Genomic DNA, 124,141 nt, shown 5'->3' with positions numbered 1-124,141 from the left:
TGACCCAGCAGCCACTACAGCCAAAATCCTGCTGCCCTACCCGCAGATCTGTGGACCCTGGGACCTCCACCTCCAAAGGGGCACTGCTCCAGCAGCAGTAAGTGCAACTTCCCCCCTCCCCAGTGGCAGAACTCCAGACACCACATTCGAGCGTTTCCAGTGTGCAGGCATCCAGGGCACACTACTCCATAGGCAGCGCCTGGGAGCCACTGGGAGCCCCTGCTGGGTGTGATTTTGCACAGACAAGAGTGTGCTGCCCTGCAGTAGAAACTCTGAATTCCCTCTTCCTGAATAACTGCCCACAGACACCCCAGCTGTGTAACTTCAACGCCAGGGCCCCTCAGAGTGTGTCAGAGCTCTGCACTGGCAAACGCACTACCACAGTCATGCATTTCCAATGGGCAGGCACCCTGAGCCCATCTATCCACAGGGTGCTAATGGGAGCTGCTGTGAGTCCTTGCTGGGTGTGATCTTAGACAAAGAGGGATGCACTCCTCCCAGCAATAGAAATTCTGAATTTACTCACCTGGATACCTGCCCACAGACACTCCAGCTGTGTAACTTTAGTGCCAGGGCCCTTCAGAGTGCATCAGAGCTCTGCTCTGGCAAATGCACCGCCCAGTCACACATTTCCTACGGGCAGGCACCCTGAGCCCATCTATCCACAGGGTGCTCTGGGGAGCTGCTGTGAGCCCCTGCTGGGTGTGATTCTGTACAGACAAGGGCGTGCTGCCCTGCAGTATAAATTCTGAATTCCCTCTTCCTGAATAACTTCCCACAGACGCCCCAGCTGCGTAACTTCAACACCAGGGCCCCTCAGAATGCGTCAGAGCTATGTGCCAGCAAATGCACAGCCACAGTCGTGCATTTCCAACAGGCAGGCACCCTGAGCCCATCTATCCACAGGGTGCTCGTGGGAGCTGCTGTGAGTCTTTGCTGGGTGTGATCTTGGACAAATAGAGACACACTCCCCCCAGCAGTAGAAATTCTGAATTCACTCATCCTGGATACTTGCCCACAGATGCCTCAATTATGCAGCTTAAGTGCCACGGCACTTCAAGTGCTTCAGTGCCCCTCGCTGGCAAATGCACCGTGGTGCCCCTGTGAGCCACCACTGGGAGCGTGAGCCTATCCACCACAGGTGCAGCAGCAAAAGCTGAGTCTGCCCACCCCACAACTACAGAACTCTGGACACCACAGTCATGCCTTTCCAGAGCCCAGACCTCCTGAGCCTCATCACTCCAACAGACAGTTCCTGGGTGCCACTGTGAGTCCCCCGCTGGGCGTGCACAATTTCAATCAAGGGCGCAAGACAGCAAAAATTGGGACACCCCCCCCCCCTCCATGGCTACTGACTTCTAGACACCACAGTTGTACCTTTCCAGCTTGCAGGCCTACATCAAGAGAACCCAAATAGCTCAAGTAGGGAGCTACACTAGATTACCAAGCCCAGGAGACCTGAGATCACACCAGTAACACCATTCCCAAAAGAACCTGGGTAGCAAAGCAATAGGACCTACAATTAAAACATTACAGCAAAACATGGGGAAGACAAACAAGCAATCCCCAAAGGAAAGAAAAAGAGGAATCACCAGAAAGGGAGTTAAATGAAATTGAGGCTAGCAACATATCAGAGAAAGAATTCAGAGTAATGGTTATAAGGATTCTTAAACGATCGGATGACAAATACATACAACTCAATGACAAGTACACACAACTCAATGAGAATTATAAGGAGCTGAATGAGAATGTCACCAACATGAAAAGGAACTAAGAGGAGATGAAGAACGACATAGCTGCAATAAAGAACACAATGGAAGGCTTAAACAGTAGACTAGAAGAGGCTGAGGACTGCATCAGCGAATTAGAAGACAAGGTAGGAAAAAACACAAACACAGCAGCAACTGGAAAGAAGACTTAAAATGCAAGAGGAGAGCCTAAGGGAGCTTTGGGACAACATAAAATGAAACAACATTCGCATAATAGGGGTACCAGAAAGAGAGGAAAAGAAGCAAGGAATAGAAAACATGTTTGAAGAAATAATGACAGAAAACTTCCCTGATATTGGCAAGAAAAAACTATGCAAGTCCAAGAAGTACATAGAGTCCCAAACAAGATGAACCTCAAAAGACCAACACCAAGACACATCATAATTAAATTGGCAAACACCAACGACAAAGTAAGAATCTTAAAGGCTGCCAGAGAGAGACAGAAAGTTACCTACAAGGGATCTCCTATTAGAATATCAACTGATTTCTCAACAGAAACATACCAGGCCAGAAGGGAATGAAATGAAATATACAAAGCGATGCAAAGCAAGGGACTGAATCCAAGAATACTATACCCAGCAAGGCTATCATTTAAAATTGAAGGTGGAATCAGGAGCTTCACAGACAAAAAAGGGCTAAGAAAGTTTATTACTACTAAGCCAGCAATGCAAGAAATGCTAAAGGGACTGCTGAAAAAGAAAAAACAGAAAGGCAAGAAGAAACACAAACAGTAAGAACAAAAATGACAACAAATAAGTACTTATCAATAATCACATTAAACATAAATGGATGAAATGCACCAATCAAAAGACACAGGGTAGCTGAATGGATAAGAAAATATGACCCATATATTTGCTGTCTGCAAGAGACCCATCTCAGAACAAAGGATTCACACAGACTGAGAGTGAAGGGATGGAACAATATTTTAGTTGCAAATGGAAAGGAGAAAAAAGCTGGGGTTGTGATACTTATATCTGATAAAATAGACCTCAAAGTAAAGGCCATAACAAGAGATAATGAAGGCTGCTATATAATACTAAAGGGAGCAATTCAACAAGAAGATATAACTCTGGTAAACATTTATGCACCCAATACAGGAGCACCCAAATACATAAAACAACATCTGGAAAATATCAAGGGAGAGATCAATACAATACAGTCATAGTAGGGGGCTTTAATATCCCACTGACACCACTGGACAAATCCCCTAAACAAAAAATCAGCAAAGAAACAGCAATCCTAAATGACTCACTAGATCAGATGGACTTAATTGACATCTTCAGAACATTTCACCCCAAAACTACAGAATATACATTCTTCTCCAGTGCACATGGAACATTTTCAAAGATAGACCACATATTAAGACACAGGCAAAGTCTCTTCAAATTCAAGAAGATAGAAATCATAACGAGCATCTTCTCAGACCATAATGGCATAAAACTAGAAATCAACTACAATAAAAACAATGAAAAAAAATCAAACACTTGGAGGCTAAATAGCATGCTATTACACAATGATTGGGTTATCAAAGAGATCAAAGAAGAAATTAAAAGCATCCTGGAAACAAATGACAATGAAAACACAACAATCCAAAATCTATGGGACACAATGAAAGCAGTCCTGAGAGGGAAGTTCATAACTCTACAGGCCTACCTCAAAAAACAGGAAAAAATGGTAATAAATTATCTAACCTTTCAACTTAAAGAACCAGAAAGAGCAACAAGAAAAGCCCACAGTAACCAGAAGGAAGGAGAAAATAAAGATCAGAGCAGAAATAAATGACATAGAGACCAAAAAAACAATACATAAGATCAAGGAAACCATATTATGGTTCTTTGAAAGGATAGACAAGATTGATGAGCCTCTAGCCAGGCTCACCAAGAAACAAAGAGAGAGGGCCCAAATAAACAAAATCAGAAATGAAAGAGGTGAAGTAACAACTGATCCCACAGAAATACAAACAATTATAAAAAAATACTACGAAGAACTCCACTCCAACAAACTAGACAACCGTGATGAAATGGACACATTCCTAGAACAATACAACTTCCAAAACTCAATCAGGAAGATTAAAAAAACCTGAATAGGCTGATAACTACTAATGAAATTGAAACAGTAATCAAAAAGCTTCCAGCAAACAAAAGCCCTGGACCAGATGGCGTCACAGGGGAGTTTTACCGAACATTAAAAGAACTAAAACCAATCCTTCTCAGACTACTCCAAAAAACTCTTTCTATGAAGCCAGAATTACCCTAATCCCAAAACTAGATAAAGAAACCACAAAGAAAGAGAATTACAGGCCAATATCCCTGATGAACATAGATGCCAAAATCCTCAACAAAATTCTAGCAAATCGGATCCAACATTCCATTAGAAAGATCATACACCATGACCAAGTGGGATTTATTCCAGGAATGCAAGGCTGGTACAAAATCCGCAAATCAATAAATGTGATAAATCACATAAACAAATTGAGAGACAAAAATCACATAATCATATCAATTGATGCAGAAAAGGCATTTGACAAAATCCAACACCCTTTTCTGATAAAAACACTTAGCAAAGTGGGAATAGAGGGATCATACCTCAACATAATAAAAGCCTTATATGACAAACCTACAGCCAACATCACACTCAATGGGCAAAAACTAAAACCATTTCCACTAAGAACAGGAACAGGACAGGGATGCCCGCTTTCACCACTCCTTTTTGGCATAATACTGGAAGTTCTAGCCACAGCAATCAGACAAGAAGAAGAAATAAAGCGCATCCAAATTGGAAAAGAAGTAAAATTGTCATTATTTACAGATGACATGATATTGTACATAGAAAACACTAAAGACTCCATCAAAACATTATTAGACTTAATAAATGAATTTGGCAACGTAGCAGGATACAAAATTAACACCAAGAAATCTATGACATTTTTATACACCAACAGTGAACTTACAGAAAGAGAGACTTAAAAAGCAATCCCATTTACCATCGCACCAAAAAAATTAAGATACCTAGGAATAAACTTAACTAAAGAGGTAAAAGGCCTCTACTCTGAAAACTACAGGACACTGAAAAAAGAGATAGAGGAAGACATAAATAGATGGAAGAACATACTGTGTTCATGGATTGGTGGAATCAACATCATTAAAATGTCCATACTACTCAAAGCAATCTATAGATTCAATGTACTCCCCATTAAAATACCAATGGCATATTTCACAGACCTTGAATGAACTCACCAAAAATTCATCTGGAATAAAAAAAGACCTCGAATAGCTGCAGCAATCATGAGAAAGAAGAGCAACATAGGAGGGATCTCAATACCAGATATCAAGCTGTATTACAAAGCCAATATTCTCAAAACTGCGTGGTACTGGCATAAGAACAGACATATAGACCAATGGAATAGAATAGAGAACCCAGAAGTCAAACCAAAACACTATGCTCAGTTAATATTTGACAAAGGAGGCAAGAGCATACAATGGAGTCAAGACAGTCTCTTCAATAAATGGTGTTGGGAAAATTGGACAGATACATGCAAAAAAAAAAAAAAAATGAAACTGGACCACCAACTTACACCATACACAAAAACAAATTCAAAATGGATAAAGGACTTAAATGTAAGACGGGAAACCATAAAAATATTAGAGGAATCCACAGGCAGCAAAATCTCGAACATATGCCGAAGCAATTTCTTCACTGATACTGCTCCTAGGGCAATGGAAACTAAAGAGAAAATGAACAAATGGGACTACATCAAAATAAAAAGCTTCTGCACAGCCAAAGAAACCATCAACAAAACAACAAGAAAGCCCACTGTATGGGAGAACATATTTGCCAATGTTATCTCCGATAAGGGTTTAATTTCCAACATTTACAGGGAACTCATACAACTTAACAAAAGGAAGATAAACAACCCAATCAAAAAATGGGCAACGGACCTAAATAGATATTTTTTAAAGAGGACATAAGGAAGGCCAAGAGACATATGAAAACATGCTCAAAGTCACTAATTATCCAAGAGATGCAAATCAAAACAATGAGGTACCATCTCACATCTGTCAGAATGGCTATCATCAACAAATCAACCAACGACGAGTGCTGACGAGGATGCGGAGAAAAAGGAACTCTTTTGCACTGCTGGTGGGAACGCAGACTGGTGTAGCCACTTTGGAGAACAGTATGGAGTTTCCTCTAAAAACTAAAAATGGAACTCCCATTTGACCCAGTGATTCTACTTCTAGGAATATATCCCAAGAAACTAGAAACACCAATCAGAAAGGACATATGCATCCCTATGTTCATAGCATTACAATTTACAATAGCTAAGATTTGGAAACAGCCTAAGTGCCCATCAGCAGATGAGTGGATTAGAAAACTATGGTACATCTACACAATGGAATACTACGGTGCTTTAAAAAAGAAGGAGTTCTTACCATTTGCAGCAGCATGGATGGAACTGGAGAGCATTATGCTAAGCGAAATAAGCCAGTCAGTGAAAGTGAAATACCACATGATCTCATTCATTTATGGATAATAAAGAACATTATAACCTGGTGAACTAAAAGATTGATACAGAGGCAGAGACTGTCAAATTACAGCGGGAAGGCTGGGGAGCGGGGAGGGAGGTAAGAGATCAACCGAAGGACCTGTATGCATGCATATAAGCATAACCAATGGACGCAAGACACTGGGGGGTGAGGGCATGTATGGGAGTGGGGTGGGGGGGGGCAAAAGGGGGATACGGACACATGTAATACCTTAAATAAAAAAATAAAAATAAAACAAGGGAAAAAAAGAATTCAGATGGATTGTTGGAGGGGAAATGTGATTATCTCTACAGAGAAGGTACTGAATCCTTGGAAAAGGGGTTGGGAAGAGACATCTGGGCAGAGGAACAAGAGGTTAATGAGTGAGGTTAAGTTAAGGCATGCAGAAGAGGAGGAGGAGACTATAGGGGAGCACAGTAATCCTGTCTGGGCTACATTCAGAAGGTCTAGGGCTATGCATAAGAAACACCCCTCTGCAGGCCAAAGAGGAAGGAGACTGGCTCAGGGCCACATGGCCTGTCCCAACCCACAGTCGCCACCATCACCAGAGCCCATCATTTGGAGCCCTGGGCTCCACCTCAGGGGAAGTTAGTGACCTGTATCCAGAATGGAACAAGGACTGATTTTCGTGATACCCTGGTTACTGCTGGACAGCAGCACACTCACTGAAACCACATAATGCCTCTGTCTCATGACCACCCAGCCTCAGACACATGGTGTGGATACAAACAAAGGAAGGAGCTTGTTACTGCCATCACATTTCTCATTTTAGTATCTAAGAGTCCCTATTACCATCAGCTGGGTAGCCCTTTCCTCCCAGACTTGACTCCAGCCACGTCTGCACTTCCCTCTATTGGTCGTGCATGGTATTACTACCTCCTTAGAACTGCGTCTGGTTGCCTTTTAGAGAAACCAAAACTAACAATCCCTTATCTCTGAAGATTGTTAGACCACTGGTGGTCCATGAGGTCCAAAGGGGTCACCATGATTAGTAATGGATGAAGGGGGAACATGTTATCTCTGTTCTCTCAAGTTCTAAACCCTCTAAATTAGCAATAGAAGCACCATTATTTCTATCTAAATAAAGATGAGATGACGTATGGATTTGATTTTGAGATAATTTTGATATTTGGCAGTTCATGAGCACAAAAACCAGCTTATGACCTGGACAGAGAAGTCTGGGTTTAAAATTGAGGGGGGTCCTGAAACTGTGGCCCCTCCCACCCCCTCAGAGCCCCTCTGTTTCCCAGAGAGGTTCATTCTGTCCTGAAGCTCCACAGTGACCTTGCCTTCTTCACCTTCCTGGAGACAGAACTACTCAAAACTACTCCTCCTTGGCTTGAGACTGGCATTCCTAGGGTGCACACAAAAGAATCATCCTGACATCCCTCCCAGGCATGTTGATTTTACTAGATGGTGAGCTATGTGGAACAATTAAAATTATTAAACAAGTTAAAAAATGAATGACATAGAGTGAATGATTAAGAGAAAATGTGAGATTTCAAGGAAGTTGTGGGGTTTCATATCTGCCACGCCCCAACCCCTGTCTCCCTGGGGGATTGTCTTTACCTTCCTCCACCATTAGGGTTCTCTGCCTCCTGGAGGATCGGAACCTCAATGTCTTAGCCTCACCCAACTCTTACTGACTCAGATGCCCAAAGGCTTGACTAAAAAATCAGGTTGACTTTTTACAGGGTTCATCACATTTAATCCTGGGAATCCTGGTGGAATCTTGCTGCCTTCACTGGGACCAGGCATTTCCACATCAGACTTGCCTCATAAGAAAAAAGCAAGGCTGTAGGTGTCAGTCCTGCCCTCAGGAAGGGGGGAGGAATGTTTCTTGGGAGTTACCTTGACCTGGGGTCTCCCAGTGAGTCCCGGAGTGTTAGCTGGGCTGGGCACCACAAGAAGCTGGGATGTACCAGCGAAGGAAGCCATTGAATGAACAGTGAAGCCCCACTCCTAATATTTCTGCAAGTTCCTTCTTCTTCCATTACTAATCATGGTGACCCTTTTGGACCTCATGGGCCACCAGTGGTCTACGGACCACCGGTTGATGACCGCTGCTCCAAAGGTTTCTTTAAACCAGCAGTCCCCAACCTTTTGGACCTCACAGACCACCAGTGGTCCACGGACTACCGGTTGGTGAATGTCCTGAATCTTAGGATAGTCAAGTGATGCATATGTAGCAAGAAAAGTCGTGCACTTAGCTCATTCTGATTATCTCCACTCAGCACACAGGAGGTGCCCATTGGGCAGCAGCCTTTGCTTCTTTTGGCTTGTAAGTGGGTGTTTCTGTTGAGTGGAGGATCCATGGATGGGACCTCAGAGTTACTGAACAGAACAGAAGCAGTGGAGGTGGCCCCTGCAGCTTCGTGAAGACTCAGTGGTTGTGAGACAGGAGTGGGATGTCATAAGGAGGCTCTACCATGGGAAAAGGATCAGTTAAACTGTCCCTTCACAGAGAGACTCAGTGGGATACACTCGGAGAAGGATGCACAAAGGACTTCTGCCTAAATTAATGATTCCAGAATAACGATTCTTATTGATTTCAATAAATTTGTTCTCTATCACTTAACAAGTCCTTTTAATTTATTAATTTATTTATTTAAGACTTTAAAAAATATATTTTTATTGATTTCAGAGAGGAAGGGAGAGGGACATAGAGATAGAAACATCAATGATGAGAGAGAATCATTGATTGGCTGCCTACTACACCCCCCCACTAGGGAATGAGCCCCCAACCTAGGCATGTGCCCTGACCAGGAATTGCTGGTTGGGCTGGTTTCTTTTTATAGTTTTTCTTTTTGGTTAAACTTCTCATTTGGTTCATTTTTTTTTAGTTGTCTGTCTATGGGTTCTTATAGTTCACTGAACTTCTTTAAGAGAATTATTCTAAATTTTTTGTCAGACAACTTATATATCCCAATTTCTTTAAGGGTAGTTATTAGAGTTTATTAGGGTTTTTTTTTGTTGTTGTTGTTTTTTTTTTTTTTTTTTTTTTTTTTTTTTTTGTGGTGCAATGTTTACCTGAATATTCATGATCCTTGATTCCTTGTGTTGGTATCAGTGTATATAAGTAAGCAATCTCCTCTCACAGACTTTACAGGTTCACTTCATCAGGAAAATGCCTTCATCAGTCAGCTAAGGTTGGAATACAGTACAGAAGAGCTGATAGCATCCATGGGAAGATGGGGCATGTCATCAGGGTCTCAGCTTGGAAGGCTAGTGACTGTGCTCTGAGGTTGGTGCTTGGATGATGGCTGAGCTCTGGTTTGGTGGGCTTGAAGGTTGGGCTCCCTGATCAGGCACAACTGCTGGCTGTACTCTGGGGCTTGATGGGTCCACTTGATGAGCTTTGCAATCACCACTTTTTATTTTTTTCTTTTTTTTTTTTTTTTTTTTTTTTTTTTTTTGTGGGGTCAAAGGCAATAGTAACAATATTTATTTAATGCTTACTATGTGCTAAACCCTTGGCATGTGTAGCCCATTTAATTCTTTTTTTATTTGTTTTTTTTTTTTCATTTTTTTATTTTTATTTATTTTTTGTTAATCCTCACCTGAGGATATTTTTCCATTGATTTTTTTTTATAAATAAATCTTTATTCAGATTATTACAATTATTTCTCCTTTTTCCCCCCATAGCTCCCCTCCACCCCTTTCCCACCCCACCTTCTGCCCTTACCTCCCCCCCACTGTCCTCATCCATAGGTGTATGATTTTTGTCCATTCTCTTCATGAACCCCCCCATACCCCTTTCCCCCTGAGAATTATCAGCCCACTCCCTTTCTATGCCCCTGATTCTATTATATTCACCAGATTATTCTGCTCCTCAGGTTTTTAATTCACTTGATTTTTAGGTTGGCTTGTTGATAGATATGTATTTGTTGTTCATAATTTTTTCTCTTTACTTTTTTCTTCTTCCTCTTCTTTAAGAATACCTTTCAGCATTTCATATAGTACTGGTTTGGTGGTGATGAACTCCTTCAGCTTTTTCTTATCTGTGAAGCTCTTTATCTGCCCTTCAATTCTGAATGATAGCTTTGCTGGGTAGAGTAATCTTGGTTGTAGGTTCTTGCTATTCATCACATTGAAAATTTCTTGCCACTCCCGTCTGGCCTGCATAGTTTCTGTTGAGAAGTCAGCTGACAGTCGTATGGGTGCTCCCTTGTAGGTAATTAACTGTTTTTCTCTTGCTGCTTTTAATATTCTCTCTTTGTCTTTTGCTCTTGGCATTTTAATTATGATGTGTCTTGGTGTGGTCCTCTTTGGATTCCTTTTGTTTGGGGTTCTGTGGGCTTCCTGGACTTGTAAGTCTATTTCTTTCACCAGGTGGGGGAAGTTTTCGGTCATTATTTCTTCAAATAGGTTTTCAGTATCTTGCTCTCTCTCTTCTTCTGGCACCCCCATAATTCTGATGTTGGTACGCTTGAAGTTGTCCCAGAGTCTTCTTACATTATCTTCAACTTTTTGGATTTTTTTTTTTTGCTTTTTGCTTTTTCGGTTGAGTGTTTTTTGCTTCTTTGTATTTCAATTCTTTGACTTGATTCTTGTGTTCCTCTATTCTGTTTCTGGGTCTCTGTATAATATTTTTTATTTCAGTCAGTGTATGTTTAATTTCTAGTTGGTCCTTTTTCATATCTTCGAGGGTCTCGTTATATTTATCGGCCTTTTCTAGGATATTCTTAAAAAGTCTTATAACCGTGGTTTTGAATTCTATATCCAGTCGTTTGTTTTCCTCCATTTCTTTCGTTTGTGATCTGATTCTTTGACCCCGCATTTTCACTGAATCCCTGAGTTGGTAAGGTAGATATTTGTGCTAGGTTTCCAATATGGCCCAGTGGGTCTGCTTCCCCAGTTAACCTGAGGTGGACACTCTTGGTGCACCCCTTTGTGGACTGTGTGTACAGCCTTGTTGTAATTAAGTCTTTATTGTTGTTGGTATCACTGGGAAGAATTGACCTCTGGGCCAGTTGGCTGTAAGGATCAGCTGTGTCTATGCTGGGAGAAGCCCGGTGCTGGAGACAGCCTTATAGGATTAGACTTGCCAAATTGCAATAGCCTCTGTGCTCAGCTTGGATGGGGTGGAGTCTCAGTCTTGGCTTCCTGTCAGCCCCGCCCCTGCGCGCATGTGCGCTTTCAGTCCTCCGCCTTCCCCAGCTCGAGTCTCCGCCTGAGAGTCCAGACTCCCCCCACAAGAGCGTGGGTCCCCAGGGGCTCGCCTGGAACTGGGGTTCACTGCAGTCAGAACTGGGGCTCGGTGCAGTCAGAATCCTCTGACTCCCCTCCACTAGGGAAAGCCTGTGGCAACCCCCGCAGCCTTTGTGCGCACCGGCGCGGCGCGTGTGCGCACTTTCAGTCCTCCGCCTTCCCCGGCTCCTGAGTCTCCGCCCGAGAGTCCAGACTCCCCCCACAAGAGCGTGGGTCCCCAGGGGCTCGCCTGGAACCGGGGTTCACTGCAGTCAGAACTGGGGCTCAGTCAGGATCCTCTGACTCCCTTTCACTAGGGAAAGCCTATGGCTACCTCCGCAGCCTTTGTGCGCACTGGCCCGTGTGCGCCTTCAGACTTCTGCCTTTCCCAGCTCGCGGTCCGAGGCTTCCTTCCCCCTTCCGCCAGAGGAAGTCAGCCAAGCTCTCAGCCGCCCTTCCTCTCTGCGCGCACAAAGCCCCTTTGCCGTACCTCCAATTCTCTGTGAGCTTTTCTCCTTCCTTCTAGTTGTAGAATTTTCACTCAGCCTGCTTTCCTGTGGTTCTGGATGGTGTCCGTTCTGTCTTTTAGTTGTAGTTTTGAAATTGTTGTGCGAGGCAGCAGTTTAGGTGTTTACCTATGCCGCCATCTTGGTTTCTCTCCTCTGCAATCACCACTTTTGAGTGAGGGTTTCAGGCTGTGTTTTGTGGTATGGTGGTGCCACTTGTTGGACTCTAATTTGTCAGGGTTACAGGCTGGGCTCTGCAATAGCTCCTGGTTGGGTAGAGTTTCAAGCTGTGTTCCCTAGCCTGATGGTGTCTCTGGCTAGACTTAATGCTCAGTTGGGGCTACTGTAAGGGCTTCACACCCATACTGGGCCTTAGATTGTGATCTGAGATCTGGTGATGCCAATGGTTGTTCCCTGAAGTTGGCTGTGCTACAGGGTGGGCTTCACAATAAGTTAACTTTCTGGCTGTTCTCTGATGTTGGACATGGTTATTGACCAAATTTTCTGATTGAGAGTTGCCTCCAGTGGCATTACATTAGATGGGAATAGAGACTGTTCCATGTTGGGTAGAGTCACCTCCAGGCTCCCTCATTGGGTGGAGCTACAGGCTATGCTTCATGATTGTGTGGGCTCACTGGCTAGGCTACCTGAATGGGTGAGGGCATAGGCTGTATTAGTCAATTGGATAGGGCCATTGGCGCTACAGATACCATTACAGATCTGTTTCCATGGATCACCTGAACTATAGGCTTGTTACCATGGCTATCTGGGTTCTCTGGATGAGCTTTCTTAAAGGAGCAGGACTGGCTAACCAGCATGGGTCAGTGGTTGTGTGTGGGAGTAAATCCTGGAAAAACTATGTTATAATATAAAATAGGGATGGGGATGCCTATTTCAACCATCTGATCATCTATTTATAATCTCTTTTGATGACATATTCTTGCCCATTACACAAATTACTCATCTTGCTGTGACAGTACACGTTGGCCAGACCTGAAGTTCTGTTGGAGTAAACTATCTCTTCAGCTAGCAGGCTCATCTAGATTATCCCTAGCTTGGTCATGCTGAGAGAACTCTGCATAATCTTAGTTCAGGCAAAATGAGGGGCGGCGGGGAGGGTAGGGAAGTGGTCTGTCTACCAATAGGGACAGGGGTCTCTTTTGCAGGACAGTGGGTTCAGAAGGATCTAGAGTTCAGAGTTTTCAGGTGCATCTACTTAGAAAGCTCCATTCTGAGTTTCAGGGCTTGATGTTTTCTTTATCAGGGATTGGGCACATGAGGCCAACCTGAACTTAGAATTCAGTCTTCTCTGAAGTTCCATCATTCTTTTTTTTTTTTTTTTAAATATATAATCCTCACACAAGCACATGCTTAGACAGAGGAAGGGGGAGAGAGGGTCAGAGAGAGAAACATAGATATGAGAGAGAAACATCTATCAGTTGCCTCTCGTACACGTCCTGACCCAGGACCGAACACATAACCCAGGTATGTGCCATGAGGCAAACCTTTCTCTGCACAGGAGGATGCTCAACCAACTGAGATATTCTGGCTGGGCAAAAGTCTGTCATCCTTAAAATTAGGACCTGCACCAGGCCTTCCATATTTTGTACCTTCCAGATGCAGGTGGTAATTGATTATATATATATATATATATATTTGTCATGTACTCTTTTTAACACTTTAAATGAGCTTAGAAGTAGCCACCTAGCCAGGCTGGTGTGGCTCTGGTTGAGCATGGAGCAATGGTTCAATTCCTGTTCAGGGCATATGCCTGGGTTACAGGCTCAATCCCCAGTAGGAGGTTTGTAGGAGGCAGTCAATCTATGATTCTCTCTCATCTTTGATGTTTCTATCTCTCTCTTCCTCTCCCTTCCTCTCTCTGAAACTAATAAAAGCATATGTAAAATAGTTTTAAAAACAGAAATAGCCATCTGCTCACACAGTTCTTATAGTTTCTATTTCTTTGTAAATGTTAGACAATTGCCTCAGTACTGCTTCCCCTGTATCTTATTTATACAGGTGAATGTGTTTTGCAACTGCACTGTTTTAGTACCTCATGGACTATCAGTATTCCACCTCTTGCCAGCTGGCTAGACAGTGATCCAGCTCAGAATTCCAAGCTTAGGTCTGGCTTGCTAGATCATAATGTGAAGTTGGGTTCCCTGAAAGCAAAGCCCAAGACAAAGTTTCTTTAGTCAGTGATTTATTGTGAGAATTTTCTCAGGAGGAGGAGGGATAAGGGAAGCAGGACACTGTGCTGGGAAATGCTAAGCAAGGATGTGGTCATAGATGGAGACTAGCTCAGCTATGGGGAGCACAGGAACATGAATCACTCCACATGGTTGGTTCAACCTTGATGGTGGGAACCAACCCCCAGCACTAAGAGATTTAACCTTTGAGTGAATCTGTCTCCATTTGCCCATAGTGATACACTGGGGAGTGATGGCATAAGCAGCCAATGCTCATAGCAGCTGGGGGATGAGAAATCTGCCTGAAAGAGGGATTTTCCAGGGTATCAACAGCATCCACTACCAGTGAACTGTTCTGATTTGTTTACTGAATAGCAAAGACATCTTTGAAATACTTCTTAAATTCCTCTTCTGTTAGAACTGAGTCATTATGCTGGGGAAAAAAACACACAGACAAAAATAATGACAACATCAATGTCATTAGACAATGTGCAATGGAAAATGATCAGAACTCTTATTTTAAACACCTAAGTTACATTAAGTAGGTTAAGTTTAAAAACTCAAGCAGCTAAGCCCGGCCAGTATGGCTCTGTGGTTGAGCACCCACCTATGAACCATGAGGTCATGGTTTATTTCTGGTCAGGGCACATGCCCGGGTTGTGGGCTTTATCCCCAGTGTGGGGCATGAAGGAGGCAGCTGATCAATGATTCTTTCTCATCATTGATGTTTCTATCTCTCTCTCCCTCTCTCTTTCTCTTTGAAATCAATAAAAATATATTTAAAAACAAACAAACAAACAAAAAAACACAACAAAACCAAACCAAACCAAAACAAAAAAATCTTAAGCATCTAAGAGTATCTTTTGTTTCCTAAAGCATGATTAAGCCTTGTTGTCTAGACAGAAATGGGAAATCATTACTACACGGATGATTCTTAGTCATTGGCTTTGGTTTGTTTCTTTTAGTGAAAGTTAGAAAAGTAATCGAAGGCCTTAGTGATAATCAAATATTACAGATGTACAATCTTCCTTTTACATTGTCAATTCTATTCCCCTCTGGTGAAATGTTATATGGTTCATTTACATGCAAAGAAATCTGCAGTTTGGGGCCTCTGAGAGGTCTGATTGAGTATATTTGGGGAGAAATAAAAAGGATAACATGACTTTAGGAAGCAATTTTCTCCTTAGGTTTGGAACAGGGAGGGCACCACTGTTCTCAATGGACACCTGTCACCTTTGAGGAGAGGAATGAGCTCTCAGGGGCCTGGAGTCTGGTTGCAGGGACAACTCCTTATTCACTGTTGCTCTCTCTGGTGAGCTTAAATCCTCAATGAAAAAACCCAGCCACTTCCTGAATCCTTGCTTGTATAAGCTTGTCATAGGATGAAGGAAACTCTAAAATCTCCCAGTACCAGGAAATGCAGGCAGAGTGACTCAATGTGTAGAAAATGAAATGGATGTAGGGAGAGCAACTTACCTTAGGATCCTGAAAGATTTTTTTCATGCCAAGCACAAACCCCTTCACTTTGGGGTAATGATCTTTAATTAGACTCTTCTTAATTTTGTCCAATGTACTAAGTTTCTCGAGGCATTGAGAAGCTTTTTGAACCTGGGGGAAATTATATCAATAGGAGCATTATTGACACAGTTCAATGCCTGCCTTCTGTGGATTCCATTAAAATCCAGGTAAATGAAAAGACAGCTCACATGCTCTCCCTCCCTTGGACTTCATATCATAGATCCCACAGTGACCATGTCAAGGTGGGGTAACATTACAGAAGCTTGTAATCATAGTTTGTTGTTGTTACTCACATAATGTTCATGTGGAATATTCCGAAAAATGTTGCTCTCTAAATGATAATAGACCTTTAGGAGGAGGAACACACATTTCTGCAAAAGAAGGAGATTGTGAATGAAAAGCAGCGTGGTGAGAATGAGCCCATATGCATGCCCAGACAGATGCATGATCACAGTAGACTTCTGAAAGTTTCCCCTAACAGGGATTGCTCTTGGACAGTAACATGTAATAGCTGAAGTTTTTTTTTTCTCTTTTTCTTTCTGCAAACAGGTTCTGGTGAATTTTCAGTGTGGTTGAGGCATGGTCAGAAGAGCAGGCACCCTTTGAAACCCTTGCCCTCACCCATGACTGTTTGACTTCTCATGTGAGCAGAAAGGAGATGTTTTGGGTCAAATCCAACTCACCGACTTCTCCTCGGGCCCCATCCGTCTCGCTAGGACCTCAGAATAGCTGGCATGCTGCTGACTTCGTGAAGACACGTCTGTTGTGCAGTAGGTACATATCCAATCCTTCCTGAGATATCAGATATAAGTGAGCAAGGCAAGCCTAGAAACACCTCCGTTCCCACAGCTGCCACTGCTCTCCTTTCAGGAATGGCTGATGGGCACAGCCAGGGAATGAAGGATCACCTCGCAGAATCTCCAGGACTCTCATGTATAACCTTGGTCCCTAAAGTAACAGCAGGGGTCTATTGGGTGGAATATGGTGTCTGGGTGAATGAAGGGCTCCCCTTTCCCTTTCTGAGATGCTGGGAGCCCTTCATTCACCCAGACACCAAGCTTGAGTGTCAGAGAGTGGGCCTTAACCTCTGGGGGCCTTGTGTCTCTATTAGCCTGTTGAGAACATGGTTAAATGAGGAAAAATGTCTTTGTTTGTTGCCTTTTCTGAATAAGCACAGAACACAAATAACTGGCACTTGCACTCCTGTGTACAGGAGTCTAAGGTGGGAAAGTTCTGGAAAGGACAGTAGTGGTATGTAGACAAAGGACCCAGCCACCAGTCTCAACCTCCCAGGGGACAGAGGGGAACATTACCCTCCTGTTGACAGTATCTTTAAACAGCTCCCTGCATCATATCATTGGACACTGTACCTCTGACCCTGCTCTTTCCCCATCAGGACACAAAAAGAGACTTTGCATTTGGGAGTGTGCATGGTAGGAGGAAGGTCATAGAAGGAGAAGGGTGTGCATCTTACAAACCTCTCAGGTTCCGCAGGTGGGATGTGACAGTTCTCATGAAAGAAGATGAGACAAAAACTGCATTTGAAGAGCTTTCCTTCATCCCCACAGATCTTGCATTTCTCTGCGTTTTCTGGCTAAAAGGTAAAACAATGTCTGTATCCCCAGTGAGACCATGAAGACCGCGCTGTGGGAATCTGCAACTCATTGCCTTTGTGGGAACCTGCATGGACAGTTATGTGCTTCCCCTTGAGCTGTGAACCAACTGCATGGAGTGGAGGTTTCAGAAAAAGAATTCTTAGTTATGGTGAAGTTCAGGAGGAATGGCCTGTGTGTCCAGAAAAGGTTTTCCTATAAAACCAGAGTCTCTCTGCCCTAACCGGGCTCAGTGGATAGAGTATCAGCCTGCGGACTGAAGGGTCCCACGTTCAATTCCAGTCAAGGGCATGTACCTTGGTTGCGGGCACATCCCCAGTAGGAGGTGTGCAGGAGGCAGCTGATCAATGTTTCTAACTTTTTATCCCTCTCCCTTCCTCTCTGTAAAACATCAATAAAATATATTTTTAAAACAAACAAACAAACAAAAACACCCAAAGAAACCAGAGTCTCTAACACAGAAAGGCTAGCTACAAAAGAAGAGCATGATTTTTATAGAAATGTGAACCATTGTATTACTTTGCAAATAAAACAAGGTCCTGGAACAAAATGATTTGCCTAAACCACAATGACTAAAATGACGTAAGGAAAGGTGGTTTATTGAGAAACTGATAATACAGAACAAACTTCTAAGACAGTATTACATCCTGTTTTCTTGACTGAAGGCTCCCCATGAGTAGAAGGGCCTGATAAGGGTTCCTGGACTGTGGGTTCTGTACCTGGAGGGCCCCTGGACCTGTGACAGTGTCTTTGAATGGGAAAGCCCACAGGCACAGATGACCAGGTCGTGCCAGGGAGGATAGAGCTCTTTGGCACTAGAACCCTGGGAAGATGCCCCATGACTCAGCGTGGCATGTAAGGTGTGGAGGCTCCATCACTGAATAGCCAGAGAGAGTGGCAATTGCTTTGTTCTATAAACAGAATATGGAGGGACCCTTTTAAACAACTGATACTAGATTTCTCACCAGTCTCAATATGTGGCCTTTAACCATGTTTAATTTCATTTGAAGAAGATAAAATTCAACAGTATTTCCATCCAAATCTTGTGGCGTAACTTCTACTCATTGAACCCAACCAAATTTATAGAGCAGATATGAAGATACACTGTGTTATGTACAAACATGTATTCATGAGAAATAGCTGGCCTGTGACTGAGCCCTTTCCTAATCAAGAAAATGCAGTGTAAGGACTAACATTAAAGTTCAATATTATGAGCTGCTGTGACATTTGGTAAAATTGAGAAGGCCTTGTACAACCTATCTGAAAGTTCCCCTCCCAAATCTGCTCTCCTGGATAAGGTCCCACAGCTAAACAACGCTCCTTGTCAAGGAGCCACATGTAACCCTGCTCAGCCTGGAATAACAGGTTTCAGTTCTCTGTCAGCCATGGAATTATTTAAACAAGCATGCCATAACCTCCCAGGGAAATCAGGGGTTACCCCACCCTCCACAGCCCCTGGTTGTTCCCTCTGTTCCTGAGGGAAACCTTGGTGAGGCCTGCATGGCTGGCACTGCCCTCCTTCTTTGGTTTAGGAGTATATGTGACTAATAAACATCTGTCAATCTATCTGTCCAGTGACAGATGCCATTACTTGCTGTCCCCCAAACTATGTGGTAGACATATCCTCCCTCATCAATGGGGTGAAAAGGAGGTGATTAAAACAGAAAACCACTTTATTTTTTCTTTTAAATGAGAATCAGCATTTACATATGAATCAGGAACTATCAGGAACTATATTTGCTCCTGGTTTCTTTCCTGGTTCTGCCTTCTGAGAGAATACTGAAGATTCTGGGTTGTTCTATAGATAGAAACATCCTGTCTATCCCATTGTCTATTGGAGAAATTCCTACCTTCTTGTGACCATCTCAGGTGACACAAATGAAACTGGCTTGGGGACTGGCCCACCCATTGATGAGTGCTGGGTGGAGGGAAAATGATTCATTGAGGAGCAGGAGGAGGCAGAGATGACAGCATCCACCTTTCTTTGCCATGACCATTTCTCCTTTCTCCAAACACATGGGGTCGGTGCCATCATTCTCCTGGGTTTAGTCAATTAGCCTCCTTGCTGTATCTGTTTCCTTTTTTGTCCTCTCCTCTCCTAACATTTAGACAGAATCCCTTAGGTTTTGATCTTTGGCCATTCAATTGGCCCCAGATGATCCAATCACTCTCAAAGGTGCAGTTACATTGCCATGTCCCAGCTCCCAAATGTCCAGCCTGTCTTCTGCATTTGTGCACATCCCTATGCTCATCCAGCATCTCTTCTTGGGCCCTTAAAGCACACCCAAACTCATCCAGGCAAAACAATGTATTATCCTGTCCCCACACCCACTACTTGTTCTTTCCTGGTGCTTCCATTTCATAAAACATTCACCTTTGACCACAAACCTGAGACTCCATTCTGGGTCTATACTTTCACTCATATTCCAAATCCTACTATGCTCACTCCTTTTCACAGTAAATGTTAAGCTTCTTTTGTTAGTTCCATTGTCTCTGTACAGAGATACTGAGACTCTAATGAATGGTTCCACCTTAATACATGGAGAAAAGTGGTCTGTTTCTCAAAGTCTGTATTATATCTCGGTTAGCAACACACAAAGATCACAAATGTCCATCTTTGGGCACAGTAATGTGCAACATAGCTATGTTGTTTCTCTTCATGCAGAAAGTAATAAAAGATGAAAAGTCACTCTGGCTTTAGGGTGAAAATTCTTATCTGGGGAGAATCAGGAGTCTGGTCATTTCTTTTGCTTTTAAAAATGGCCATATATGAGAAAGTGCAAAGCTCAAGGAACATCTTGCCAACAGCTCCCATTCAGTGTTCCAGACAATCCTGAATCACATCCTTAATGGAGACTGAGACCAGTTCTAAGATGGAGGCCTGGGGCTATTTTCCTTCTCCTCACTGTAGGGGCTCACAGATTACTATCATCATTCTCCAGAAATTGGTGACCCTCTTCCCAGAAGAACAAGGAAATAACAAATGTAACCAGTGCACAAGAATCTTGCATCCCTATCTGTAATCAAGTCTAGGGCCTTTTCCCTTTGGCTCTTTGTGTCTTAGCTTGGCTGCACATTTGAGTTGTCCGAAGAGAGTATATAAAACACTAAATTCCTGGTCCCAACATCATAGATGCTGAATCAATTGGTCTGGTTTGAGGCACAGGTATTGGTATTATCCTTAAGTCATAGAATGAGTAACTTGTGTGTCAAAATCATCTGGAGACATTTTAACAATTCTAAGGTCCAAGTCATAACTCAGAATGACTAAATCAAAATTTTATCTATAGTGGGATCAGACAATGTTATTTTTCAAAGATCTTCAGGTGATTCTAGAGTGCAAAGTGTGGAACCTGAGTTGAGATTTAGTTTCACACATGTGGTTATTAATGCATGAGGATATTATAAGCCAATGCTGAATTGGCCTGTAATATCTATCCTAGGAAAGATTATTAAGAAGAGTGAGGGTACTCTTGTTAGAACAATTGCCTTTTCCTCCCCATGGAGTCTTGATCATGGGTAGTGTGACATGAACTCCACCACCTCCAGCAACTCTTCTAGGGCACCACTCTAAAGTTAAGATGATTCTAAGCTCCTCTGTACTCCAATTCAACTTCCAGAAGTTCATCCTCATTTCCCTTTCATTCAAATCCCAAGATGGCACCTGGCTAACTTTTCAGAGGAAACTCACTACTGGGTACAACACTTACATTGCTCTTATTTACCCAATAGAATGACTTGGCCTCATTACCTTCAGGCAGCCTCAGCTTTTTTTTTTTTTTTTTTTTTTTTTGAATTCTTATAATACCTTTATTAACTGCATTCTTGTTGCTGCCAAAGAAGAGGATAAATAGATATTAGCTGGTTTCTACATTTCTTTTTTTTTTTTTTTTTGCTTTCTGATTCATTTTTTAAATTTTATTATTATTATTATTATTATTTTAAATAAATCTTTATTGTTCAGATTATTACAGGTGTTCCTCTTTTTTTCCCCCTAGCTACCTCCACCTGATTCCCCACCCCACCCCATGCCCTTACCCCCTGCCACTGTCTTCATCCATAGGTGTAAGCTTTTTGTCCAGTCTCTTCCCACACCCCTCACACCCCCTCCCCCCTGAGAATTGTCAGTCCACTCCCTTTCTATGTCCCTGATTCTATTATATTCACCAGTCCATTCTGTTCTTCAGATTTTTTATTCACTTGATTTTTACATTCACTTGTTGGTAGGTATATATTTGATGTCATTTTGTTGTTCATAATTTTTATCTTTACCTTTTTCTTCTTCTTCCTCTTCTTAAAGAACACCCTTCAGCATTTCATGTAATCCTGGTTTGGTGGTGATGAACTCCTTTAGCTTTTTCTTGTCTGTGAAGCTCTTTATCTGACCTTCAACTCTGAATGATAGCTTTGCTGGGTAGAGTAATCTTGGTTGTAGGTTCTTGCTGTTCATCACTTTGAATATTTCTTGCCACTCCCTTCTGGCCTGCATAGTTTCTGCCGAGAAATCAGCTGACAGTCGTATTGGTGCTCCCTTGTAGGTAACTAACCGTTTTTCTCTTGCTGCTTTCAAGATTCTCTCTTTGTCTTTTGCCCTTGGCATTTTAATTATGATGTGTCTTGGTGTGGTCCTCTTTGGATTCCTCTTGTATGGGGTTCTGTGTGCTTCCTGAACTTGTAAGTCTATTTCTTTCACCAGGTAGGGAAAGTTTTCTGTCATTATTTCTTCTAATAGGTTTTCAATATTTTGCTCTTTCTCTTCTTCTGGCACCCCAAAAATTCGGATGTTGGTACGCTTAAAGTTGTCCCAGAGGCTCCTTACACTATCTTCATATTTTTGGATTTTTTCTTTTTGTTTTTCTGGTTGGGTGTTTTTTGTTTCCTCATATTTCAGATCTTTGGTTTGATTCTTGGGGTACGTTGATCTACAGTTGAGTTTCTGTATATTCTTTATTTCAGACAGTGTATGCTTAATTTCTGACTGGTCCTTTTCCATTTTTTTGGCATTCTCATTAAGGTCCTTGAAGGTCTCACTAAGCTCCTCGGAGGTCTCATCAAGTTTCTCGGCGGTTTTTAGAAGATTCTTGAGTAACCTTATAAATGTGGTTCTGAACTCTATGTCGTCCATTAATTTGCTTTCCTCCATTTCTCTCATTCGTGACATGTTTCTTTGTCTCCGCATTTTGTTGCTTCCTTATCTTGATGGAGTGGCTTTGTGTGGTAGATGACCTATAGGGGCCAGTAGCTCAGCCTCCCCAATCAACTGATGTGGACGCCTTTGGTACACCCCTTTGTGGGCTGAGTGCAAAGTCTTGGTGTAGTTAAGCCTTGATTGCTGTTGGTACACTGGGAGGAATTGACCTCCAGGCCAATTGGCTGTGAGGACCCACTGTGTCTATAATGGAAGAACTGCTGCGCTGGAGACACGCTTATGGTGCAGGACTTGTTTCAGTGAGGCTTTGGTGCTCACTGAGTCTGCCTCTTGAATGTATCACTTATGGATGTGAGGAGTTAAAATCTGGTGTCTCACACTGACCACTAGGTACACTGGCTTCTGGATCTCCAATGGGGTGCAGGTCAGCTACTGTCTGAGGCCACCCAGCAGGAGCTACAGCAAGAACTACAGTTTTCTCCTCTTTGCTTGGAGTTTGGAGGTTTTGGAGCTGTCTGACCTGGGCTGCAAGTTTGCTAGGTTAAGCTGCAATAGGGTAGGCCATTCATATGCTAAAGCCGCTGCTTGGAGCTTGGGTGGGTTCGTAGATTGTGCAGGGCGGGGTCTCAGGGCGTGACTAGGCTAGGGCGTGGCAAACAGCGATGGCTGCCAGTAAGCCAGCTCTGCAGCTCTGCGTCTCCGACCGTGTCCCCGCGGCCCACGCCCCAGCACAATAAACAATTGTTCCTGCGCGCAGCCCTGCAAGCAAGCCTCCCTCACTTTCCGACCCCACGGCAGACAGTCCAGCTTCTCCCCGTAGGAGTTTGGGTCCCCTGCGTCTCCCCAGAAATGAGTTCGGAGTAATCGGGAGCTTATCTCCCTTCGGGTTGAAAACAGCAGCGCTTTCAGTCACCCGTCGCCAGCCCGATTCGCGTCTCCGTACCTCAGCTTTTCAGTGCTTGTGCACCCCTCAATGCTGTTTGCTCTTTCCTTCTAGTTGTAGAACTTTCACTCAGCCAGCTTTCCCATGGTTCTGGGTGATAGACGTTCTGTCTTTTAGTTGTAGTTTTGAAATTGTTGTGCGAGGCAGCAGTTTAGGTGCTTACCTATGCCGCCATCTTGGTTTCTCCTCCAGCCTCAGCTTTTATCTCCACCCAGGTCAGAGAGGTCATAGACAAGGGTGATCCACTGAAAAATGACCCGAGAAATGGTCATGTCACTGCCTGCCTCTCTGAAGAGCCTGGAATACCCTGCTCCCCATTAATTATTTCTCCATGGTAAACAATGAAGTTGAAACAATTCTTGAGGTCAGGGATATTATTTCAATCTTCTGTAATGAACATTTGGCATTTTTTAATGCATTAAATAATTGCATATTGAATGAGTAAATAAATGAGTATTATTTCACTTAGGAAAAGAGATTACCTGCTATCTCTTTAGCAAATACTAGCGTAAAACCAATAATAGTTCTGGCTGAGTATTTCAGATAATTTGACAAGACAGTAGCTGTCACCAGAAAGGATAAGTGGCCCTCATCAAGAGACAGGAAGCTGTCATGTGGTGCCAAGTGTGACACTAAAGTTTTGAGAAACCAGGACTCCATCAGCAAGAAGTTCTGGGAGGCACAGAGAATCCACTGAGGTAGTAATGAGTCCCGAGATCTGACATTTTGGGTCACTTCAATTCTTCATCAAGGAGACACAAAATATAAGGGCAACTGAACCTTGCTGCTGCAAAGGGCTGTGGGTTGGAAGTTGCTAGCTCTTTTAGGTACTCAAAATTGAGTAACTCTAGACACATAGAGAATGGTAGAGACACTACTGTTTAAAGTAGTCACTGAATAAGTAAAAGAATAATTTATCTTCAGTAAACCCAATGGGTATAATGTGCCAAGGACTGGTAGGTCAAAAGTCCTAGAACATCAGATAATCTAAAGGCCTAGACAGCTATCTGTAACCTAATGTACATTCTATGAAAGTCTTAAATGGCCATTTCTACCTGAAGTATATGAGAATGGCATTTTTCACCTCCCCCTTCTTCTTAAGTTCTCATTCATACTCAATCTTGAAAAAAACTATCACTTTGTCCTGAAGCTACACCTCACATTATGTATTTTGTTTGTTGCCTCCATGGTCTTTGTCCATAGAGGGAGAAGTCACTTTCATAGATACTCAGGAGGCCTGCACAGTCCCTGAGGTGGAGCCAAAGGGTTGGTATCAAAGTAAGGATTTTTCCTGGTCAGCCCCTCATGTAAGACACAAAAACTCCCTCCTAACAGCACCATCCTTAGGAAATATTTGCCAATAATTTCTGCCTGAGAGAGAATTCTGTATGTCTGTGTGTATATTTTATAGAAGAATGGAAGATGATGTAAAACAAAAGCAGAAAAGAAATATGCTTTTAGTTGCCTATCTCATGAAATAGTGTATGGTTTCATATATGTCCCAAGATGGACTCAGTACTAAACCTGGTTCATCTGGATGATGGTGATAAAATTTTGCTTTATCAGATTTTATTAAAGTTATTAAAAAAATCTGGTCTGAGGTAAAGATGAGCCTGTGACATTATTAAAAAATATTTTTATATATTCCATAATTATGTCTGCTTTTATAAATTGGACACCCTGACAATTTCTGCATCTATAGCTAAAATTCAGCTTTGTGATTCATTTTGATGGCTCTTTATTATCCTCATCTCAAATGGTTTTCCATTCAAAGATGACCTTGCATTTAACCTAATATTCAATGGAACAAATCTGAAGGCACATACAAAATAAATAAATTAATTAAATAAAATTAAGGGAGGAGCTAGAGGAAGAGGCAATAATGTTAATTATACAACTGAGAAACCATAAAAAAGATGACATACCATTCTATATAATAAAGAGGTAGTATGCAAATTGACCATCACTCCAACACACAAGATGGTTGCCCCCATGTGGACACAAGATGGCCACCACAAGATGGCCGGCAGGGGAGGGCAGTTGTGGGCGATCAGGCCTGCAGAGGAAAGCAGTTAGGGGTGAGCGAGTCAGCAGGGGATGGCAGTTAGGGGTGACCAGAATGGCAAGGGTGGGCAGTTAGGGGCAACTGGGCAGATGGGGGGGGGCAGGCCTGCAGGGGAGGGCAGCTAAGGATGACCAGAACAGCAAAGGAGGGAAGTTAGGGGTGACTGGGCCAGAAGGGAAGGGCAGTTGGGGGCAATCAGGCCTGCAGGGGAGGGCAGTTAGGGGTGACTGGGCCAACAGGGGAGGGCAGTTAGGGGTGACTGGGCCAACAGGGGAAGACAGTTGGGGGTGACCGGACTGGCAGGGGAGGGCAGTTGGGATTGACCAGGCCTTCAGGGGAGAGCAATTAGGAGTGACCAGGCCTGCATGGGAGGGCAGTTGGGGGGTCCAGGCCTGCAGGGGAGGGCAGTTAGGGGTGACCAGAATGGTAAGGGAGGGCAGTTAGGGGTGACCAGGCCAGCAGGGAAGGGCAGTTGGGGGCGACTGGGCTGGCAGGGGAGGGCAGTTTGGGGAGACCAGGCTTTCAGAGAAGGGCAGCTGGGGGGGACCAGGCCTGCAGAGGAGGGCAGTTGGGGGTGACCAGGCCAGCAGAAGAGGGCAGTTAGGGGCAACTGAGCTAGCAGGGGAGGGCAGTTGGGGGCGACTGGGCCTGCAGGGGAGGGAATTTGGAGGCGACCAGGCCTGCATGGAAGGACAGTTGGGGAGGATCAGGCCTGCAGGGGAGGGAGGTTTGGGTTGACCAGGCATGAAGGGGAGGACAGTTAGGGGCAACCAAGCCAGCAGGGGAGGGCAGTTAGTGGTGACCAGGCCAGCAGTGAAGGGCAGTTAGGGGCAATCGGGCCAGCAGGGGAGCAGTTAGGCATCAATCAGGCTGGCAGGGGAGTGGTTAGGGTTTGATCAGGCTGTCAGGCAGAAGCAATTAGGGACAATCAGGCAGGTAGGCAGGCTGGCAAGCGGTTGGGAGCTAGTAGTCCTGGATTGTGAGAGGGATGTCCGACTGCCCCTTCAGGCCCGATCCCACTGGGATCATGCCTAAATGGGCAGTCAGACATCCCTCGAGGTGTCCCAGATTGGAGAGGCTGGGCTGAGGGACACACATCCCCCCTCCTCCGTGCGCAAATTTCGTGCACTGGGCCTCTGGTATATATTTAGTTATGTAATAAGAACTTGTATATTTTATCCTCAGTTTTCATTGTCCTAGGACAGTGGTTGGCAAACTCATTAGTCAAAAGAGCCAAATATCAACAGTACAACGATTGAAATTTCTTTTGAGAGCTGAAAACCAACTTCTGTGCATGGGCCACGAAGTTTCAATTGTACTGTATGTGCGTGCCCGCATGTGGTATTTTGTGGAAGAGCCACACTCAAGAGGCCAAAGAGCTGCATGTGGCTCGCGAGCCACAGTTTGCCGACCACTGCCCTAGGAGATGTGTCGGTAAACATATTGCTATGAGAGATGTCTGAAGTTTTGTTGCTAATTGTTTCTTCTAAGACTTTTATGGTTTTACGTCTTACATTTAAGTCTTTTACCCATTTTGAATTTATTCTTGTGTATTGTGTAAGTTGGTGGTTTAGTTTCATTTTTTTGCATATACCTGTCCAATTTCCCCAACAACATTTATTGAAGAAACTGTTTCTGCTCCATTGTATGCTCTTGCTTCCTTTGTCAAATATTACTGAGCATAGTGGCTTGGGTTGATTTTTGATCTATTCTATTGATCTACATTAAAATAAAAAGCTTCAGTACTACAAAAGAAACCATCAACAAAATAACACTACATGGGAGAACACATTTGCAAATGATACATCCAATAAGGGGTTAATCTCCAAAATATATAGAGAACTCATACAACTTAACAAAAGGAAGCCAAACAATCCAATTAAAAATGTCAAATGACCTAAATAGACACTTCTCCAAAGTGGACATATAGAAAAATGCTCAAAGTCACTAATCATCTAAGAGATGCAAATCAAAATGACAATGAGATATCACCTCACACCTGTCAGCATGGCTATCTTGAATAAATCAACAAACGACAAGTATTGGCAAGGTTGTGGAGCAAAGGGAACCCTAGTACACTGCTGGTGGGAATGAAGACTGGTGCAGCCATTATGGAAAACAGTATGGAGTTTCTTCAAAAAATTAAAAATGGAACTTCCATTGGACCTAGTGATCCCACTTTTAGGAATATATACTAAGAAACATGAAGCACTCATCAGAAAGAATACACACATCCCTGTGTTCATAGCAGCACAATTCACAATAGCTAAGATTTGGAAACAGCCTAAGTGCCCATCGCAGATGAGTGGATTCAAAAACTGTGCTACATCTACACAATAGAATACTATTCTGCCATAAAAAAGAAGGAAATTTTACCATTTGCAACAGCATGGATGGAACTGGAGAGTGTTATGTTAAGCAAAATAAGCCAGTCGGAGAAAGATGAGTATCACATAATCTCACTCATATGTGGAATATAATGATCAGCATAAACTTATGAACATAAATAGATCCAGAGACAAGGTAGCACTGAACAGACCATCCAACCTCAGAGAAAAGGCAGGGGAGGGGGATTTAGAGATCAACCAAAGGACTTGTATGCCTGCATATTAGCATAACCAATGGACATAGACACTGGGGCGGTGGGGGCTTGCCCTCGGGGGTGAGTATGGAGCGGGGGTCAATCAGGGAAAAAGGAGACATATGTAATACTTTAAACAAATAAAAAATTCACATATGAAATTATCACATAAAAATAAAGATTTGGAAACAACCTAAGTGCCCATCAGCAGATGAGTGAATAAAAAATGGTGGTACATTTACACAAAGGAATACTACGTGGCAATAAAAAAGAAAGAACTCTTACTATTTGCAACAACATGGATAGACCTGGAGAATATTATGCTCAGAGAAATAAGCCAGTCAGAGAAAGATAAGTATCACATGCTCTCACTTATATGTGAAATCTAATGAACCAAATAAACTGATGAACAAAAATAGACCCCCAAGACATAGAAACATGAACAGACTGTTGAACTTTAGAGGGAAGGCAGGGGAGGATGGGTGGGAAGAGATCAACCAATGGACTTGTATGCATATACAATTGTCCATGGAAACAGACAATTGGGTGGTGAGAGCCTGGGGGTGGGTGGGGTTGGGGGATGGGAGCAGGCTAGAAGAGGTTAATGGGGGGCAAAAGGAGGCCTATATAATACTTTCAACAATAAAGATTAAAGAAAAGAACTTGTATAAAGTAATAACCACCTTTCTCTTCCTGTCATGTGGAGGTTGAGGTAGATATTCACGCTGAAAGAGTAAAAGATACAAGGGTATGGTTAGCCTGTGTTTATGTTTTGTGCATTTCAACCTCCTCCCAAATATTTCTACTTGGATGTTCTACTGTCAGCTCAAACCAAGATGTCTAAATGAGAAACCATTTCCTCTCCTCAGTTGTTCTTCTAGAATTCATCAATAGTAGCTGGAAAATCCTCCTTAGAATTTTTCCCTTTTCTTTTGTGTTCTTATTTACTTAAGTTTTCATTTCCTTCACAATCTTTTTGACAGCTTTCACTTCCTTTTCATTCCCACTGGTGCCACTTAAGTTACTTCCTCACACCAGGGCTGATCAACTGACACACACATGTCCCACAGCTATGGGGTGTCAGGTACTCTGCACAATGTTGGGCTCACAAAGATGTATAAATCCCAGAGGGATCTAGGAGAGCAAGGGGTTGCATGGAAGGATAAGTATAAAACTGTGAGAAGGGCCTTAATAGTGTGGTCAGGGGGTCAGAGAATATTCAGAGAGGGGCATTGTAGGTTCACTATAAGTGTCTAGGGCTGAAAGACAGTGAAGTAATTTCTGGGCCCCATGTTGTCTGAGATACTGTTTTAAATATGTCATTTCACACCTCAGGAGACTTCCCTGGTTTTGCATTGTCTATGATATGAGTTTAAAATCTTTAGCCTGGCATTAAATTTCTCCAAAAAAATCCCAATTGATGGATTATGCCTTATCACATGCAATCCATCTACCTCAACCCATGGAGCCATGCTAGTCATGGTTCTGGTTTTCACACCATTCTTTCTCTGGAGTGCCTTCTGACCACCTGTTTGACTGTAGACGGTCTCCTTTCTTTCAGTAGCTAAAGTTGTCTGCAAACACCTGAGTCAGAATGACCTTTCCCTCCTCCAGGCTCCTGCACCTACCCCAACCGAGCCCCTTTGACATTAATGTGCTGCTTTGTGTGATTTAAGAGTGTGGGGCACCTCCCTCCAGGACAAGGATAAAGTCAGGGGACCTCAGGGATCAAGCCATGACTCAAAATATATTTGGTGAGAAAATAGTGACCTTTTCTTCAAGTACAAGGAAAGTCATATCTCCTGCCCCGTCATTGGAATACCTCTATCAGCCATTTTAGGGGTCTCCCACCGCAGCACACACTGTTCTTCCAGTTACTTGATTTTTCATAGCCTCCTTCAACTTCAAATTCCTTTGGGGTGAACCAATTTCCATCCTCTGTCCTTATACACTTCACCGTGGCTCCTGTAAGACCGGGATAAGTTGATTCTGAAACCTCCTTGTCCTCAGAGCTCAGATACTGGATCTGCAGCCACCCAATTTGGGGTCAAGATCACTAGCAGAAGAGTCTGGCCTCACCTTTCATACTTGAGAATCCCCAAACCCAGCCTGTAAGTCTCTTGTAAGGAGATCTCCTACTTTGGAGTGAAATCTCAAGTGCGGGCCCTGCCCTGCTGCTCACAATGACATTAAGACAACATCTATGCCCTGTATTACAATAATTTTCTTCCAGTTCAATGGCATTATTGAGCTGATGTTTTTCTTATGTGAAATCATGGATAACTGACTTTAAAATAATTGTGAAATATTATTCAGTGGAAAATATTACTTATATATAGACTAGAGGCCCAGTGCACAAAATTTGTGCATGGGGGGGTGTCCTTCAGCCTGGCTGGCACCTTCTCTAATCTGGGACCCCTTGGGGGATGTCCGACTGTCGGTTTAGGCCTGATCCCTATGGGCAGTTCGACATCCCTCTCATAATCCTGGACTGCTGGCTCCTAACTGATTGCCAGCCTGCCTGCCTGATTGCCCTTAACCACTTCTGCCTGCCAGCCTGATCACCCCCTAACCGCTCCCCTGCCAGCCTGATCGCCCCCAACTGCCCTCCCCTGCCAGCCTGGTTGCACCCAACTGCCCTCCCCTGCAGGCCTGGTTGTACCCAACTGCCATCCCCCGCAGGCCTGGTCACCCCCAACTGTCCTCCCCTGCCAGCCATCTTGTGGTGGCCATCTTGTTGTGGCATCTTGTGACAATGTGAGGGCACCCATCTTGTGGTGGCCGTCTTGTGATGATGTCACATGTGACACCACTTAGGCTTTTATTATGTAGGATAAAATATAGACATATACTTAACAACATTATTCATTAGAGAAAAGGAAATAAAAACCTTATTGAGATACCACATCATGTCCTCTAGAATAGCCATAATGAAAAAGACAGGCAATAACAACTGTTGGTGAGGATGCAGAGAAATGAGAGCCCTCAGATTTTACTGGTGGGAATATAAACTGGTGCCATACTGTGGAGAATAGTTTTGATTTTTTTTCAATAAGTTCAACATAGAATTGCCATATAATCCTGCAATTCTACTCCACAGTATATAGTGAAAAGAATTAAAAAACTAGGTTCACTAAAATCTTTATTCAAAACAGCATTATTCATAATAGTGAAAGGGTGAGAAAACCCAAACTGATAGATAAATGCATTACTGTGTCTCCACACCATGGACTATTATATTATTTGACAATAAAAAAGAATAAAGTATAATGCATGATATATATGTATGAACCTGGAAAACATCATGCTGAGTGAAAACCAGTCACAGAAAGGCACATGTTATATGAAACAATTGATATGAAATATTTAGAATAGGCCAGTTTATAAATCATAAAATAGATGAGTGGTTGCATAGGGCTGGATGGTAGGGTGAGGTGGGAGTGGGTATCGACTACTGAGAGATATGGTGTTTCTTTTAGTGGAGGACAAAACTGTTCTAAAATTAGATTATAATGATGGTTTTATAATCTTGTGATTAAACAAAACAGAAACAAAAAGCTCAACAGTAAATTCTATACTTTAAATGGTGATTTATATATGTGAGTTAAATCCCAGTAAAGTTGTTTAAAATTAGTTTTGATGAAACATTTATATTATTTTTTCACATACTCAAATTAAGACTAATCTGATATGAAGTTCATCATAATAGACAATTATTGGAAAGCTTTATAATGTTCAAATCACAAAATATTTTGCAGTCATTATGTACATTGTCTCAAAGTCACAACAGGGGACAGGTTTTTAATTATTATCCATTTATTATATGAGAAGTTTCAGGCTCAGAAAAGCCCCATTCTTTACTCAGTCACTCTTGGCAGAGCTGAGGCTGGGGCTCAGGTTTTCTGATTCTAAATTTTGTGAACTTCTCACTATAACAAACACCCTGTCTTGTTGATGATTTCCAGAAGGGGTAAAGGATATGAAGGTGGAGGCTGATTAAAAGTAAAGTATGCAATATTTTCCACCCACAGACTGATGTTTCTGAACTTCTCTTTGGTTCCTTAGGCATCCTCATGAATACATCCATGTGGAAGTGAGCACTTAATATGCACCATTTCTTAAAGTGTAAAAATATCATCTTAGGGATCCCTACCTCTTCTCAAGACAAAACTGGGGCCCCAATTCCTTAAACAATGGGTAATTTACATGGGTAATTCCATTACTTTTTGTGATTCCTTCATGGAAGGATTATAGGTGAAAGTAGACCTTGAAACTTACCTCGTTCTAATTTTCTCTTAATTAACATGCCCTCCATCTCCCCACAGGTCACAGGAAGTATTTCAGCATTAAAATTCACAGTCTCATCTATGTGCATTTTTGTCCCTGAAAGAGAAGATTCTTCATTGTGTTTCATTTTACAACTGCACAAGTACAACTTCCTCCCATGTTGAGGTTGTTTCTATAAAGACATAGGAGTACTTAGGAAACTTTATCCCACAAATCTCCAGAGTTTCAAAGTCTTTCTGTCAGTGGCATTTTTGATGCACAACAACAGAATGCCTACCTTCATCTCACTTCTCAAATCTCACACAATCAGAATGCCTGAGCAGAGACATCAGCCTTCTATAAAACTATAGTAACTCTCAATGCAGTCATCCCCTCCCCTGATTCTTCCATGACAATGAAACATACAGTTGCTGTCATGTTCTGAAGGAAGATCTCCATCTATGCTCTTCCAGTGCAGTTAGGTAGCTGGAGACAAAACCAGAGACTATACTTGTATCTCCCTGTTTGAGCTCTGACTCAGGGTGAGGATAATGATGAGTTAACCCTGAAGATAGTGTCTACCTGTTATTTGTGTTCTCTACTTTGCCTCATTTGTCACCCACATCAACTTTCTCAAAGCTAAAAGAGGAGCTGAGGAAGCTCAAGAACAATCTGCAAATTGCATGACTGGTTGGACCATTACAGTCTGACAATGGTTGTGCCCTTTATAAAAAGCTACACCCAATGCTCTGATCACCTAACTCTATGACCTCATCTCCTCCTGTCCACACACTTCTCTATTATGGGTCTTTTGTCACTGAAGGAAGCTATCCCCAGTCTAAGCAGAAAGGGATAGCTCCTTCCTGCATTGTGATCAGGACACAAGTGGTGGGGAATTAATGGCATTATATAGACCAACTGTGAAAATCTGGATTCTGTTTTGACCATTGCTGGTGAGGATGCATTATTCTTCCCCACTCTTCAGAAGCCTAGAGATTTTGGATATAATTTTGGTTATATTTTTTGGAAATGTCTTTGCCCTGCTTGTATCTGACCCTTCTGGATAAAAATGTGAGTGACAATAGGAGATTATTGGAATGAAAGATGAAGAGATGAAGTTACAGCCAATGGAATGGTACATAATATATTTTTTCTTTTTTCCCCCACAATATTTTTGGTAGTGAAGGGAGAGCAAAAGACCCAGGCACCTGAAGAGAAAATACCTAGGAGGTGTGGGAGGTGGAAGAGCATTAACCATATTTGTCTTTCAAGACTGTCCTGAAGGAAATCACTCTTGTCTAGCTCTTTCACCACATATGTAGATGCTGAGTCTGCCATTCCCCATCAGATGTGATGAATCAGGGGCTGCTGCCAGCATCAGCATCTCCCAGGCAGAACATTTCTGGACATGGTCCCCTCACTGATTCTCAGTCATTGGATGAAGGGTTGCAGGAGACATCATGGAGAAATAGAACAGTTTGGATGGACTGTCTTGCCCCCATCTCCTTCAAAAACCCATCAACAATGAACAGAGCTGAAAACTTTAAGGTTACAGGTTATCAGGGACCTAACCCTACCCATGGCTGATATATTCCCCTTAGGAATCTGAACAATTTATAAATGCCTCTTTTTCAGGATCACCATGTGTGCCCTCAGGATTGTATTTCTTGTGTGAAAGCCAGGCATTCACTTGCCTCCCTCATGCAACCATGGTGACTTGCACCATAGAGGTGGTCGTAGGAGACCTAAAAATGTGGTTTAGAAAATTTGTTAAATTCTGAAGGAAACAATTTGAATGAATATGCTACTAGACTCCAGGGGTCAGGTTCATCTTGGCTGGTGGAGTGGTGTCCTCACAGGGAAACAGCCATATGTGCTTTGAGAGGTGAATTTGTTGGGACACAATTCTTTATGGAATTCCACATGCCCCAGAGTATCTTTTCAAGGATGTGTGAATAGCAAAGAGTTTTGGAAGCTAGAGTTAATGTAGCTCCCCAAGTCAGAGGGCAAATTTATTTTCAGACCAGTATAAAATAGAAAGCATCTCCCTCTTAATTATCCCGGGATAGTAAAGTGTCCTCCACAGAGGAGAGCTGTTTAAGTTCTAGGGTGATGGTCATATTCTGTCTCTTGATAACGATTAGGACTTTATAGGAGAACATTTTAATCAGAATCCATAGAATGATGTATTTAGTATTTATAAATCTCATTGTAAATATTACCTCAGAAGAAAAAAAAATACAAACAACTATTGAATCTAGTTAATGATATGTATGCTAAAGTGTTTTGGGGGAAGTGTATTATTGTCTGCAACTTTAGAATGTTTTAAAGCTGAGGACGGTTAGTGGATGAATAGGGAAATGGATAGATGGACAGAAGTGAGATAAAGCAAGCACAATACATGCTAATTGTGAGTCTATTTTTTCTGTAAAATTATTCAAGTTTTCAGTAGCCTTAAAGTTTTCATAACTCAAAAGTTGGAAAAGGATATTTTGGCAAGAAAAATAGCTTATTAACCAAAAAATGACAGTTAAAATACAAGAAGAATATTCATCAGCAACAAAATAGAGTCTAGAAGACAATGCAGTAATCATCTATACCAGTGGTCGGCAAACTGCGGCTCGTGAGCCACATGTGGCTCTTTGGCCTCTTGAGTGTGGCTCTTCCACAAGATACCATGTGCGGGCGTGCACGTACAGTGCGATTGAAACTTCGCAGCATATGCGCAAAAGTCGGTTTTCGGCTCTCAAAAGAAATTTCATTTGTTGTACTGTTGATATTTGGCTCTGTTGACTAATGAGTTTGCTGACCACTGATCTATACTAATAAAAGGGTAATATGCTAATTAGACCAGGGGGCCTTCTGGACATCATTCCGGACAAAGCCATGGTGGCGGGGCTGAGGCAAAGGCGGTGAGGGGTGATCACGCCAGCTGGGGGAGGGGGGACATTTGGGGGAGATCAGGATACCAAGTGGAGCAGTTGGGGGTGATCAGGCTGGCGGAGGGGGGGGCAGTTGGGGATGAGCAGACCAGTGGGGGTGGGGCAGTTGGGGGCGATCAGGTTGGCAGGGCGGGCAGTTGGGGGTGATCAGGCTGGCAGGGGAGGGCAATTGGGGGTCATCGGGCCAGCAGGGGGGGCAGTTGGGGGTGAGCAGGTCGGCAGTGGGGGGAGTTGGGGGTGAGCAGGCTGGTGGGGGCAGTTGGGGGCGATTGGACCAGCAGGGGGGCAATCAGGCAGGCAGTGGGGGCAGTTGGGGGCAATCAGGCAGGCAGGGGAGGGCAGTTGGGGGTGATTGGGCCTGCAGTGGGGGCAGTTGGGGGTGAGCAGGCCAACACAGGGGCAGTTGGGGGCAAGCAGGCCGGCAGGGGGCCAGTTGGGGGCGAGCAGGCTCATAGGGGGCAGTTAGGGATGATCAGGCTGGAAGTGGGGACAGTTGGGGGCAATGAGGCTGGCAGGCAGAGTGGTTAGGGGTGATCAGGCAGGCAGGCAGGTGAGCGGTTAGAAGCCAGTGGTCCTGGATTGCAAGAGGGATGTCCAACTGCCAGTTTAGGCCCGATCCTTGTGGGATCCCTGTGGGCTTAAACTGGCAGTTGGACATTGCCCGAGGGGTCCCAGATAGGAGAGGGTGCAGGCCACTAATTAGCATCCTGAAGGGTCCCCCTCCTCCCATGCACGAATTTCATGCACCGGGCCTCTAGTATTAGTATATGGAAGAGAACTAAACATTGACCTAGAATTTTTAATCTTGGCAAAAAAATTCTTTCTGTACAGTGTGGCTCAGCTGGTTGGAGTGCTGTCCCTTGCACAGAAAAGCTGTGTGTTTGATTCCTCGTCAGGGCACATAACTACGTTGCTGATTTGATCCCTGGTCAGTTGGAGCCCATACAAGAGGCAAATGATCAATATTTTGATGTTTCTCTTCCACATGAATTTCTATCTGTCATCTATCTATCTATCTAGCATCTATCTAGCATCTATCTATCTATCTATCTATCTATCTATCTATCTATCTATCATCTATCTATCATCTATCTATCTATCTATCTATCATCTATCTACCTATCTATCTATCATCTGTCTATCTATCATCTATCTATCTATCTATCTATCTATCTATCTATCTATCTATCTGTCATCTACATCTATCTATCTTCTATCTTCCTCTCTATATAGAAAAATCAATAAAAAATTCTTTCAAAATAAAGGCAAATTTGCACATATAACACTTAGATATCCTCACTAAAAGAACCAAGAATTTATTCAGCTAGACCAAAGTTGAAACCAAAGAAAGAAACAATGGTGAGTGCATAAAATGATGAAAAATTTAAGTAAATGATTATGTTTCAAAATTTATAATGAGAAGAAAATTAGTAACAAAATATTAATATACAATAGCTAAATGATAGAGATGGGATGTTGAATTTGAGGGAATCCATGATCAGGTTTTTGTCATCTGTTGAGATTAAGGCATGGTTAAAGAAATTATAGAAAATTTACCTCCAGTTTCCAAACCAGTGGAGAAAAAAGGTAGAATATAGAATTCTATCTCAATCATTCAGAAAGTAGAAAAGGGACACAGAAACACACAAAAATAATGGTTAGCAATAATATAGATGTATAAGTCTACGTATATCAGGGATCACAATGAAAGTACCGAATAAAACATAACTATTAAAAGGTGAGGATTATCTGAGAAAATTAAAAAAACTGTGTCTTTACAAGAGACATAAAACAAAACTGCATGCGGGGGGGGGGGGGGCTTTGAAAGGGGTAAAAACTATAGAATTTAATGTAGCAATATTAGCATCCTGAAAAAATATTTGAAGGCAAAAAGCATTAATAAGGATAAAGGGGAACTATAAAATAAGAAGATATCTAAGTTAGAACAATCATAAATGGTGTCAAAATTTTAATGTAAAACAACAGAACATGGAGGAGTTGGCAAATACAATCAGTTGGAAAACTCATTACATCTCTATACAACATGATGGAACAAATACAACCTAATTTACCATTGATCCAGTAAATTTAAACAGTGTGCTTGATAAAGAGCACATATAAAGGGAGAAGCCAGAACCCAGCAAGGAGTTCAAATGTACATATTTTAAAGTGACCTAGAACATTTACAAATATTGGTCACACAGGTTCCAAAGGGACTTTTGACACATTTTAAAGAGTTACTGAAATAAATTCTTCAAGTCATGTTCCAGATACCCATTTTAATTCTTAATTTACTAACAGAATATCTGCATTCTCAGAGATGTCAGAGTCCAGACAAAACACTGTAGTTCATAACTTTCTTAATAGTTGGCAGGACCACCAGCTTAAGATTTGTTCAGTAAGATGAGAGCAAACTATTGTTGTGGGACAAGGGAAACTCTAGGAAAGCTTCACACAAAATGGAGAGCATTCTGCAGGAAGATATATTTTGCTTTTCTCCATTTATCTTTTGGCTGGCCTAGAACATAGCCACATGGTGGAGCTCAGCTTGGAAAGTGATGTGATCTTAAAAGTGGCTAAATGGCCATAGCCAGTTTGGCTCAGTGGATAGAGCATTGGCCTGCGAACTGAAGGGTCCCAGGTTCAATTTCAGTCAAGGGCATGTGCCTGGGTTGTGGGCTCCATCCCCAGTAGGGGGTGTGCAGGAGGCAGCCGATCAGTGATTCTCTCTCATCATTGATGTTTCTGTCTCTCTCTCCCTCTCCCTTCCTGTCTGAAACTAATTTTTAAAAAGTGACTAAAATTAAAGATAGAAGAAGCTTCCAAATGCACAGGGCCTAAGAGATCTAAAAGCATTTTGAAAAAGAGAAACCAATTGTAGGCCTTACTACCTGACTTTAGGACTCATTATAAAGTTACAGTCATCAAGATCCTGACATAATAGTAGACATATAGGTAAATGGAACAGAAAAAGAATTTCAGAAATACACTCAAAGTCATAGAGCTAATTCATTTTCAAATGGATGTGAAAGCAAACTAATTCAATGTAGAAAGGACAGTCTTTTCAAAAAATGCTGCAGAGACAATTGAATATCCCTATGCCAGAAAAAAAAATGTTCTTAGCTAACATCATATGCAAAAATTAACTTAAACTGGATCATAAAGCTAAATGTAAACACTAAACCATAAAACTTCTTGAAGAAAACAGGATCTCAAATTAGGTAAAGATTTCTTAAATAGAACCCCAAATCACAGATAATAAAAGGAAAAAATTGTTAAATTGGACTTCATCAAACATTAAAAAATTTGTTCTTCAAAATATAGTGCCAAGTAAATGAAAAGGTCAGCTTTTTCAGTCTATAAGACATAACCAACAAAGGATTTGAATCCAGGACATATAAATAACTCTTTCACCTAAAAAAAAAAAAAAAAAAAAAAAAAGAAAAAGAAAAGAAAAAAAAAGAAAGAAAGAAAAGAAAAAAGAGATGGCTCAATTAAATAAGGGTAAAAGATTTCAATAGATAGTTCACCAAATAGGATCTATGGATAATGGCAAATTAAAAGATGCTCAGTACCATTAATTATTAGGGAAATGCAGATTAGAATTACAAGAAAAATCATTATATGCCTACTAAGAATAGCTACAATTAAAAAACCAAAACTAACAATACCTAGTACTGGTGAGTATGCAGAGAAACTGGAACTTTCAAACATTTCTAGTGGATATATGAAAGGGTATAACCACTTTGAAAAACACTGACAGATTCACAAAGCATCGAACATGCACTTATGCTCAATTAATATGAATTAGTAGTAATTCTTTTAGGTATTTATCCAAGAAAACTTAAAAATTAAAAATATGTCCACCCAAATATTTGTATGAACATGCTCCTCATCATTTTTTTTTCAAACTGGAAATAGCTCAATGCCTATGAACAGATGAATAGATAAATCAACTTCTCATTCGTACAAGGGATACTTCTCAGCAATAGAAATGGAGTAACTGCTGATACACACAGTAATATCAATATGTCTCAACAGCATTATGCTTAGTGAAAAAAGAACAGACATAAATAAACTATATATTGTATAAATTCATGTATATGAAATTCCAGGGAGAAAAATACAGTGATAAAAACAGATCCATTATTTCAAGATCAGGGGGTGCAAAGAGGGACACAAGTGGATATTTGTGGATGATGGAAATGTTCTATGTCATGATCATGGTGGTTTATATGACTATCCACATGTGTTAAAACATATTCCATTAAACCTTTAAAGTGATGAAATCTATTGTATATAAATTATATCTCAGCAAATCTGACAGGAAAATTAAAAACATGCACAATCTATAGAAAGAAAACTATCAAATTTTGTTGAAGAACAAAAAAGGTGACGAATAAATGCATAGGTCATTCTCCTTTAAAAATGTTTTAATTCTACCTGAAATAATCTTTAAATTCATTGTACTTTCAAATTCCCAAAGGAATTAGGAGGTTTTAGGGGAAAATCTTGATTAGATTCTAAACACAGAGGTTCAACATCACTGGACTTCTGAAATCTTTGTCTTTTCTATTTCTCCTCAATGTATCTTTTTTTTTTTTTCAACAGAAACTATAGTGGGTAGGAAAAGCAAACTTTACTTTAAACCTTTGTAATTAAGCCAGTTTTGTACTGAATTATAAACAGACTAGTTTTTCAGAGTAGAATTCTATTCACAGGTCCATGTGTACAGGGAAAGTCACATGAAAGGGCATTTCAATTCATGAAAAAAAAAGTGTTGAGGTAATTTCTTATAATTACTACCTCACATCATACACAAGGAGGTGAATGCTGTGTGAATTACAAATTCTTAAGATCACCCACATTTTCTATTCCCTTCCTCCATCTTTAAAAAAAAATCTTTTATTGATTTCAGAGAGGAAGGGAGAGGGTGAGAGAGATAGAAACATCAATGATGAGAGAGAATCATTGATGGGATGCCTCTTGCACACCCCCCACTGGGGATCAAGCCCATAACCTGGGCATGTGCCTTTGACTGGAATTGAACTGGGGCCCTTAATCTGCAAGCTGACGCTTTATCCACTGAGCTAAACCAGCTAGGGCCCTTCTTCTATCTTCAGAGCCACAATATTGTGTCTCTCTGACCCTTCTTCTTCCTCTTTCCACACCAAAGAAAGATTCTCCATTTTTTTAAGGACTAGGGGAGTATATTGGGGCCACCCTGGTAATCCAGGATAATCTCCCCCATTTTAAGTCCCAGTTTAATTAAATCTGCAAAGTCCACTTGCCATGTAAGAGAACAGATTACAGGTTTCAAGAATTAAGACATGGACATCTTTGAGGAGCCATTGTTCTACCTACCACAATATTGTAAATAACAATAAAGATAATGAAATACTGGCATTATAAAATTATTTCTCACATCAAAAGCAAATAAAATCTTATTCTTACTTCTTCTCTTCTTGGCTTTTCCTGAAATGGAGTTGTTTCCAAAATCCACAGTACCTACAACAAACAGGTGGTGGTGAGAAAATGGAAATGATTAAACAAAATTTACAAATTTGCCCTTGCCGTGGTTAAGGCATCAACCCCCGAACAAAGGATCACTGGTTCAATTCTTGGTCAAGAGCATGTACCTCGGTTGCAGGTTCCATCCCAGACCCCAGTTGAGGCAAGTGGGGGAGGCAACTAGTTGACGGCACTGTTTCTTTTCTCTCTCTCTCTCTCTCCCCCATCATTACCTTTCACTCTCTCTAAAGATCAATGAAAGAAATATCTTCCAGTGAGGATTAAAAAAAAGTTACAAATTTTAGGATGGTTCATACTGCAGAAGGCTTGAGTTTATAAAGGTGTTTGATTTATTGTTTCTTTCTCCTAAAGTAACCACAAACCTACTACCTTGAGAAGTAGGACTTCAGAATTGGCCCTGGGTCTTCCTTTATTTCTCAATAACATTTTGAAAAATACTCTTAAACACCTTTGTACTCAGAGGTAGGACCAGGTCTCATATCCTTAAGGTTTTTATGAGGAGGTTTGTGCAAAAGTTTGTATGCCATCACTGTATAAACCTGTGACATGCTAGAGCACAGACACACATAAAAAGTATGTGCTGGGTTGCCTGGCAGGTGTGGCTTAATGTTTGAGTGTTGACATATGTAATAGTTCAATTGTAGGTCAGGTTGCATGCTTGGGTTGCAGGCTGATCCCCAGTAAGGGGTGTGCAGGAGGCAGCCAATCCATGATTCTCTCTCATCATTGATGCTTCTATCTCTCTCTCCCTTCCTTTCTGAAATCAGTAAAAAATATATATTTTTAAAATGTGCTGGGTTAAGAATAGTTGATTTGATGTTTTTCCTAACAGTATAGTGGTAGAGTCAGTTGTCTTTTGAGGCCTAGCTAAGATTGTGACAAAACGACACTATTATTGAGAAGCAAAAGAATACTTGGCTTTCATGGGTTCCACAGAAGATGGGTGTGTTAGGGATGGATATCACTGCACAAAATCAAGACTTTATTAATTTTTATTACTACGGTGATTATTATTAATAATTAATTCAGTGATGTAGTAAGCTAGATACTTCTATTTTAGGAGTGTATTTATACTACATCTTCCGCGACAATCAACAGGGCCATGTTAATCATGACTCTATAATGATGTCTTGCTTTCCTGCTAGTCCCAAAAGAATCAGGCCAAGCAAAAAGAATGGGATTCTGCCATGAACTGGACTCATTGTTTGTCAGTGTGCTCAGAGTCAAGTGCAACAGAAAACGGAGCTCTCATTTCAGACTTCTGACATTCTGCTGCCCCAGTCCTGTGACTCTCACCTTCATAACTGACCCACTCCCAGCTGGTGAGCTGCCTGATATTCTTGATTCTTGATCACCCATCACTGGCATACCAATCATCTATGGTAACTGCTAAATCGCCTCCACCCCAAGACCTGGGTTAGCTTTGCCCATTATGTCAGATGCTTGGCTACTTTCAGTTCCTGCCTCTTGGCCTCTTGGCACACCTTATGATGAACAAATGATGCAGAAACACTTATTTCCAGGTATTTCTAAATGTCATGTACAGACAGTTATTCTTTGATTCTGATAATTTTACAAAAATGTTTCCTACAACCCAGTCAGCTTGGCTCAGTGGTTAAGAGTAGACCTATAAACCAGGAGGTCGATTCCTGGCTGGGGCACATGCCTGGATTGTGGGCTTGATCTCCAGTGTGGGGCATGCAGCAGGCAGCCGATCAATGACTCTCTCTCATCATTGATGCTTCTATCTCTCTCTCTCCTTCTTCATTTCTCTTTAGAATCAACAAAAATATTTTTAAAAAATATTTTCTACAAAGATGCTTCAACTTAAAAAAATATTCATTTAAAAAAAGGCTCATTTCAACAGTTCAGTACTTACCTGGACTGTTGAACCAACAGAAGAATTAAATTTAAAATTGCTAGAAAGTAAAGCAGATGACATCTATTGTGGACAACTAACCCAATATTCTGGGCCAGGTCTGTATAGTCTTACACCCTCATATTTCCTTTTTTCCTTATTTAGTTCCTTCTTACCTCACAAATAATATAAGAGGCCAAGCACTCACAATAACAGTTAATGTTTCCTTTTATCCTTAATTTCTGTCTGGAAAGATAACATTGGGCATCATCTTTAAACCTACTTCATAGGTCAAAACATAAAACTGGTTACACATATAGTCAAGTATGTTGAATGCCTGGTGATATCAGACCAAATAAAGATTTGAAAGAATACTTTTTCCCCTTGGGTAGGAATTGCAATGACCACCCCAACAACAGACAACCAGAAAAATGTTTAAATTTCCTTGCATGCATTACATTAGACAATAGAATTGCTCTTGACCAAATCTTTCCTGAACAAGGTGGAATTTTCTCTATTGCTAATACCTCCTATTATACTTGGATGAAACATAAAATAAAAATTAAACTAGATAAAATGTAGGTATAAGCAAAATAATTGCATACAATGCCCACTGATACCACATGGTTGTTTAATATTTTCATGTAACTGCCTATGGCTCAGTGTTATAAAGATGCTACTCTAATAGTGGTGGCTCAACATTTTTAAAATGGTCACTAAGGCCTTTGAGACTTCATATGAGAAACCTCAAGGGACTACAGATGTTTTCCCTTAAAGAAACATGACAGGAAAGCCTTCTCTTCTCTGTAGAAATCTCTCTATAAATAAATTCACTACTTCGCTAGCCTATTACTACTATATAATCAATAGATGGGTCCATAGGTTGATTAATAGGACATATGAATTAATAGTCCTCATGTTTAAAAAATATAAATAATGATTTCTTATTATCTTGCACATCCCAAAAGGTCAAGTAAAATAAACACAGAGAATGGGATTTCAGGATAAACTGGGTCCATGGCATAGGATGAACTCAGAATTGATGCCTTAGGAAACAGTGCCTCTTAATTGAGGTTCCTGCACCCGAAGCCCTGAGCTCCTACCTCCTTACCTGGCTCTCTTTTCAATGCTGAGGTGGAAGCTTCAGGGGGCTCACCTCCATCACTGGATTCTTTGGAGTCCTCACTGTTAATCACTGCGCACAGGAGAAAAACCCCTAGTGTCTCAGGGTGGAGTCATGACGAACACTGAGTGGAAACCTCTTCATGGGAGCTAAGTTAATTCAGGTCCCCCGGGTCTGTGCCTGATGTGTGTGACCTGCAGTTTGCTTCAGGTCCTATCCAGAAGGTGGTGAAATTCATGCACAGAGGGCAGGTTTGTCCATCCTGCAGCACTTTTCTTACCCCCACACTCACTCTATCTCCTACCTCCAACCTCAGTCTTCTTCCAATCCACAATCTACTCTCTACCTGCCCCACTCTCTACCTCTTCTTTCATTCTCATTTTATTTCTTCATTTTTCTATTGGCTCAAATAATTTTCACTAATTATGCCTGGTGATGGTATCACTTTATAACTCTCATTCTCTGCATTATTTATTTTTCTCTCCTCTAATGAATATCTTGGCTTTTCATTTTTCTTTTTTTTTCTTTCTTTTTTTTTTAAAATATATTTTATTGATATTTTACAGAGAGGAAGGGAGAGGGATAGAGAGCTAGAAACATCGATGAGAGAGAAACATCGATCAGCTGCCTCCTGCACACCTCCCACCGGGGATGTGCCCGCAACCAATGTACATGCCCTTGACCGGAATCGAACCCGGGACCCCTCAGTCCGCAGGCCGACGCTCTATCCACTGAGCCAAACCAGTTTCGGCCATTTTTCTTTCTTTTCTTTGACTCCTACACCCATCACTTTCCTCTCTTGCATAGAAATAGTCTATCTCACATCAATGCTTAAACCAACCATTTCTGTGTTTGTGTATTTTTCCAGTTACTGGGGGCATTTTTCTGCTGAACACACTGCTTAAGGCACTTGTTCCCTCCCCTTTCTACCTCTAATGAAGGCCACCAGGACTGTCTGCATGGGCCCTGATGACACGTTCCAGATCCTTGCCAGGGACTGGGATTCACATCACACATTCATTCAGGCAATCTTGCCTATTATGTCAGACGCCTGGTTACAGTCATTCCTTACTTGGGCTTCCCATCCAACTCCTGAATTAATAAATGGCTTTTCCTTCTTTGTATTCACCAGGTGTACAGAGCAGATATTGATTTGGTTTCCATGGTGGGGTAGCTGCTCAACTCTGTCCTTTCTTTGTGTCTCTTTTAACTGTGGGTTTTTATTTGCACTTTCCTGGGGAGAGGCCTATATTTATCTGACTGGGTTCCAGAGCCATTTTTATTCTGTGGACACCTTACCTTCTCAATGGGGTTAGGAACACTCTGGTCAGATTCTCATACAAACAGCCCTCCCTGCCTTCTCCATGCTCCCCAACAGGTCTTCCCTGATTCCCAAACTTCCATTCTCCTTTCCTCTTAGCAGAAGAGAGTAAGTTTTTATCTGTTTGCAATCACCTTGTTCCAGGCTTAGTTGGTCATTAGGCCTCTCCTCATTTTCTTCTCCATCACTTTCTAGGAAGGATTTTATGTCTGGTATCTCTGAAGAGAGGACAAGAGAAGAAGACAATTAGAGATCTTCATGGAATGGGAGCCATCTGAAATTACATGTTTAGGAATTTCCACTCCTTGGACCACTCAGTGCTCAGTGGGTCCCAATCCTTTAGATAATGTTCCCCCTTCATTCCTGGGCCAGAAAAAAGAACAACCAACAAAGGAGCTCTTATACTTCCCACACAGAAAGGAGTCACTTGAATTTCAAGATAAAGGAGGTGTGGCAGCATCGTGAGCTTGTTACTCATGTGAAAAATTTCAGCTGGCCAGAAAAGCATATATCAAAATAAAAAATAGTTTGCTGAGCTCTTCTAACTATAAGGAAAAACAGAGGGATTTCCTTGGGAGGAAAACAAAGACCCTATAGAGATTTACGTGAATAAAAGAGGGTAAAATTTCAAATCTTTTAAAATGAGGCTGGACAAGAGAAATTTTTGGCTTAATTGAGTCAGGGAGGATAACTGCTTCCCAAATAAACAAGTCAGAGAACATGGGAACACCTGGACATACTTCCCAGGGGTACCCAGATCCCAGGATAAAGAGGAATACTCTTTGAAGCTGCAAGCAGGACATGAATATTGTGGCAATGATGGAGGACCCAAGATGCCTGGACCAAGATCTTCGAAGGCTGCCAAAGAAGGGAGAACACAGTACTAGCCCAGGGCCCCTGCATGTAGGTTACTCAGCTAACATATGAAGGAATACTTGGTGTAGGTCTCTGCAAGGAGTCCGGGAGGAGACTGAGGGAAACAGAGAGTGCATATAACTCAGGGGTGATAGCAAGGGTACCTCCTGGGGCAATAAACCTGTACTTATAAACCTGTACTATCTCTTTACTGTGTGGTATATAACATTAAATTACTTAACTTTAGAAGCCAGACCTCCCCAAATCCTTTTTTTATAGTTATTCTCTTTGAATAAACTCACACAATCTGCTTCTCACTCTGAGATTAATCTAATTTGTTCTTGTTCTGCAGACACAGGACCCTTTAATGCTCTATGCTTGCTCCTGGAGTATCTGAATTTCTCAGTGCATGAAATTTTTCTTTTAAATTCTCCAGAATTATTTGGAGAACTTTTTGAAACCAAAAGTATATAGAATAAAAAAAATTTCTAGGCAAGGTAAAAGTTATTGGAGGACAGTTTCTTTACTGAGAACCTATTTAAAAAATATAAAATTATGGCTCTCAGGGAAAAAGTAGAGAATCAAACCAGTAGTATTGTATAGTACTAAAAAATATCTCTGGCAGAGCAATTGGTGTTGTGATTATTTGATTGTTGATCACACCTGTTGTGGAGAATGAGTTAATAAAAACATTGCAACTTCTTCAAGAGCAAATTTCAACTTGAGTTAATTTTCTTGCTCACTACTCTGGAAACTTGATGAAGGTGGCCTTTCTTCTATGTTAGTAGGCCAACACTAAGCTTAGAGTTAAAAATGACCAGTGACTGTAGGTGGGTAAATTTCAAGTGGCCTAGGAGGGACTAGATGTGAACTATAAGCCACTTTTTGCCTTCTTTCAGTGTGGTAACTCTTGTACCTCAACTATCCCTTGTGTGGTCTCTGAAAGTTATGACTACAGAGTTGTTACACGAGAAATTGACTCGCCTGGGTATGGTGTAGCTACATCAGGGTGGATCCCGCACCCATAGCTATGCCAATACTTGAGGAGGGTTGTAGTCAACTTGGTGGACTGCTGTGTGGACCCCTGCAAAGGGTTCCATAGAAGAGGAACAACTAATACCATCCTTTTGGAATTTGGGGTTTCCTCTCATTTGTCCTTCTAAGTAAATATGATGTCCCTATGGCTCTGGTAGTCTTGTGACTCTAAATGACTAGTTAAGCAGACCTGCAGGTGGGTGTCTGTACTCTAGCCATTATATTGTAAGCTTTGAGAAACTCATGATTTGTCTCTTTTCTTAACTGCTACATCCCCACTGCCAAGAACTGTCTGTGGCACATGGTAAACAGTCAATATATACCTGTGGGAATAAATTGGCTCTGGACATCAAAATGTAGGTAATAAACCTAATTACCTTTGTTGAATATTTTGTAAATGCGATATAAATCAGGGTATTTCTTCATGATGATCTTGCTGAACAGTGCTCGCAGAACAGACATGTCAAATTTCTTCTCCAGTTCACTGAGAACATCATATATGACTTCATGTACAGAAAACCGTTTTTTAAAAGATTCTTGATATTTCTTAAAAATAGAGAATGGGGAAAATATAAATACAGACTTCCAAGTTACAGAAGATCTCTAGAAAGTGATTTTATTGTTAATGCATAATAATTTCCCAACATAGGTATCTTCTCACATACAGTTTTAGAATCCTATTTAATAAAGATGGACTAGGCAAATTGATGCAACAAGGCGAGAGGTGGAAGGTGGCTCTGGCTGGAGCAAAGGCGGAAAGACGGCTCCAGGCTAGAGTGAAGGCGGTGCTGACAGCCAGGGGAAGGAAGGCCTATTCGTGCACAAATCTTCGTACATCAGGCCTCTAGTTTCTCTATATTTGTGTGGCTACTAAGTGGAACAACTAAATCCTTCCTCCTAGAAAGCACCCATTTGTGAATCTGAGCTCCTCACCCTCATTTACATGAGATGGAATAAGGAGCCATTAGGAAGAACAAAATAGTTTCAAGTGAAGTAATATGTAGCCCTTTCAGAGCCTGGCTAAATGTTTTAGGAATAGACTTAGTGGGTGTGAGATGCTATTCTATTGATTGGACAACCCCAGGACTGACTTGGCCTGGAAGCTTCTGTGAACTTTGCCATAAAGAAGGCCTATACACAGAGAAAGTGAAGATATGCATCTCTATATCTCCATCTACATCTTTTGCTAAAATTAACCTAAATTCTAAGACTCCAGAAATACCAAAAGAAAAGGGAAAAAAACAGAAAGGAAACTGAAAACTGTTGTTGAAAGAATAGCAAGCATCTACTGCCAAATTTGTCCTAACAAGACATTAATTCTCTGTGAATTTTAACGTTCTCAGGTCTAAGTGTTTAAACTGATGCTCATTGAAATGAAATGTTGTGTCAATTATTATTTCATTAAGTGAGGTCATTCAAGTTATTCACCCATTCATTAAAATTATGTTTAATTCTGAGTTTATACTGTATTTTATATATAACTAGAGGCCCAGTGCACGAATTTGTGCACAGATGGGGTCCGGCCGGCCTGGCCCCAATCAGGGTGGATCGGGGCTGGACCTGTCAGGAGGAGATAGCGGGAGGTTGACTGACTGGCCTGCCCAGATTGGGGCCCAATCAGGGGCCCCAATCAGGACCAGGCCAGCTGGGGGAAGAGGCCATTGGTGATTGGCTGGTGGGCTCTGCCCCCGATTGGAGTTGGGGGGCCAGCCATGGGAAGGGGCTGTGGGTGGTGGACTTGCTGGCCCCGCCCCCGAATGGGGTGGGTGGGGGATGCCGATCAGGGGCCAGTGGTCTGGGGGAGGGGCCATGGGTAGTTGGCCGGCTGGCCCTGCCCCTTATTAGGGTAGAGGGGTGATCAGGGGTAGAGCTGGCCAGGGGAAGGGGCTGCGGGCCAATCAGGGTGGTGGGGGCCCATTTGGGGCATGGTTGGCCAGGGCAGGGGCTGCAGGAGGTTGGCCAGACAGTCCTGCCCTCTATTAAGGTGGGGTGTATGATCAGGGGCAGGCCGGCCAGGGGGAGGGTTGTGGGCCTATTGTGGTGGGGCGGGATGATTGGGGGCGTGGCTGGCTGGCAGGCCCCGCTCTTGATTGGGGTGGGAGGGTCCGATCAGGAGCAGGCCAACAGAGGGGAGGGGCTGCCGGCTCCACCCCCTGATTGGGCTTATTTGCTGGCCACAGTGGGCGTCCTAGTGACTGGTTGTTTGGTCATTTTGGTCGTGACATCTCTTGGCCTTTTATTATTAGGATTTCTAGAAGGTAATGTACACCCACTTCAGATCCAGCCTATCTCCAGAGCTATTCACCCAACTCTAGGGGGCATGACAGAGCCCAATCCTTCAGTTAGGAGCAGGACTATTTCCAGCAATGTCTACTTCTCTTCTCTTTTGACTTTATAGAAATACTTAGCAGTACTTGAGAAGGTCCCCACTCATAAGTGACTCCTCAGTAGCCCAGTTGTGCTCTGAGTTTTAATTCTAGGATATGAAAAAGTATAACTTAGTTTGGGGTTGTTTTATCAGATTATGACATAATAAACTTCACTTACTTCATACATTTCCCTGGTGATGAATCCATAGTCCCGGATAAGTTCAAGGAAAGGAAATGTTGTTGTTATTGCGCCTGAAATCTCCACCTTATATTTTTTGAAGTATGTGAGTGCAATGTTATTGATATACCTGTTCTCTATGTTCTCATCTTCTGCAGACATCCTAAGGAGAAGGAATACCATGATAAAATGGCCATCAAGGTTTTGATATGCTGTAACATTTTATACGTATATGAAGGATAGATTGGCTGTGAAGAACCAACATAAATTAAGTGGTCCTGAGTAGTGATTAGGACAAGTAGAATTGAAGCAATAGACAAAACTATAATAAAATGAAGCATGGTGGATTAGAAAGACATAAGAGTATTGAAAAATACTGGTCTGTCATGATCACAGCCATTGTAAAATTATTTTGTCCCAAACATATCTGGAATTTTTATGAAAACATTTTAATTTGTACAAAAGTGAGATGGAGCAAACAGATCATCCACAAAAGAATATGAAACAATGGTATAACAATAGAATATAAGCTTAAAAATGTATCTTAATTAACAACCAAGAGAAAATAAATCTCAAAAAGATAAAAACATGGTGCTCCCTCCTTGTCCTACAGCAGTTAAGAAATACCATCCTGAATTATAAAACTAGTTCATAAATGGTAAGATGTGGTTTAGTAATCATATGATAAGGCATAAACTAAAATTTTACAAGAATATCAATAATTTTCCTGGAACTTATCTTTTGTATTATTATACATCTGTCTATGCTATCTAAATATAGTACTAGTGGCCCGGTGCATGAAATTCATGCACAGGGTGGGTGTGTGTGTCCCTCAGCCTGGCCTGCACCCTCTCCAATCTGGGACCCCTCAAAGGATGTCCTACTGCTGGTTTACAGGGAATGGGCTTAAACCGGCAGTCGGACATCCCTCTCACAATCCGGGACTGCTGGCTCCTAACCACTCACCTGCCTGCCTGCCTGATTGTCCCTAACCACTCTGCCTGCCGGCCTGCTCACCCCCAATTTCCCCCCCCCACCAGTCTGCTTGCCCCCTAATGCCCCCCCCACCAGCCTTATCACCCCCAACTGCCCCCCGTGCCAGTGTGCTTGCCCCCAACTGCTCCCCCTGCCAGCCTGCTCACCCCCACCCTCTCTCCCCACTGGCCTGCTTGCCCCCAACTGCCCCCCTACTGGCCTGCTCACTCCAAATTGCCCCTCCCCACTGTCCTGATCACCCCCAACTGACCCCCACTGATGGCCTGCTTGTGCCCAACTGCCCCCATGCTGGTCTGCTCACCCCCAACTGCCCCCCCCGCCAGCCTGATCACCCCCAATGGCCCTCCCCACCAGCCTGATCACCCACAACTGCCATACCATCCTGGCCTGATCACCCATAATTGCCCTCCCCTCTTGGCCTCTAATCGCCTCTACCTCAGCCCCACCACCATGGCTTTGTCCAAAAGAATGTCCAGAAGGTCTCCTGGAAGGTCTCCCAGTCTAATTAGCATATTACCCTTTTATTAGTATAGATAGAGGCCTGGTGCACAGGTGGGGGCCGGCTGGTTTGCCCTGAAGCATGTCCTGGATCAGGGTGGGGGTTCCCTTGGGGTGTGGGGAGGCCTGGGCGAGGGGCTTGTGGTGGTTTGCAGGCCAGCCACGTCCCCATGGGGTGAGGGTCCTGGCAGGGGGGGGGGCAGCCTGGGTGAGGGGCTGAGGGCTGTTTTCAGGCTGGCCACACCCCCTTCAGGGGTGGGGGTCCCCGCTGGGGTGCCTGGCCAGCCTGGGTGAGGGGCTGATGGCTGTTTGCAGGCTGGCCAGGCTCCCCAACAGGGACTCTTACTCCATGGGGGCGTGGCCAGCCTGGGTGAGGGGCTGAGGGCTGTTTTCAGGCTGGCCACACCCCCTTCAGGGTGGGGATCCCTGCTGGGGTGCCTGGCCAGCCTGGGTAAGGGGCTGAGGGCTGTTTTCAGGCTGGCCATGCCCCTCAGCAACCCAGGTTCCCAGCCCCTCCTTTTTTTTTTCTCCAGCCCCTCCTTGAGCGGCGGCCAGGGCAGGCGGGAAGCTTGGCTTCCTCTGTTGCTGGGGGCAACCCAAGCTTCCTTGCTGGCTCCAGCTCCGTGGCTGCCACCGTCTTTGTTGAGTTAATTTGCATACTCACTCCTGATTGGCTGGTGGGCATAGCGGAGGGATGGTCAACTTGCATGTTTCTCTTTTATTAGTGTAGATACTGTATAAAAGCCTAAGCGACCATTACGACGGTCGCTATGATGCACACTGACCACCAGGAGGCAGATTCTCAATGCAAGAGCTGTCCCCTGGTGGTCAGTGTGCTCCCACAGCTAACTTCCTGTGGCTGGCCAACCTCCTATGGTCCCTCCACCCACCCAGCCCCCCCACCCCCTGGCTGCCCTGATTGCTGGTCAGGCTGTGGGACAACCCCCCCACCGCACAAATTCATGCACCAGGCCTCTAGTTGCTGTGTAAAATGAATCTTTTTAGACACCTTAATTTCAGAAGTGCTGCTGCTTTTTTTGTGAAAGTAATTATAAAGTCGAGTCTATAATTCTGCTTCTTAGTTGAATATTTTATTTCTCTGATAATGTTTTGTTTTTTAAAATATATTTTTAATAATTTCAGAGAGGAAGGGAGAGGGAGAAAGAGATAGAAACATCAATGATAAGAGAGAATCATTAATTGGCTGCCTCCTGCATGGCCCCTACTGGGTACTGAGTCTGCAACCCCAGCATGTGCCTTGACCTGGAATTGAACCTTGACTTCCTGTTTTATAGGTCAACACTCAACCACCGAGCCACACTGGCCAGTCTGATAATAATGTTTTAATAGATATTTTGTTTTCCTTAAGTCATGAAGACTCATAAGCTCCTCTTTGGAACTAGAAGAAAATTATTGGCTCTTTCTGGTGCCCAATATGCATCCGGGAATAATTATGTCACATTATTTTGTCAAACTCTATAAAAACAACAAGTTTCTGTTTAAAGATAGGAGATTGAAGAGAACCATTTGTGTTTCTCTCTTATTAAAATGCCACTAAATGATAATTAACAAATTGGTTTCATAATGACAAAGAGAATAGCAGGAGGCAATGAGCAAATGAGAGATTTCAACAACAACAACAACAACAAAAAATGGTCAGAAGAGTATACTAGTAATTGCTACTGAAAGCAAAGGTTGCTCCCTACAGTCATGAAGGCAACCAGTGTGCCCTGTGGTTATGATATCAATTCTCAGCAAATTTTAGCTGAGAGTATTTATAGTTTTCAGTGTAGATACCATGGAATCTTGAAGGTGGTAGAGATTGAAAGGGAGATACGGTGTGAACACTGCCATTTGGATAATGAAGAACAGTACAATGTACCCTTCATCCCTCAACTTGCATTCTGACCACCTGGAGCCAAGTAACCTCTCTGTTGCAAACATTGCTCTCCTTTCTAGCACCATATATTCCTGTTGCCGGTGACTGAATTTCATAGGTGGAATAAAACATCATGTATACTTATATGTCTGAGTTCTTTTGCTCATCACTCATGTTGTTAGGTGATTAGAAGTTTGTGCCTCTTATTGTTCAGTGTGTATACTACCATCTGTTTAGTCATTTCCTGTTGATGGACATTTGGATTGATTCCTGTTTAGGACTCATTTAAATAAAGCTGCTATTCTTGTATAAACCGTTTGGTATTATGTTTTTGTTTCCCTTGGGTAAATACCTAGGAATGAAATTACTGGGTTGCATGCTTAACTGTTTCAAAAATGTCAAATTGTTTTTCAAAGTCTATTAGAAATAGCCTTTCTAACTTAACTATTCCAATGTATGATGTGGTATCTAATATAGTTTTTTTTTATATTTATTTGATTACTGATGATGTTGGACACAATTTCATATGCTTATTGGGAATTTATATTCTTTTTTTTTGTAGTGAATTTATTTTATTTATTTATTTTTTAAATAAATCTTTATTCAGATTATTACAATTATTTCTCCCTTTTTCCCCCATAGCTCCCCTCCACCCATTTCCCACCCCACCTTCTGCCCTTACCTACCCCCCCACTGTCCTCCTCCATAGGTGTATGATTTTTGTCCAGTCTCTTCATGAACCCCCCATACCCCTTTCCCCCTGAGAATTATCAGTCCACTCCCTTTCTATGCCCCTGATTCTATTATATTCACCAGATTATTCTGTTCCTCAGGTTTTTAATTCACTTGATTTTTAGGTTCACTTGTTGATAGATATGTATTTGTTGTTCATAATTTTTATCTTTCCTTTTTTCTTCTTCCTCTTCTTTAAGAATACCTTTCAGCATTTCATATAATACTGGTTTGGTGGTGATGAACTCCTTTAGCTTTTTCTTGTCTGTGAAACTCTTTATCTGCCCTTCAATTCTGAATGATAGCTTTGCTGGGTAGAGTAATCTTGGTTGTAGGTTCTTGCTATTCATCACATTGAAAATTTCTTGCCACTCCCGTCTGGCCTGCATAGTTTCTGTTGAAAAGTCAGCTGACAGTCGTATGGGTGCTCCCTTGTAGGTAACTAACTGTTTTTCTCTTGCTGCTTTTAATATTCTCTCTTTGTCTTTTGCTCTTGGCATTTTAATTATGATGTGTCTTGGTGTAGTCCTCTTTGGATTCCTTTTGTTTGGGGTTCTGTGCGCTTCCTGGACTTGTAAGTCTATTTCTTTCACCAGGTGGGGGAAGTTTTCGGTCATTATTTCTTCAAATAGGTTTTCAGTATCTTGCTCTCTCTCTTCTTCTGGCACCCCCATAATTCTGATGTTGGTACACTTGAAGTTGTCCCAGAGTCTTCTTACATTATCTTCAACTTTTTGGATTTTTTTTTTTGCTTTTTGCTTTTTCGGTTGAGTGTTTTTTGCTTCTTTGTATTTCAATTCTTTGACTTGATTTTTGTGTTCCTCTTGTCTGTTTTTGGGTCTCTGTATAATATTTTTTATTTCAGTCAGTGTATGTTTAATTTCTAGTTGGTCCTTTTTCATCTCTTCGAGGGTCTCGTTATATTTATTGGCCTTTTCTAGGATATTCTTAAAAAGCCTTATAACCGTGGTTTTGAATTCTATATCCAGTCGTTTGTTTTCCTCCATTTCTTTCGTTTGTGATCTGATTCTTAGACGCCGCATTTTCACTGCTTCCCTGAGTTGGTAGATTTGTGTGCTAGGTTTCCAATTTGGCCCAGTGGGTCTGCCTCCCCAGTTAACCTGAGGTGGACACTCTTGGTGCACACCTTTGTGGACTGTGTGTACAGCCTTGTTGTAATTAAGTCTTTATTGTTGTTGGTATCACTGGGAAGAATTGACCTCCAGGCCAGTTGGCTATAAGGATCAGCTGTGTCTATGCTGGGAGAAGTCCGGTGCTGGAGACAGCCTTATAGGATTAGACTTGCCAAATTGCAATAGCCTCTGTGCTCAGCTTGGATGGGGTGGAGTCTCAGTCTTGGCTTCCCGTCAGCCTTGCCCTTGCGCGCACGTGTGTGCCTTCAGTCCTCTGCCTTCCCGGCTCCCGAGTCTCCGCCTGAGAGTCCAGACTCCCCCTACAAGAGCGTGGGTCCCCAGGGGCTCGCCTGGAACTGGGGTTCAGTGCAGTCAGAACTGGGGCTCAGTGCCATCAGGAGCCTCTGACTCCCTTCCACTAGGGAAAGCCTGTGGCAACCTCCGCAGCCTTTGTGCGCACTGGCGCGCGCGGACTTTCAGTCCTCCGCCTTCCCCGGCTCCCTAGTCTCCGCCTGAGAGTCCAGACTCCCCCCACAAGAGCGTGGGTCCCCAGGGGCTTGCCCGGAACAGGGGTTCAGTGCAGTCAGAACTGGGGTTCAGTGCGGTCGGGGGCTCCCTTCCCCCTTCCGCCAGAGAAAGTCAGCCAGGCTCTCAGCCGCCCTTCCTCTCTGCGCACACAAAGACCCTTTGCCGTACCTCCAATTCTCTGTGAGCTTTTCTCTATCCTTCTAGTTGTAGAATTTTCACTCAGTCAGCTTTCCTGCGTTTCTGGATGGTGTCCGTTCTGTCTTTTAGTTGTAGTTTTGAAATTGTTGTGTGAGGCAGCAGTTTAGGTGTTTACCTATGCCGCCATCTTGGTTTCTCTCCGGGAATTTATATTCTTTCTTTTGTGAAGTGTTTGTTCAGGTCTATGGCCCATTTATGTTATTGTGTTGTCTTTTATTTAGAGACTAGTGACCCAGTGCACAAAATTCATGCACATTAAAAGGAAATTAATTAGAGAAAATATTTTAATATTTCTATTTGCCCTTTCTCTATTATAGAAGTGTCAGAGATGAAAGAAAATTAGTAAAATGTATATGAAAATCTTCCTCCTGTCAGAGACTGGGGTGTGCCACAGGAACCAGAGTTAAGTCCCCACTCACCCACATGTGCCTCGAAATCATGTGAGACCCAGACATGGCCAGCCCCACCCCCATTGGGCTAGATTCAGACCCGGCCGGCCCCACCCCCATCAAGCCCCGCCAGGTGAGGGGCACAGCCTCAGGTCGCCTGGGATCCCCTGGCCCAGGCCAGAGGCCATGCATTGAGGTCTCCTGGCCTGGGTCAGGGGGCATGACCTGAGGTCCTCCGTTAAGCCCTGCCAGGTGCAGGGCACAGTCTCAGGTCCCCCGGCCCAAGCTGGGGCAGGAGGTACGCCTTGAGGTCCCTATCAAGCCCTGCCAAGCGGGAGGCATGACCTCAGGTCACCCGTCAAGCCCTGCATGGCAGAGGATGTGGCCTCAGGTTCCCGGCCTGGTGCCTGGGCGGGGGGCATGGCCTGAGGTCCCCTGGCCCGGCACTGGAGTGGGGGGCACAGCCTGAGGTCCCCTGTCCAGCCCCACCAGGCAGGGGGCACAGCCTCAGGTCTCCTGCCCCGACCCAGTGCCACATAGCCTTAGGTACCTGCTGATTGCTTGTTAAGGTTCATTATGGGAACTTGGCCTCCACTGTGGGTGCAGCCATCTTGTTATGGCGTGATGGTCAATTTGCATATTCCCTCTTTATTAGATAGGATGTGTAGGAGTTTGTTTTATATTATAGATACAAGCATTTTATTTAAAACTAGAGGCCCAGTGCACAAAATTTGTGCACTGGGTTTTTTTTTCCCTCAGCCCAGCCTGCACCCTCTCCAATCTGGGACCCCTTGGGGGATGTCTGACTGCTGGTTTAGGCCTGATCCCACAGGGCAGTTGGACATCCCTCTCACAATTCAGGACTGCTGGACTGCTGGCTCCCAACTGCTCACCTGTCTTCCTGCCTGATTACCCCTAATTGCTTCTGCCTGCCAACATGATCACCCCCTAAACACTCCTCTGCCAACCTGATGGATGCCTAACTGCTCCCTTGCCGGCCTGATTGCCCGCAACTGCCCTCTCCTGCCATCCTGGTCACCCCTAACTACCCTCCCCTGCCGCCTGGTTGCCCCTAACTGCCTTCCCCTGTAGGCCCGGTCCCCCCCACAACTACCTTCTCCTGCTGGCCTGATCACCCACAACTGCCCTCCTTTGCCGGCCATCTTGTGGTGGCCATCTTGTGGTGGCTGTTTTGTGACGATGTGGGGGTGGCCATCTTGTGATTACATGGAGGCAGCCATCTTGTGACGACATGGGGGTAACCATCTTGTTATGAAGTGAGGTTGAGACTCCACCTAGGCTTTTATTAGTATAGATAGATGTGGTGAACATTTTTCCCAATCTGTGGTTTGTCTTTCATTTTCATAAATCTGTCTTTGATGGGGATACATTTTAATTTTAGTGAAGTCCCATCTATCCTTTTTCTTTTGTGATTAGTAACTTCAATATGCTATCTAAGAAATCTTTGCCTACCCCAAGTTTATAAAAAACATACAAAAGCTAACATGTATAAATCTGGATTTTCTCTCTGTACCATTGATCTATTTGTCTACCCTTATGCCAAAAGCACATTGGCTTATAGAATTCTTGAATTCAATAGGAAAACTATTGTCTTGACTTTTCTAGATCTTTTGATTTTCTACACATCTTTACTAATAGAATAAAGTTGTTGGGTTAGTTTAATGCAGGAGGCAGGCAGCTTAGTGAAGGCTTCTCCTGAAGTGTGACTTACATGAGAAGCTCCTGTATAGAAATGGCTGGTGGGATATTAAAAATGGTGGCAGAGTAGGTGGATGCTGCACAGACATGCTCCCAAGAACAAGCTGGAATTACAACTGAAATACAGAAAGGCTTCCTGAATAATGAACAGAAAACTCACAGGAGAGAACCCTGATACCTGAGGACTGAAGGCAGAGATTGCATAGAAACTGGTAGGAGGGACAGAAGTGAGAAAGGGCTGGCTGAGAGCCCACAGACAGAAACTGAAGTCCTGGAGAGATATCTCAGCTATTGGGGGAGGGGGTGCCACTGAGAACTCTGGAATCTAATCCCCAAGCTTGGCTCCCCATCAGAGAGCACCAAATCTGAGGAGGGTACCCACATAACATCTGGCTATAAAAAGCAGTGGGGTGCTGTCTGCCAGGGAGTAACAGCTGAAAATTCAGGCACCCTCTTGAAGGGTCAACACACAAAAATTCCCTTTGTGCTCTGGCAGAGGGAGGGAGGGAGGGTGAAGTGGACTGGAGCTGTGAGAGCAGAACCCAGGACTGGGACTCAGAGGGATAAAGCTCAGAAGGCAGACACCACAAGTTGCCTGGGCTGAGTCATTCCTTCACACAGTGGAGGACATCTTTCCCACACAGACATTTGCCTTGCCTGGGGGGAAGACAGTCGACACACCCTATTGGAAAACACCTTGCCCTGAGACACTTAAGAGATTAAAAGTAACAATTAGCCTCCAAGAAGGGCAACTGCCCCACTCTGTTGAAAAAACTCTTGCTATACCTGAGGATGATTGCCTGGGGGCAATTCAAGTCAGAAGCCTATTAGTCTGTAGAAAGAGGCAGTCTCTGAAGGCTTTGAGTTTTTCTGATCCAATTAGTCAGAAACAGCCTTTAGCACTGTCCTGCTCTGGAGATTGAGAGGTGTAGAGGATCTACATAAAACATAGTCACAAACCCAAACAGACAACCAAAATGAGGAGACAAAGAAACAACCCCCAAATGAAAGAACCAGAGAATTCTCCAGAAGAAGAGATTAATGAAGCAGAAATAAGAAATTTATCTAAAACAGAGTTCAGAGTTATGATGATAAAAATGCTCAACAGTATGAAAAAAGATATAGTAACTATGAAAAAAGAGCAGTCTGAGATAAAGAATGACATAACACAAATAAAGAACACATTAGAAAGAATACACAGCAGATTAGGGGAAGCTGAGAATCAAATCAGTGAATTAGAAGACAGAGTTGAAAATATCAGTCAATCAGAGAACCAAAAAGAAAATACAATTAAAAAACAGAAGGACAGTTGAAGGGAGCTGTGGGACAATGTAAAATGTAACAATAATAGAATAGAAAGGATATTTATTGGGTTTTCCTTTAATCTATAGATAAATTTTGCTGAGAATTGATATCATAACAATATTGAGCTCCAATTTGTTAACATTGTATTACTCTAAATTTACACTGAGTGGCCAGATTATTATGATCTCTGAATGCATAATAATCTGGCCACTCAGTGTATGTATGTATATTTTAGAGGCCTGGTGCATGAATTCGTGCATGGGTGGGGTCCAGCCAGCCTGGCCAGGGGGAGGGGACATGGGCGGTTGGCTGGCCTGCCTGCTGGTTGAACTCCTGGTCAAGGGGACAATTTGCATATTAGTCTTTTATTATAAAGGATATACACTGAGTGGCCAGATTATTATGTGTTCAGTGATCATAAGAATATGGCCACTCAGTGTATGTAGTTTAAAAATTTTTTAGCTGAGAATATTTATAGTTTTCATTGTAGATGCCATGGACTTCTATGTTCATGCAGCATTATTTAGAAGAGCTAAGATCTGGAAACGATCCAAGTGCCCATCAGTAAATGAGTGGATAAAAAAGCTGTGTTACATTTACACAATGGAATACTATGCAGTTATAAACAAGAAGGATTTCTTACCCTTTGAAACAACATGGATGGACCTGGAGAGTATAATGCTGAGTGAAATAAGCCAGTCAGAGAGAGACAAATATCACATGAGCACACATATAAGTGGCATCTAATGAACACAATAAACTAACAAACAAAATAGGCCCTAGAGATATGGAGGCATGGAGAAGACTGACATATCTCAGAGGGGAGGGAAGGAGATAGGAAGAGATTAGCCAAATAACTTATATACATATTAGAGGCCCAGTGCACAAAATTTGTGCATGGAGGGGGGGGTTCCCTCGGCCCAGCCTGCACCCTCTCCAATTGGGGACCCCTTGAGGGATGTCCAACTGCCGGTTTTGGCCCAATGTGGGATCGGGCCTAAACCGGCAGTCGGACATCCCTCTCGAAATCTGGGACCGCTGGCTCCTAACTGCTCACCTGCCTGCCTGCCCGATTGCCCCTAACTGCCTCTGCCTGCCTGCCTGATCACCCGTAACTGTCCTCCCCTGCTGGCCTGGTTGCCCCTAACTGCCTCTTCCTGCCTGCCTGATCACCCCTAACTGCTCTTCCCTGCCGTCCTGGTTGCCCACAACTGTCCTCCCCTGCCAGCCTGATCTTGCCCCCAACTGCCCTCCTCTGATGGCCAATTTGGTTCTGATTGGTCGGTTTCTATGCCAGTCAGCATCAAAAGCTCCATCTCCTAGGCAGCCATTGGCTCCCCACAGCATCCAGATTTAGTTCTGATTTGTTCAATTCTATGTCAGTCAGCATCAAAAGCTCCACCTCCTAGGCAGCCATTGGCTCCCCACAGCACCCAGATTTGGTTCTAATTGGTTGGTTTCTATGCCAGTCAGTGTCAGAAGCTCTGTCATGGCAACCCAGCACTGACTGCAGGACTGACTTCCGGTTTGTCGTGCCTCAGTCGTTACTGGTCGTTACGACCCAGGGTTTTTATATATTAGGATATGCATAATCAATGGGTACAGAGGATAGTGTGGTTAAGGCTTGGGGTGGGCAGTGCTAAGAGAAGGGGGGTAAAGTGGGAGAAAATTGGGGGATATCTGTAATTCTGTCAACAATAAAATAAAAAATAAAGTAAATGGGAAAAGAAAAAAAGTAAAAAAATCTATACCAGTAAAAGGGTAATATGCTAATTAGACCAGACATCATCCAGACATCTTCTGGATGTCCTCTGGACAAAGCCATGGTGGCAGAGGCAGAGGCAGAGGCAGTTAGGGGCAATTAGGCCAGCAGGGAAGAGCAGTTAGGGGGTGATCAGGTGGGCAGGAGAGGGCAGGTAGGAGGCGATCAGGGAGGCAAGGGAGGGCAGTTAGGGGTGATCAGGCTGCAGGGGAGCAGTTAAGGGGTGATCAGGTCAGCAGGCAGAGGCAGTCAGGGGCGATCAGGCTGGCAGGGGAGCAGTTAGGGACATCAGGCCAGCAGTCAGAGGTGGTTAGGGGTGATCAGGCAGGCAGGTGAGCAGTTAGGAGCCAGCGGTTCCGAATTGTGAAAGGGATGTCCGACTGCAGGATCCCTGCGGGATCGGGCCTAACCTGGTAGTCAGACATCCCCCATGGGGTCTAGGATTGGAGAGGGTGCAAGCTGGGCTGAGGGGGACCCCCGCCGCACAAATTTTGTGCACCGGGACTCTAGTAAAATATAAAGAAAACAGCTTGCATTTTAAGACAAAAAACAATAAGAAGTATAAAAATTGAAACAGGATAAAAAAATATGAAAAACATTTAAAACACTAAATGTAAATAAAACCATGGTGCTATTGGGAGGCACAGGATCAAAAATGGAATTCAACAAGAGACACAAGGAAGACAAAGTGTCACAAAAGTTATTAAAATAAAAAATAGGCAAGTTACAGCATGCAGATGTCAACAACAAAACAAAAATGGTCTTGCAGTTAGAGGCTATTTTGAAAAAGGGGAAGAAAAGAAAAAGGGAAATATAGTCAAATCTCAGTTCCTGAAAATCTCCCATCTCAAACTTTGAAAAATAGACACAGGTCCACAAACCCCTCAAAAGACCTCATTAACCAACCTGGCCTTTAAGGTCTTTAATAATAGAGATGAGGAGACCCAAATCTAAAAACAAAGGTGAGATCAAGCCAAGGCTGAGGCCCAGATGGAGGCCTTCCAGCTCCTAGCTACCACTCTCATGAACCCCAAACAAAGTGCTGGTCCTCCAACCAAGGGGAAGTCAGGAGCTAAGCCTCCTCTGGGATCATGCTTCAAATGCAACAAGGAAGGACAGTGGAACAAGTCCTGCTCAAACCCAAGACCTCCACCTGTGCCTTGCCCAAGGGATGGAAGGGAAGGTCACTGAAAATCAGACTGTAATCTGGTCCCTTCAGGTTGGACCTCAGCAAGGCCACCCTCTGAATCTGGTTTGGAGCTCCCAGACCTCTTAGGACTGGCCACCAAAGACTGAAGTTGCCCAGGCAATGATAGGGCCCCACAGACTTACACCAACAGGACAGAACCTTGGGTAATGATTGTGGTGGCAAGTAAGCTGATCTCCTTTTTAATTGACACAGGTACCACATATTCTGCCCTTCCAAAATTTGCTGGGACCCTTTTTCCCCTCCTCAGTCTTAATCTCACAGCCATTAGCCACCTCACCTCTATACTGCATCTTACTAGACACCCCCTTTATCCACTCTTTTTTTGTCTATGGTGGTGCCCAACCGGAGTTACTGTGCATGCCCTCATAAAGCCCAATTGTCCTAAACCACAGTCAACTACCTCAGCTTCACTCTCTCAGCCCACAAGGCCAAGCCATTCCTTGGATTGTAAAAGCCTTATCTCCTAATCTCCTCCATGACTGTCCTCTCCTCTGGACAAGAAATGGTCTCCTTTCTTGGGCTCGCTGAGTACTTTTGCCTCTGAGTTCCAAACTTTAGTCTTCTCACAAAGCCTCTCTAGGACATGGTGAGGGGACCCTCACTGAGCCTTTAGGTCCCAAGGCCAGCATTCTCACCCCCTTTAATGCTTTAAAAACTGCTCTCACCTCAGCACTTTCTTACCCTCTCCCCTCCCAAAGAACAGTTTCTTTACTAAAACTGCAAATGCTTACTTAACAGTGCAGCTACTATGAGAAGCTGAACTCATTATCACTCAAACCTTAGCATGTTATCTCTAAGGAAAAAATGTGGCAGTATTAAATCCAAGTGGTTGGATGTCTGGAAACTGAAGTCCTAGAACAGGCTGTAGGGCCTGCTCCCTTCCCCCTCAGCCTTTTCTCGAGCCTCATATGCCTATACATAATTTTCCAAAGTCTTCTTTGGCAACTTAAAAGCTTTGGAGCATTGCTGGGTTAAATGATAAACATCTGAATATTTTTAATAAGTTTTAAGTTCACTTGATTTTAGCTTTTGTTACAGAAAATCTATAAAGTAGATTTAGAACTGTTAATGTACTGTCTTGTGATTTGTTAAAGGTATGTTTCTTGAAAGTGAGAATGTTCCTAAATGTCAGTCTAAGACAGTGGTCGGCAAACTCATTAGTCAACAGAGCCAAATATCAACAGTACAACGATTGAAATTTATTTTGAGAGCCGAAAAATGACTTCTGCGCCTGGGCCACAAAGTTTCAATCGCACTGTATGTGCGCACCCGCACGTGGTATTTTGTGGAAGAGCCACATTCAAGGGGCCAAAGAGCCGCATGTGGCTCACAAGTCACAGTTTGCTGACCACTGGTCTAAGAAATGCTGGCTGGAGGGGATCCAAGATGGCAGCTGACAGGACAGCAGTGAGGGAGATGGTGTGAGTGAGTGAGAGAGTGGACATGCAGGGAGTGTGTGTATGTGTGAGCGAGGGACAGTTATATTCCACAGAACTGTTGGGGACTGGCAGACCAGGCTCCCCTGGCTGGACAGCCTCTGCTACAGCTGAAATCCTTCCCAGGGAAGCTGGCTCTGCCACAGAGACTGCACCATCTTGAAGGGGAGAGCGGCTGTGATCAGAAGCCCAGCCTTACTTTCAACCAGGGAGACCTCGTATACCACCCAGGACCCTACAACCACAATGCCCAGGGACCAGTTGCCTCAGCTGTGAACTTATGAGCACTGAGACTCCAGCCTCCTTGGCTGCAGGCACCTAAAAAGTTTGTCCAGGGGGAGACAAGGTGGCAGCCTTATAGGCGAACAGGTCCTGCGCCTTCTCACAGAGCAGATAGAAGAAACAGCTGAATCGAATAACATCCACTTGGAATTGGTGAATTAAACACAGCTGGTGAGGAAATCCGTGGATGGAAAGATCAGAGATCGCCTGGAGAGAGGTTGGATCAAGGATCTGGGCTCGAGGGAGAAATGTGCACAGCTGGGACTAGAGTCTCAGAGGGAGACTGTGCTGCACCAAATCCCCATCCCTTGGAGTCAGTGTAGCCCTCAAATGTGAAAGGGGGTCCACAGGGCTGCTGGCAGTGGGGAACTCTAAATTTAATTCCACAGTCATGGGAGGCTGTACCCAGAAAGGCAGCCTGAAGTTCTACACTGGTCACACAGTGCCCGGGAGAGAAAGACACGAGGCGGTGCAGTTGCTCTGTCTTTATAATTTTCTTGCTTTCACTTGCTAAACCCAGTACATAGGTTCTTTCAATTAAAAACACTCACTGAGTCTGCAGGGGAAGGTGGTTTTTGTGGAAACTGGGGAGCAGAACAGGGAGAGATGATCAGGGACAGTCCATCCCTCCAACCCTGAATAGACATTTTTCTCCTGAAAACCAGGCTCCTCCTAGCAGTACAGCCGCACCCAGTCTTGAGCACAGCAGGAAAAGGAAGATTCTAAATACCCCCAGGGAGACCTGGGGGACTGGGTTGAGGGGCCATTTGGTCCCGAAAACTAATACAGAAACACCACCACCCAGGGGCCATGTCAGAAATAGACGCTTGTGTAAATACGACTGAAAGCAGGCAGAGAAGCAAAGTGGGCAGATTGATCCCGCCTGCTTGAAACCAAGGTTGTGACATATGATACAGAGGAGCAGTGGATCTCTGGGAACTTCAACACTGTGCTGACTACCTGACAGGAAATAGATGTGGCAGGCAGAACAGTAGAGAGGGGTCTTAAACCAGCACCCATGGGACATTAAAGTTCCACTGAAGTGAATGAACTTCACTACTTCACTTTTTTATCTTTTACTTAAGAAACTAAAAAAATTTTTCACTTTATTTTATTTATTATTATTTTTTTTCACCTTTCTTTTTTTAAATTTTTATTTTTTAGGTTAGTGTTCTACATTCTATTTTTATTTTTTATCATTATTTTACTCTATCTCATTTTTTTTCTTTATGCCAACAGTTTCTTCCTCACTTTTCCCTTTCTCATCTTGTTTTTCTTCTCCTTATCCTGCTTTAGTTTTTCTCTATCCTTTCTTTTTACTCCTTGTTAAAAATGGATCTTCTTTATCTGCTTTATTGACACGTTACTATTAAAGTAGTCTCTTTTGGCCTACTCATATAATCTAATTTCCTCTTCCCTACTCCAAGTCCATGCACACTTCTCTTTTCTCTTTCTTCACTAGCCAAATTTCTTTTCTTTTCTTTCTTTCTACTTGTTGTTTGTTTGTTAGTCTGTTTTTTTATTTTATGCTTTTGTTTTTCCTCTCCTCACTTATCTTCTACTAATAGCTTAATTAATTCAGTCACCAACTCAGGCTTATCTGCTCTCTATTCTCCTTTTCCAAAAACAGATGAATACATAAATAGATAGATTAAAGAAAGGGAAATATATATATATATGTGTGTATATATATATATATATATATATATATATATATATATACTAATTTTCTTTATATATATATTTTAATATATATTTTAATAATTTTTTTTCAATTATTATTTTCTATTTTTTTTGAGTATTTTGTTTTTTACTTTTCTTCTTATACACCAATCTACCTCCTCTATACGGAATTGTGGCCACTTCCCCATTCATTCAATTCCTGTACCTTACCTTCTGGAAATAAGCTCTGCTTCTTCATATTGAGCTTCCCTCCTTCTTTTCTGGGTGTTTGTTGCTTGCATTTTTTGGATTAGTTGTTGGTTTTTTGGAGTTTTCTCCCCATATAATATATTTTTCCCATATTTTTCCTTCTTTTGCTTTTCTCTCTTACCTTTTATCCTTTTTTCAATATCATTTTTGTGCTTTTTCCTCTCCCCTAATTCTCCTTTCTCTGGTGGTCACCTTTATTTAGGGTTATTGGTATCATGAATACATTTGTGTTTTGTGCCCTCTGTGTTGTATCTTGTCGAGTTGTATTTTGTGCCTTTAAGTCATGGTAGAAAGTGAGCCACATAACCAGATACCCTGAGAGGAGTGAAAATGGGAAGACAAAGAAATAGCCCCCATATGAAAGAAAAGAAGGAATCGCCAGAAACAAAATAGAGGCAAGCAATTTGTCAGAGAAAGAATTCAGAGCAATGGTCATAAAGACACTGAAAAGGATGAAAGACAAATTCAACAACATGTGTAAGAACCAAGAGGAAATGAAGAACCAAGAAGAAATGAAGAATGACATAGTTGCAATAAAGAACACAATAGAAAGCATCAACAGTAGACTAGAAGAAATGGAGGACTGCATCAGCGAGCTGCAGGAAAAAACACCCAAGCAGAGCAGCAACTGGAAAAAAAAAAAAAAAATCCTTAAAAAACAGGAGGAAATTACAGGGAACTCATACAACTTAATAAAAGGAAGATAAACGATCCAATAAAAAAGTGGGCAACGTACCTAAATAAATACTTTTCGAAAGAAGACAGAAGGAAGGCCAAGAGACACATGAAAACATGCTCAAAGTCACTAATTATCTGAATGATGCAAATCAAAACAACAATGAGGTACCATCTCACACCTGTCAGAATGGCTACCATCAACAAATCAACAAACGACAAGTGCTGGCAAGGATGCGGAGAAAAAGGAACCCTCGTGCACTGCTGGTGGGAATGCAGACTGGTGCAGCCGCTGTGGAGAACAGTATGGTATTTCCTCAAAAAACTAAAAATGGAACTCCCATTTGAGCCAGTAATCCCACTTCTAGGAATATATCCCAAGAAACTAGAAACACCAGTCACAAAGGATATATACACCCCTATGTTCATAGCAGCACAATTCACCATAGCTAAGATTTGGAAACAGCCTAAATGCCCATCAGCAGAGGAGTGAATTAGAAAACTGTGGTACATCTACACAATGCAATACTACGCTGCTATAAAAAAGAAGAAATTCTTACCATTTGCAGCAGCATGGATGGAAATGGAGAGCATTATGCTAAGTGAAATAAGCCAGGCAATGAAAGAAAAATACCACATGATCTCACTCATTTATGGAAAATAAAGAACATTATAATCTGATGAACAAAAAGATAGATACAGAGGCAGTAAAGCATCAAGTAGACTGTCAAATTACAGCAGGAAGGCTGGGGAGTGTTGGGGAGAGGGGGAAAGAGATCAACTGAAGGACTTGTATGCATGCATATAAGCACAACCAATGGGCACAAGACACTAGGGGAGTGGGATGAGGGCATGCGACAGGGGGTAGGGGAGGCTGGGGGAAGGTCAATGGGGGAAAAAAGGAGATATATGTACTACTATGTGTAATACTTTAAACAATAAAATTAAAACAAACAAACAAACAAACAAACAAAAAAACAGGAGGAAAGCCTAAGGCAAGCCTAAGGCAGCCGTGGGCAAACTACGGCCTGCAGGCCGGATCCGGCCCATTCGGCTGTTCTATCCGGCCCGCGGAGCCGAAAGAACGGAGGGTTCTCTTGCTCTCCCCTCCGCTCCTTTACTTTGAATTTATATTAGTTTATACAAACACTCCATCCATGCTTTTGTTCCGGTCCTCCGGTCCAGTTTAAGAACCCATTGTGGCCCTCGAGTCAAAAAGTTTGCCCACCCCTGGCCTAAGGGAGCTTTGGAAATGAAACAACATTCGCATAATAGTGGTGCCAGAAGAAGGGTAGAAAACCTATTTGAAGAAATAATGACAGAAAACTTCCCTGATATTGGCAAGAAAAAACTCACACAACTCCAAGAAGCTCACAGATTCGCAAACAAGATGAACCCAAAAAGACCAACACCAAGACACATTATAATTAAATTGGCAAACACCAACGACAAAGTAAGAATATTAAAGGCTACCAGAGAGAGACAGAAAGTTACCTATAAGGGATCGCCCATCAGACTATCTCCTGATTTATAAACGGAAACACATCAAGCCAGAAGGGAATGGAATGAAATTTACAAAGTGATGCAAAACAAGGGTCTGAATCCAAGAATACCATATCCAGTAAGGCTATCATTCAAAATTGAAGGTGAAATAAGGAGCTTCACAGACAAAAAAGGACTAAGGGAGTTTATTACCACCAAATCAGCAATGCAAGAAATGCTAATGGGACTGCTGTAAAAAGAAATATGAAGGGAAGAAGGAACACAGGCATAAAGAATTAAAATGGTGACAAAGAAGCACCTATGAATAACTTTAAATGTAAATGGATTAAATGCCCAATGGATAGTTGAATGGATAAGAAAACATGACCCATATATCTGCTGTCTATAGGAGACCCACCTCAGAACAAAGGATTCACACAGACTGATAGTGAAGGGATGGAAAATTTTTTTTCAGGTATATGGAAATGAAAAAAAAAAAAGCTGGGGTAGAAGTCCTTATATCTGACAAATTAGACTTCTAAGTGAATGCCATAACAAGAGATAAAGAAGGCCACTTCATAATACTAAAGGGAGCAATTAAACAAGAGGATATAACTCTGGTAAACATATATACACCCAATGCAGGAGCACCCAAGTACATAAGAAAACTTGTAGAAGATATCAAGGGAGAGATTGAAGCAATAAACTCATTATAGGGTACTTTAATACACCACTAACACCACTGGATGAATCCTCTAAACAAAAAATCAACAAAGAAACATCAATCCTAAATGACTCACAAGGTCAGATGGAATTAATTGGTATCTTCAGAACATTTCACCTCAAAGCCACAGAATATACATTCTTCTCAAGTGCACATGGGCCATTTTCAAAGATAGACCACATATTGGGACACAGGCAAAGTCTCTTCAAATTCAAGAAGATAGAAATCATACCAAGCATCTTCTCAGATCACAATGGCATAACATTAGAAATCAACTACAATAAAAACAATGAAAAAAAATCAAACACCTGAAGGCTAAATAGCATGCTACTAAACAATGATTGGGTTACCAAAGAGATCAAAGAAGAAATAAAAAGCATCCTAGTAACAAACTACAATGAAAACACAACAATCCAAAATCTATGGGACACAGTGAAAGCAGTCTTGAGAAGGAAGTTCATATCTCTATAGGCCTATCTCAAAAAACAAGAAAAATTGGTAATAAATTATCTAACCGTACAACTCAAAGAATTAGAAAGAGAGCAACAAGAAAAGCCCAGAGTAAGCAGAAGGAAGGAAATAATAAAGATTAGAGCAGAAGTAAATTACATAGAGACCAAACAAACAACAACAACAACAACAACAACAACAAAAACAATACAAAAGATCAACAAAACCAAAATTGGGTCTTTGAAAGGATAAATAAAATTGATGAACCTCTAGCCAGGCTCATCAAGAAGAAAAGAGAGAGAACCCAAATAAACAAAATCAAAAATGAAAGCGGTGAAGTAACAACTGATCCCACAGAAATACAAACGATTATGAAAAAATACTATGAACAACTATATTCCAACAAAATGGACAACCTAGATGAAATGGACATATTCTTAGAAAAATACAAGCTCCCAAAACTCAGTCAGGAAGAATAAAAGAACCTGAATAGGCTAATAACTACCAAAGAAGTTGAAGCAGTAATCAAAAATCGTCCAGCAAACAAAAGCCCTGGTTCAAAAGGCTTTACAGGGGAGTTCTACCAACCATTCAAAGAACTAAAACCTATCCTCCTCAGACTATTCCAAAAAATTCAAGAGGAAGGCACACTTTCAAGTTCTTTCTATGAAGCCAGCATTACCCTAATTCCAAAACCAGATAAAGACATCACAAAAAAAAGACATCACAGGCCAATATCCTTGATAAATATAGATGCTAAAATTTTAAACAAAATTCTAGCAAAACGGATCCAGCATTATATTAGAAAGATCATACATCATGACCAAATGGGATTTATTCCAGGGATGAAAGGATGGTACAATATCTGCAAATCAATAAATGTGATATATCACATAAACAAATTGAGAAAAAAATTACATAATTATATCAATTGATGCAGAAAAGCATTTGACAAAATCCAACACCAATTCTTGATTAAAAACTCTCAGCAAAGTGGGAATAGAGAGATTATATCTCAACATAATTAAAGCCTTATATGACAAACCTACAGCCAAAATCATACTCAATGGGCAAAAACTAAATCCATTTCCCCTAAGAACAGGAACAAGACAGCTCACTTTCACCACTCCTTTTCGATATAGTACCGGAAGTGCTAGCCATAGCGATCAGACAAGAAGAAGAAATAAAAGGCATCCAAATTGGAAAAGAAGAAGTAAAACTGTCCTTATTCACAGATGACATGATATTGTACATAGAAAACCCCAAAGACTCCATAAAAAAACTACATGAATTCAGCAATGTAGCAGGATACAAAATTAACACCTAGAAATCTATGGCCTTTTTATACACCTATAATGAACTCACAGAAAGAGAAATGAAAAAAAGACAACCCCATTTACCACTGCAACAAAAAAATTAAGATACCTAGGAATAAAATTAACTAAGGAGGTAAAAGACCTGTACGGAAAAAGTATAGGACATTGAAAAAAGAGATAAAGGAAGGCATAAACAAATGGAAGAACATATCATGTTCATGGATTGGTAGAATCAACATCATTAAAATGTCCATACTACCCAAAGCAATCTACAGATTCAATGCAATCCTCATTAAAATACCAAGAGCATATTTCAATGACCTAGAACAAACTCTCTAAAAATTCATCTGGAATAAAAAAAGACCCCAAATAGCCACAGAAATCCTGAGAGGGATCACGATACCAGATATCAAGCTATATTACCAAGCCAAGGCTCTCAAAACTGTCTGGTACTGGCACAAGAACAGATATATAGACCAATGGAACAGAACAGAGAACCCAGAAATTGACCCAAGCCATTATACTCAATTAATATTTGACAAAGGAGGCAAGAGCATACAATGGAATCAAGACAGTCTCTTCAATAAATGGTGCTGGGAAATTTGGTCAGATACATGCAAAAAAATGAAACTAGATCACCAGCTTACATCATATACAAAAACAAACTCAAAATGGCTAAAGGACTTAAAAGTAAGATGGGAAACCATAAAAATCTTAGAAGAATTCATAGCAGCAAAATATCAGACATATGTCATAGTAATATCTTTCCCTATACAGCTCCCAAGGCAATGGAAACAAAGGAGAAAATAAACAAATGGGAGTACATCAAAATAAAAAGCTTTTGCACAGCAAAAGAAACCATCAACAAAACAATAAGAAAGCCCACTACATGGGAGAACATATTTGCCAATGCTATTTCAGATAAGGGTTTAATCTCCAAAATTTGCAGAGAACTCATACAACTTAACAAAAGGAAGATAATCCAATCAAAACATGGGAAAGGACCTAGATAGACACTTTTTAAAAGAAGACATACAGAAGGCCCAGAGACATATGAAAACATGCTCAAAGTCACTAATTATCCGAGAGATGCAAATCAAAACAACAATGCGGTACCATCTCACACCTGTCAGAATGGCAACCATCAACAAATCAACAAACGACAAGTGTTGGCGAGGATGAGGAGAAAAAGGAACCCTCGTGCACTGCTGGTGGGAATGCAGACTGGTGCAGCCACTGTGGAGAACAGTATAGAGTTTCCTCAAAAAACTGAAAATGGAACTCCCATTTGACCCAGTAATCCCACTCCTAGGAATATATCCTAAGAAACTAGAAACACCAATCAGAAAGGATATATGCACCCCTATGTTCAAAGCAGCACAATTTACAATAGCTAAGATTTGGAAACAGCCTAGGTGCCCGTCAGCAGATGACTGGATCAGAAAACTATGGTACATCTACACAATGGAATACTATGCTGCCATAAAAAGAAAGAATTCTTACCATTTGTAGCAACCTGGATGGAATTGGAGAACATTATGCTAAGTGAAATAAGCCAGGCAATGAAAGAAAAATACCACATGATCTCACTCATTTGTGGGTAATAAAAAACATTATAAACTGATGAACAAAAAGATAGATACAGAGGCAGTAAAGCATCAATCAGACTGTCAAATTACAGTGGGAAGGTTAGGGAGAGGTGGGGGAAATCAGAGATCAACCGAAGGACTTATATGCATGCATATAAGAATAACCAATGGATGCAAAACATTGGCGGGTGAGGGCATGTGTGGGAGTGGGGTGGGGGGGGCAATGGTAAGATATGTACACATATAATACCTTAATTATAAATAAATAAATAAATAAATAAATAAAAATAAAATAAATAAATCTTTATTGTTCAGATTAAAAAAATAATAATAAAATAAAATTATAAAACAAGTTGTCTCCACCAGGTTACAAGCCCTACTTGTACTCAGGAAATACCACCCCTAGTCTCCATCACAACCTCCTTTTGTGTCCAGGCCTCATCATCCTTCTGACCCCCAAGGCAAAGAATATGGGCCAGGTACAGGTGTAGAAACTCACCAGGGCAGAAATCTCCAGATGCCTAGCAAGGGAGTAAAACTGGAAAAATAAGAACCTTGCCCCTAGAGTAAATTATCCTCCCCTAGCAAATAACTAGTCAGGCAAATAAGACCTCTGATTTTTTCCTCCCTAAGAAAATATCTAGGCCTCAGTTGTATTTCAGCTCCAGGCCCAGAAAACAGCAAAACCAGACAAGTGACACTGTGACAGCTTCAGGACCAGCTTATACCTCCCAAGTCACTCAGCAGGACCGCTTTCAAGCTCTCACAAACCAGTCTTTTGGGGAAATCATGCTGCTTTGACTTCTCGTCCAGCTGACTACTATCAAAGTCCATCCCTCTGTGATCTTGATGTCACCCTCAGCAGGAAGTAAATGACCTTTGTCCCTACTCCATAAAACAAAAAAGCTGGAATGTTAGGTTTGATTGAGCAATTGAATCCATACCTCTCCCCTGGGAACTGACTTTGTACACCGGTCCTCTAGTCTATAATAATAAATGTGTAATATGCTAAATAGACTGGACAGCTGAATGACCTTCTGGAAATCATTCCAAACATCCTTCCAGATGAAGCCGCCACGGTGGGGGCCGAGGCAGAGGTGGTTAGAGGTGATGAGGCAGGCAGGCAGAGGCAGTTAGGGGCAATCTGGCAGGCAGGTGAGTGGTTAGGGGTGATCAGGCAGGCAGGCAGATGAGCGGTTAGGAGCCAGCAGTCCTGGATTGAGAGGGATGTCCAACCGGCAGTTGGACATCCCCTGTGGGGTCCTGGATTGCGAGAGGGTGCAGGCTGGGTTGAGGGACCCCCTCAGTGTGCATGAATTTCATGCACTGGGCCTCTAGTCCTATATAATAAAAGGCAATATGCAAACAGACTGAACGGCAGAACAACTGAACAAGCAAACAACTGGTTACTATGATGTGAACTGACCACCAGGGGGTGTGCGTGGAACATGGTGGGCATTGGCAGCAGGTGGCAGAGTGCAGAACATGGTGGGCATTTGCCACAGCGAGATGGTAGAGCAGGTGAGCAGGGGCACCAGACCAAGGTGGGGCACTGGTCACTGTCATTGGGGCAAGCCTCTGGTGGTTACTGAAAATTCTTTGCTCCCACATGTTGCGGTCCTCCCGGCACTCACACCTGCTGCTGGCATGGGTCCTTTCAAGGTGCATGAATTCATGCACTGGGCCTCTAGTTTGTAATAATGAGGGTGCATCTATCTTATAAAATCAGTACTATAATAATTTTTTGCTCTAAATTTGAAAGCTTTAATAAGATATAAGCCACCATAAAACAGTTAAAAGACAAGGAAGTATATTTATAAAGTTCAGACTACATAGCAAACTCTCTCTTATCATTAAAGAAAGAACATTCACCTCACCTGATTACATTGGCCCAAAATAAAGCAGCAATTGACAGACCAGGCAATTTACTGTAAATGGCCAATAGGCACAAAAACCTGTTCAATTACCCATGTAATCTGAGAATGCAAATGAATAGGATGCATCCCTTATCCAGCACCTCTGTGAAGTCTGGGTGTGGAGAGTTGGCTCATGGCTAGTGGTAGCAGAATATAGTGGTTCAGCCACTAGGAAGGAAATTTGGTAGGATCTATAAACAATTAAATATTAGTATCCCTTACCTCAACAATTTTACCTTTTGGTTTTTGACATAGGACAAACACTTGTACATATGCAAAAACAAAGAAATGTATAATTGTTATTTATTGTGATTTGTTGGTAAGAGTAAACAACTGAAAAGAACATAAATGGTTTAAATGAAACATAATTTAAAAATTTTGGTATATCAGTTGCATGGTGTAATATGTAGCTGTTAAGAATGAGGTAGATCCATATATTTATTAACGTGAAAAGACCTCTAATAATTTTAATATTAAAAATTTTTAAATGTGAAATGCAGAATGATATATACAAAATAATCTTATTCAACAAAAAACGAGGCACATATTATTTTTTAGAAAAATAAGTTACATGTGTAAATGTGGAGAGAAAGACATAAAACGCTATGCCCACAATATTCAACAGGACCAGGATTGGAAGCTGCAGTGGGGTCGGTGGTGAAATAGAACTTCCCCTTCTACATACATCCATGTCATTTGAAATTTTATGACCACGATTGTGTAATGTGTTTCTTTTGTATCAAAAAGATATCCAATCAAACATATTAAGTAATGTTATTTCTGACCCATTACTAGAGAAAAAGAATTTCTAGCCTTTGCCTTGTCAGAGATATAACCCATTACAAAGCAGAAATTCAAAGTACAGATGAAACTACTCAGCCTGCATTATTCTTTCCCATCTTGTCTTTCCTCTTCCTTTTACTCCCTTAGATCAAGATCCCTGGGGGAAGAACCCAGCCCCCTAGCCAGAGACGGGAATAAGCCCAGGCTGGTCCCTCCACAGTTCAGGTAGGAGATCAAGGCATCCAGAATTTTATATTTTCTAAAGTATCCACTTAGGAACAGCCTAGGTTAAGGCAGTGGGGGCCTGAGGGAAATGAGAGAATTCAGACGTCATGAGAAAATAACAAATCACTGTCTCAAAGCATCAGAAACGACAAGAGTCCTGTGAGTTGTGGCAGCTACACTTACACCAGCAGCTGTCCCTTTGCAGTTTAAAGATCTGATTCCTTCACTAGTATTCCTGCATTTCATTACATTGCACATGAGTGTTCTTGTAAAGCAGGATGAGGTCAAGGTTTAGACAAGGGTCTAATGACACTCACTAAAGCAGCAGCACACCCAGACAGAAAGTTAAAGGAAGGGAGACAGAGACTGACCTGGTGCTGAGGTCGCTGCCCCCACTGGCCATCGTCTTGCCCTGGGCCTTTCTGGGCCTGGAGCCCTCCTGTGTCCCCAGCCTCTGTCTAGTGTAGCTGCCCAGCCCTGAGCAGGAAGTGTGTACGATCACCCAGGGAGAGCTCCTCCCAAACGGGGAAATTAGAAGTGAAACTAACTTTTTGAGTGTTTTCAGACATGTCTCCCTCCTTCTGCAGCCCCACAGTAGTTCTCAGCCATCAGGACATGTGGCAGCACTAATGGAGGACAAGGAGGGACAGGAGGGACAGGAGGGACCAGGGGAGGAGCAAGACCAAACCCCAGGAGTCCCCTTGCTTGTGCAAAAACATGAAAAACACCTGTGAATCCTACTGTCCTCACCTGATGCAACTTTCTAAGAGGGTGCAGAGACCTGATGCTTTAGGTTGCAATGTTCAGAAACAGGACTGGAGAAGCAACATTCTCGAGAGCAATGGTTTCCACATTTGTTTCCCTGAGCCCGACTTCATCTGGCTATAAATAAGGGTTCTCGCCCTATTTCATTTAAGATACAGGGGAAGGTTCTACCATCTCTCCATGTACATTTTTTCTTTTCTCCCAAAGGAGCAAACATCAAATCTGGACAGATTCCATACACTGATGAGAACATTATTATTATTTTTTTTTTAAGCAAGAGCACAAGGTCTCAGTGTGTCCCAAGTTCTGCACACATGGGGGATCTCTCTCCCTTCCCTGCCTCCTCTCTCACTTGGGGGGTAGAAGGACCAGTAAGCTGAGCCTCTGCTGAGCACAGCTGTCCTCTGCTCCCGACCTTCATGGTGCTTTGGGACCAGACAGAATTTGACACCAATGACACCAGCCTTTTCTAGTGCCCCTCTCTCCTCATCCCTGAGCAATAGGCTGACTAGGCCACCACCATGCTGAGTGTTGGCAGCAGCAACAGTAGCTATTGGCCCAGGGGATGAGACCTGGCACCTCTACGGATGCAGAAATGGAGAGGAGGGGCACCTGGGACCCAAGTGGGAGCACTCAGGCCCCACACCAATGTGCCCTTCTAGGAGGTGGCCCATCAGTCAGCAGGACTCCTGGACCCTCTGCCCTCCCTTCTTCCTGGGGAGACTCTGAGGCTGGGAGTTCTGTGAAGGTGAGTCTGCTCCTTGGTGCATCTCCCTGAGCTCATCCTGCTGGAGGGGACAGGGCTCTGTGCTCTCTGAGCTCCAGAGGGACAATGGCCTGGGATGTGGGCTATATGTGTGGTTGACTGGAGCAACCTGAGACCTTGAGGCTAAGCCCTGTTCTGGGATTCAGTCTTAGGAATTCTTTTTTGGCACCCATCTAAACCATGTCCCCTGATCCAGCTTTTATCAGGAAGAAAGATGGTATTTTGATCCCCATTGTCTCACCTTCTGCCTGGCAATTGTTTTAGAACTCATGTCAAGATACTTGCGGAGAGTTTATACACAGAATTTGAGGCTCCTCTGGTGACTTTGGACCTTCTGAGATTTCTCCCTTCATTCCCAGTGAGCATGGTTGCCCTGGCTTCTTCCCTGACTCTGCTGACCAGAAAAAAAGAGAACTTTCTACCAAAGTTTGAGCCAGCCACCCAAGCCTGGCTGCTCTCAGAGTCAGGCAATACTAAGCAGAAAACATCTGTTAGCTGCTTGTGAGGTTCACTCTACTTCCAGATTCACCCAGTTTTTGTTCTCTGCAAGCAATGGGTTGGGTAGGAGCTCACTCCGCAGATCAGAAACAGAACTCTCCATCCCCACTAGATGCAGACCAACCCTGCCCACTCCCAAGCCCAGCCTGCTTCTGGCTTCTTAGATGGCAGTGGTTGCTGTGCCCCCGAGCCCCTGCCCACCAAGGAAGAGACATGCCTCTGTGCCATGCATCAGAGGCACACCTGTTAGGAGATACACAAGCCGGGCTAGGTACATTTTGCACTTCTATGATCACAAGAGCACACACACACCTACTTAGAGTGGGCTTGTTTCATAAACAAAATAACAGAACAAGTAATATGCCTAGAAAAGACATGGTTTATTCTAGAATTTCAGTTGGAGTTAATACTTAAAAACCATTTATACATATGAGACATAAAACTTGTAGCCAAAAAGCTTAAGAGTATATTTTTCTTTGTTAAAGAAGGAGGTTGAGTTATGGTTTTTGAATCTGGTATTTTGTTTCAAGACATGTTTAGGCAGCCATCTCTTCCCAAGGGATTTGGGCCACAGCCTTCCTTCTGCCTCCTACCTGCTCTAAATTCCCAGTGCCTGTAACAAAGGAAGAAAGGGCACCCAACTGTGCATAGTTGAGAGTTCAGGTCATGTTTTTACAATGTTAATTACTTTCCTTTTATTTTAGCTTGAAAAACATCCTTTAGCACTTCTTATAAAACAGTTCTAGTGGTCTTGAACTTTCTCAAGTTCCCTTTGATGGTTCTATTTCTCCTTTAATTCTATAGGACAGCTTTGCTGAGTACTAATCTTCCTTAACAATTATTTTCTTTCAATATTTTCAATATATCATCCACTCTCTCTTGATCTGCAAAATGTCTGTTGAGTAATTTTCTGATAGTCTTGTGGGGGCTCCGTTGTATGTGACATAGTTTCTTCTTCTTTGTTGAACTTCTAATTTTGTTTTCTAATTTAATTTTGTTGTATGTCCTTGTTCTGTTTCCTGAACAGCAAACACTTGCTTGAAATTCAGCTCAAATTGCTCCTCCAGTCTCATTCCCCAGCAAAAGTTATTGCCCTGAAAAAAAAAAAAAGACAAAAATAATGACATTTATTATTAGTGTCATTAGATACCTTGCAATTTGAGTAGGATCAGAACTCTTGCCTAAAACCCTAAATTACATTAACCAGGTTAAGATTAAAAACTCATGTAGCTAAGAGTAATTTCTTTCTCCTAAGTGCAGGATTATTTACTACTAGAAGTCTGGTGCATGAAATTCGTGCACAGGAAGGTGGTGTTTGTGTGTCCCTCAGCCCAGCCTGCACCCTCTCCAATCTGAGATCCCTCTCACAATCCAGGACTGCTGGCTCCCAACTGCTTGCCTGCTTGCCTGCCTGATTGCCCCTAACCGCTTCTTCCTGCCAGCCTGACCACCTCCTAACCACTCCCCTGCCAGCCTGATCAATGCCTAACTGCTCCCCTGACTGCCTGATTGCCCTTAACTGCCCTCCCCCACAGGCCTGATCACCCCCAACTCCCTACCATGCTGGCCCGGTCACCCCTAACTGCCCTACCTTGCCAGCCTGGTCGCACCTAACTGCCCTCCCCTGCAGGCCTGGTCCCCCCAACTGCCCTCCCCTGCATGCCTGGCCACCTCTAACTGCCCTCCCCTGCAGGCCTGGTTCCCCCCAACTGCCTCCCCTGCAGGCCTGGTCGCTCCCAACTGCCATCCCCTGCAGGCCTGGTTGCCTCTAACTGCCCTTCCCTGCCAGCCTGGTCGCCCCTAACTGCTCTCCCCTGATGGCCTGGTTGCCCACAACTGCCCTCCCCTGCTGGACTGATCCCCCACAACTGCCTCCCCTGCAGGCCTGGTCACTCCCAACTGCCCTCCTCTGCAGGCCCGGTTGCCCCTAAGTGACTTTCCCTGCCAGCCTGGTCACCCCTAACTGCCCTCCTCTGCCAGGCTGGTCACCCCAAACTGCTCTCCCCTGATGGCCTGGTTACCCCCAACTGCCCTACCCTGCAGGCCTGGTCCCCCACCCCACTGCCATCCGCTGCAGGCCTGGTCCCCCCCAACTGCCCTCCACTGCTGGCCTGATCGCCCACAACTGCCCTCCCCTACTGGCAATCTTGTGTCCACATGGGGGCAGCCATCTTTGACCACGTGGGGGCTGCCATCTTGTGTGTTGGAGTGATGGTCAATTTGCATATTACCTTTTCATTATATTGGATTATCTAGGCAAAAATGAAAAATCATTACCATACTTGGGGACTCTTACTCATTTGGTTTGGGTTGTTTACTTTAGTGATAATTGAGAAAGTAATCTAAGGTCTGTGTAACTATCAAATATTACAGATGTCTAAGTATAATCAGTTATCTTCCTTTCACATTGTCACTTCTATTCCTGTCTATTAACTATATATTCATTTACATGCAAAGGAACCTGGAGTTTGAAATTTCTGAGAAGTTTGATTGAGAATGTTTGGAGAGAGATAAGAAGCACAATATAACTTTAGGATGCAATTCTCTTATCGGTTTGTTTGAAGCAGGGAGGACACAGTGTTCTCAATGGGCACCTCTTGCCTTTGAGGAGAGGAATGAGCTCTCAGGGGCCTGTGATGCTCTATCTTGAATTGTAAAAGTCACTCACTTTTGGATCCCTTGCTTGTATGGGTTTATGATAGGATGAGATAAACTATAAAATTTCCCTACTCTAAAAAGTGAGGGCAAAGCGACTCAATGGAAAGAAAATGAAATAGAAACAGGGAAAGCCACTTACCTTTTTAGATGCTCTGTGTTCCCGAAAGATGCGGCACACGTCCTGCATAAACCCCATCATGCTGAGGTAACCTCGCTCACTTAGATTTCATTCAGCATCAAATAATCTGCCATGCTTTGAAAATTCTCTATTCTCTGATGAAAAAAAAAATAATATCATTGAGAGAATTTCTGGTACAGTACAATGTTTGCCTTCTGTGGATTCCTATAAAATCCAGTTGAAATACATAGTAAGAAAAACAGCATCTCGTGTTCTCACTCCCATGGCTTTCAGATCACCAATCCCACAAGAACCCGTGTCAAGCTCAGATAACATTATGGAAGCCTGAAATAATGTTTTGTTGTTGTTACTCACATAGTTATCATGTTGACTATTCTGAAAAACATTGCTCTCTGAATGGCAATCAAGCATCAAGAGGAGGAACTCACATTTCTAGAAAAGAAGAAGGATTTGAATGAAAAGCAGCTTAGAGAGCATGAGCCCATATGCATTCACAGCAGAGGCACGGCCAGACTAGTTTTCCAGAAGTTTCCTCAACAGGTATAGCTCTAGGAAATAGACATGTAATGGCTGACTTTTTTTCTTTTCTGCAAACAGGTTCTGGTGAGTGTTCAGCATGTTGAGATATGGTCAGAAGAGCAGACTCCCTTTGGTGCCCTCCTCCCACCCTATGACTGTTGACTTCTCACATGCAAGCAGAAAGGAGTGATCTTGGGGTTTGAATTTGACTCACCAGCTGCTCCTCAGGCCCCATCTGCCTCGCCAGGACCTCAGATTCCCTGGCAGATTGCTGATTTCCTGAAGACTCCTTCACCCTGCACAAGGTGCAACTCCACGGGCTCCTGAGAGATTCGGCATAGGTGAGCAAGGCAAATCCCCAGAAACAGTCACTGTCCCTATGGCTGCCACTGTTTTCCTTTCAGGATTGGCCAATGGGCACAACCTGAGAATGAAGGGGATACTCCCCAGATTCCCCAAGACCTACATGTGGGGTCTGAGCCAATGACCCTCCTCCCATCAAGGGTAGCAGCAGGAGTTGAGGGCATAGAGGTTGGTGTCAGAGTGAGTGGTGGGCTCTCCTTTCCCTGTCTGAGCTGCTGGGAGCACAAGGAGCCTTGCCCACCAGGCCTGAGTGCCAGAGACTGGGCCTTAACCCTTGGGCTCCTGGGCTTCAGTAAACCAGTTGAGAACATGGCAAAAAGTCCATGTTTCCTGCCATTACTGAATAAGTACAGAACATAAACCACTGTCATTTCCATTCCTGTGAACAGGAATCTGTGCTGAGAAAGTTTTGGAAAGGACAGTAGTGGTATGTAGGCAAAGACCCAGCTACCGGCCTCAGCCTTCCAGAGGAAAGAGGAAAACATTACCCTCCAGCTCACAGGTCTTTAAACAGATCCCAGGATCATACCATTGGACCCCACACCTTCAACCCTGCTTCTTCCTCATCTGGACACAAGAAGGAACTCTGCAGGGGGAGTGTGCATGACAGGAGGAAAAGTCCCTAAAGGGAGCCAGGACTACATCTCACAAACCTCTCAGTTTCCACAGGTGGGAGGTGGCAGTCCCCATGAAAGAAGCTCAAACAAGTAATACAGCAGAAGAGATTTCCTTCATGGCAGCAGACCTTATATATGTCTGAACTTCTCAGCTTGAAGGCAAAACAATGTATTCCCAGTGAGACCTCAGAAGGCCACCACTATGAGAATCTAGAATGCTCAACCTTTTGTGAACCTGGAAAAACACATATGAATCAGGAAGTATCAGAAATTACTTGAAAAAACTAAAATAAAAGTTAAAAAAAATAAACTATATTTGACCATGGTTTCTTTTCTGCCTTCTGAGAGACTCCAGACATCTTGAAAACATCCTGAGGGTAGTTCTATTCTACATAGAACTACCCCCTCATTCTGACACCATCCTGTCTACTCCATGGTCTATTGGAGAAATTCCTACCTTCTTGTGACCATCCAAAGTGACACAAATGAGACTAGTTTGAGGACTGGCCCACCCACTGATGAGTGCTGGGTGGAGGGAAAGTGGTCCATTGAGGAGCAGGAGGAGGCAGGGATGACAGCATCCAGCTTTTTCTGCTATGACTGTTTCTCTTTTCTCCAAAGATGTATGGCCCATGCCATCCCTCCATCATCCTCACTGCTGTATCTTTCATTTCAGCCCCACAGTGATTCTCAGCCATCATGACATGTGGCAGCAGGAATGGAGGGCAAAAACAGTCAGGACCTGGAGGCCAAGGAAAGAGGACCCCTGGGGAGGAACAGGGCCACCCACAGGAATCCACTTGTTTGTATATAGACACCAAAAACAGGGTAGTAGCTGGAGCTATAGGGCCTGGAACCCTGGAATTCTGGAGAGGCAGTGACAGAGGAGGGACACAGAACAAAGGGCATAGCAAAGAAAGGGGTTTCAGAAGCCTCAGCAGGAGCAGCTTCCATTCAGATGTCACTGACAGTCTTATGGGGACTTTCTTGCATGTGATGAGTCACTTTTTTCTTGCTGCTTTTAAAATTCTCTCTTTGGCTTTGACTTTTGGCACTTTAATTATAAAGTGTGTCTGTGTAGTCCTTTTCACATTCTACCCATTGGGCCCATTGGGCTTCATGAAGCTGAAAGCCCATTTTGCTCCACAAACATGGGAAGTTTTTATTATTTATTTATTTATTTATTTATTTATTTATTTATTTATTTATTTATTTTAAAGTATTTAGATTTTATTAAAAATTTAAACCACAGAAACAGAAATTAAATGTACAAACAACAAGAAAATGGGGAAATGATTAGGTAGGAGAAAAATGATTAACACAGCAAGGGTAAGCTGTATAAGCAGTGGTCCTCATTAGCATATCAACCCCTCTGACCCTTTCTCCAGCAGGAAACCAAGCTGTGTCATCACAGCGGGTAGAGGGGTTGGGGCATTTTCCTACCCACACGATTTCTCCACTCATAGAAGCCTATCCACTCACATTGTTTTAAATAGACTTTCTGTCCATTTCTTAACTTTTGTCCTTTGAAATTCCCATGAGTATATGATTTTCTTAATAATGTCTCATAAATCCTGTAGACATTCTTCACTCTTCTTTCCTTCTCTGAATAAATACTTTTAAATAACCTATCTTCTAGTTCACTGATTTTTTTTCCTTCTATTTGACTGGATCTGCTGTTAAAGCTCTCTATTAAATTCTTCAGTTCAGTTATTGTATTCTTTAGCTCGAGCACACTTTTATAGTTTCTTTGTCTTTTTGGTGAACTTCTTATTTTTCCTCCCCCCCTCCCCCAATTTTATTGATTTTTCTGTCTATAGTGTCTTGTAGTTCACTGAACTTCTTTCAGAGGATTATTCTGAAGTGTTTTTCAGATAATTTATATATCCACATTTCTTTAGGGGTTAAGTTATTAGAGTACAGTCATTTTTGCTTTTTTTAGTGTACTGTTCACCTGACTCTTCATGATCCTTGATTCCTTGTGTTGGTATGAGTGCATATAAGTCAGCAATATCTTCTTCCAGACTTTACAGGTCTATAAACCCCACCTGTGCGTAAGTTTCTAGTAGTTATCTAGTAGCCAGAAATCATCTAGATTTTTCCTAAGCCAGACTGGTGAATCATATGGAGATATAAAGGGGATTATAACCCTTTCATCCTTCAACCTTTGCAGGTGGCACCAACCTCTGTCATTCCCTGCTTCCTCAGAAATATAATACTGCTTTTAACCTACTGTGTTCACCATGGAAAAGTTCTGTTTTAGAGCTTTCCATTTGGTTTCTCCCAGGAGAGTCATTGTAATTTCATAGGTTAAGGAATGAATGGTTAAAAAAAAACTGTTTGTGTGTCTTGATTATATATTTAGGAGCTTGGGAAATTTGTATATTGAGTGGATTCACCATTAGATAGACATTACCTTACCTCCATACACTCCAACAGGGGCCATTATGGTGTCTTGGGTCCCCAAGGTATCAACTCATACACTGTATCAATAACCCTTAAAATTTCTGTGAGTTTTCTTTGTTTTGCATATATATTACTTGAATTAATGGCCATATGTGCCTGTGGTGAAAAATTCAGGGAATTACTATGGTATACATTTGCATAGTCCTTTCTTATAAGAACTGCCATCAACAGCTTCTGAGTTAAGAATTGGCTAAGGTCTGGAACGTGTGCAAGGAATGTTGACTCTTCATTGAAGTAACATTTCAACCATCTGATCATCTATTTATAATCTCTTTTGATGACATATATAAATAAACTACTCATGTGTCTTGCCTGTAAGAACAGTATCTTCTAGTAGCTAATTTCTTAGACATTTATGGGCCAGGGTCCCTGGTTGTGATTCTAAGCTTGTTGTCCATTACACAAATTACTCATCTTGCTGTGACAGTTAATGTTGCCTCTTAACTTCAGTTATTCTGGAGTCCTATCGTTTCATATGTTAGGGAATCCAGCTCTGTAAATCATTCCTGCATTACTCCAACCTACTTAGGACAGTCTGGACTGAGCATTTCAAGGATGCAGCTGCCATCTCAACAGTACATCCTTTATTGCCTTGTTAAGATGGTGTCTCTGAGGCATCAGAGGACACAGTAACCCCATGGATGGAATTTCCAGTTGTACAGAGTGAAGCCATGACATCTTTCTAAGTTTTTTGGATCTCTTTTATAATTGTTGGCCTGGCAGACTTCCTTTTTAAAAAAATATATTTTTATTGATTTCAGACAGGAAGAGAGAATAATAGAGAGATAGAAACATCAATGATGAGAGAGCATCATTGATCGGCTACCTCCTACATGCCCCCTACTGGGGATGGAACCCACAACCCGGGCATGTGCCCTTGGCCAAAACTGAAACAGGCACCCTTCAAGTCCGTAGGCCAACGCTCTACCCACTGAGCAAAACCGGCTAGGGCAAGTCTGATATTTCTTATTCTACTTCATCTAGTGTGTACTGTGTTATAACAAGCCTCTAAGAGCCACCCAGGAGCATATTAGAATCATTGCCCTTGGACCTTGCCAGGCTAATTAAACTCTGAGGCCCAGGAGAGTGTGCCTATATCAGCATCCCCCCATCACTGTTTCACATTCTAACATTGTTTTTCCAGGATCCACTCCCACACACAATCTCCTGGCACCTCTTAGTACATGTTGGCCACACCTGCAGCTCTGTTGGAGTAAACCAACTCTTCAGCTAGCAGGCTCATCTAGAATATTCCTAGTTTGGTCTTGCTGAGAGAACTCTGCATAATCTTCATTCAGACAAGATGGTGGGTAGAGCAAAGGTTTGTCTACAAACAGGGACAGGGGTCTCTTTTGCAGGACAGTGGGTTCAGAAGGATCTAGAGTTCAGAGTTCTTAGGTGCATCTACTTAGAAAGCCCCACTCTGAGTTTCAGGTTTTCATGCATTCTTTATCAGGGATTTGACTTTGGCACAAGAGGCCACCATGAGCTTAGAATTCAGTCTTCTCTGAATTTCTATCACTTTTAAAAAATATAATCCTCACCTGAGCACATGCTTAGACAGAGAAAGAGATAAAGATAGAGATATAGATAGAGATAGAGATAGAGACATTGATCAGTTTCCTCCCATATACATCCTGATCTGGGATCGAACCCATAACCCAGGTATGTGCCCTGACAGGGAATGGAACTGGCAAAACTTTCTCTCCACAGGACAATGTTTAACCAGCTGAGACATTCTGGCTGGGCAGAAGTTGTGTCATTCTTAAAATTAGTGCCTGCACCAGGCCTTCCACTGTTTACCTTACAGTTGCAGGTGGTAATTAATATATGTAAGCCTGTCATGCACTTTTAAAAATACTTTAATGGAGCTTAGAAATAGCCACCTAGCCAGGCCGGTGTCATTCCTCATTGAGCATCAACCCATGAACCAGAAGGTCAGGGTTTGATTCCTGGTCACAGCACACGCCAAGGTTGAGCGCTTGATCCCCAATAGAGGGTGTGCAGAAGGCAGAAGATCAATTATTCCTTATTATCATTGATTTTTCTATGTCTCTTTCCCTCTCCCCTCCTCTCTCTGAAATCAATAAAAGCAAATTTAAAATAGTTTTTAAAAAAGCAATAGCCATCTAACCATACAGTTCTTATAGTTACTATTTCTTTCTTTTTAAATGCTAGACAATTGCATCAGTACCTCTTCCACTACAGGTGAATGTTTATGCAACTGCACTATTTTAGTACCCCAGGACCTATCAATATTCTACTTGTTACCATATGGCTAGACAGTGATCCAACTCAGAACTCCATGCTTAGGGATAGCTTGCTAAGATGATTATGTGAAGCTGGGTTCCATAAAAGCAAAGCCTGAGATAAAGTCTCTTCATTAAGTGATTTATTGTGAGAATTCTCTCATGAGGAGGAGGGATAAGGGAAGCAGGATACCATGGAGGGAAATGCTAAGCAAGGATGTGGTCATAGCTGGGGAGCACAGGAACATGAATCACTTCACATGGTTAGTTCAGACTTGGTGCTGAGAACGAACCCCCAACACAAAGAGATGTAACCTTCAAGTGACTCTGGCTCCATTTGGCCCAAAGCAATACATTGGGAAGTGGTGGCATCAGCAGCCAACATTCATAACAGCGGGAGGATGAGAAATCTGCCTGAAAGTGGGATATTCCAGGGTATCAACAGCATCTACTACACCAGTGAACTGTTCTGATTTGTTTTCTGAATAGCAAAGACTTCTTTGAAATTCTTCTTAAATTCCTCCTTTATTAGGTCTGAGTCATTGTGCTGGAAAAAAAACAAACACAGACAAACATAATGATGCTCAATATCATGTCATTAGACAAGTTACAATCGAAAATGATCAGGCCTGTTGTCTTAACCACATAAGTTACATTAACCAGGTTAAGTTTAGAAACTCAAGCATCTTAGAGTATCTTTTGTTTCCTAAGAGCATGATTAAGCCTTGTTGTCTAGACAGAAATGGGAAATCATTACTACACGGATGATTCTTAGTCATTGGCTTTGGTTTGTTTCTTTTAGTAAAAGTTAGAAAAGTAATCTAAGGCCTTGGTGATAATCAAATATTACAGATGTACAATCAATGATTTCCTTTTACATTGTCAATTCTATTCCCCTCTGGTGATATGTTATAAGGTTCATTTACATCGGTTCAGTTACAGCGGTTCTCAACCTGTGGGTCGCGATCCCTTTGAGGGTTGAAAGACCCTTTCACAGGGGTCGCCTAAGACATCCTGCATATCAGATATTTACATTACGATTCATAACAGTAGCAAAATTACAGTTATGAAGTAGCAACGAAAATAATTTTATGGTTGGGGGTCACCACAACATGAGGAACTGTTTTAAAGGGTTGCGGCATTAGGAAGGTTGAGAACCACTGATTTACATGCAAAGAAATCTGTAGTTTGGGGCCTCTGAGAGGTCTGATTGAGTATATCTGGGGGAGAGATAAGAAGGATAATATGACTTTAGGAAGCAATTTTCTCCTTAGGTTCAGAACAGGGAGGACACCACTGTTCTCAATGGGCACCTGTCACCTTTGAGGAGAGGAATGAACTCTCAGGGGCCTGGAGTCTGGTTGCAGGGACAACTCCTTATTCATTGTTGCTCTCTCTGGTGAGCTTAAATCCTCAAAGAAAAAACCCAGCCACTTCTTGAATCCTTGCTTGTATAGGCTTGTCATAGGATGAGGGAAACTCTAAAATCTCCCAGTACCAGGAAATGCAGGCAGAGTGACTCAATGAGTAGAAAATGAAATGGAAGCAGGGAGAGCCACTTACCTTAGGATCCTGAAAGATGTTGTTCATGTCAAGCACAAACCCCTCCACTTGGGAATAACATATTTTCTTTAGATTATTCTTGATTTCATCCAATGTTCTAAGTGTCTCTAGGCATTGAGAAGCCTCTTGAAACTGGTGAAAAATATACCAATAGGAGCATTACTGACAAAGTTCCATGTCTACATTCTATGGATTTTCATAAAATATAGAGGAAATACAAGGTAAAGGTAAAGGTAGCTCAAGCTCTCCCTCCCATGGGCCTTAAATCACAGATCCCACAGTATCTGTGTCAAGGTTGGGTAACATTATGGGGCCTATACATGGTTTGTTGTTACTCACATAATTTTGATGTGGAATATTTGGAAAAACGTTGGTCTCGAAATGGCAATAGGCCTTTAGGAGTAGGAATCCACATTTCTGCAAAAGAAGAAGACTGTGAATGAAAAGCAGCTTGGCAAGAGTGAGCCCATATGCATGTCTAGGCAGATGCATGAACACAGTAGTCTTCTGGAAGTTTCCCCAAACAGCGATTGTTCTTGGACACTAACATGTAATAGCTGAGTTGTTTTTTTGTTTTGTTTTGTTTTCTGTAAGCAGGTTCTGGTGAGTTTTCAGTGTGGTTGAGGCATGGTCAGAAGAGTAGGTACCCTTTGACACCCTTCCCCTCACCCGTGACTATTTGACTTCTCATGTGAGCAGCAGGGAGATGTCTTGGGTCAAATACAACTCACCAACTTCTCGTCAGACTCCATCTGTCTCGCTAGGACCTCAGATTCACTGTAACACTGCTGACTTCGTGAAGACACTCTTATTGTGCAGAAGGTACATTTCCAAGGTTTCCTGAGATGTTAGATATAAGTGAGCAAGGCAAGCCTAGAAACACCTCCATTCCCACAGCTGCCAATATTCTTCTTTCAGGAATGGCTGATGGGCACAGCCAGGGAACGAGGGGACACCTCCCAGATTCTCCAGGACTCTCATGTGGTAACTCTGGTCCCTAGAGTAGCAGCAGGGGTTTATTGGTTGGAAGATGGTGTCCAGGTGAGTGCTGGGCTCCCCTTTCCCGGTTTGAGCTGCTGGGAGCACAAAGAGCCCTGCCTTCATGCCTGAATGTCAGAGAGTGGGCCTTAACCCCTGAAGGCCTTGTGCCTCCATTAACCTGTTGAGAACATGGCAAAATAAGGGAAACTGTCTTTATTTACTGTCTTTTCTGAATAAGCACAGAACACAAACAACTGGCATTTGCACTCCTGTGAACAGGAGTCTGTGGTGGATAGTTCTGGAAAGGACAGTAGTGATATGTAGGCGAAGCACCCAGCTACAGACTTCAGCCTCCTAGAGGTGAGAAGAGAACAGTAACTTACTACTGATCCCATTTTTAAACAGCTCCCCGCATCATACCGCTGGACCCTTTACCCCTGACCCTGCTCTTTCCCCATCAGAACACAAGGAGAAACTGTATTGGGAGTGTACATGCATGGCAGGAGGAAGGTCCTTGTAGGAGAAGGGGCTACATCTCACAAACCTCTCAGGTTCCATAGGTGGGATGTGACAGTCCCCATGAAAGAAGCTGAAACACGAGCTGCAGTTGAAGAGCATTCCTTCATCCCCACAGATCTTGCATTTGTCTGCGTTTTCCAGCTAGAAGGTAAAACAATGTCTGTATTCCCAGTGAGACCCTGAAGACCAGCGCTGTGGGAATCTGGAACTCATTGCTTTTGTGGAAACCTGCATGGACAGTTATGTGCTTCTCCCTGAGCTGTGAACCAACTGCATGGTGTGGAGGTTTCAGAAAAAGAATTCTTGGTCTGTGGTGAAGTTCAGGAGGAGTGACCTTTGTGACCAGAAAAGGTTTTCCTACAAAACCAGAGCTTCTTTGGCTGACAGGGCAGTGAAACCTGATATTCCAGGATGGGCAGGGTTACCCACGGTCCCCTGGCAAGGAGCATTATTTAGCTGTCAGACCTTTCCAGGGAAGCTTGTTGTATAACCCTGCTCATCCTGGAATAACAGGTTTCAGTGTCCCTGCCACCCATCAGACAAGCCAGCCACAACCTTCCAGGGAAACCAGGGCACACCTCACCCTCCACAGCCCCTGGTTGCTCCCTCTGAGGCCTGCCTGGCTGGCCCTGTCCTCCTTTCTCAGTCTGGGAGTATATGTGACTAATAAACACCTGTCAATTCCTCTGTCAGGTAACAGATGCTGTTATTTGCCATCCCCCAAACTGTCGGGTGGATATGCATCCCTCATTAATGGGGTGAAGAGGATGTGATTAAAACAGAAAACAACTTTTTTTCCCTCTTTTTAAAAATAAAAAGCACCATTTACATATGAATCAGTAACTATGTTTGCTCCTGGTTGCTTTCCTGGTTCTGCCTTCTGAGAGAATCCAGACAGTTTGAAAATAACTTGGTGATTATTCCATCACAGATAGAAACATCCTGTGTACTCCATGGTCTATTGGAGAAATTCCTACCTTCTTGTGACCATCTGAAGTGACACAAATGAGACTGGTTTGAGGACTGGCCCACCCACTGATGAGTGCTGGGTGGAGGGAAAGCGGTTCATTGAGGAGCAGGAGGAGGCAGGGATGACAGCATCCAGCTTTCTCTGCCATGACTGTTTCTCTTTTCTCCAAAGATGTGTGGCCCATGCCATCCCTCCATCAGCCTCACTGCTGTATCTCTTTCATTTCTCATCCTTCTCTTCCTCCAACATTTAGACAGAATCCCTCAGGTTTCCATGAAATCACTCTCAAAGCTGCAGTTACATCGCTATGTCTCCAGCTCCCAGATGTCCATCCTCTCTTCTGCATTTGTGCACATCCCTTTGCTCCCCCAGCATCTCCTCCTGGGCCCTTAAAGCACACCCCAAACTCATCCAGGCAAAACAATGTAGTATCCTGACCCACACCCACTACATTCTCTTTCCTGGTGCTTCCATTTCATGAAACGTTCACCTTCTGCCACAAACCTGAGAATCCTTTCTCACTCTATACGCCCACTAGTATCCAAAATTCTATCTATACACAATCCTCCTCACAGTAATTGCTAAGCTTACTTTGTTAGTTCTGTCATCCCTCTAAGGTTCACTGAACACAGGTCTGCTGAGACCCTGAAAAATGGTTCCAATCCTAATACATAACGAAAAGTGGTATGTTTCTCAGTCTGTATTATATCTCGGTTAACAACACACAAATATCAGAAATGTCCTTTTAGCAAATGGACACAGTAATTTGGAACACAGCTATGTTATTTCTCTTTGTGCAGATAGTAATAACAGATGAAAAGTTGCTAAAAGTTATTTTGAGTCTTGTTCCGGACTTTTGGATGGAAATTTTTATCTTGGGGAAACAAGATTCTGGTCATTTCTTTTGCTTTTAAAAGTGGCCATATTTGAGCTTGGCTGGTGTGGCTCTGTGGTTGTGTCAACCTAGGAACCAGGTGGTCACAGTTCGATTCTTGGTCAGGGCACATGCCCAGGTTGCAGGCTCAATCCCTAGTCTGGCGAGTGCAGGAGGCAGCCTATCAATGATTCTCTTTCACCATTGATGTTTCTATCTCTGTACTTCTCTCTTCCTCTCTGAAATCAATAATACATACATACATATGTATTATTCTCATATATGGCCAATATATTAAAATTTTAATGCATATATATATATATATATATATATATATATATATATATATTTTAATGGCCATATATGAGAAAGTGCAAGGCTCAAGGAGCATCTTGCCAACATGAATCACATTCCCAAAGAAGTATGAGACTGAATCACATTCCCAAAGAAGTATGAGACTGCTCTAGCATGGAGACCTGGGGCCATTTTCCTTCTCCTCTCTGTAGGGATTCACAGATTACCAACACCATTCTTCAGAAAGTGCTGACTCTCTCTTCAGAACAAAGAAGTAACAAATATAAGCAGTGCATAAGAATTTTGCATCCATAATCTTTAATCAAGTTTAGAACCCTTTTCTCTGAGGCTCCTTGTTTCTTAGCCCGGCTGCACATTTGAATTGTCAAAGCAGAGTATATAAAATACTAAATTCCTGGTCCCAACATCAGAGATTCTGAATCAATTTTTTCTGGTTTGAGGCACAGGCATTAGTATTCTCCCTAAGTTATAGAATGAGTAACTTGTGTATCAAAATTATCTGAAGACATTTTAACAATTCTAATGTCCAAATCATAACTCAGAATGATTTAAATGAGATTTTTGTCTAGAGTGGGATTCAGGCAATGTTATTTTTCAAAGGTCTTCAGGTGATTCCAGTGAGATTTAACCTGAACAAGTGTGGGTTTTAATACCTGAGGATATAATAAGACAATGACGAATTGGCTTGTAATATTTTTCCTAGGAAAGACTGTTAACAACTGTCTCATGCTGGGACAGTTGCTTTCTACCTACAGACTCTTCACCATGGGTAGTATGACATGACCATCTATCATTCAGGGTTCTGGGAACCATAAAGTACCACATAGATAACTCTACCACCTCCTGTAGCTCTTCTGGGACACCACCCAAAAGTTACAATGAATTCAATGCCCTTGATACTACAATTCCTCTTCCAGAAGGCTATCTTCAACTCCCTGTGATCAAAATCCCAAGATGGCACCTGACTGACTTTTCACAGAAAGCTGACTACCAGGTTCTACACGAACATTGCTTTAGTGTAAGCCTAAAATCCCCTTCCTCCAGTAGTTAATCTTCCATGGTAGACAATGAAGTTAAACAATCCTTAAGGTCAGGGATATTATTTTAATGTTCTTCAATGAAAATTGGGCATTTTTATGCACTCAATATTTATATGTTGAATGAGTAAATAAATGAGTATTGTTTCACTTAGGAAAAGAGATTACATGCTATCTCTTTAGTAAATATTAACGTAAGATAAATGATTGTTTGGTGGAGTATATCAGGTTATTTGACAACACAGAAGCTGTCACCAGAAAGTACAGGTGGTCCTCATCAGGAGACAGGAAGCTGTTGAGTGGTGCCATGAGTGACACTTAAATTTCCAGAAACCAGGAGGCTTTATCAACAAGACAAGTTCTGGGAGGCAAAGAGGATCTACAGAGGTGGTAATGGGTCCTGAGATCTGTCACTTTGGGTCATTTCTGTTCTTGATCAAGGAGACATAAAATATAGGGGCAATTGAACTTTGTTGCTGCAAAGTATTGCACCCATGAATAAGGATAGAACCTGTGCATTGGAAGTTGAGAACTAGCTCTTTTATGTACTCCATGTTGAGTAACTTTGGATACATGGAGAATGGTGGAGATACTGCTGTTTAAAGTAGTCACTGAATAGGTCAAACAACAATTTATCTTCAATAAACCCAGTGTGTAAACTGTCCCAAGGACTGGTAGTTCAAAAGAACCAGAATTTCAGTTAATATAAAGGCCTGGACTTCACATTTCTGGAAGATAAAGTCTCAGTAGCCAGCTATGTGCAACCTGTTCTAGAATTTTCACCTTTCCCTCCTTTTCAAGTTCTCATTCATGCCCAATATTAGAGAAACCATCACTTTGTCTTGAATCTACACTGCACATTATGCATTTTGTTTGTTGCCTTAATAGCCTTCTTCTATAGAGGGAGAAATCACTTTCATGGATAGACAGGTGGCCTGCACAGCCCCTGAGTAGAGCCAAAGGGGTGGTATTAAAGTAAACAATTTTCCAGGTCAGACCCTCATGTAAGACATATCAATCTCCCAAAAGCTCCCTCTCCAACAACACCATCCTCATGAAAATTGCCAGTAATTTCTGCTTGAGAAAGAATTTGGTATGTCTGTGTGTATGTTTTATAGAAGGATGGAAGATGATGTAAAAAAATCAGAAGAGAAATATGCTTTGAGTTTCCCATCTTATGAAATAGTACATAGTTTTGTATATGACCCAATATAGACTCTGTACTAGACCAGGTTCTTCTGGATGATGGTGGGCAAACTTTTGCTCCAATCAGATTTCATTAAAGTTAGAATATAATAACCTTTATGAAAAAAATCTGGGTTGAGTTAAAGATGAGCCTGTGACATCATTAAAAATGTCTTTATGTATTCCATATGTATGTTTGCTTTTACAACTTGGAGTCCCTGACAACATCTGCAACTATAGCTAAAACTTAGCTTTGAGATGGCTCCTTGTTATTCTCATCTCAAATGGTTTACCATTCAAAATTGACCTTGCATACAACCTAATGTTCAATGGAACAAATCTGAAGGCACTTGCAAAATAAATAACTTAATTAAATGAAATAAAGGCAGGGGAGAGGAGAAGAGGAAGCAATGTTAAATACACAACTGAGAAACCATAAAAAGATGCTGTACATATAATATTAATTATGTAATAAGCACTTGTATAAAGTAATAATCACCTTTTTTATCTTGCCATATATTCTTGGAGGTTTAGGTAGAAGTTCTTCCTGAAAGATAAAAGATCCAAGCATATAGTTAGCCTGTGTTTATGTTTTGTGAGTCTGGCATTGCAACCTTCTCCCAAATATTTCTACTTGATGTCCCACTGTCAGCTCAAACCAAGGCATCTAAATGAGACACCATCTCACTCTACTCACCTGTTCTTCTTCTAGAAAGAAGATTAACTACTGGAAGAAGGGGATTCTAGGCTTACACAATCAATGGTACCCAGAAAATCATCTTCAGAATCCTTTTCCTTGCTCTTGTGCTTTCCCCCTAAGTTTTAAGAGCTTTTTATTCATAATCTCTTTGACACCTCTCACCTCCTTTCTATTTCCACGAGTGCCACTCAAGCTTAAGTCCTCACACCAGCGCTATTCAGTCATTACACATGTATTCCATACTTACAGGGTATAAGACACTCTGAACAATGTTGGTCCCACAAAGATGTATAAAACTAGAGGGATCTAGGAGAATAAGGGATTGCATGGAAGGATAAGTATAAAACTGTGATAAGGGCCTTAATAGTGGGGTCAGGGGGCCCAGAGAAGGGATGACAAGGCAGGTCAGTCAGGGAATATTCAGAGAGGGTAACATTGGAGCTGAGCATTGTAGTTTGACTATAGGTTTCTTGGGCTGAAAGACAGTGAAATCATTTCTAGGCCCCATGTTGTCTGAGATACTATTTTAAACATGTCACTTCCCACCTCAGGAGACCTTCCTGGTACTGCATTGTTTATGCTATACATTTAAACTCCTTAGACTTCCATTAAATCCTTCCACAAACAACCCCTATTGATGGATTATGCTGTATCACACACAATCTATCTACCTCAATCCACAGAGCCACATTAGTCATGGTTCTGGTTTTCACACCATTCTTTCTCTGGAGTGCCTTCTGACCACTTGTTTGGCCATAGACTGTCTCCTTTCTTTCAGTGCCTAAAGTTGTCCGCAAGCACCTGAGTCAGAATGACCTTTCCCTCCTCCAGGATCCTGCATCTACCTCAACAGAGCCTCTTTGACAAATCAATGTGCTGTCATGTACTATGTTATGAGTGTGGGACAAGCATAATGTCAGGGCTTGGGGCGTTAGCTGTCAGTCAACATATATTTGCCAGGCAAAGAAGTGACCTATCTTAGAGTGCAACCAGGAAAATCACTTCCAAGTTCCTGTCACTAGAATACCTCCATCAGCCATTTTAGGGTTCTTCCATTGCAGTGCACGCAGTTTTTCCAGTTACGGGTTTTGTAGCCTCCTTTAAGTTCAAATTCATGTAGAGTGAACCAATTTCCATCCTGGCTTCTTATACACTTCACCGTGGATCCTGTAAGACCAGGGTAAGTTGAATCTGAAACCTCTTTGTCCTCAGAGCTCAGACACTGGCTTCCCACTACATTGCATCTGAAGCCACCCAATTTGGGTTCAAGATCACTAGCAGAAAAGTCTGGCCTCACTTTTCATACTTGAGAATCCCCAAACCCAGCCTGCGAGTCCCTTCCCAGGGGATTTCTTGCTTTGGATTGAAATCTCAAGTCCTGGTCCTGTTGCTCACAATGGCTTCAAAGCAACATCTGTGTCCTGTATTACAGCAATTTTCTTCCAGTTCATTGGCTTTATTGAGCAAATTCTTTTCTATCCCTGAAATCATGGGTAGCTGACTTTAAAATAATATGAAATATTTTTCAGTGGAAAATTTAACTTATATATAAAAGATAGTGTTACACTTAACAACAGTATTCATTAGAGAAAAGGAAGTCAAAACCTCATTGAGATATTACATCACACCCACTTGGATGGTGGTAATGAAAAAGACCGACAATAGGAAGTATTGGTGAGAATGCAGAGAAATTGGAGCCCTCAGATTTCACTGGTGAGAATATAAACTGGTGTATTACTGTGGAAAATAGTTTGTTTTTTCCTCAACAAGTTCAACATGGAATTGCCATGTATCCTGCAATCCCATTCCAGAGTATATAGCAAAAATAATTAAAAATAAATGTTCACCAAAAACTTGACACAAAACAGCATTATTAATGATAGCTAAAGAGTGAGAAAACCCAAACTTTAGATAAACGCAATATTGTATATACATACCATGGACTATTATAGTATTTGACAATAAAAAAATTAAATATACTACATGTGGTACTATATGTATGAACCTTGAATACATCATGCTGTGTGAAAGAACAGTCACAGAAAAGCACATGTCACATGAGTCTATTCATATGAAATGCTTAGAATAGGCCAGTTTATAGATCATAAAACAGATTAGTGGTTGCTCAGGGCTGGGTAGTGGGGTGAGGCAGAATGGGTATTGACTACTGAGAGACATGGTGTTTCCTTTAGTGGGGAACAAAAAGGTTCTAAAATTAGATTGTGATGATGGTTTTATAATCTTGTGAATAAGCCAAACAAACAAAAAACTCAACAGTGAATTCTATACTCTAAGCGGTGAATTATATGATATGTGACTTATAGCTCAGTAAAGCTATTTAAAAATAGTTATGATGCAAACATTTATTTATATTAATTGTTCACAAAGGACTATTAATAATAATCTGATATGAAGTTTGTCATAATAGACAATTATTGGAAAGCTTTATGTTAAAAATCACAACACATTTTATAGTCAATATGTAAATTAACTCTCAAAGTCACACCACAAGGTGGTTTTTTAATTATTATCCTTTTCTTAGATGAGAAGTTTCAGGCTCAGAGAGGTCCCATTCTTTACTCAGTCACTCTTTGCAGAGTTGAAGCTGGGACTCACATTTTTCTGATTCTAAATTTTGTGAACTTCTCACTACATTAAACACCTATCCTGATGATGATTTCCAGAAGGGGTATAGGATATAAAGGTGGAGACTGATTCAAAGTAAAATATGCAATATTTTCCATCCACAGACTGACATTTCTGCACTACTCTTTGGTTCCTTGGGCATCCTCATGGACACTTCCATGTGGATGTGAGAACTTATGCACCATTTCTTAAAGTGTAAAAATATCATCTTGGGGATCCCACCTCTTCTCAAGACAAAACTGGGGTCCAAATTCCTAGAATGATCAGGGTATTCCATTAGTTTTTGTGATTCCCTCACATAGCGGTTGCAGATTAAAGTAAACCTTGAAACCTACCTCGTTCAAATTTTCTCTTAATTAACATGCCCTTCATCTCCCTACAGGTCACAGGAAGTATTTCAGCATCAAAATCCACAGTTCCATCTATGTGCTTTCTTATCCCTGAAAGAGAAGTTTCTTCATTGTGTCTCATTTTAAAATTACACACATAAAACGTCCTCCCATGCTGAGGTTGTTTCTATAAAAACAGAGGTTCTTAGGACATTTTATTTCACAAATCCCCAGAGTTTCTAAGTTTTTCTTTCAATGGTATTTTTGTTGCATAATGAAAGATGTCCATCTTCATCTCACTTCTCAAACCTCATACAATTAGAATGCTTAAGCAGAGATAGGCTTCAATAAAACTGTCTTAACTCCCAATTCAGTCAGCCCCCTTGATTCTTACATGACAATGAAACATACAGCTGCTGTCATGTTCTGCTGGAAGCTCTCCAGCTATGCTATTCACTGCAGTTAGGTAGTTGGAGACAAAGTCAAAGACTGTACATGCTGCTCCTGTTTGAGCTCTGACTCGGTGGCAGAGAGGATAATGATGGGTAACCTAATGGAGATGATGTCTACTTGGTATTTGTGTTCTCTTGCTTTACCTCATTTTTTCTCCTCATCAGCTTTCTCCAAAGCTGAAAGAGGAACTCAGGAAACTCTAGAACAATCTTCAAATTGCATGGCTAACTGGACTATTGCTGTCTGACAATGGTGTGCCCTTTATCAAAAGCTACTTCCAATGCTCTGATCATCTAACTCAGCCGTGGGCAAACTACAGCCCTCGGGCTGGATCTGGCCTGTTCGGCTGTTCTATCCGGCCCGTGGAGCCGAAAGAGCGGAGGGTTCCCTTGCTCTCCCCTCCGCTCCTTCACCAGCAGCAGTGTTAACATGGCAACGTCGGGGAAACAGCCGCAGCTCCTTCTTCTGAAATCCGCCCATTCAGTAGAAGGAACAACCTCTCAATCTTCCAGAGGCTCCTTGTAATGCCCGCGGACGCGTCCCCCGACATCACCCTGGGAATGCGTAGACACGTTATTGTGGTGATGTAGGGAGACACGCCCCTGGAGAGCACAGTATCAGAGCATTAGCTAAAAAGGAGACCAACAACACTGTTCCCACTGAAGTTGTTGTTTTAAAGACCAAAAACCTTTCAACCCAGTCTACATTGCCATCTACATCTACGTCCCGGGCATAATTTGGAAGTTGCACTAAAGAAAATGTTTAATTTACTGTTTACACATTTTGTTCTTTTCTATTTGTTTTAGTTTTAAAGTATTTTATTATATTTAAGTTTAATTTGAAAGGCTTTTGTACCTTTCCTTTGTTAGGCAATTTTATTTTGCCTTTGCCATCTTCAATATAAGGTATGTTATTGTGCTATGATTCCTCCATTTTTTGAAGTTTCAAATTATAATAATTAGTGTTTACATTCTTCTTGTTAAAATGTTTGAAATGAATAAAACTATTGAAATAAAAAAAAAAGACCGTACCCTTTTATGTAATGATGTTTACTTTGAATTTATATTAGTTCACACAAACACTCTATCCATGCTTTTGTTCCGGCCCTCTGGTCCAGTTTAAGAACCCATTGTGGCCCTCGAGTCAAAAAGTTTGCCCACCCCTGATCTAACTCTATGACCTCATATCCTCCTGTCCACACACTTCTCTATTATGGCTCTTTGGTCACTGAAGGCTGTTGTCTCCAAGGAAGGCAGAAAGGGATCAGCTCCTTCTTGCATTGTGATTAGGACAAAAGTGATTGGGGATTAATGGCATTGTATTAGATCAATTCTGAAAATCTGAGTTCTGTTCTGTTGGTAAGGATGCTTCATTCTTTCCCATGCTTCGAAGTGCCTAGAGGATTTGTTTATATTGTTTGGAAATGCCTTTGCCCTGCGTGTATCTGACCCTTTTCTGCATGAAAAGTCTGAGTGACAAATGATTATTAGAGAGAAAGATGAAGTTGCAGACAGTGGAATGGTACACACAGAGTTTTTAGCAGTGAAGGAAGAGCAAAGATCCAGGCACCTGAGGAGGAAACACGTAGGAAGTATGGGAGATAGAGAGGCATAATTATATCTGGGTTTCACAACTGCCCTGAGTCTTCCTTCCAGAAGGAAATCACCCTAATCTAGCTCTTCAGTGTAGAGTGCAGACACAGATCCACGAATACAGGAAAAGGCATATAAAGGGCATTTCAACTTATGAAGAAAAAGGTGGTTAAATGGATTAACCATTTTACCTACTTTCAAATATTCTAGAACCAAATATAAAGTCTTTAAAACCTTTAGGTGGAAAATATTTGTATAAATTTTATATAAAGCCATAAAGGAAAACCCTGACATATTTAGCTATCTAAAATTTTCAAACTTCTCTAGGAAAAAATATACAATTAAAAACCTAAAAAATTAACATTAAATGAGACAAAATATTAACATTATACATTTGCAAAATTTAACATGTAATATATTAATATACCTATTCTTGGACAGTATGACGAACATAACAGCAACACTGGTAAGACAGATACCAGGCATTTCTAGAAGAGCAACAAATGACCAATAACCAGTGAAAAGTGCTCAAAAACTTGTAGTAATGCAAATTAAAACAGGAATGAGATAAAAGTATTTACAGTAAAATTGGCAAAATGTGTGCTTGATATACTGATTAAAATAAGGGAAATGTGACCAAGTAGGATTTATCCCGGGGATGCAAGGATGGTACAATATCCGCAAATCAATAAATGTGATACATCATATAAACAAATTGAGAGATAAAAATCACATAGTCATATCAATTGATGCAGAAAAAGCATTTGACAAAATCCAACACCCTTTCTTGATAAAAACTCTCAGCAAGGTGGGAATAGAAGGATCATATCCTAACATAATAAAAGCCATATATGACAAACCCACAGCCAACATCATACTCAATGGACAAAAACTAAAACCATTTTCCCTAAGAACAGGAACAAGACAGGGATGCCCACTCTCACCACTTCTGTTTGACATCGTACTGGAAGTACTAGCCATTGCTATCAGACAAGAAGAAGAAATTAAAGGCATCCAAATTGGAAAAGAAGAAGTAAAACTGTCCTTATTCACAGATGACATGATATTGTACATAGAAAACCCTAAAGACTCCATCCAAAAATTATTAGTCTTAATAAATGAATTCGTCAATGTAGCAGTATACAAAATTAATGCCAAGAAATCTATGGCATTTCTTTACACCAATAGTGAATTTATAGAAAGAGAGACTAAAAAAGCAATCCCATTTACCATTGCACCAAAAAAATTAAGATACCTAGGAATAAACTTAACTAAGGACGTAAAAGACCTATATGCAAAAAACTACAGGACACTGAAAAAAGAGATAGAGGAAGACATAAATAGATGGAAGAACATACCGAGTTCATGGATTGGTAGAATCAACATCATCAAAATGTCCATACTATCCAAAGAAATCTATAGATTCAATGCAATCCCCATTAAAATACCAATGGCATATTTCACAGACCTAGAAAGAACTCTCCAAAAATTCATCTGGAATAAAAAAAGATCCCGAATAGCCGCAGCAATCCTGAGAAAGAACAAAGTAGGTGGGATCTCAATACCAGATATCAAGCTGTATTACAAAGCCACTGTTCTTAAAACAGCCTGGTACTGGCATAAGAACAGATATATAGATCAATGGAATAGAATAGAGAACCCAGAAATTGACCTAAACCACTATGCCCAATTAATATTTGACAAAGGAGGCATGAACATAAAATGGAGTAAAGACAGTCTCTTCAACAAATGGTGTTGGGAAAATTGGACAGATACATGCAAAAAAAATGAAACTAGACCACCAACTTACACCATACATAAAAATAAACTCAAAATGGATAAAGGACTTAAACATAAGACGGGAAACCATAAAAATATTAGAGGAATCCATAGGCAGCGAAATCTCAGCCATATGCCAAAGCAATTTCTTCACTGATACTGCTCCTAGGGCAATGGAAACTAAAGAGAAAATAAACAAATGGGACTACATCAAAATAAAAAGCTTTTGCACAGCAAAAGAAACCATCAACAAAACAACAAGAAAGCCCACTGTATGGGAGAACATATTTGCCAATGTCACCACCAATAAGGGTTTAATCTCCAACATTTACAGGAAACTCATACAACTTAATGAAAGGAAGATAAACAATCCAATCAAAAAATGGGCAACGGACCTAAATAGATACTTTTTGAAGGAGGACAGAAGGAAGGCCAAGAGACATATGAATACATGCTCAAAGTCACTAATCATCAGAGTTGCAAATCAAAACGACAATGCAGTATCATCTCACACCTGTCAGAATGGCTATCATCAATAAATCAACAAACAACAAGTGTTGGCGAGGATGCGGAGAAAAAGAAACTCTTTTGCACTGCTGGTGGGAATGTAGACTGGTGCAGCCACTGTAGAGAACAGTATGGAGTTTCCTCAAAAAACAAAAAATGGAACTCCCATTTAACCTTGCGATCCCACTTCTAGGAATATACCTCAAGAAGCTAGAAACATCAATCAGAAAGGATATATGCACCCCTATGTTCATAGCAGCACAATTCACTATAGCTAAGATTTGTAAACAGCCTAAGGGCCCATCAGCAGATGAGTGGATTAAAAAAACTGTGGTACATCTGCACAATGGAATACTATGCTGTGGTAAAAAAGAAGGAATTCTTACCATTTGCAAAAGCATGGATGGAACTGGAGAGCATTATACTAAGTGAAATAGGCCAGTCAGAGAAAGATAAATACCATATGATCTCACTCATTTATGGAATATAATGAACAACATAAACTGATGAACAGGGAGAGATCCAGAGACAGAGAAGCTTCGATCAGACTGTCAAAGCTCAGAGGGAAGGTAGGGGAGGGTGGGGGCAAGGAGGAGAGATCAACCAAAGGACTTGTATGCATGCATATAAGCCTAAACAATGGACACAAACACCAGGGGGGTGAGGGGATGATTGGTGGGGAGTTGATGGAGGGATGAGGACACATATGTAATACCTTAATGAATAAATTAAAAAATAAGGGAAATGTAACAGTATGAATAGATTAACTCAGATAAGTAATATAATTCTAAATATGTTAATACATGGGAAGGAAAAATCTGGAAAGATACCCAACAAAGTCTATAAAATTCATAGATTTTAAAATTAAAAAGCAACAAAAACATGAGCATTAAAAAATATATAAATTGCTGATTCGAAAGATGTAAAGTAATCATATAAAGGTAAAATATTCTTTCTCTTTTTTTTTAATCCTATGAAAGGTGGTAGTTCTCTGTTGTGGTTGTAATAAATTCCCCAAAACTTTGTAACCTAAAGCAACACAGGTTTTTATCTTATAATTCTAAAGGTCTGAATTTCTGAATTAAGTTTCACTGGCCTCACATCAAGGTGCCCACAGGGCTTTGTTCTTTTCTGGAGGCTATAGTAAGAAAGAATCCTTTTTTTTTTTTTTTTTAGCTTTTCCAGCTCTAAGTGCTGCACACATTTCTTGACTCATTGCCTTCTGCTTTCATCTTCAAACACAGCCACATTACATCTCTGATTATTATTCCATAGACACAAATCTGCACAGCAGGAGAGTTTTTCTGATTTTAAGCATCTACATGATTTGTCTGGGGCCACCCAGATTATCCAGATAATGGCACCATTTCATTACCTTAATCACATTTTCAAACTCTCTTTCACCATGTAAAGAGACAGATTAGAGGCTCCAGGGACTAGACATGGACATCTCTGTTTCTGTTGGTATAAAATTCTCAAGAACCTTATAGGTCTCCCATGTATGTCATGGGGATTTGCTCCATTAGACAAGAGGCTCCTCCACAGATGTTTCCAATATAATCACATATCTATATTTTAGTTCAGCTGAGATGGCTGAGGAGATCTATGAGTTACATGCTTAGTCTCATCAAAGAACCTTTCTGTGACTAAATATTCTGATCTTTCGCTGCTTCCGAGGCTCTAGCAAAAAGTTGTCCAGCCACACTCTTGGTCATTCTACAGAGCACACTTAACCTGACAGAGAATCTCAATTTTAGCATCTTTTGGTAGTCTGTGTAAGATAAGACAATCCAAATCATCAAGTCCTGATTTCTTTTTGTTGAGCAGTTCTCCTCTCCTCAGTTTATTTTGTTCTCACATTTTACTTTAAGCAGCAAAAAAGAAACCAGCTTCATCTTCATCACCTAGAAACCTCCTTAGTGTATATCCAGAAAGTTCTGCTTTCCATATATCTGCAGGACAGGATTTTGCTCCACTTTCTGTCACTATATAATAAGACTCCTCTTCCTCACGTTTCCAAAAACATATTCTTTATTCCCTTCTGCGCCCTCACCAGTCACACCTTTAACCTCCATGTTTGTACATACTTGTGCTGTTCAGGATGACTTATGAATTCTCTGAGACAACATAGATGTTCTCCTCCATGTCTTTTTTCCTTCAGAGTCCTCCCTGGGTCTTCAGTATCCACATTTCTACAAACTGCTCAAGGCTAGGCTTTTTTTTATTTTAATCATTCTACTTAAAATTCTTCTAGCCTCTACCCACTGCCCAAAGCCATTGCCACATTTTTAGAAATGTTTTATAGCCACAACCCACTTTTAATAACCAAAGTCTATATTATTTTCATATTGCTGCCATAACAATTTACTATAAATAGTGGGCTTAAACAACACAAATTCATATCTTACAATTAATGTCCATTAGAATTATGACATGGCCTCACTGGGCTAAAATCCAGTTTGTAACAGGCTTTCATTCCTTTCTGGAGGCTGTAGGGGCCAATCTGTTTCCTTGATTTTTCTGCTTCTTAAGGTCACCCACATATCCTATTCCCTTCTTCGATCTTCAGAGCCAGCAATATTGCATCTCTCTGACCATTCTTCCATAGTCACTATCCTCTCTCCATAGCCAAGAAAGGTTCTCCACATTTTAAGGATTAGGAGAATATATTGAGGTGACCCAGAGAATCCAGGATAATCTCTCTCATTTTAAGGTCCCTAAGTTAAATTAAATCTGCAAGGTCCACTTGCCATGTAAGATAACAGATTGCAGGTTCCAGGGATTAGGGCATGGACATCCTAGAGACGCCATCGTTCTACCTACCACAATATTATAAATCATAATAATGATGAAACCCTGGTACATCAAACGCAAGCAAAATCTTATTCACTCTTACTTTTTTTCTTCTCGGCTTTTTCTAAAGTAGATTTGTTTCCAAGATCCACAGTAACTAAAAAGAAGAAGAAGAAAAAGGTAGTAATGAGAAAATAAAATAAATAAATAAAATTTGCAGATCTTAGCATGATTTATAGTGCAGAAGGCTTGAGTTTATAAGGATGTTTCATTTCTTGATTCTCTTTTTCTTCTAAAGAAACTAAAAACCTTCTGAATTGAGAAGGAGGGATCCAGGAGTGTCTTCCTTTATTTCTCAATAGGACTTTGAAAAACACCTTAGTATTTCAGTTTATGAGGGATAGGAACAGACCTGGTCTTAAGATCCTGTCCAGGTCTTAAGATTTTTATGAATGTCAGAGTCCTCTCATCTGGGTCCTCAAAGAACAGTGGGACTATTTTATCCTTTTATTGGCATAAAAATGCACTTGCATTGCTCTTGTGCCATTGACCTTTTATACCAATTAGCTCAGCCCACGAAATGCAAAATGTTTACTGTGTGTCACTAAAATCTCAACACATTATCTTATTATTTTAAAGAAAAAACAAAAATATTTGAACAAAGCTTGTGTAACAAAGAAAGATACTTGTTACCTTTGCTTGTAGGTCTTTTCAGGTTGCCTCCACTAAATAGATTTGTTTTCAATGTCCACAGGATTTGGGAGTAAAGGAAAACACAGCCTTAACTAAAAGAGTTGTGAATCTTCTACAGTTATCTGGCCTAACATTTTGGTTGTTGTAAACATAAATAGATACCTTTTTTTCAAAAATGTTTAAATATCACTATATATGCCAATGTTATGTTGGGGGTCATCTGTCAAAGACTATAAATGGATTTAATAATAATAGCCAGAAGCTTTTCCTTCTATCAATAATTAGAGAATAATTAAAGTCTATGGAATTCTGAACAGGTTTGTGACAAATTTGATCAATAGCCGACTCTCCCACTTTCTCTGCTCTGTACAGAATAGGTGGTGAGTAGGTGGACATCCCCATGTGATCCAGCACTTTGGGGGATTTCATGTCTAAGAACATGGAGTAAGACACACTGCCATTCACTAAAGCCATCTTGTTAAGCCTCAATTTATAGTGATTTCTTTCTTTGTAGTTTTATTTATTTTATTTTTATTGAATTTATTGAGGTACCATTAGTGAAATTATACAGGTCTCAGGTGTACAGGGTTACTGCGCATCATCTGTATATTGTGTGTTCACCACCCCAAATCAAGTCTCCTTCCTTCACCATTCCCTCCCCCTTAACCCTCTTGTACCTCCCCTACTCCATCTTCCTGCTGTTAGTCACCATACTGCTGTCTGTGTCTAGGTATGAGAGGCTTTTTTCTTTGCTTAATTTCTTTACCCTTATCACTCAGTTCCTCAACCCCAACTTCCATCTGACTGCTCTATGTCTGTTCTCCAAATCTATGAGTCAGTTTTTATTTTGTTTGTTAGTTTATTTTGTTCTTTGCAGTTTTCATTTGGGCGCATGAGGGGTCCTGCCTGGGTCTCCATTTTACTTTCCAAGTGAATTTATAAATGACCCTAAAACATTATCTCCAGTTTCCTCCACTGTTAATGCTGGGATAAGCTAGTTACCCTATCTCCCTGTGAAATTTTTGTGTGAAAACAAAATGAACTTGTATTCACAAAAGCCCTGTGAAAAATAAAAATGTAAGTCAATAGTTTAAGTATCACTTAAGTTTGAGAGTAGTTGGTCTAAACCATTTTTTCCATTAGTAATTAATGTTAGCACAAATTATTCTTTGAAGATGATCTAAGTTTTGCAGTAATGACAATATTATCAACAGATAGTGAAATACTGTGCTCACTCACTATGCTCTGTAGAATATGAACACTTTAGCATTAATAGATATGACAGTGCATAGTAAAAATGGCTGTTACTTACTAGTGTATTATTGCTACATTTTCAATGTTAATTGAATATGTTTATACAATCAAACAACCACTTATAATGCCTCTTGCTTCCTTATAATTTTCCAATAGGATTGAAAAAGTTAAATGCTTAAAATTGTATCCAAGAAGTAATGAATCAATGCATATAGAGAACTTCAGAAAAAATATTCATCCTGAAAACAGAGCTCTGGATTTAGACTCTGGATATTTGTCCAGAAATATAATCTTATCTGATACAATCTAGAGTTATGAACAGGTGGCTTCTTGGGTCTCGCCTCCTTTGCTTGATTCTAAGTGTTCTAGTTTATTGATCATTGAACAAGGAATAGGATTTTTTAGGTGTCTCAGTATGAGGCCAAGGAATCGATGGAGCATGGAATTCCCTAATCCAACTTGAAAAATCATTAAAACCCATGTATATCATGGCCTGCACACAGGCCACCTGGTCCATCCCTTTAAGTCACCTGCCTTGTAGGTTAGTGATGCTCCCATTCCCTATTCCCAGAGCAGAAAGTCACTGGCAAAGAGCACCTGTGCTCTATTTGAATCTTACCTTCTTTCACTTCTCTCTCTTCTACCTCTTACCCCTTCTATTGTCATTTCACACTTCCTTCACCTGCTGTTTCTTTGTGGGGAGACCTTGGAAATCTTGTGTTAAGAAGCATGTTGGTAGAGAGCCACTTCTACCCCCTGGTGCTCCTTGAAATAATCTTCTCTTGTGTTTGAGCGGTAGACCTATTTTGGGACCACCTTTCAGAACACTTTGCCTACACTAAGCCACAAGTCAGAATGTACACTCTCTAAAAACGAAAGGAAACTTATATTTTACATTAATAAATATAGAAAACGTTTAGAACAAAAATATTATTTACAATAGTGTTCTGTTGTAACATCAAGACAAGGTAATATCTTTTTTTTTGGGGGGGGGGGTCATTTCCTAGTGGGTTTTCCTAAATAGACATGTTTCTAATATACTCTGAGAAAGAAGGAAGGGAAAATCAATCACCACTTTGTGCACTAAAGAGCTGCAGAGCTGATGACCACTCATGCTACACATAGGATTGAGGAAACAACATTTTGATAACCATGTTGAGCTCCAGCTTTACAAAGGAAATAACACGGAATCCAGGAAACTGGTCTTTTCTTTTCCCTTTATCTTCATGAGACTTTGTGGAAGACCTTGAAACATTTATGTGATTTTGTTTTCTCATTTAGAAACAAGAGTAACAATGGCCATCCTGCTCATTCCTCAGGGCTGTTGTAGAGGAAAAAGTAAGACACTATTTGCAAAGGTATTTTGAAAAGTCATCCTATATGTCATGACCTGCTGGAGAACTCTCTAAAAATCAACACTTTGGGTTTCAAAACACCTTATCCATTTCTGCTAACACAGGAGAGCTGGAGGAAGTGACCCTTGACACTGTTCAAAGTTTGTTATCAGATGGCAATATGACCTTCCAATAAAGAAATATGTAGCTTTCTCTTCTCTATAGAAGTCACTGTATAAATCCAATACTTTATAGTCATAGAATTAGTTTTAAAATAAATTCACTACTTTGCTAGCCTATTTCTACTATATAATCAATAGATGGGTGGATAGGTTGATTAACAAGACCTATGAATTGATAGTCCTCATGTTTAAAAAATATAAATATAATGATTTCTTATTAACTTGCACATCCCAAAAGTCAAGTAAAATAAACACAGAGAATGGGATTCCAAGATAAACTAGATCTGTGGTATAGGATGAACTCAGAATTGATGCTTCAGGAAACAGTAGCTCTTAATTGAGGTTCCTTCACCCCAAGCCTTGAGCTCCCACCTCCTTACCAATTTTCCTTTTCAATGCAGAGGTGGAAGCTTCGGAGGGTCCATCTCCATCAGTAAATTCAGTGAAGTCCTGACTGTTGATCACTGCACAAAGGAAAAACAACTTCTAATGTCCCAGGGTGGGGCCATGAGTCCACTGAGTGGAAAGCCCTACATGAGATCACTAGGAAGACCTAGAAGCTAAGTTAACTCAGATCCCTCTGGTCTGTGCCCGATGTGCATGACCTGCAGGTTGCTTCAGGACCTACCAAAAAGGTGGTGAAGTTCATGCACAGAGGGCAGCTTTGTATAACCTGAAGCACTTTTCTTACCCCCACTCTTGTTCTGCCTGCTATTCCAACCCCCATTCTACCTCAACTCCCATCTTCACTCTATCTCTTACCTCCACTCTTTATACCTATTATCTCCACCCTCATTCTACCTCCTTTTTTCATTCTTTCTTTGTATCATTTCAAACATGTCTGAATATTTATTGGCTAGAAAGATGGATCAGAGAGAAGTATACATACATAAAGCCTAAATTTTAAAAATGGTATCAAATTATATATTTTTAACATTTTTATTTATTAATTAATTTTATTTTTAATTTAACTTATTGGGGTGATACTGGTTCACAAAACCGTATAGGTTTCAAGTGTACAACTCAATAAAACACCATTTTCACACTGTGTCAATCATCCATCACCCCAAGTAAAGTCTTTTGGTTCAGCTCATTTTTGCTAATTATGCTGGTTTCTAAGGTATCTCTTTATACCTCTCCTTGTCTTTCCATGAATATTTTTATTAATCTCCTTTCATGAATATCTTGGCTCTCTGAAATTTTTCCTTTTTCTTTAACTCTTACCCCAGCATCTTCCTCTCTTTGAATATAGAAATATACTCTCTGATATCAATATTTACATTTACCATTTCTGTTTTTGATATTTTTTCCAATTACTGGGGACATTTTCCTGCTGAATCCCTGTATAAGGCACTTGTTCCCTCCCCTTTCTACCTCTAACCAAGATCACCAGAACTGTCTCCATGGGCCCTGATGACTTGTTCCAGACCCTTGCCTGGTACCGGGATTCACAATACACATTCTTTCAGTCAGCCTTACTTATACTATCAGATACTTGGTTATAGTCAGTCCTTGCTTGGGCTTCGCATTTAACTCCTGAATTGAAAAATGGCTTTCCTTCTTTATATGCACCGGGTCTACAGAGCAGGAATTGGTTTGGTTTCCATAGTGGAGTAGCTCTGCTCCTGGACAGAATTGTAATAAATGAAGAATTTCCTTAGCCTCCCCTAAGGGAGTGAGCACCCTCACGACAATCAACAAGCCCTTCTCCCTGTAATTCCACTGCAGGGGAAAGCTCCCCCAGCCCTGTTCTTTCTTGCTGCTCAACTCTGTCCTTTCTTTGTGCCTCTCTTTAAAAAAATGTTTTTATTGATTTTTAGAGAGATTGGTAGGGAGAGGGATAGAGAGAAACATCGATGAGAGAGGAACATCATTCATCAGCTGCCTCCTGCACACACCCCTACTGGACATGGAGCCTGCAACCTGGGCATGTGCCTGACTGGAAATGGAACTGATGACCTCTTGGTTCCTGGATTGACTCTCAACCACTGAGCCACACCAGCCAGGCTCTTTGTGCCTCTCTTGCCTTTGGATGTTTTACTTTCCGGAAGAAAGGCCTATTTTAATCTGAGTGGGTTCCAGGGCCTTTTTTTTTTTTAAATTTTGTGCACACCTTTCCTTCCTAATGGTGTTGGGAACAACCTTTTATAGCCTTCTTTGTGGTGACTTCTCACATCAGACATAGATGACCAGTCTTCATTCATTGTCCTTTATTTATTCTTGACATAATTGTCTTTGTGTCTCCCCCCATTTTTTTCTATTTATTGTTATTATTTCCCTCGGCATTTTTCTCTCTTCCTACTCGCTTTCTCTCTATTTTTGTATCAGTGTCCCCATGGCTCAGGAAGCACTGTAGCTGTGCAGGATACAAGAAGCTGCCAAGAGTAAGATCCTTCTTGCATGTGATCCCAGGTCTCCAGGCCTCACCATAGATGGGGACTTGCTACCCACCTGATTTTTCAGTTTATCCATTCTTTGTTACTAGTATGTTTTCTACTCCCTACTTTTCTTTTTCTAAATTATTCCTGTGAACCGTGAATGCCTTTTCTACATCAATTTTGTCTTTCTTTATATTTGTCTTTCTAGCATTCCAATCCTCACCAGTCTTCCCGGTGCCTTTACCCACAATACCAAGTTCCTCCACCTGCCAGTTTCCCTCCACACTCATCAAACCCAGCCACTCAGTCTTACCTGCTGTTTTAGATTGTTGGGCACATTGCTCATTTGCTTGTTGGCTTTCTAGTGCATCCCTGTTGTCACTGGTTGTACATGTTTCAGTTGCATTTATCTCTTGTGTTTCATGGAGGTGCTCTGAGGGTCCACGTTCAGGTGGGGCTGTATCTAGACCATGTTTAGATTCATAGATATTTTATTCGCTCCCTGCATCAATCAGAGTTTATCAGAAAAATACAAACTCTCTAAGCTTTTGAAGCAGAGGGGGATTTAATCCAGGGGGTTAGTTATACAGCTGATGGAAGAGCTGACAATTCCAAATGGAGGAATGCAGCAACTCGAAGAATAGTCAACAGGAAGCTATGGGAGGAACCAAGGGTGAGCTCATGTGTCAAGGTCACCAGATACGTAGAAACTGGACCATAGCTGGCCTGCTTGGTGGAATTTAGAATCATGGGAGATGTAGCTAATGCCAGAATTGCTGCCCATGAGAGTGATGGGGAAATACTATGCTTCTCCCTTGCTCCCCCACTCCACTATCTTGCTGGTATCACCCAGGTTAGGAGCTCAGCAGGAAACAGTAGCAAGGGAGATGACAAGCAAGCCCGCAGAGTCTGTGGCCAGAGATAGAGGGCAGAGCAGAGCAGGAACCCATAGGAATGAATCTCTGAGTAAACCACCCAGGACCAGCATACCCCCTTCTCCAAGGTAAGCCTCCTCTGCTCATGTTTTATTCCATTGACCCATCCCACTCTGCTCCCACCAACCTCACTAGTATATGAATAAATATTTTTCAATGCAGCTTGGATTTTTCCATATAGTACTATTTTCCTAAGCAAAGTAATTTATGTAATGATTATTTAAATATTAATTCCCACAATTTTAACATAGAACCTGGGCCCTGGTGCATGGTTTGTGCTACATCCACAGTTTCTTGGAGCCTCCTCTTGGGGGCGGGGCACAGAGCACAGTCCTTCTCTGGCCTGTGCTGGTCACAGTCAACTGTCCCAGCTGAGTCAGGCTCTTCCGCACATTTATTGGTGGTTTGCTGTTTATCATTTGGGTTATAATATCACCTCCTTCTCCTCCAAAAACCAACATCCTGCACACACACACACACACACATTGAAGCCCTTCTCTGCTCATTACTCATCCCAATTCTTTCCTCTCACCTCTCCCATTCCCATCAGCTGCTGTGGTAGATGAACTGCTAAGAATATGGATTGACGCATGTTAGATATTTTATATTCTTATTAACTTGTTTGACTAAATGTGATTTGCTAAAATCATTCTGAAAGATATTTTCTTTTATAAAAATGTATTACTAATTTAGAACATCCTTTCTTAAATAACACATCCCAGTATAAGCTATGTAATAATGACTTCTATGGTGTTTTTAAGGCAGCTCCAAGCCTGCTGCCCCAGAGATGATGGGAGAGGGTTGGTTCAGGAGGCACGTGGCATCCATGGTCCTGTGTGAGGGACCCAGCAGGTGAGAGACGCCTGCCTAGGGGAACACACTCATCACCCTTACCCCAGCACCCTCGCAGCAGTGCTGGCCACCACTGGACGTGCTGTCAAAGCAAGGCTGCAGTCAGATTCAAGCAAGACAGAGGCAGAAAACTGTGAAGCCATGTGCATGGGTCCAGGCCCAGGTTGTCAGGAGCTGGCAGCAAGTGCATATAAGGAATATGAAAGGAGCGACCCTCCCAAACAACAGAAAAATGAAGACTCTGTTATCTTTAAATCCTTGGAGAAATTACCAATGCAAAGACTGACTATTCTGGGTAATTAGTACTAAAAATAAGCAGCCCTCCCACCATAGCACCTGCCAGATGGGACAAGAAAGCAAAGGGGCACAGAACAGTCAATAAGAACAGACCATTGTAATTACAGGCATCTGGGCCTAACCACATCAGTCTTTGACAAGAAGTTTCACCAGTTCCTGGGGGAAGAAATGAGAGGTTTATTTCAAAAATTGAAGTATAGGCTGTGCCATTCTCCCTAATCTTTTTTATCTTTTATAAAGTAGGAGTTCAAGATCCCCTCCCCCAGGTATCAATACAGAGCCCATCTGGACCCGGAGGATCCTACTCATCTCTTGCCATCAGCAGCCCCCTGTCCTCAGCCAGGCCATCTCACTGAGATCATCCACAAGCTACTCACTAACCAGAGATGGCTTTTCTTGTCACCCATTGCCATAGGGAACCTGTTTTTGTTGTCAGCACTATCCCTGACTGGTGGCTTTACCTGACTTCCTACAAAGTCATGTCTCCTTGTCCCACCCCACTTCACACAGCACCCTCCCTAAGCATGTCTGTTTCTCTGTCTTGTTGGCCCTTTATGAGGTTCAAGTCTGATTCTCCTGTACTTCCTCCAGCTAATGGTATTCTTGTTTCTGTATATTTCTCTCTGCACAGTTCCCTACTTTTGACTCATGTGTCTGTCTTTTCCATGAAATAGTCTGGCTGTGTATAGGGTTAAGCACACAGACCCTGGATTCAGAATGCCTGGTTCATCTTGCTCATTTGACCTCAGGCCAGCTACATACACGGTCTCCCGAGATTTTAGTCTCCTTTTCTGCAAATGGACAGAGAGTGATACTTACCCCCAAGGGCAGCTGTGAGCACTAAACCCACAACTGCCAGAGTAAATGGTCTATACGTGAGTTCTTAGTAATATGGTTGTTATTACTGTGTCCTTTAACCCTTTTCCCTGCCTTTCATTTCCCCTTTTTCTTTATCTCTCAAAATACCCACATCCCCTCTTGCACATCTCATCACTTCCTCTCTTCCCTCCCTATATGACTGCCCATCTCCTTGAATATTCCTGCTCCTGAACAGCATCCCTCACATTTAAATAAGTCCCTTTGTCATCATCCAGGATCTCTTCTGTGATGTTGACCTTGGGCCCATAATTCTTAGGGGTTCACAGTTTCACACTCATCTTGTGACCCACAGTCATAGGGAATCTTCTCCAGCAGGATCTCTCTAAATCATAATTACTTCCAGTTTAGCATCGTCTTTAAATCTGGTTTCCTGACACACTTAGGCCAATGGTATCTTGTCATAGCTCCTCCTCTAGGATCAGCTCCTGGTCAGACTCTCATGCAAACAGCCTTCCCTTCCTTCTCTAGGCTCAACAGGTCTTTCCTGATTCCCAAACTCCACTCAGGACTCAGGGCCACTTCCCATTCTCCTTTCCTCTTAGCAGAAGAGAATCGGTTTTTATCTTTTTGCAATCACCTTGTTCCAGGCTTAGTTGGCCATTAGGCCTCTCCTCATTTTCTTCTCCATCACTTTCTAGGAGGAATTCTATGTCTGGTATCACTGAAGAGAGGGCAAGAGAAGACAATTAGAGATCTTCATGGAATGGGAGCCATCTGAAATTACATGTTTAGGGATTTCCATTCCTTGGATCACTCAGTGCTCAGTGGGTCCCAATCCTATTGGTAATGTTCTCTTTTCATTCCGGAGACAGAAAGAGAAAAACCAACAAAGGAGCTCTTATGCTTCCCACCCAGAAAGGACCAACTTGAATGTCAGGATAAAGGAGCTGTGGCAGCATCGTGAACTTGTTACTCATGTAAAAAATTTCAGCTGGCCGGGAAAGCATATATCAAAATAAATAATGTACTACGTATTTTGAAATGTGTTCACTGAACTATTCCAACAATAAAGAAAAACAGAGGCATTTCCTTGGGAGGAAAACAAAGATCCTATAGAGGTTTATTTGTATAAAAGAGGATAAAATTTCAAATCTTTAAAAATGTGGCTGGACAAGAGAAAGTCTTGAGCCAGGGAGGATGACTGCTTCCCAAAGAGACAAGCTAGAGGACATGGGAGCAACTAGACAGACTGAGATTCCAGGACAAAGGAAGGACATTCTTTGAAGCTGCAAGTAGGGACCTAATTTTGTGCCACAGGAGGATGTCCCAAGAGGCCTGGACCAGGGACCTTGGAAGGCTGCCAAAAGAGGAAGAACATAGCACCAGCCCATGGCCCCTGTATGTAAGTAGCCCAGCAAACATATGGAGGAAGGTAATATACCAATAGTCCTTGGTGCAGGTCTCTGGAGGGTGCCCGGGGAAGAGATGGAGAGAAGCAGTTAGCCAACATGCCTCAGGGCTGATGGCACAGGTACCTCCTAGGGCAATAAAGCTGTACTTATAAACCTTATAAACCTGTACTATCGCTTTACTGTGTGGTAAATAACATCAAATTCCTTAATTTTTGAATCCAGACTTTCCAAAATCCTTTTTCATTCTTATCCCATGTGAATAAACTCCCACAATCTGCTTCTAATTTGTCCTTGTTGTGCAGATACACAGACCCTAAAGGGGTCTATGCTTGCTCCCGTATCATCGCATTCCTCAGTTCATATAATTTTTCTTTTCAATTCTCGAGCATTGCGTGGAAATCTTTTTGAGAGCAAAAGTATATAGACTAAAAAAAAATTTCTAGGCAAGTCAAACAAAAATTATTGGAGGACACTTCTCTACTAAGAACCAATAAAAAAAAAAAAATGAAATCATGCCTCTCAGGGAAAAAGTAGAGAATCAACCAGTAGCACAAAACACCATCTCTGGCTGAGCAATTGTTTTTTTTATTATTTTATTGTTGATCATACCTCTTGTGGAGAATCTATATATATAAGAGCCTAAGCGACCATTAGGACCAGATGACCGGCTGGTAGCAATGATGTGCACTGACCACCAGAGGGCAGACACTCAATGCAGGAGCTTCCCGTGGTGGTCAGTGCACTCCCACAGCCAGCATCCCATGGCCAGCTAACCTCCCACGGTCCCTCCCCCCGGCCAGTCTGCCCCGTTTGGCCCTTATCACCAGCCAGACTGAGGGACCCCACCTGTGCACGAATTTGTGCACCAGGCCTCTAGTGAGTTAATAAAAACATTTCTACTTCTTCAAGAGCAAATTTGAACTTGAGTTAATTTTCTTGCTCATTCCTCTGGAAACCTGTTGATGGTGGCCTTTCTTCTGAGTTAGTAGGCCAACACTAAGCTCAGAGTTAAAAATGACCAGTGACTGTAGGTGGGTAAATTGCATGTGGCCTGGGAGGGAGTAGCTGTGAACTATAATGCATTTTTTGTCTTCCATCAACATAGCAACTCATGTATCTCAGCTGTCCATTGAGCAATCTCTGAAAATTATGACTACAGTGTTGTTTCATGAGATAGTGACTCCCCTGGGCATTGTGTGGCTAAATCAGGGCAGATCCTGCACCCATATCTAAGCTGTTACTTGAGGCAGGTTGTAGTCAACTTAGTGGACTGCTGTGTGGAACCTTGCAAATGGTCCCATAGAAGAGGAACAACTGATGCTACCCTTTTGGGATATTGTGTTTCCTGTCACTTATCCTTCTAAGTAAATCAGATGTCCCTGTGTCCCTGAGAGTCTTGTGACTCTAAATGCCTAGTAAAACAGACCTGCAGGTGGATGTCTGTACTCTAGATATTATATCATAAGCATTGAGAGACTCATGATATGTTTGTTTTCTGCTACATCCACACTACCTAGCGCCTTGTGTGACACATAGTAGACACTCAGTACATACCCGTGGGAATAAATTGGCCCTGGACATCAAAATGTAGGTAATAAACCTAATTACCTTTGTAGAATATTTTATAAATGCGAAATAAATCGGGATAATTCTTCATGATGGTCTTGCTGAACAGTGCTCCAAGAAGAGACATGTCAAATTTCTTCTCCAGTTCACTGAGAACATCATATATGACTTCATGTACAGAAAACCGTTTTTTAAAAGATTCTTGAGATTTCTTAAAAACAGTGAATGGAGAAAACATAAATACAGACTTCTCAGTTACAGAAGAGCCCTAGAAGCAATTTTATTGTTAATGTATTATAATTTCCAAGCATAGATATCTTCTCATGTATAGTTTTAGAATTTCTCTATATTTGTGTGTCTACTAAGTGGAACAACTAAATCTTTCCTCCTAGAAAGCACCCATTTGTGAATCTGAGTTCCTCACCCTCATTTACATGAGATGAAATAAGGAGCCATTAGGAAGAATAAAAATAGTTTTAAGTGAAGTAATATGTAGCCCTTTCAGAGACTGGCTAAGTGTTTTAGGAATAGACTTAGTGGGTGATGAGCTGCTGTTCTATTGACTGGACAACCCTTGTCCCTTCCCCAGGACTGACTTGGCCTGGAAGATCCTGTGAACTTTGCCATAAAGAAGGCCTATACACAGGGCAAATGAAGATGTGCATCTCTATATCTCCACCTATGTCTTTCGCTAAAATTAACCTAAATTCTAAGACTCCAGAAATACCAAAAGAAAAGGGGGAGAAACAGAAAGGAAACTGAAAACTGTTGTTGAAAGAATAGCAAGCATCTACTTTCAAATTTGTCCTATCAAGACATTAATTCTCTGTGGATTTTAATGTTCTCAGGTCTTAGTATTTAAACTGATGTTCACTGAAATGAAATGTTATGTCAATTATTATTTTATTAAATGAAGTCATTCAACTTATTCACCCATTCACTAAAATTATGTTTAACTTCTAGTATATATTACATTGTATATATAATTTCTAGAAGGCATTGTACTCCCACTTCAGATCCAGCCTATCTCCAGTGCTATTCGCCCAGCTCCAAGGGGGAACCATGGAGACCATTCCTTCAGTTAGGGTCAGCACTGTCTCCAGTAGTGCCAGCTTCTCTTCTCTCTTTTGACCTTATAGGAACACTTAATAGCAGTACTTGGGAAGGTTTTCACTAATAGTCAACTCTTCAGTTGCCCAGTTGTGCTCTGATGTTCAATTCCAGGATATCAAAGCATAACTTAGTTTGGGGTTGTTTTATCAGATTGTAACATAATAAACCTCACTTACTTCATACATTTCATTGGTGATGAATTCATGGTCACGGAGAAGTTCAAGGAAAGGAAATGTTGTTTTTATTGCACCTGAAATCTCCACCTTATATTTTTTGAAGTATGTGAGTGCAATGTCATTGATACGTTTGTTTTCTATGTTCTCATCTTCTGCAGACATCCTAGAGAGAAGGAATACCATGATAAAATGGCCATCAAGGTTTTAATATGCTGTAACATTATATATATGAAGGATAGATAGGCTGTGAAGAACCAACATAATTAAAATAAGTGGTCCTGAGTAAAGATTAAAATAAATAGAATGGAAGCAATGGACAAAATTATAATAAAACTAGAGGCCCGGTGCATGAAATTTGTGCATGGGTGTGTGTGTCCCTCAGCCCAGCCTGCACCCTCTCCAATCTGGGACCCCTTGAAGGATGTCTGACTGCTCGGACAACCCTCAGACATCCCTCTCACAATTCAGGACTGCTGGCTTCCAACTGATTGCCTGCCTGCCTTCCTGATTGCCCCTAACCACTCCCCTGCCAGCCTGATTGATATCTAACTGCTCCCTGCCAGCTTGTTTTCCCCTAACTGCCCTCCCCTGCAGGCCTGGTCACCCCTAACTGCCCTCCCCTGCAGTCCTTGTCCCCCTCAACTGCCCTTCCCTGTAGGTCTGCGTCCCCCTAACTTCCCTCCCCTGCAGGCCTGGTCACCCCTAACTGCCCTCCCCTGCAGGCCTGGTCTCCCCACCTCCTCTCCCCTGCAGGCCTGGGTCCCTCCCAACTGCCTTTCTCTGCAGGCTTGGTCGCCCCCAACTTCCCTCCTCTGCCGGCTTTGTCACCCCTAACTTCCCTCCCCTGCAGGCTTGATCACCCCCAACTGCCCTCCCTTGCAGGCGTGGTCCTTCCCAACTCCCTCTCCTGCTGGCCTGATCACCCACAACTGCCCTCCCTTGCAGGCCTGGTCCCTCCCAACTTCCCTCCCCTGCTGGTCATCTTGTGGCGGCCATCTTGTGTCCACATGGGGGCAGGATCTTTGACCACATGGGGGCAGCCATCTTGTGTGTTGGAGTGATGGTCAATCTGCATATTATTCTTTTATTAGATAAGATAGAGGCCTGGTGCACGGGTGGGGGCCAGCTGGTTTGCCCTGAAGGGTGTCCCGGATCAGGGTGGGGGTTCCCTTGTGGTGTAGGCCGGCCTGGGCCACGTCCCCCGGTGACCCAAGCGGAGGCCCTGGTATCTGGGGTTTATTTATCTTCTACAATTGAAACTTTGTAGCCTGGAGCGGAGCCAAGCCTTCTGCTTGCTCCGTGGCGGCAGCCATTTCTATTGGGATTTATGTATCTTCTATAATTGAAACTTTGTAGCCTTAAGCGAGGCCTGGGCTGGCCAGGGTGGGTGGAAAGCTTGGCTACCTCCATCGCCGGGGGCAACCCTAGCCTCCTGCTCTTTCCAGCTCCATGGCTGCTGCCATTTCTGTTTGGGTTTAGGTATCTTCTATCATTGAAACTTTGTAGCCTTGAGTGGAGGCCTAGGCTGGCAAGGGCAGGCGGAAAGCTTGGCTTCCTCCATTCCCAGGGAAACCCAAGCCTCCCTCCTGCAGTCTGTGGCTGTAGCCATCTTGGTTGGGTTTATTTGCATATTCGCTCCTGATTGGCTGGTGGGCGTGGCTTGTGTGTGTAGCGGAGTGATGGTTAATTTGCATATTACTCTTTTATTAGATAAGATAGGATTGCTTAAATGCGGGGGGGACCTTTTTCAGCAGGAAGAGATGCTCTTGGAAGACAAAAATACATAATCCCTATATCTGGACTGATAGCCAGTCATATGCACTATACTGCCAAACCAGTCATTAAAAAATTAAACCGCTTCCTTACACCTTACACCAAACAGCTGTTGCCCTTAAAACCCCTCCTCAGCCTCCACCTTAGGTTCTGCCTTCGCAGCTCACCCAGATTAGGTTCTGATTGGCCAGTTTCTATGCCAGTCAGCATCAAAAGCTCTGCCTCCTAGGCAGCAATTGGCTCCTCGCAGTTTACCCAGATTTGGTTCTAATTGGTCGGTTTCTATGCCAGTCAGCATCAAAAGCACCACCTCCTAGGCAGCCATTGGCTATTCTGGGAAACCCAGAATGGCCCCGCCTTCACCTCGCCACCAGCCCTTCAGTCATGTCCCAGTCTGCTACCGAGTGTATCTCTGGCCGCTCTGAGAAGCAGCACCTCAGGTCTGTGCTGGTGGCGATTTTGAATTTTCATCCCTGACCTAACCTTACAGTTCGAGGTCTGTGAAGGCAAGCATTTCTCTTGTTCATTCTTAGTTCACTCATAGACTTTACCTGTGTCTATGCATCTATGCTAGCACAGAATGGTGACCGATCGAACGGTTGTTTCAGTCATCACGGTCACTGCCTTTTTATATACACTCAGTGGCCAGATTATTATGATCTCTGAATGCATAATAATCTGGCCACTCAGTATATATATATATATATTAGAGGCCCGGCGCATGAATTTGTGTATGGGTGTGGTCCAGCCAACCTGGCCAGGGGGAGGGGACATGGGTGGTTAGCCAGCCTGCCTGCTGGTCGAACTCTTGGTTGAGGGGACAATTTGCATATTAGCCTTCTATTATATAGGATAAACACTGAGTGGCCAGATTATTATGCATTCGAAGATCATAATAATCTGGCCACTCAGTGTATATAGATGATTATATATGGAGAAATTATAGAGACCTAACTAAATTCCCTAAGTACTAGAAAAGGAATTTGCTGAGGAGCCTGAATAAAAAACAAAGCAGGTACATAAAACAAACAGATATTATACGCACAACATATATTGAAAAGAAATAATACTTCAAACACAATAGTAAATATATATACATCATAATAATAAAAGGCTAATATGCAAATGGTCATCACACCGTGACGCCTTAATGACTGATCTGCAGGGACCTGAGGCTGCATGGCGTGGGGCCGGAGAGGGGGACTTGAGGCCACACTTCCCACCTGGTGGGGCTTGATAGGGGACCTGAGGCTGTGCCCCCTGCCCTGCGGGGCTTGACAAGGGTGGGGCTGGCTGTGTCTCGATCTGGCGCGATTTCGAGGCACATGCAAGTAGGTGGGGACTTGACTCTGGGTCCCGCAGCATGCCCCAGACTCTGACAGGAGGGAGATTTTCATATACAATTTACTAATTTTCTTTCATCTCTGACACTTCTATTATAGAGAAAGGGCAAATAGCAATATTAAAATATTTCCTCTAATTAATTCCCTTTTAATGTGCATGAATTTTGTGCACCAGACCACTAGTATACTTATAAACCTCTAAAAATTATGAACCTATATGAAAGAAACTATAATGTCTTATTGAAGGAAGTTAAACAAGATCTAAATAAATGGAAATGTAGAAGGTACCTCCAATTAGGAAAACATAGCAATTTAAAAATGTCAATCCTTCTGACATTTGTAATCCAATTGAAACTGGCTATAGTAATTCATTAATTTATATGACAGAACAAATATCTAAGTCAAGCAAATAAAAGTATTACAAGAGTAGATGAAGACTTAATAAGTGTAAATATTAAAAATCAATAAGATTAAAAGAATGTAGAAAAATATTTTCAGCACACATGTCTAAGGTTTAATATATCTGATATATAAAGATTCCAGTCTGTTTACAAAATATGACATATAACGCCCAAGAAAATGGACCTGAACAGTCACTTAGAGAAAAGGAAATGAAAATGTCCAACAAACACATGAATACATACAAACTAAAACATCACTGAGGTAACCCTTATCATCCATTAGATTGGCAAAAATGATTTCATAAGGGACAATGCAGCAAGGGGAAAGATTCAGAGAAGTAGGCATTCATTGCTGGTGTGAACATAAATTGCTGTAGCTGGTTCTATACAAAAGTGAAAATAATAACACTTTTTATTTTATTTATTTTTTGTTAATCCTCACCCGAGGACATTTTTCCGTTGATATTTAGATAGTGGAATGGAGGGGGAGACAGAGAGAAACATCGATGTGAGAAAGACACATAGATTGGTTGCCTCTTGCACGTGCCCCGACCAGGGACGGGATCAAGCCTGCAACTGAGGTACATGACCTTGACCAGAATCGAACCTGGGACCCTTCAGGCTACAGGCTGACGCTCTATCCACTGAGCAAAACTGGCTAGAGCTCTCCTATATATTTTTAAAAAGTGTCATTGCCCTAGCTGGTTTGGCTCAAGGGCATGTACCTTGGTTGTGGGCTCCACCCCAGTCTGGGCCCTGGTCGGGCATGTGCAGGAGGCAACCAATCCATGTTCTTCTCTCACATCAATATTTCTCTCCATCTTTCCCTCTCCCACTCTCTCTAAAAATCAATGGAAAATATCCTTGGGTGAGAATTAACATATATATAATTAATGATAAATATTACTGACAAAAATATATATTATATATCTATATGATAAATATATATACATAATAAAATCTTTGTGACTTTGGGTTAGACAAAAAGATAGCTATAACACCAAAAGCTTGATAAATTAGAATAAAAAATATTTAATCTTTTGTACTTTAAAAGACACCATTAAAATTAAGCCCAGCTGTGGTGGCTCAGTGATTAAGCATCAACCTATGAACCAGGAAGTCATGATTTGATTTCCGGTCAGGACATATGCCTGTGTTGCAGCTCAATCCCCGATTGTGCAGGAGGCAGCTAATTAATGATTCTCTCTCATCATTAATGTTTCCATCTCTCGCTCCCTCTCCCTTTCTCTCCGAAATCAATAAAATTTAAAAAAGAAAAGGAAAAACCTAGTTACAAAGCAGAGAATGAGAATCTGAGATTGGTCAAGGACAAGGACTTCTGCTGAGAGCAAGGAAGACAGATAAGCTTGTGATTGTCATGCAGGGCTGGAGTGAAGCACCCCAACACAGTCAGTTCCCCCCTTAGGATATGCAGTACCCTCTTTGGAATGACCTACGTGAAAGCAGAGGGGGCCTGAGGGAAATGAGAGGGTTCAAAGGTCATAAGAAAATAACAAGTCTCTGCCTCAAAGCATCAGAAACAACAGCTGAGTCCAGATGGGCTGCCAGCTGAGCAGTAGCTGTAAGACAAGAGTCCTGTGGGTTGTGGCAGCTGCACTCACACCAGTAGCTGTCCCTCTGCAGTTTAAAGATCCAATTCCTTCACTTCATTACATTTCATTACATTGCACGTCAGTGTCCTTGTAAAGCAGGATGAGGTCAAGGTTTAGACGAGTGTCTAATAACACACACTAAAGCAGCAGCACAGCCAGACAGAAAGTTAAAGGAAGGGAGACAGAGACTGACCTGGTGCTGAGGTCGCTGCCCCCACTGGCCATCGTCCTGCCCTGGGGCCTGCCTGGACCTCTGATCCTTCGGCTTCCCCAGCCTGGATCCACTGTGGCTGTCTAACCCTGAGCAGGAAGTGAGTGAACTCATCCAGGAAAGGCTCCACCCAAATGGGGAAATGAGAAGTGAAAGCAACTTTCTGAGTGTTTTCAGACACTGTCTCCCTCCTCCTGCAGCCCCAGAACGGCGGCAGGGGAGGGGGGTGTTCTCTCAGCCATCAGGACATGTGACAATAGGAGTGGTGGACAAGTAGGGACAGGAGGTCCAGGAGGCCAGGGGAGGAGGGCCCCAGGGGAGGAGCAGGACCAACCCCCAGGAGACCCCTTGCTTGTGCAAAAACATGAAAAACACTTGTGAATCCTACTGTCCTCACCTGCTGCAACTTTCTAAGAGGGTGCAGAGACCTGAGGTCCCAATGTTCAGAAACAGGACTGGAGAAGCAACATTCTTGAGAGCGATGGTTTCCACATTTGTTTCCCTGATCCCGACTTCATCCGGCTGTAAATAAGGGTTCTCGCCCTATTTCATTTAAGATACAGGGGAAGGTTCTACCCTTTCTCCATGTACATTTTTTCTTTTCTCCCAAAGGAGCAAACATCAAATCTGGACAGATTCCATACACTGATGAGAACATTTTTTCTTCTCAACAAGAGCCCAGGATCTCAGTGTGTCCCAAGTTCTGCACACATGGGGGTTCTCTCTCCCTGCCCTGCCTCCTCTCTCATTTGGGGGGTAGAAGGACCAGTAAGCTGAGCCTCTGCTGAGCACAGCTGTCCTCTGTTCCCGACCTCCATGATGCTTTGGGACCAGACAGAATTTGACACCAATGACACCAGCCTTTTCTAGTGCCCCTCTCTCCTCATCCCTGAGCAATAGGCTGACTAGGCCACCACCATGCTGAGTGTTGGCAGCAGCAACAGTAGCTACTGGCCCAGAGGATGAAGACCTGGCACCTCTGCGGATGCAGAAATGGAGAGGAGGGGCACCTGGGACCCAAGTGGGAGCACTCAGGCCCCACACCAATGTCCCCTTCTAGGAGGTGGCCCATCAGGCAGCAGGACTCCTGGACCCTCTGCCCTCCCTTCTTCCTGGGGAGACTCTGAGGCTGGGAGTTCTGTGAAGGTGAGTCTGCTCCTTGGTGCGTCTCCCTGAGCTCATCCTGCTGGAGGGGACAGGGCTCTGTGCTCCTCTGAGCGCCAGTGCAAGGGACAGTGGCCTGGGGATGTGGTGAATGTGTGTTGTTGACTGGAGCAGCCCGAGACCTTGAGGCTAAGCCCTGTTCTGGGGTTCAGTCTTAGGAATTCTTTTTTGGTACCCATCTAAACCATGTCCCCTGTTCCAGCTTTTATCAGGAAGAAAGATGGTATTTTGATCCCCATCTGTCTCACCTTCTGCCTGGCAATTGTTTTAGAACTCATGTCAGGATACTTGCGGAGAGTTTATACACAGAATTTGAGGCTCCTTTGGTGACTTTGGACCTTCTGGGATTTCTCCCTTCATTCACAGTGAGCATGGTTGTTCTGGCTTCTTCCCTGACTCTGCTGACCAGAAAAAGAAGAGAACTTTCTACCAAAGTTTGAGCCAGCCACCCAAGCCTGGCTGCTCTCAGAGTCAGGCAATACTAAGCAGAAAACATCTGCTAGCTGCTTGTGAGGTTCACTCTACTTCCAGATTCACCCAGTTTTTGTTCTCTGCAAGCAATGCGTTGGGTAGGAGCTCACTCCGCAGATCAGAAACAGAACTCTCCATCCCCACTAGATGCAGACCAACCCTG

General features: G+C 42.1%; 2 protein-coding genes and 1 long non-coding RNA gene across 6 annotated transcripts; all 3 read right to left on the bottom strand.

Annotated features, from left to right (window-relative positions):
* Nucleotides 1-14,205: 14,205 nt before the first annotated feature.
* Nucleotides 14,206-75,196, bottom strand: LOC308248038 (nuclear body protein SP140-like protein). The gene is made up of 13 exons (XM_080667970.1): nucleotides 75,080-75,196; nucleotides 49,550-49,712; nucleotides 47,380-47,548; nucleotides 45,247-45,330; nucleotides 40,733-40,786; nucleotides 32,349-32,453; nucleotides 29,893-30,035; nucleotides 28,754-28,795; nucleotides 17,198-17,313; nucleotides 16,403-16,511; nucleotides 16,013-16,090; nucleotides 15,678-15,809; nucleotides 14,206-14,634 (listed from the first exon to the last, which is right to left on the bottom strand). Exons 1-13 carry the CDS (start codon nucleotides 75,109-75,111, stop codon nucleotides 14,566-14,568), a joined length of 1,296 nt encoding a protein of 431 aa, XP_080524096.1. The 5' UTR covers nucleotides 75,112-75,196; the 3' UTR covers nucleotides 14,206-14,565.
* A 1,903-nt stretch (nucleotides 75,197-77,099) lies between these two features.
* LOC308248040 lies at nucleotides 77,100-80,985 on the bottom strand. Its single transcript, XR_013960594.1, has 4 exons — nucleotides 80,268-80,985; nucleotides 79,889-79,966; nucleotides 79,535-79,668; nucleotides 77,100-77,831 (listed from the first exon to the last, which is right to left on the bottom strand). It is a non-coding gene; the product is annotated as an uncharacterized lncRNA (long non-coding RNA).
* Nucleotides 80,986-85,869: 4,884 nt separating this feature from the next.
* Nucleotides 85,870-122,449, bottom strand: LOC308248036 (nuclear body protein SP140-like protein). Of its 4 annotated transcripts, XM_080667964.1 has the most exons (16): nucleotides 122,326-122,449; nucleotides 117,003-117,165; nucleotides 115,756-115,924; nucleotides 113,373-113,456; nucleotides 112,010-112,072; nucleotides 110,146-110,295; nucleotides 107,835-107,918; nucleotides 104,095-104,148; nucleotides 96,874-96,978; nucleotides 94,920-95,059; nucleotides 93,692-93,739; nucleotides 88,837-88,952; nucleotides 88,043-88,151; nucleotides 87,651-87,728; nucleotides 87,312-87,443; nucleotides 85,871-86,295 (listed from the first exon to the last, which is right to left on the bottom strand). In XM_080667964.1, exons 1-16 carry the CDS (start codon nucleotides 122,355-122,357, stop codon nucleotides 86,200-86,202), a joined length of 1,623 nt encoding a protein of 540 aa, XP_080524090.1. In that variant the 5' UTR covers nucleotides 122,358-122,449; the 3' UTR covers nucleotides 85,871-86,199. The 4 variants fall into 4 exon arrangements, with proteins under 4 accessions (XP_080524091.1, XP_080524090.1, XP_080524092.1 ...); XM_080667965.1 differs by lacking the exon at nucleotides 107,835-107,918 and having other exon boundaries at nucleotides 85,870-86,295; XM_080667966.1 differs by lacking the exon at nucleotides 96,874-96,978.
* Nucleotides 122,450-124,141: the final 1,692 nt, after the last annotated feature.

Source organism: Plecotus auritus (genome assembly GCF_963455305.1).
Source record: "Plecotus auritus genome assembly, chromosome: 5".
Classification (NCBI taxonomy): Eukaryota; Metazoa; Chordata; class Mammalia; order Chiroptera; family Vespertilionidae; genus Plecotus; species Plecotus auritus.
Note: the sequence above shows the minus strand (reverse complement) of the source record. Positions and strands in the feature narration are given on the sequence as shown.

Bases quoted from the DNA above. Each gene is read 5' to 3' on its own strand.
- LOC308248038 (XM_080667970.1), bottom strand. From the start codon at position 75,111: ATGGCCAGTGGGGGCAGCGACCTCAGCACCAG. The intron at 40,787-45,246 runs GTGATTGCAAAC...TGTTTGTTGTAG, and splicing joins CCAACTAAGCCTGGAACAAG to GTACTGTGGATTTTGGAAAC. The intron at 14,635-15,677 runs GTAAGTTGCTCT...TTTTTTCCCCAG, and splicing joins AAATCTTTCAGGATCCTAAG to CATAATGACTCAGTTCTAAC.
- LOC308248036 (XM_080667964.1), bottom strand. From the start codon at position 122,357: ATGGCCAGTGGGGGCAGCGACCTCAGCACCAG. The intron at 115,925-117,002 runs GTAAGTGAGGTT...ACTGTTTTTAAG, and splicing joins TCACCAATGAAATGTATGAA to AAATCTCAAGAATCTTTTAA. The intron at 88,152-88,836 runs GTTTGTGAGATG...CTAACATCTCAG, and splicing joins CCACCTATGGAACCTGAGAG to GAAACCTTGGAAATGTACCT.